We start from the raw sequence: 140864 nt of genomic DNA on the forward strand, positions 1-140864 counted from the left end.
TGAAACCCGGCTGCGGCTTCGTGAAGCTGACAAGGGCGGACGCTGCTCCGAGGCCACGTTGGTGTCCCTCGTGGGGCTCGGGCACGGCTGCGTGCCCGTTCGGGGACGCGTGGGGCTGGCGAGCGCGTGCTGCACGCTGCTGCGGGCTGGCGGGTGGCACTCGCCTCCCCAGGCGAGGGCCGGTCCCGGGGCCGGCAGCACCCGGCGCCTCCGGCTTCGGACGCTGCGTGCGCTGAGCGGCAGAACGGCCCGTGTCTGAGGCAGGCGGCCCCGCGGCGGGCGCGTTGGCCGAGCCCGCTCTGGCTGCCGTCGCCCCTCGCCGGCGCTGGCGCCCGCGACGCCGGCGTCTTCGGGGCGGTCCGTTCTCGATGGCGGCACGTCGTCCCGTCCCTTTGCACGCTCCCGAGACTGGAGCATCACCAAGTGCGCAGCTTCCCTCTGGAATGAGCTCTTCATTAGGGAATAAATTGCAGCAGCTCTGGCATATTATGTGACTTTTAATGAATATTAACTTTTAAAGTTTCACCTAAGAAAACTGTTACCTGGGAAATGGGAGAGGGGGAGACCCTTGCCTTTCTCGCGGAGCCCGGGGGTGCCGTTGGGGCCGCGCCGGGTCCCCGCGCCGGTGCCTGGACCGCCAGCCCCTGCCCGCCTGGCCGCTCGCCCGCGTCCCCTTCCGCCCGGCCCGGCCGCTCCTCCCGGCGCTGCCGGCCCGTTTTGTTGGACTCTCAGCGGTGCCCGCTTGCTCGGGAGGGTGGGGATTATGCGGAGGCTTGTGCTGCTGAAGGACGTCGGTCGTCTGCCCTTTGGAGAAGATTTTGTTGACTTAAAGGACGCGGCAAATCTCTGGAGCATTTAAATGATTAAAAATGAATCAGCAACAAAGTTAATTATTGTGTTCGCACGGCTGGTATGCATTGAAATGTCCCTCATTATCTGTCCGTGAGTGCTGGTGTAAATTCTTTGAACATAAACATTTATTAACGGGAGTCAATCCATCATTAAAACTCAGGAGTCAGCGCAGGGCCGTGATGCTCGTGGACAGCGGCGAGAGCCGGGAAAGGGGTCTGGGCCAGGCATCTCCTGGACTTCCCGGGTCGTAGCCCCTTAGGCGTTTTCCCAGCGTGGGCAAAGCTGTGACCCCAGGCTCTGAACCATGAGGCTTTAGGAGGATGCAGCGGAGCCCATCTCGCTCAGCTGATCCGACCGCAGGAAATCCTGCTCCCTGCACCAGCTCCTTCCCTGCTCCCCGTTACTTCTGTGCTGTCGTCGTTGGCCTTCCAGGGAGAGGACGCTGCGGCTGCTCGCTGAGCAGCCCGGGGACCGGCCAGCATTGCCGTCACCCTGTGCACGCCTCAGAGGGGTCTTCAGCTACGTGAGCACCTGCTGTTGAGTTACCAGCTAGGGTGATGTGGTGTCCTAAAAGTTTGCAGCAACGTCACTCAACTGGGCAGAGCGGTTTTGTCTTCCTCACGCCTCGGTTTCTTCTAGGCTTGACCCAGTTCTGAAGGTTTCCGTCTGGTTTTGCTGGAGGTTTCGGCTGATGACGGTTGCTGCGGTCCTGCCAGCAGCCGGCTGCGCGCGGCGGGCGCCCGGGCGGCTCGCGCTCTGCCTCTCGCCCTGGCTGCGCGCGGCGGGCCGGCACACGCTCCCTCCCTGCCTCCGTCCCTGCCGCCGCCGCCGAGCGCAGGCAGGGCCGTGCGCGGGGGGCGACCTGCCCTCCGGCTCTGCGCTCGGCGCAGCTGGCGCCCGGCTCCGCTGGCAGCATGTCACCGGCTGCCCGGCCCTGCTCTCCGCGGCATCGGCTGCGCGCGCGAGAGACCGCCGAACCCTCGCCCCAAGAGCCAGCGCTCGGGATTTTTTGCCAAATTAAACAGTTTGTTTTTATGCCGACGAGCGGATGGAGTGCAGCATCGCACACGCTGCAGTCGGCAGCCTCCGAGGAGCGCGGAGGAGCCGCCAAATCCTCTGCACACAGTGAGCTGCAACGAGCAAATATTTACCCGGGAGCTGTCCCCGCTCGCCTTGCGCTGCGCGAGCTCGGCGGCGAGAGCCGCGCTCCGGCGGGATTATCGAATGTGCGGCTCCCCCCTGCCGGCTTATCTGCAATATCTCAATCATCTGATGAATTTTTGTACAAATTTATCCCTGGGCGAGTGTTTCACGCATGTTCGACATCAAAGCAACGTGGCCAGCAAGGGAGCGCATGTTTCTTTAATGTGGGAGCGTTGTCGGGGCCGCAGGGTGCCCGAGGCACATTATGAGAAAATTAATAATTCAGGGTCTTGGAAAGGTGCTGCTGAGAAATTAACTCCTTCGGGGGAGGCGCTGCGCCGCCGGCGGGCCCCAGCGGCCTGGGCAGGGCCCTTCGCTGGCTCCGGTGGCGGCTCAAACGCAGCCGCTGCGTCTCCCGGCGGGAAGGGAGCGCTCGTGCTCGTAAACAGCGGCACTGGAGGGCTTGAAGAGTTCGGTAGCTGTAGTAAAAATAATCTCCAATGCAAGAGGAATTAAGGGTGCCTCTCCTGCCGCGGGAGCGCGTCAGGCGGGGGAGCTCGCTGGTGCTGGCCAAGCCCCGACTCGCCTCTGGGCGCCGCGGGCGGCGCTGCTGATCGCCCCGCGCTTGCTCTCTCCCCGGCCGGGCAGAGCGAGCCTGGTGGCGGCTGTTCTGCAGCCCACCGTGTTTCTGCAAAGCCGAGGGGAGTTTGCTCCGCCGCGTCCCTAATGACGTTTACTGCTGCCCTGGCGTTTACTCAGCATCAGCTCGTTTAACCTCCTCCACTTGTGCTGCAGCGCAGATGTCCTGCAGCAGCTCCAAGCGCGGACGGCTTGTGCGCAGGCTGCCGGACGGGAACAACTCCAGCGCGTTCTCTCCAGCCTGCAAACGCTACTCGGCCGAGCCGGGAGAGGTGCTGCGGCCCCGAGGTGGGCAGCGGTGTCCCGCAGGCCGGTGGTGCGGAGGCTGGAGCAGGGGAAGGCAGCCTGCCCCCGTCCTCCCGGACCACGCCACCGCCTCCTGCCTCCGCAGGCGGGCGCAAAACCACCGGCTCCACCGGCCAAGGGCTCCTTGCTCCTGTGACACCTGGGGATCCCGGGACGTCCCGGGGGCTCAGGAGGGTGCCCGAGGCCGGCAGCTGCCGGCGAGGTCGTGGGCGCCGGCGCGGGATCCTGCGCGCCGAGCGCTCTGGGAATCCCTTCCCGTCGGGTCGTTCGTACGTAACTGCCCCGGCATTAGCTCTGGCACCTCCTGTGAACGGCTCGTTTAGCCCGAGCCGGGGACCTGTAGTGAAACCCACTGGGGACTCGGCGCAAGTAGCGCGCGACCAGAAGCGCCGTGAGTAGTTCTGCCTCGAGCCCTTGGCGCGCGGCGCAGCGCGCAAGGCCCTGAAAGCCTTCCAACCTAAACACGCAAGTCCTAGACTTAAAACTATGTGACATGCTATTTGTATGCAAATAACTTTGTGAATGCAGAGGTCCAAAAATATCATTTTAAAGTCAACTGTAATTAAGTTTGCAATGTATTTCCCAGCTCTCGCAGCTCTGGGGATCCCACCATTAACATAAAGATGAATGCCTGGATGACATTTCTCCCCCTTCCATGGTTTCATTGGTGATTTATTTATCTATTCGGGTTGTGTTTTGTTGTCTCAGCAGTCTCTGTTGTTCAGGAGCAGCAAACACTAGGAGTCCATTTAAAAAAAAAAAAAACTCTTGTCTCATTTCGGTAATTTATTATGCAGTGATTTTGTGTTTTTCATAATTGATTAGAACCTGTAATTTCATTTTTTAAATACATGGACCTAATAGCTCACGTAATGAAACTCTAACAAGCCTGAAGATGAGCCATTAATGAAACAGCAGTTTTATGATTCTCCACCAATATATTGTAATAGTGAATCGCTTATAAAGCTGTCCTGCGCTGATTTATGAAGAAACTTGTTTGTGATATGGAGATAGCAGCAGTGGTGCCTGGGACTAAATTAGCATTTCCTGACAGTCATTAAACAACGGGAATCATAATCGGGATTTATGGAGCTGGAAGCAGAGGACTGGGAAAGGCCAATTAAGCCACGTCGGTGTTTGGGTACCTCTGTAAAACAACCCTATTAATTTATGCTAATTAGTTTATTCTCTTTCAAATGAGAAGACTGCCCAAGAGCGAATGAGCATCGCACAGGGTGGCAGTGATACCGCAGTAGGGCGATGCGGCCCCCGTCCCGCGGGCGCCGGCGGGCAGAGGACCGCGGCTGCGCCGGGGCGAGGAGCAGCGGGCGGCCGCGCGGGGCATCACGGCGCTGCGCCAGCCTCCCCCCCGGAGCCCGAACACCCCAAAACACCCCGAAAGCACTGCCGGTGCAGGGCTGGCGCAAGGGGCTGCACGCCTGCTCGCGGGCTCCTGCGGCCGGGCAGGACGGGCCTCGTGGCCACCGGCCACCAGCTCCAGTCTGCTGTCCAGGGAGGGTCAGTAATGCAAACTCATTTTGGAATTACTTATTTGGGGGGAAATTTTGCAAAGAAGGTGCAATGATGTGCCACAGAGGAGGGGAGCCCATCACGGCAAGCACAGTCCTGCCCCCAGCCCCAGGTTTCCCGGGACCCCTTGGTCGGCACCTTGTACCGACCTGAGCTCTTCCCTGCCTGTGCTGACCTCAGTGATTTTCCTCGGTGCAGGAAACTTGACTGTGTCATTTGTAGCAGAGGGGGGCTGTAGTCACGCCCCCCCCCCCCCCCGAGAAAGCTGAAGAAGGCACAAGTAGATGCCTAGGACAAATACAGATACCAGCTGGCGCCTGGAGGAGTGCTTGAGGGACTGTTTCCACTCAGGGTTTCCAGACTCTGGTTTTTTGGTGTTTGTCCCTAGATGTCTTCCAGCTATTTATTCAGTCCTCTCCTGAACCATGTTATCTTCTCGACCCCACGTCACAGGTCTGCAGCCCTTTCACAGAGAACCGTCTCCCGTTGCTGGCTGCAGACCTGGTTCTTGCTGCCTTCCTGTGATGCCCCAGTTCCTTTATTGGCGGGGACGGTGAACAGTCTATTGCTACCTGCTTGCTCCATGTCACGCATGATTTGGTAGGCCACAGTCATATCTCCTCTCGGTTAGTTCCTTCATCAGGTTCCCCCCTACACACCAAGCCCCAAAGCCAGTGCCTGTAGCTCTTGTTTTAGGGACCCTGGACTGACTGCTCCTATTTCTTTGGGCTGAAGGATTCATGCTTGAAGGTTCCTGGCTTTAGCCAGCAGACTGTGATGCAGCTTTCAGAAGCCCCCTTGTTCCAGCACGCCAGCAAGGCAGCAGAGCTGTGAAGTTTTTGCACGGTTTATCCCATGAATAAATCAGTGCGTTGCTCTCTCCAGCTGAATTGCTGCAGACAGGGTTGCTGATGTTTGCTTTCTCTGACTGCTTCTATCCTGAGGCTTCATTGGGTTAGACCAGACATCAATAGAGCTAGTCTATTAAAATGACTTTGATACCAGCTCTTCTTCAGCCCCCTTCCATTGCAGAGAGGACTCAGCCCTGCCAGAACAGGCTGAAAGCGTTCACCCGCAGCTTTCCATCACACGCAGAATTTGCAGGGGAGATTAATAATACCAACATGCAAGGCTGACTTCACTCCTGGACCTTGGTCCCAGTGACACAAGGGTCTTCAGCCCTGTGCTGCCTCAGTGGGGCACTGCCCAAGGGCGCACAGGAAAGCCGTTCCTGGAGAAAGGCTTAGCCCTGGCAGCAGCCCCTCGGCTGCATCTCCTGCCCGTCGGCTCCCCTGGCCCCGGAGGGGCTCACGCCGCTGCAGCACTTGGCCGTCAGGATCGCCGGGCGCCCGCGCAGGCCGCAGCATCGCCGATGCCGGGCACGTGCGGGCGCGTTGCGTTAAACGTATGGATTCTATTTTAAACAAAACATTCCTGGAGGCACGTTTCACCGCTCTCCATAAAACTCTCCCCAGGCAGCTCCCGATTGTACTTTATAGCTTGTGTTCCACCGCACAATTAAATTCAAATCGGCGAGTTTATGAATACGAGCCACCAACTTTCACTGCAAAGTGGAAAAAGTAACAGATGCTTTTGAGCAGTAAACATAATTGCAATGCCAGGTGCCGGTTCAGCCTGGGCCGTTCCGCGGAACGGCTGGGCAGGAGGGCTGCGTCCGGCCCCGCCACGGCGCTCCTGCCCCCGGGCTCGGCCGCGCTCGGGCTTCCCGCACCCCAGGCGCTGGGAGGCGATGCTGCATTGCTGCCCTGCTCCTCGCTGCCGCGGCCGCGCTGGGGACGCGCCGACGCGTCTCCCGAGCCTGCAGACCGACGGCGCCCAGCTGGCTCCTGCCGTCCCTACTCAGGCAGCCCGTCCGGCGCAGCCGTGTCCCCGCTCTGGCGGGCGCCAGGTCTGCTCGACCGGCCGCCAGCGCTCCGGCCCCGCTCGCGCCAGCGACCCACGGCGCGGTACGTCCGCCTGCCATGGAGCGAGTAGTTTGCTCTGGTAGTACAAGGCCAATTTATAAATCTTTCCATCCCATTAGTTTTTATTTGATTTGGATGTGCACGTGTCAAAGCAAATGATTTAATTAGCGCTAAGCCGGGCTGCAGGGCTCCCCCCGGTCGGTCCCCCTCCCTTCCCGGCGGCGCAGCCTGGCGCGCGCGGTCCGGCTCCCAGCGACGGCTCCGGCTCACGGAAACAGCCGGGGCCGTGCAGGACCCCGTCCCAGGGCGCTGCCCTCCCTCTGCTCCCTTTGCCCCCCAAACCCAGGGACCAGACGAGCCCCGGCCCCTGCGAGCCCCTGGAGGGACGGGCAATCCGGCCTTTCCCCGGGGGCAGTGGCGGTCCGGGACGCGCGTGCATCCCAGGAGAGCCGCTCTGCTCCCGGGGCCGTGCCGCGGCCGGAGCGCAGAGGACGTCCTGGGCCGCGTCCATCGCTCCTCTCGCAGCTTCCCGCGGTGCCTGCGCCCATGTCATGCAGCCGACACGGTCCAGCCCCAGCAGCCTCTCTGCTGTCACCCCCGATAACCAGGCGCTGGGCTGCCTAGAGGCAGCGCTGGTTTTTCCTGGCCTCTAGCACCACGGGGGAGACGGCGAGGAGGGCGGCTGTTCCCAGCTGGGCTCCCCCGGGCCGCGGCGGGGGCCGCCGGCGGGCTGCGGGCTGCGGGGAGCGCGCGGGGTCTGGGCGCTCCGTAATGCGATCAGGGACGAAGGAAGCCAGGTAATTGCTGTAATTCCGGAAGGAGCCGCTGTAATTTCTTTTGCAAATGGCAACTAGTGCAGTAATAGAGGAGGAAAGTCTGAGCAGAGGCTCCAGCAGAGCCTGTCGCCTGGCTAATGTGTCCGTGCCGGCGATCAAGGCGGACAGCAGGGACCCGCTCAGCTTCGGGGCTGCAGGCTGAACTTGTGTGCTTTTCCTTAAATTGGTGATGAATTTACCACTGATGGAGACGGAGCAGCCCTGGCTGCCCCTCACCATCGGCTCTGGTCCCGCTCCCACGCGGCCGCCGGCTCTGGCCCGGCCCCGGTGAGCCCGGCCCCGAGAGCCGAGCCGGGTCCTGCCGCGTCCGGCTGCACCCCGGCCAGGGCGCCCCACCAGCCCCGCCGGCCTCGCGCGGGGCAGGCGCTCTGCGGGGCTCCCGCTCCTTCCTCACCCTCTTCTTCCTCGCTTGCAGGAGCCTGATGCCGCGAACGCTCGACAGCCAGCTCACCGTGGAGAAGACCCCCAGCTACTTCGTCACCAAGGAGGCCCCGCGGCGGATCTTCAACATGTCCCGGGACACCAAGCTGATCGTGGTGGTGAGGAACCCGGTCACCCGGGCCATCTCGGACTACACGCAGACGCTCTCCAAGAAGCCGGACATCCCCACCTTCGAGGGGCTGTCCTTCCGCAACCGCAGCCTGGGGCTGGTGGACACGTCCTGGAACGCCATCCGCATCGGGATGTACGCCGTGCACCTGCAGAGCTGGCTCCAGTACTTCCCCCTCTCCCAGATCCACTTCGTCAGCGGGGAAAAGCTGATCACGGACCCCGCCGGGGAGATGGGCAAAGTCCAGGACTTCCTGGGCATCAAACGGGTTATCACGGACAAGCACTTCTACTTCAACAAGACAAAAGGGTTTCCTTGCCTGAAAAAAACAGAGAGCGGCAGCTTGCCCCGCTGCCTGGGCAAGTCCAAAGGGAGGACTCACGTGCAGATAGACCCGGAGGTGATAGAGCAGCTTCGGGACTTTTATAGACCTTATAATATTAAATTCTATGAAACAGTTGGGCAGGACTTCAGGTGGGAATAAGCATCCGGGAGCAGAGCTGCGGTGATGTGCGCGCTCTGCAGTCTCCCGCGCGGTGGCCGAGGGGCGGCGGGGGCCGGAACGGGGGCCGGTGCGGGACCGCCCGGCCCTCCTGCAAGCCGCCAGCCGCGGCAAGGAGCGAGCCTTCGCCGGCCCGCGGGAGGCCGGGACCCCAGGGCGAGCGGGGCCGGCAGACGCAGGCGGCGTGGCGGCCCCGCGGCGGGGGTCCCGGGCTCGCCCGCGGGTCCGGCGCCTGCTGACGGCGTGGGGCCGGGCCGGGGCGCGATGGCCCGGCTGCGCGGGGGCTGCCCGAGGCACGTCCCTGCTCCGCGCGCCGGGGCGGCCCCGGACACGCCGCCCGCTGCCGGCTCCCGTCACCTGCGCGCGGGTGTAGCCCTGCGGACGGCGAGATGTATCTGCTTGAGGAAAAAAAAAAAAGTCTGAAAAATGTTGTAATGATATTTTGTCCTGTGAATAAAGCACAGATTCCTGCTGTTACGGGTACTTCAGCGGCACTGGTTTCCTCGTGCAGCGCCCGAGCCCCTGGCGTAACGGGTGGACGTTCCCGCGGGCGAGCCCGGCCGCCGAGCCGGGACGCTGCCGGGGCTGCGGAGGAGGGAGGAACGGGGGCCGGCGCCAGCCCGCCCCGCCGCCCGTGCACCCGCCGGGCCCGCGAAGGGCGACGGCATCGCTGGGGAGCGCGGCGACCCCTCCCAGGGTGAACGGCGCCTGGCTCCGTCCTGCACGGGGTAGCGAGCGCTGTGTTATATGCACGCGGCACTAATTAATGGTCGAGCTGAACGGGCTGTTCTACAGGAGCCGACAGGCACGGGTAAATGTCAAGCGCTGCACGTTGCGGCGCCGCAGGTCGCCTTCGTGCTTTGCTGCGCTGCCCGCTGCCTGCTGCTGCGCCCAGCCGCGGCACGACCGGCGGGAGACCCTCCCCGCGGCGCCCCGGCGCGGCGGGCAGCACCCCGGATGCTCTGCGCCTGGCCGGGGCTGCCGGGCCGCCTGTGGGTGCCGGCCGGCCGGGGACGCCCGCGCGCCGCTCGCACCCACACGGCGCCGTCGGCCCCTGCAGCAGCTGGTCCCGCGAGCCGGCTAGCAGGTGCTGCAACGAGCACCACTGCTCAGGAGCATCGATACCGGCTCTTGCTGCCGTGGTGTTATTTGACTTTCCCAGCGCCGGACTGTTTGAATCAGCTATCGATTTTTGCAGGGAATCTCGGGCGCTTCTGTCAAAGGTTGCAATTTACCGCCAGCATCTAAATCTGGGCGAGAGGCCACCAGCCTCTCCCGTGCAGAACGCACCCCAGTGCCGTGATGCAGCCCGGCGGAGCGCAGCCCGAGCTGCCCTCGCCGGCCCAGGGGCTCCCGGCCGCCCGCTCCCCGTCCGAAACCTGTGCTTTCTGGCCGCAGCAGGCCGAGGGGCTGCAGCTCCGGGGCAGCCGGCGGGGGCTGCGGCCCCCCGTGCCGGCAGGACGGAGCGGGCGGCCCCGGCCAGGCGCTCGCGGAGCAACCGCCCGAGATCAGACCAACGTGCAGAGACGCCGTGCAGCCCACGGACCAGTCTGGGAGCCCTCGTGGGCACTGATCGCTGTCCGGAGCGCCTTAACAGGGAAAAATTGGAGGTAATTAACAGGCATCTAATAGAGCCCTCTGCATTTATTTCAGCATGGCCCCTGTGCCCGCAGCATCCCGTGGCTGCGGGGGGGATCCGGAGCCAGGAGTGACGCTGCCCAGAGACGGCTGTGGGCAGGCGGAGGGGGAGCGAGGGATTAAGGGCAGTTTGCAGGAAGATGGGATGTTTTCTTGTATGATTCTTCCTTTAAAGGAGAAAAAGATTCACAGTGAGACGCTCAAATCCTGGACTCGCAGCAGAAAAGCCCTTTCCAATCCACTCCAAGGAGGCAGAAGGTGCTGGGCTAGACTGATCCCCCCGACAACACTGTATTAGTAGGAAATTAGAGCTGGAGGCTGAGGAAAATGCAGTAATATCAAGCAATTACTTTGCATTTGTCCTTACAAATGGAAGGAGCAGAAATGTGCTTAAATCAAGTATTAGATTTCCAAAGGTTCAGCAAATGAGGGCTCAGGAAGGGCTGCAAAGCTGGAAACGCTTATCACATTAGGGGCTCTTAAAATGCAGCTTAGAAAGCATTAGCGCAGACGAGAGGCGCTGCGGAGCGGGAAGGCTCGCTCACGAGGCGGGAGCAGAGCGAGGCGGGGGCCGGCCCGCAGCTCAGCCCAGCGCGGCCCCTCCGCGGGACGCCTGGCGGGGACGAGCCGTGGCGGGCGCAGGCGCGGAGCTGCCCGCCAGCACGCGGGAGGAGAGGGCGGCCCTGCGGCAAAAGCCCCGGTGCAGCCAGCACGGGGATTGCAAGCTGGCGCGTGTCGGAGGCAAGCGACGGCCCGTTTGGCGAGGAGCGAGCCGCGGACGGTGTCCGCGCGTCGGGGAGCGCGGCGCTGGCGGAGCCGCCCCGGCCAGGCCGGGAATCGCGGCGGCAGCGGGCAGGGCCGGCGGGCGAAGGCTTCGGGGCCGGGAGGCAGCGCCGGCCGTGCTCCTGCCTGCTGCCTCGCTACAGCCAGCGGCGGTTTGCAGCGCTCGGGGCAGGTCGTGGCGGCAGCGGCTGCGCTGCGCGCTCGGGACGCCGGCTCGGCACAGGGTGTTTCCTGCCCTGCGGAGCTGCGGTCCCGGGCGCCTCCGTGCCATTACGTGGCTGCAGCGGTGCCGAGGAAAAGGCTTTCTTCAAGCGTGCACGTTGTAAGGCAGCAGGTAACGTGCCGTGACCCTGCACCGCTGCAGCGGGCCGGGAGGGCGCCCGCGCGGGGAGCCCTTCCCCGGTGAAGGACGGCGGCGCGTGGCTGAGACTGTGCAAAGGCAGCACGGCAAGCAGACCTTTCACCGACTCGGTTCACGCGTGCGCCACGCTCAAAGGGCTGAGAGCGCCTTGCACGTCCGGGAGGTGAGACCGCAGCGGGGGAGCAGCGCTGCCTTGGCAGCCGCCGCGCAGGGCCGCCGCCGGCCAGCGCTCTGCTGCCCCTTGGGCGAAGCAGCCCTGCGCCGGCCGCAAATTGCCGGCAGCCGCGGGGCGTCGTGCGGAGGACGCGGTAGGGCAGCCCCGGCGAGGAGCCGCCCGGACGCCCCGAGAGCCGCGCACGCCGCCCCGCCGCCTGCACCACCGGCCGCCCCCCGCCTGGCCTGCCGAGCCACCGTCGGCTCGTTAGCGCGCACCGGCTCCAAAATACTGAAGAGCGCTCGAGATGCACAGGGGCATTGCAAAACCTTCGGCGGCCGCTGCCGGCCCCGGCCAGCCCAGCGTCGGGGGGGACGGACAGAGATCCGGTCCCCGCTGGAGGCCGTGCCGGCGCGTGGGGGGATCGCGTGAGCCCCGGCCCCGCGCAGCCCGGCAGCAGCGCCCGCGCCACCTTCGCCCACCGGAGCAGCTGTGACGCTCCAGCCCCGCTGCTGGCTCCTGCGGGATGCTCCAGCCCCGCGGGATGCTCCAGCCCCGCTGCCGGCTCCCGCGGGACGCTCCAGCCCCACTGCCAGCGCCTGCGGGATGCTCCAGCCCCGCTGCCGGCTCCCATGGGATGCTCCAGCCCCGCTGCCAGCTCCCACGGGATGCTCCAGCCCCGCAGGATGCTCCAGCCCCGCTGCCGGCTCCCGCGGGACGCTCCAGCCCCACTGCCATCGCCTGCGGGATGCTCCAGCCCTGCCGCCGGCTCCAGCGGGATGCTCCAGCCCCGCAGGATGCTCCAGCCCCGCTGCCGGCTCCCATGGGATGCTCCAGCCCCACTGCTGGCTCCCGCGGGATGCTCCAGCCCCGCGGGATGCTCCAGCCCCGCTGCTGGCTCCCGCAGGATGCTCCAGCCCCGCTGCTGGCTCCCATGGGATGCTCCAGCCCCACTGCTGGCTCCCGCGGGATGCTCCAGCCCCGCAGGATGCTCCAGCCCCGCTGCCGGCTCCCGTGGGATGCTCCAGCCCCGCAGGATGCTCCAGCCCCGCTGCCGGCTCCCGTGGGATGCTCCAGCCCCGCAGGATGCTCCAGCCCCGCTGCTGGCTCCCGTGGGATGCTCCAGCCCCGCAGGATGCTCCAGCCCCACTGCTGGCTCCCGTGGGATGCTCCAGCCCCACTGCCAGTTCCCGCCAGAGCCAGCGAGGGAGCCCAGCTGCCGGGTGCCCTGCAAAGGGCCTCTGCTGCCCTGGGAGCGCCCCGGAGGTGCTCCCGCTCCCTCAGTGCCGGCAGCTCCTGCGGCTTTTGCACTTGGTTGAATCTGTTCCTGTAGTTAAGACCGAGCGATCTGCGCCAGCGGCTCGTCCCTGCCCGCCGCAGCGCCGCCGGGCGATGCTGCCGCGCTCAGTCGCGGTGCTGTAATGAGAGCAGCGCAGTCATTAAGCTCTAATTTCTAAAACAAAGATAAAATTACGTGATTAAGATCTAATTAAACTCTGACTGCCAGCGCTATGAATCACTTCGGCACGCCGGTTAATGGATGTCTTCTGAAGCCATCGTGCACTTCGGTTTCCTTCTGCGGCCAAAGAGCCCCCTGAAGGGGTTGAGTCTGCTCAGGCTGCTGTTTGCTTTCGCCGCTCCTGCTCTGGCTGGGAACCACTAAAACCGTTTGTATGTGAGCAAGAAGCTGGAAAATCCGTTTCTAACCAGACAGAAAATGTCACTTGACAAGCTCGTTCGAACGGGTACCTCTGTAGAAACAACGGGGGCACAGAGGGTTCCCAGCGCCCGCCCAGCCCCAGCCTCCCGCTCTGGTAACGTGGCTTTAGAGACGACAGGTACCTTGGTGTCTGCCTCTCGGAGAGCTCTGCGCTGAGCTGCCTTGCGGCCAGAACGGTGTTAAGTGGCATTAAAACTCCCCTTGTTAGGGGGGAAAAAAAATCCAAACTCTCGTACAGCTCTCAGGCTGCTGACTCCAAGGGACTGTGCTATAATAATTTTGATGAAGAGTACTGTCATTTTCCTTTTTCCCAGCAAATTATCGGCTGTTGATGTCCCAGCGCTGCCTGTGCCAGATCAACAGAAGCATTTCGATGCTGCTGCTTCTGCTGCGGCAGCCTGCCAAGGCCGACACGGTGCCAAGAGCCGCTTCCCTCGGAAAGAGCCGTCGGCGCCGCGCCAGCGTCCCGGAGCCCCCCTAGCACGCCGCAGCGCTGCTGCTCCCGCCGAGGGCTCGCAGCACGCCGTGCAATTGGTGCTGTGCAATTGGTACTGTGCAACCGGCACGGTGCAATTCATGCCAAGCAATTGGTGCCATGCCATTGCCAGTTGCCTCTGGCATGCTGTCCCGGCCACCCAGGCTGGGAGACACCCAGGCCCGTTGCGGCTGCCTTTCTCGGCCGCCGCGAGCCGGGCCGGACGGCGCGCACCCGTGGGGGTCTCGCCTGCTCTCCGCTTGGGCAGCTCCCTCCCCAAAGGCAACGTCCCCAAAACTGCTCCTTGTTCAGAGCTGGCGGTGCACGCACGGAGCTGGGCAGGGGATGCGTCAGCCCCCACGTGGTTGCTGGAAGAGGGACCGCCGCCGGCCGTAACCGCGCTCTCACGCCAAAAGCCCGCTGAGCAGCAGGTTCACTGCGCAGAGCCGAGAGCGGAGGTGCTGCCCTCACCCCTGGGAGCTACATCTGGCCCCCGAGCTGAGCAGCCCTCCGGGCCAGCTCTCGGCCGGCCGCGGGGCCAGCGGCGCTCCTGCTGCCAGCCGAAGGAGCGAGGGCAGACGCGGCGATGCCGGTTTGACCCGGCAGCATTTGGAGTAAGCCAATGTCATCTCGACATGGAGCCAAGCGAAGGCGAAGGCGAAAGCCTAGCCAGGGCCTGTCTGCATTATTAGGGCGACAGGCCGACCCCGGCGTTTGCTGCGGCTCGGCCGCGTGACAGCCGGGGGGATCATCCCGCCTGCGGCCCCTCCAGCCCTCGGGCGCCGGGCAGGGTGCACGTCGGCGCTGCCGCCGGGGCGGCTCGCAGCCCGCACCCGGGCAGGCGCTGCCAGCCTCTGCGGGGACCGGCAGGAAAAGCCAGGCCGGCCAGCGCCATCGCCGTGCAGCGGCTCCCCGCACCGCAACGGGCGGGCTTTGCAAAAACGGCTCCTCTCCTGCCTGCCAGCCGTCACCCCCGCCAGCAGCAGACGCTCGCCCCGCTCGTGGGAAGGCGATGCCCCCGCCGGAGGGGGCCGCGGCTCCGGCCGGGCGGGCGAAGGCCTCGGGCACCGGTGCCACCCCTGCGCGTAACCCCGGGTGGCTTCGGGCAAGGACCGCTCCGCGCGGGAAGGACCCCTTCCGACCGGGGTTTGGGGGCCGCCCTCTGCGGGCAGGGGCCGGGGAGCGGCCGCCCTCGCGGCGAGGGCTGCCTGGCGCGATGCTGCCCGGTGCCGCCGCAGTCTCGCAGCCGCGGGAACGACGCCGATGCAGAGCCGTCCGGCTCGCGGCCGCCGGCCGCGGGAACCTTCCTGCTTGCAGCGCAGCGGGGGCAGCCGCAGCCTCTGCGGCGCCAGGACTTCACGGACTAACGGCCACGGCCGGCGCAGGCACGTTTAAGATGAAGAGAGCCTGATATTTCCCTCTGGGACAGCACACAGCAAAATGACTTCTTACCCGCTGCTCACAAGCACAGAAGATCAGAAAAGGGTGTTGGAGAGAAACAACACAAAGAGAACTTACAGCCCCACTTAGGTTTGTTTTGCTGGCTTTTCTTTAGTAAAAGGATGTCTCGTTTCCCTCCGATGACACGTTTAGTGAGCACATCGCCTCCTGGGAGTAGCTGCAGCTGCAACAGGTATCTAACAAACTGCTAACTGCGAAAGGAAATTTCCGTCATTAATCACATCCTGTGCAACAAGGTGGTTCTCAAAATCGCCCCCCCATGTAATTGTTAGCGGAGACAAACAAGCAGCAGTAAGTCAGGGTAATGTTCCCCCGCGACGCGCACAGCCAGCAGCGATAACGGGCTCGGGGAGGAAATAAATGAACTGAGTGTCACGAGCGCTTCTGCTTTACACCGTAAAAGAGAGAAACTTCCTTAAACAGCTCATTACAATACTAGCAGGGCTCAAAACCGGGTCGTTCATTTTCAGGCCCGGCGGCGCGGGGCCGGGAGGGACCCCGGGGCGCCGGCGGGGAGCCGGTAAACGCGAAGGGGGGCGGCGTCGCTGCAGCACCCGGCGCCCCGTGCTGCTCCAAAAGCCCTGGGGCGCAGCGCAGCCCGTCGGGGAGGCTCGTTTCGGCTGTTTCCCGCTAAACCCGGACGCTCCAGCGTGTTTCCAGCTGCCGCAGCCGAGCCGCAGCCCGTTAGCGCAGCCAAGAGCAAAACGTCCCACGCCACCGTCATTATGATTTATCAGGAGGAAACGACAACAAACGAGCGGGGTTAGATTATTCCCCAGCCGGCGGGCACAGCAAGCCCGCGTTTTCACCAGTGATTAGCAGCTCTGGGTGCTCAATTTTAAGCAGTTTTCAAAGGACCTCTACGCCGTTGCCGTCATAAACCGGACTCGCAGTCTCACCAGAGAACGAAGTCAGGTTTGTTTGACAAGACCCACTTCTTTTCAACCACCCTGGCAGGCACAAATTTACACTCCCAGGCTTTAATTCTTCCATTAATTGAGTCTTGCAGAGCTTTTCCACCTGTTTGCCCAGGACTGATGTCCAGCTAATTGGATGTAGTCACCCAAGTCACTTTACTGGCTCCTGGTGCAACATGTTCTCCGCCATCCACCAGCATTTCCCTGTTTTTTACGATTAACAGGGAAGCGCCAAGGGGGGCTGCTTCCAACTCTGATTTAAATCCATTTATCCCCATAACCTCTTCGTGCAGCTCTTCTCCTGTAGGTCCAAGGGACGAAGCTGCCGCAGGAGACGACTGCGTAGCAGCTCCATGCAACGCGCCGGCCTCACGCTGACGGTCCATCCCCGCGGTCTGTCCTCCTCCTCACACCACGCAGGAGCTCAACTCCAGGCATGTGCTTTCAAATTCACTTTTATCACCATCTGTCTTACGGTTTTTGAGCTTTTGGAGGCCTCATGTTCCCATTTCCCTCTGCAACGACATGAGGCTTCTCGTCTTTCAGTGACAATGGAAATCTAATTTTGTTCAAGTTTAAGAAGAAGGAGGTTACACCACTTCCTGATAAAATTCTATCATGTATCCTCGTTTCTGAGAATGCAGAGGACAAAGTGGAAGGGGTTGAGAACGGCCAACAACATCTCACGAACCAGAGATGTTAGAGGACTATCACGAAAATAAAGTGCCAAGGCACGTACTACCGCTCTTTGTGACTCGAAGAGTTCAGGACGACACATGGAGGAAGGCTGAGATGTTCTGCAGTCGGGAGCGAAGCGGTCTCCAGCGCGAGTGGGAACGAGCTGATACTTCCCAGCACTTGAAGGTGGCCAGCTAGTGAGACAGGACAGGAAAAGGAGGGGAGATCCAATGCTCTCGTCTGCATGTTACAAAATGCCCTCTGCAAAAATCTACTTTTGGAAAACATCCATCTGCAAGCCATGCGAGGTCGGGAGCCCGAGGAGGCCCTCTGCCAGCTGCTGGGCGCAGTTTGCAACCTGCACGGGGCAACGGAGTTACTGGCCAGCACGGGCAGGCCACAAGCGCAGCTGTATCGAGCACGATGCAAACGGCAAGGAGCAGGACCCCTCGGCCCGCACCCTGCCACCGCAGCGTGGGAAATCTAGCGGAGCCGGTGCTCTGCGTGGGCCTCTCCTCCCCCTAGGATCTTTTTCTTAAGCACTGAATAGGTAATTTACATACTGAAGAATCATTTTAAAAAACAGTCTTAATGAAGGCACGCTAGTGCGTGTGTGTGTCTGCCTGTGTCATCTGTCCAGGCTCACACCATATAAATCACCGCTACTTATGGAAAAGCTAATTAACGGTAATCATGAAAACCTAATTAGTGCTCATTTACATAAGATACACAGAGAATTGTCCTAACCTTTAATCCTGGCAGCCACGATCCACTTAGATTTCGCCTGCACACTTTATTCGAAAGCACAAGCACAGCCCCATCCCCTCCGTGCGTGCTGCCTCCCAAGCCTGCTCCCAGGCACCGCTAGCCCAGGAGAAGATGATCCCAGCTGCTTCCCCGTCTCTTCAAATGCTGCTAAGAATAGCACTGCGTCCACAGGTCCTCCTGCGCTGCACGAGAGCACGTCCTGCATCGCGGGGTGAGCACGTCCTGCGTCATGGCTGAGCGCAACCTGCATCACAGGGCAAGTGCATCCCATGTCATGGGTGAGCACGTCCTGCATTGCAGGCTAAGCATGAGTACGTCCTGCGTTGCGGGGCGAGCACGAGCACGTCCTGCATCATGGAGCAAGCACAACCCACATCGTAGGGCAAGTGCTTCCCTCGTCACAGGCATGCACGTCCTGCATCGCCCAGGACCTGGCTCTGCCCTGACACCTGGCCCAAGAAGCGCCCTCACGCTGCACTCTTGCTCGCGCTGCTTGCTCGGCGGAAGTAGCAGCACTGCAGCACCTGGCTGCTGCCAGAGCACCCGAGGACGCCGCCGTCCCTCTGTGCCCCGGGAGACCCCACCAGGTCCCTGGGCAGGCGGGGAGCCCTGCCCCAGCCCTGGGGCTACGGAGGGCCCTGCAGGGAGCCCTGGAAGGGCCGTGTCCGCCAGGCTCTGCCAGCGCTGCGCGCGGGGCGCCAGGCGCTGCCCTCCGGCAGCCGACCGCGCTGGCGGCACAGCGGCGGCGGAGCAGCAACCGAGAAAGGGAGGGAAGAGAAAAATTAACCTCTGGGGAAAACAGAAAGTTCTGCTTCTCTGCACAAAAGACAAGTCTGTGATCTTTAGCGAGCAGCCTCAACATTACTCCAATGATCATTTTAATAACGAGCACTCGCGGCAGCAGCAGGGCTCTGCAGAGCCGCGGGCCGGGCGGCCGCGCAGCACCTGCCTCCCCGCGCTCCTGGCGCAGACCTGCAGCTCGCTGAGCCCCGCGCGCCACGAAAATATAGCGGCATTAAACGTATTAGATAAAACCCGTTCTGCTATTAAAGCAGATCACGTCCTAGAAATCCAAGCAGTAAGCTGTGCAATTTCACCCCGCGATACGACTGGATTAAGCTGTTCCCACAAAAGCCTCTTATTGTACGAAAAAGACCATTAGCAACCTATGAAATCAATAGAAAACACAGTCCTGTTGCTGTAGAACAACAGAATTAGCCACAGCGGCAGCAATAGCACCAATTAGGCTGGGGCCCTGTTTCATAAACTCGCACAGGAAAGAGCTTTGCTGCAAGAAGAGGAGCTGTTATAATCCCACCACCGGCAGCTGAGCGGCAGGAATAAGCGAGGCGGCCCGGAGAAGTTGTATCGGTGGCGATATTTAGCAGGCGGCGGTAGTTTGTACTGAAAGCCGCTCCGAAGGCAGCGCGCGACAGCGCTGCCGGCCGGCCGGGCTTCGAGGCGCGCGGGAGCCGGCGGCATCCGACCGGAGCGCTTCGGCTGCGGAGCGTGCGGGTACCCGCCAGGGCACAGCGGGCAGGGGAGGCCGGACGCTGGCGACGAAATCCCGGCGCGGCCCCCGTCCCGCGGCTCGGGCGCCGGCAGCAAGGGACCCGTCGGCCGCCCGCGCAGCCCGGGGTAGCTGCGACGTGCCAGCCCTCGCAGCCCTGGCGCTCCGGCAGCGGGAGCAGCCCGCAGGGTTGATGCAGCGCGGGCGATGCGGCGGGCGGCGCGCCGAGCTCCGCTCCAGCTCCTCCGGGGCCGCGGCCAGGGCTGCTCCTGCCGGGAGCCCCCCGCGCCTTACGGGAACAGGACCCAAACACACTACCGCTTCAGGGAAACATAGCTGGAAGAAACTTTACGGGACACGTTTCTAACAGGTTTAACATTTACATTTTCATGTTTTCTTTAGCCCTACGGGGAGAGCTTAACTCCCGCGAAAGGCGGGCTGCGAATGAGTTTGGCTGCTGGGCCAGCAGGGAAGGGGCTCAAGTGACTTCGCTCCAATTGACAAGAACAGCGGCTGCCGGGGACGGCAGGCGCCTGGACACGCGCACGGGGGCCCTGTCACTTTGACAAACGCTTGGCTTAATCTTGATTATAATATTTAAAACCTTGCAGAGTACACGTGAATCCATCTGAAACCGGCACAAAAAGAAAACCATTTCCCTAGCTCAGGACCGGATGCGTTTGCTTTGCTGACAGTTCCCTTAATTCAACTCTCTCTTATCACCGCCTCCCAGGAGGTAAGCTGCTTTAGAAGACGCTTTTAGGGGCTGTTTTCAGCAGTTGCAGTTTAATTTCAATCCGCTGCCATCTGAAAGAAGGCAGGACGGCGGGCACCTGCGCGAGCCCCCGAAAACGCCGCTCCAGAGCAGGCGCCCGAGGCGCTGGCGGCTGCGCCGGGTCGGGAAGCGACGGCGGCGGCGGCGCCTGCGGCAGCCGAAAGCGCCGCCCTGACAGCGCCCAAGCCCGCGAAGCGGCGGGGCCGGGCGCGCGGCCCCCTCCCAGCCCCGGGCGATCCCATCCCCGAGGCGGCGGCGACGCTGCCCTCCCGGCGGCCCCTGCTCCGGAGCAGCGTCCTCGCTGCACTTGCCTTCCGGGCAGGGGAAGTTGAGCCCCTGAACGCGCCTGCGACCCGCAGAGCTCGTGTCCAACAGCTTCTCCATCGCTAACCCGACTGCTTACGACAGAGCAAACCCACGGAGCAGATCTCCAGCAAGCAGGATACGGAGACGCGCTAGGTACCGTCACACGTAACAAACCACGCGGCAGGCAGACGCCCGCTGAAACTCGGGCTGCACGAGCCCGCCGCGCGCCGCGGGGCCGGCCCCGCTCCCGAGCGTCGCCAGCGGCCCCCACGCAGCACCCACCCCAAACACGAGCCGGGCCGGACGCCCGGGCCGGGCACCATCCTTGCAAGGGAATTTCTAATTACACCTGCGAGCGATAATCCACGGCCCCGGCAACAAATGGATGCAAACACACGAGCGAGAAGGAAAAGCGCCTTGGATTTTTAAAACATGCAGTAACAGCAAGTGAGGGCGATATATTATTTAAAGGGTCATCCAAGGAAAGAAAATAATTTCAGCTGCGTGAGCTTTCCAGGACAGAGCGAGCAAAGAGCAGGGAGGGCAGAGCAGCAAGCAGCAGCGCGCCGGGGAGCCGCCCGGGCCGAGGCCGCGTGCTCGGGGCTGCTCGGGGCTCGCTGGCCCTCCACGGGACTCGGGCTTTCCGCGGGCGCGAGCGGAGGACGAGGGCCGGCAGCCCCGGGGCGGCTGCACGCGGGACCCGCAGGTGCCCCGGGCGCGAGAAAAGCGCCGCGATGGACGACAAGGCGCCTTAACGGGGGCTGCGGTGCAGCAGCGCGCTGACGGATGAGGTGCCACTGGGTTTAATCCAGAGTCATTAGCCATGCTGAACACTCGCGTATCATTTGTTAAACAAATGGATTGCTGGAGGTCATTCGGTAATAAGGAAGGGAGAGAAGGGTTATTAGTTTTTATCAGACATTAATTGGCCCAAATCCATTACTTATTTGGCGTTTGCAGTGTATTAGGGGTGGTTTTTCTACTTCGGAAGGCACCTGGGCCGGGAGAGGAGCCAGGGCTGCGCGACCTGCCGGCGCACGCGGCTGCTCGGCCCGGGGCCGGCGGTGGGAGGAGGGCGCCCGGGGCCGGGGATCGCCCCCCAAGGTTGGGAATCGCCCCCGGGGCCGGCAGCGGGACGAGGATGCCCGGGGCCGGGAATCGCCCCCGGGACTGCGAATCGCCACCCAGGGCCGGCTGCAGGACGAGGGCATCCAGAGCCGGGAATCACCCCCGGGGCCGGGAATCGCCCCTGGGGCCGGCGGTGGGACGAGGGCATCCGGAGCCGGGAATCGCCCCCAGGGCCGGGAATCCCCCCCGGGACCGGCGGTGGGACAAGGGCATCCAGAGCCGGGAATCGCCCCCGGGACCGGGAATCGCCCCCAGGACCGGCGGTGGGACGAGGGCATCCAGAGCCGGGAATCGCCCCCAGGGCCGGGAATCCCCCCCGGGACCGGCGGTGGGACGAGGGCATCCGGAGCCGGGAATCGCCCCCGGGACCGGGAATCGCCCCCCGGGGCCGGCGGCGGGACGAGGGCATCCAGAGCCAGGAATCGCCCCCCAGGGCCGGGAATCGCCCCCTGGGGCCGGCGGCGGGACGAGGGCATCCAGAGCCGGGAATCGCCCCCGGGACCGGGAATCGCCCCCCGGGGCCGGCAGTGGGACGAGGGCATCCGGAGCCGGGAATCGCCCCCGGGGCCAGCGGCAGGACGAGGGTGCCCAGGGCCGGGAATCGCCCCCCAGGGCCGGGAATCGCCCCCGGGACCGGGAATCACCCCCTGGGGCCGGCGAACGGCAGGCGCGGAGCCTGCGGAGCCGCAGCGCCAGGCCGGGACAGGCGGCAGGAGATGCGGTCCCCGCAGCGGGGGGACGCCCCGGGCCGCAGCAGGCGCCGTCGCCAGCAGCTCTTGGCCAGCCGCCCCGGCCCCACCACCTCCTGCTGAGCCAAAGAGGGGAGAGGGCTGGGGGCAGCCGCGGCGCGGACCCCCGGCGCGCTGCAGACCGGCTGCCCCGCGCAGCCGCCTGCCCTGCTGCCGGGCGCGCTGGCCGCCCCCAGGGATCGGCGCTGCAGCCGGAGGGGGGTCTCCCGAAGGCCTCCGGGAGGGAGCAGCTCGGCCACCGGTGCCGGCCCGGAAGGACACCAGCAGCGCCCGGCCCGCAGCCCGCGCCCAGGGCCTCGCTGCAGACAACAGCTTTTATAACTCTCCTCTCTCCCTCGTCCGCCAGCGACGCTCACGACTACCGGGAACGGCAGAAATTATTTTGGAACAGTTCAGGTGATACCACATTTATCTAACAAGCTTCCAAATGAAAACTAGCGTTTGGACTTATTGCATTCTGGCTCAAAATTTGATTACATTTTTCTACAGCTGTAAATCTGCCTTCCTTTCTGCAACATTATTATTAAAGCTGGTATTGAATTGGTGGTGTGATACGTAAAATTTCAATCCTGGCTTTGACATTGCAGGAAGTTAAAAACCAATTACAGTGTGTGCTTTGCCTCGGGACAGAATGAATCATTGAACACAGCCGCTCCACCAAAAGAAATTAAAGGTTGAAGCAGCAACACGGAGAAGGTATTAAGTTAAAAATCAAAGGTCAATTAAAGTAAAACTGAGTCTATTTTATTTTTAATATTTTGCTTACATTTTCATTCCTTTCTGATGAACAAGGAGGCAAAACAAACCTGCACTTTTATTTATTTGCTGGGCGATAAATCTACGCTGAAGTTGGTTTCAGGAGCTAAGAGGAAACATTCAGGTGATAAAACTCCCCATGCAACAGCCAGCATCAATCTCGCCGTAACGAAGCCCGCGTAACGGCGGCGGCGGCGCGTTTTCCCCCGCACCAAGAGCAGCAGCCGCTGGGCCGGGGGGTCCGGCCGGGGGGCGGCAGCGAGGGGCCGGGGCTCGCACCGCGCGCCGCCGGGGTCAGCGCCCGAGGGAAGGCGGGCAGGGAGGGGAGCGCTGCCCTCCAAAGCTGCAGGGAGGGCTGGGGGGGCGACACCTCGCAGGGGAGCAGCGCATCCCTCGCTCCAGACCCCGTGCTGCCCCGCGGCGCCAGGGCCGGGCTCGGCCGCTGCCCGCCGGGAGCCGCAGCGTCCCGCTTCGCGCTTCTGCCCGTTCAGCAGCCCCCGCGGCCCCGCGCCCGCCCGGCCGACGTCTCCCCCGGCCGCTGCTGCCCGCTGGCGGAAAGGGGCCGGGAGGAGCCCTGGCTGCAGCGGCGCCTTGCAGGAGCAGCGCGGCGAGGGCGCAGCAGCGCCCGGCTCCTCCGGCGATAGACGGGCTCCGGGCCGAGCCGCGGGCCGGCAGGGCGGCGCGGGCGCCCGGCTCCGGGGCAGCCCTGCTCCTGCCCGGGGCGGCTCGACGGCAGAGCGCGCAGCTGCAGCTCCTGCTGTTCGGCAGCGGGGTTTTCCCTGGCATCTCTATCATCACGGCTTAGCCGTACAGGAAGTAAAAACCCTGGTGAATACGAAACCGCAGGCTGATTTACTGTTTTCTACTGTTAGTCTAAGGAAATCCAATGACTTCAATTTCAAGGACGATCTGCTGCACCGTTTTACAGATGCTAGAGAAACACAATTTTACTTTTACCACGTGACAAGAAAACCCTCTGAAATGAATTACTGCCCGGGCGCTAGCTCTATTTATGACACTCACCGCCAGGACGGACTACGTTTACAGGCCTGGGCTCGTCACCTCCTGCTAACGACCCGGCCAAGACTAAAACTTGCTCCACTGGCAACGTCACGTTAAACCTGAAACGCTTCCCCGGCCGTGACGAGTTACCTGCGATGCCCTGCTCGCCATAACATCAGTTCTCTTTCCAGCCGTGCCAGGGTCCTCCTGCAGCAAACGCAGACAGGGGAAGGGAGTCGCTCCACGTTAGCACCGGCATCACCAAGAGCAGAACGTGACCCACCGTCCCGAAAGGAGCTAGCAAAACCAGGCAGATGCGCACGGGGACAGAGAAAACGCTGCGCAGACCAACGCCAGGCGATGCGCCAGTTTGCACCGCTCAGACGTGATGGAGCCTGAACTAACCGCAACCACCCAGGAAAAGACCTTGGAGTCCGCGTGGTCGGCTCAAAGAAAGCATCCGCCACTGCAGCAGCGCTCTGAAGGCAACAAAGATGACGCTCAGGTGCCTGAGAAACAGGACAAGAAAGGGCAGGGCGCTGCAGAAAGCGGGCGAAGGGTAGTACACCAGATCGGCGGGATGCCCTGCCCTGGAAGCGTGCTACGAGCCGGGTCATCCCGCCCGGGCAGGGGCAGAGGCGGCGGACGGGCTAGCGGGGAGGAGAGCGTTGGGACGGGGAGCCAAGCCGCGAGGATGCTCCCGCCCGCCCGCCCGCCGGGGCAGCAGCCCTTGGCGGCCGCCCCCCACGGCCCGCCGCCGCTTTGGCGGGGCCGGACGAGGCACCGCCGTCCCGGCACCGCCTCGGCACGCGGCGGCGAGCGGCTCCACAGCCCCGTCCTGCGAATCGCTTTATCGGCAAGCGAGCGAGCAGACGTCTCCCAAACGGCCACGCGCGTAAACCACCCTGGGAGACGGCATCGCAGAGCGTAAACTGATCTAGCAGCAGCCAGTGACTCGCCGCCACCCTCAGCTCTTAACTAAGCACTAAATAAGCTCCGGGTCAATACGGCAAAGCCTTGGGAAGAGCGCAGGGAGCAGGGGCGGGATCGGAGCCGGCGCCGCGCGGCCCCCGCGCCCGCGAGATATTTACCGACGTCGTTATACGAGGGAATGAAAAGGCAGGTTATCTCCGAACTGTGGCAGAAGCTGTTGACCTCTCCTGTTAAACAAAAGATAAGTTGTACTTTCCCTTTTCTGCTAGCAATATGTCATTTGCAGCTGCCTTTTAGGTGCGGGCTTTAATAGATAATCCATACCCTTGAAGTGGAGTACATCATCTGCTCATTACCAATGATAAATCACTTGCAAAATATTAAAATGCTTAAAGACTGTCATATGGTCTTCATGAATTGCTCTGCAATACATACACTCCTGCCTATTAAAGGAGAAAATGTATTCATCACGGATCCAGGCAGAGCTATCAAATCCCGCTTTATTTACAGTTTAGAGTACAAAGCTATCAGAGACTCGCAGCGGTGCAGAGAGAACCACCTTCCTGCCCTGCCATTACCAGCCTTTCTAGATAATCTGACCTCAGCTATGGAAACTCATTAAGGTCGTTAGGAAACGCGCCAGTTCTCCGGGGAGCTGGCTTCTTTTAGATTAAAAAAGGGAGCGAGAGAGCGCGCGAGTGCTGCTAGCTGTGCAGTTTATTCACATCTATACAAGTGTGCTAACCTCAGGGAAAGTGTAATCCAATATATTCTCAGACAATTTAAACTCATTTCAATAAAAAAAGAATTAGACGGAAGCAAACGGCACAGAGAGCAGATGTTACGCTATTTGTGACACCCAAAAGAACAAGCTGATAGCGATGTATTACACGGAGACGGTCCCTCTAGCCCCCCAGCAGGGGCTGGGGGGGCGAAGGGGAGCAGGTGGGAGCAGCAGCCCAGGCAAGGGGAAGCGGCGGCAGCGGCGCTGGGGGGCGGCGAGCGGGCGCTCGGCGAGCAGCGGGGCGAAGGGGAGCCCGGCCCGGGGCCACCCGCCTCCCTCGCGGCCCGGAGACGCACGGGAAGCCCGCTCCGGGGCTGGAGCGAGGCGCGACCTCCAGCCGAGGCCAGGTCCCCGCGGCGAAACGCTCCAGAGGGGCTCCCCGGGGCTTCAGCTCCGGGGCGAGGACAAGCAAAAGGGTTCGGGGGCTTTCCCAAGCCAAAGCCCTCAGCTGCCAGGCCAATCGTGGTGGCGGCTCCATCCCCGCCATCGCTGTCCCTGCCCACGAGTTGGGAAGCAGCCGCTGCTCCTGGCAGGCCCCAGGAACACACGGACACAGCACGGAGGTGGGAGGACAAGACCAAAACCCAGGCGAGGACCTTCAGCCCGACATGTGTTGGGAACCATCTCCTTCTAGTCCTGTGAGGGTGACTGAGCACTGGCACAGGTTGCCCAGAGAGGTTGTGGAGTCGCCACCCTTGCAGATACTCAAAAGCCCTCTGGACACAATCCTGGGCAAGGCGCTCTAGGTGACCCTGCTTGAGCTGGGGGATTGGATCAGATGATCTCCAGACGTTCCCTCCAGCCTCAACCATTCTGTGATTCTGTGGCATTTTGGGCCAGGACTGGCCCTGCCGGGACTACAAGCCCCCAAGGCCGTTAGCTGCCCCTGGGAAAAGCCCTGGGAGATGCACAAGAGCTGCCAGCCAGGGGTTCCTGCAAGCGCACCGGCTTGTTTGGCAAATAACGACATCATTATAAATATTCTATAAGCCCAAGAACTGCAGTGCATTAAAAAATGATAAGGTCCCTGCTTCCCAAGCAGCCACTCTTCGACGCTGCTGCCCTGGAAGAGGTATTTAAAATAGGATGTCAGCTGGGGCTGACAGAGGTATTTGTCACGGGGCTGATGAATAGCGTGAGAAATATTCAATACCTTTAGGAAGGAACAATTTATCACAGTTTGTTCAGACGGAGTGGAAGTATACAGCCATCCGTATTGCATTTGTTTATTAAGAAAGTCATGTCATTATGTTAGACATGGGATTTCTTATTATTTTTTCACTGGATTAAACTAATGAGGAAAAAGGACCATGCAAGCGACTTGGTAAACTGCTCCAGCAGCCAATGACATGCTTGTTCCCCCCGATTTAAATGTCTCCAGAAAAAAGGGGGCAGCACTAGTTTCAACATAATTAGCGCTCCTAGACAGGGCGGGAAGGAAAAGGGCCTTCAGTTAGTAAATAAACAATCCCAGGAATTATTAAGTTATCCGCGTCGTGGCGGTGGCCCGTCCCCCTTCTCCAACGCCCCCGTCCAGCCGGGGAGCGACGCGGGGCCGGGGCGGCCGGAGCAGGAGGGCTCTGCCGCGCCGCGCTTCCAAACGCTCCTGCATGGCACCTGTCATCTCCCTGAACAGTCTGCTTCAGATAAACAAATACGCGTCGTCTGCCGAGTAGCGACATGAAACATTAATGCCGGCGCGTCACGAGCAGGCACCGAGCGCCAAGGACACGACAAAGGGCGACATCGCTGGCTTTCAGCGCAGCAGACAGGCGTGCTTCAGCAGCCCGCCCCTCCGCGAGCAGTTTGCCGTGCCAAAATATCCGTGCTACCAGCGTCTCAGCAGAGCAGGATCCCAGCGCTCCCCGTGCCGGCTGGCCCCGCAGGGCCACGGCAAGGACCGGCGAGCCCACGCTCCCCAGCAGCATTCGCCCCCCGCAGCTATTCCTCATGGGCAGCTCAGGTTTCGATTTTCTGTTGCCCGCACAGTGGCAGCAACCACGTGTTGTTGGACAGAAACGTGCGACCGGTGATCCGCGAGGCCCCCGGTTCCTGCTACCAGCAAAGGAATCCGGACTCCAGCCGTTTGCAGCATCCGACCATCCCCCAGGCACGGTGCTGTCTGCAGCTGCCACCAGCAGGACGTGACTTCTTCACACTCGGTAAGTGGCTTCCCGGCCACGTGCCGGCTGGCCAGCCCGACAAGACTCCCCTCGTGGATGTCAGCGTTTGAGCTCTTGCCTTGCTCCGCTAGCACGCTGCCGCCTGGGCGGCCCAGGAGATGGACACGGCCATGCAGACCCCATCCCTCCTGGCAGGAGCGTTCCCCAGGAGGGAGCGCTGGGACAAGCCGTCAGGCCACGGCAGCCACCGTGGCTCGTGAGGACCGGACCACCCCACCCCACAGGCCAGCGGCTCGGAGGACGAGGCATGGGCACCACCAGCACCTGAAGGGGCGTGCACAAAGCTTTCTGAAAAGCTCAATTTAATTAAGCAACCACCAGCTCTAAGCTCCTAAGCAGCTGTCCTCAGGGAAGAGGCAAAGGAAGGCAAGACTAGACTCTTTCCAAACCCATAGTAGGCGCTTTTTCAATGTTAAAGTAGAGGAGACGGAGCCACCTCTGAAGCCTGGGACGTATAGCAAGTGCCAGAGGACCAGCGACCCGACACGGCATCCAAGGAGCACACCCCTCATCAGTGCAGTACGGCGCTGCACGCAGATGTCAAGGCAGGGCACACGAGCTCCCAAATATTATCAGTCTCTCCTCTGCATATGATAAAAACCTGTCCGAAAATTTCTCCCTGCCAGACAGAAAGAATGATTTTATCAGGAAGTCAATCTTACAAGCCCTACAGGTGCCCCAATTAACTGCCTAAAAAAGCAGTGAGCATCCATGAGCCAGACAAGGTTTCAATAGCTCTCCTGATACTTCCCATCAGCCTCATAGCTTTCAATTAGGTACATGTGTATTTATGAAATATTATGACAATTGAAAGCCCTTTAAGTGTTACAGTAAAAATCCCTATGTGCAAAATGACCAGGGTATCAGCGCAGCCTTAACTGCTAAATCCATTCGGTAATCAGGTTAGGCTGCCAGCAAGAGGCTGGTGTCAGCGGTTTTTATTAAAAGCTGTGTTTTTGCTGTAAGAGGTACTAGTTTTATGTTACCATAAATTGTCAACAGTTGGTCAGATCCCCACAGAGAGAGGATCGATACCCAGCAGAGGGGAAAAAGTGCTGAGAAAGGGAAAGCGATACTCTAATTAGAACAAAATTTAAGAGTCCAAGGGTACTGATGACAGTGCCTAATATGTTATAATTTATTGACGGCCTCCAAAGATTAGGTTTTGTTCTGGCTCTCAGAGAGGCAGCTGGGTGTTAATAAAATATCATAAAACATAGCACCTAATTCCAGGGAATGGGCAACTACTCGCACATCTATTTACTTTGCCCTCGTCTTCTGCAATCAGCATAACTAACAACCCCTCCTGGTAAGGCAGGGACACCGCCGCTTTCCTGCCCTGCAGCCCCGCGGGCCGAGGGCCACGGCACGGCCCCGACCTGCCTCGGGGCTGGTGCAAGGTATGTCACAGACAGCCCCTCCGCAGCAGGGAGCCTGGGGCCCGTGATGCCCTTCCCCGTCCAAGCGCATGGGAGGAGCCGAGTACAGCCGCTGCGGGGGCCGCGTACCGGCTGCCAAGCCTGGGGCCGAGCTGCCAGGGAGGACAGGCCTGAGCTGGCTCGAAGCTGCCGACGGGGCCACGCGTCCCGGCCAGGGACCACGCCAGCGCTGGGCAGCAGAGCCGTGCTTGCCAGGGCCCGGGCTTTCGGCGAGCAGGCAGAAGACTGCCTTCTCTGTCAGATGCTATTTGCCTAATGGTTTCAGTCCTGCCAGCTTTTTGTGACACGCATGCAAATCTGCTGTCAGACACAGGAGCATCCTCCCTCCACCTTCAAAAGCTGCAGGAACACGTCCTGCGGAACAAGGCAGCTCCCAGCCCAGCTCTGCTGGTGCCCACGCAGGAGCCCATGCCCGCCTCCCCCAGCACTCTCCTCTCCCTCACACACAGAGCGCCTCGGGGTGGAAAAAGCCTGGGTTGCCCACGCATGCAGGGTGTTCCCCAGAGCTCTGGCTTGCACTCAGGGCTGCCGCTGGTGCTTGGGCACCGCACAGCCACACCTACCACTGCCCCGTGCTAATCAGTGCAACCTTTCGTAGTGTAGGAAGGCGAGGTCCTTGCAAAGGTTGCTTGCACACGCTCTGCAGGCAAATCATTCACAAATGCACCAGTATCTCTGCACAGTGCTGCAGAGCATCGCAGGGGAATTCAGACTAACCCCTGTGCAGGGCCTGTGCTCTCTGGTGGAGCAAGAGCTGTGCCCTTAAACTAGAGCTTACTGGGGCACAGCGGGAACAGAGCAATACCTCTTCTCCTGGGGATCTCTTTAAGAAAGAGATCATACCCCCAGAGACAACCAAGGAGTCCAGCCCCAGCCACATCCATCCTTTACCATGCACCTTACAACACTGCATGTGGCCAGTGCCTCTCCTCTGCAACACCTTGGCTCCGAGACCAGCACGTGCGCTCGGCAGCACCACAACTGGGGTCCTCCTGAACTTGCTATGTGGGCTGAGCACCAGAGGAAAGGATAAAAGTCCAGCAAGAATCTGGAAGCTTGATGCAGGGTGGGAATTGTCAGGCCTCATCCGAGAAAAGCATGGGTGAAAGCAACGGAGTCAACCTTTGCATTCACAGGGCAGGAAGGGGGGCTTGCACACCACGCAAGCGCCGAGCACAGGCTCGCCAGCCTCCAGCACAGCCGCAGCGGGGGTAACAGAGCCCGCAAACCCCTTCGCCTACACGGGGGCTCGTGTGGCACAGCTGCTCTCTCAGGGTCTGCTGCCAAAGCAGCACGCCGGGGAAGAAGTATGGCTACGCTTGGGGCCGGGGCACGCAGCAGCGTGGAGGGAAGGGCTGAACAAGGGAGAGGCGACAAGAAACAGCAGAGGAACTGCCCAAGCATGACTGGGACTGCAGGGTCTGCTGCTGCCTCCACAAACTCACCACAGGTCCCAGCAGCAAGCTCCTTGGGACAGGCACGCTCTCTGGCCCCGAGATCAGTCTTCCAAGGGTAAAGAGACAAAGCAGAAAACCACATGGGCCAGCACAGCTACCAAATCCCCACGGTGCTGCGGGACACGGCCAGAGGGCAACACCGCTCCTCAGCGACCCAGGGTGTCAGAAATCTTCGCCTGGTTTCACAGTAATCTAATCCCGGTTTAGCACAGCAGTAATCCTGGCCGAGGAGCCGAACATCTGCGTGCCCACGTTCTGCACAGAGATCTGGCCTCCCCTGTTGACCTAGATTTAATAACCACTGAAGTCCTAGCTTACCCTTGCTTCATTTCAAAGAGCACAAAGCACCTACAGTGGACTCCTCATAAACAAAGAAGCAATAAAATTTAATAATTCGAAGATCAAAGTTCCCAAGTGTTTTCCAATTGTCTGCTCACTACCCTCCCAGCTAGATTAAGGGAACTGCAAAGGGCTCTCTATTTAATAAATGGCCATAAAAACCTGACTGGATTGGAGAAATATTGGCAAATATAATAAACAAAAAATATATTAACTCTAATTCTGCAAAGCCTTTGGCTATATTAATCTCTCTTTAATGTAATCATCTATAAATAAGTGATGACCCCACGATTTAATATGACATCTGTCATCCCCATTTCCATACAAGACGTGAAGTAATTATGCTCTCCAATGTGTAATAAAAACATGGCCTTCATTGTTTCTCATGACTGCCCAGTTTAATCATGAGGTGGTCTCTTTCCACTCAACAACCCTTATGGGCCACCCCAGGAGGTTCAGTTCTGGCTCTCCGTTTCCAGAGGGACAGAAGGACGCTTGGACCAAGCTTCAAGGTGCCCCAGACCCTCTGCATCTGTGATTATACTGCATAAGGTGATGGTGCCCAGGTATCCTCGCTCAGGCCCCAAGGAACACTCCTAGGCAAGCAGTAATGCAGCATGATTTTCGGTAAACAAGCTAACCTCAGTACTCCCACAAGTTACAGCAGAGTCATGGGTAGATTAGCAAGAGCTGATAACGTGATCTGTGATTTGGGGACCAAGGAGAGATTTATGGGTGACCTCAGTCTTCAAGGCTGTAAACACAGCTTCCTTTGCATTGGGGCACAGTTCATTCATTTCTAACCAGCACTTCATTTAGTAACTTATCGCTGCCTTATCAAGTGTCCCTAACGCTGCAGGACTCTGCTCATTTCATTCCTGGGTTCAGCCATGCTGCTGCAGGACTGGCAAAACGAAGCCAGAGCTCCCCAGCTGTATCCACCATGCCCCGCAGCTCTGGGGACTCAGCAAACCAGCTACTCAAGGCAAAAACTGGTCCTGCCCTAGGAGCAGCCAGGAGCTGATATGCTCTCTATTGGAGGCCACAGGTAGCTGCTGCTCTGAAAACAGGCTCAGGCTTGGCAATAATACTTGCAGTGGACAGCAGACAGGCAGCAAGCATCATATGCAGCAACTCACTTGCTTAGAAGCCCACCAACCAGGGAGAAAAGGCATGCACGAGGCCAGGCTGCGGTAGAGAGCAGAGACATTTGTAATAAGATCCCATATAGGAAGAATCAGTGCCCGCAGACTCAGATGGGAACAGTGGCCACCAAACACCCTCCCCTGCAGGCACAGCTCCCTGTACTGGGAGTTCTGGCACAGACCCTGCGCACCCCCTTTGGAAGTGGTCTGTGGTGCCCTGACATCCCAGCTCCTCGGCTGCAGCCCTGCGGGGCAGCAGCGCTGTCACCAGCGGGGACGCCAGCCAGCTGGGGAACTTCAGCAACTGAGCCTCAGTTCTAGCACTGGCTGCTGGAAGACCACAGTGATCACAAGGGCCAGCTTTGTGACTTAAGAGACAGTCTCTTACAAGCATATTTTTCACTTTAACTGGAACTCCGATACCACAGGTGATGCTGGGCTCTCCGCCAGACTCTTGCCAGCTTTCCTAGGCAGGGACGAGCCACATGGATCAATTCTGCAGACTGCACCTGCAAGGACTTGCCTGGCTCTGAGCACAGCACCTCCAGCCAGCACTCTCGATCAAAGCTGCCCTTCCCCAGTTCTGGCCAGAGAGATGAAGGTTATCAATACAGCCACACAACTTGATGTTTTAATGCTGTCCCCAGGGCTAGAGAAATGACAACAGTCTACAGCCCTGAGACAGGAAGGCAACAAGATTTATAGGAAAAAGAAGCTTTTGCAGGTATAAGGGGGCTGGGCTGAGGCTCCTCTTCAAATACAGTATATTGCAAAACTGCTTCACCCCAGAACTGGCCAAAATAAAGCAAAGAGACATTCCATCTTATCCCCTCACCCCAATTCTGACTCCTTGAGTAGATCAACCCCACACGCAGCAGCTTGTAAACAAATCTGCTGAAGAGGAAGTGCCTGACCGTCCTGCCCCACTCCCTGCAGAGTGAAACATTTGCTGTAGTGGTGCAACAAAAATGAACAGCAGCAGTCAGCCATGACTCCAAAATTAGCCCACAATAAGAGTCATCTCTCTGCAACATTCAGTGGCTGCCCTTAAAATAACTTTGTGCAAGTCTTTCCACTAACTACACCCCACGGGGTAGCGCCACAGCTCACGATGGAAACCCAGATAGTGCTGCGTGTGCAAAAGTCCTTGCCCTAGCCACACTCTCAATCATCCTGAGCAGCCAATTGACAGTACCTGCCCAGCCAGAACAAAGCAATTCAAACAGCAACGCCTAACCTCCACGCTTGTTCCTCAAGCTGAAGTGCTGGGTTTAGGTACTTGGGCGCATGCGTGAATTTGCATCTTTAAGAAGTGTGGGAAGACAAAAATATGCACAGAGGGTGAGGGGGGAACATCAAAGATTCCATTTAAATACAGCTTTGTGGAACCATGAGCACCAGCCACTGCTGAATATTGAATCTTGGCCTGGGCTCTGGTCTGTCCTAAACCGATGCAGGGGAATGAGCCCAAAGCTGTAGGGGCCATGGCTGAACCAGGACAGATGGCGAGTTTGAGGGATTTCCAGCAGCTTATGGGGAAAGAGAAGAAGAAAGGCAGGTGTATCTGGGCGTGCCAATTGTGGCCCCTCAAGCCCAGGCTGTGCTGCACAGAGTAGCCAACGCAAACACAGCAGACAAGGCAGTGTCTGCCCAGAGCATGTGAACTCCAGCGCAGAGAGGCAGAAGACTCTTCACTAGGATTGTACCTGAGGTAGTACAGGGACTCTCCCCTGACCCCAGCAAGCTGGTGGCCAGACTCTAATACAAGCACCAGCCACCCTGACCCAGCTACAGCTTGCCCAAGGGACTTTGCCAATCTTCAACAGACACCAGAGCAGCACCTCAAAGCCCTTCAGGCACAGGCTCTGCTGCTGGCTCCCTCTTACCTGTCCCTAACGATGATCCCAGGCAACGTGGAGAAAATACTCCCTTCCCTCCAAGGTGACAGCTCTGCCAGCACAGCATTGCAGCAGCTCCAGCTTGCGCCAAGGGCCCTGGTTCTCAAAGAACCAGGTGGAACCCATGATCACGCCACTTCATAAGCTTCTTTCAGCCTTCTTCTAATAAACTAGTGATATCTGAGCACCCACCAAGGTCCTGCACATCGTATGTCAGCAGTAGCAGATTGGTAGGGGAAATCCCAGCCCTCTCCAGCAGGGGGACGGGGCCTACACTTCAATCTTACTGTACCAGGCCCAGGACAACACAAGACTCAACACACCAAGTAAGCCAAGACAGCTTCCAGCACATGTCAGCCCTGCAGAGCCCAGATGGAGGATTCATTGGCCCAGAACTCCTGCTCTGTGAGCGTGAAGGGACATACTGCCTCCTCCACAACAAGTGACATGTGTGCTTAGGGCCAGGATGTTATTTTGAGCGAGCAGTGAACTAAACTCTAGCCGTGGGCCCACTTCTCCCTCACTTCTCCCACAGGGCCCAGGATGGGAAGAGACTATTCTCCTCTGCAGTAGAAATGAGGTCCTGCATGCAGGGACCCGAAAGCTTTCCCCTCACCCAAGTGCACAGAGCAGGTCACGCGAATGCAGAGCCTACTGCAATAGCACTGTTGATGAGATTTAGCAGTGCTGTACTGAAAAGCCTTGAGAACCAAGCAGGGATTTGAAGATGGGCTTGGGGACATTTCAGGTCAGAGTAGCTGGGACAACACAGGCAACTGGAGAGAAAGGCAGCAAGATGCACGGAAGTACCCTGAGGGCTTTCTCTCCTTGCTGGAGAGTACTGCAGCCACTGTTCACCCTGCAGACCTGAGTCTAGGGACGCCAGCAACCACAGAAGGCCGATTTTACAACCTGGCCTACCTGCCACAGCTTGAGCAGCTTATGAAGCCGAGGGCGTCATCTGCAGAGGATCGCAGTCAGCCTCAAACAGAGGGACGTTCCCTTTGGCAGTCTCCAGCAGTGCCGCCTCTATCCTCCTGCCTCAGCCCAGTCCTCACTGTCCAGGCAAGGCAGAAAGGCTGCAAGAGGCAGCTCATCTACATTCCCACAGAGCGGCCCACGTTCTCCTCTACAACAGGAAAACCATCACTGCGTAACGTGCTAAATGAAAAACAATATTTAATTAGGACACAGAGTTAGACAAGCACACAATTAAACGTTCTATTATTATCAGTCTCACACAGTTTAAGTCTCAGTTCAATAAAGAACCATTAAAAAAGGCTAATAGATTATCGGAATGCAAATAGAGTTGTGCGTGGCATTCCAGCAGCAGCATGGGGACAGAGCTGGTCAAAGCGTGGATGATCCTGGCACTAAGCAGGCACGCAGACGCGCTGAGAGGGCAGGAACTCATGGGGCCCACACAAGAAGACATCAGCTTGCTCCAGCCAGAGTCCTGCTGCTATCTGCAAAGAGAGCAGAGCGCTGGCATCGCAGGTCTCTAACAGAGGCTGGAAAGTCACAGTCAAAGAACTGCCAACAGAAAGGAGTCAGGATGGCTGAGGCAGCTGCCTTCAAGCAAAGGCCTAAGCTTTCCAGACAGCTCTAATGAGCCCAGACACCATAGATGACACGCAGAGATCTGGCGACAACACTGAAAACAGAGCCCAGAAACTAGGCACGACAGGGCAGGTGGAGAAGATTCCGACCTTCTGCCCATCCAGCAATGAATCCCCCAAATCCCTAAGAGCTAGATTGCATCCTCCTGCACCTGGGGGCAAAACTCACCAGCATAAGCAAGGGTCCATCCAGGTACTGCATCCCATTCTCCAGATGCGCCACAAGGAGAGCTTCCCAGCTGGATACTAGCAGGACACCTTGGTCTGCAGAGAGAAACAAGTCGGGGAAAATGATGGTGGGAAGGATGGTAGGAGACTGTTTCTTCTCTTCCCCAGCACTCAGGGACTAGGCCTAATCCTCCTGTGTTTTTCTTTTCCTACAGAAGTGGAGAAGAACCCTTTTTGTTATGCACAAGGAAGTTCACTAATACACTTAAACACCCCTCCCAGGCCTGCATGGAGTTGGGATTAAGTAGAGGAAGAGCTATCATGGTTGAGTGGTTAAAACAGACTAAAAGCCCACAGGGATTACCATACTCACATACAAGACCCTGCCAATTCCAGCCCTCCTTACTGGCAAGCATCAGCCAGAACCATATGTAAACACACATAGGTGAGAAATGAGTATGTTGCTAAACTTCAGAAGTTTTGGAACAGTTCCCTAAGAGCTAGAAAAACTACACAGGAAAATGAGAAAACCCTTTCTCTGATTATGGGCTGCAGCGCCCATCTGGCAGGGGACGGGACAACTCGGGCATTCGAGTCCTGTGTGGCTCTGAGCAGGGGACTGCTTGCAGCTCCTCGCTCAGCCACAGGGACTTTGCAAGGCCCTGTTGGGGTGGGGGAGAGGGCACAGGCAGAAGCCCCTGAGGATAAAGTATGATTGTCACAAGCACCACAAAGATTCAAGAACAGAGCTGCTAAGTTCCCTCCTTTGGTCTGCACTGCACGCCAGAGAACAAATTCCAGGGAAGTCCAGCCTAAATTGAACATAAATCCACTGAGCCCACAGCATCAAAATCCTTAAGTCTATTTGTCAGCAGTGCAGGAAGCCACTAGGCTGACATTTCTGTGGGAGAACAAACTGCTTGTGCCACGCTGTGGCTGCAGCAGGGATATTCCCCACCTCGGAGCAGGACGGCAGGCGGCTCGGAGGCCCCGGCAGTCCAGCCATGGGGCTCCTGGGCAGGGGCGCAGGCCCTCCAGGAAGCACCACTTCTGCCAGAGAAGATCAGCACCAGCCAAAAGCAGCTGCCCAACAACCAGAGCAGCAGGTGAGACTGCCGAGGACCAGCCAGAGGCTAGACCCACACTGCGGAAACGCTGCTCAACCAAGAGGCAGATCCAAAGCAAGAAAATAGTGGTCCCAGACCAAGCTCAAAAGGGGTCCCAGGCACAGGGGAAACAACTAGATCCACAGGCAAACAGCAGGAAGAGCCACCACAATGGGAAGTACATCTTGTGAGCAAGAGGAGGGAACGGAGAAGAAGAGGAGAACAAGGGAGGATGTGAAGCAGTCATCGCTTTCTCATGGGAAGAGGACAATGATGTAGACCTGAAAAAAAAAAAGCTCACTCAGCCAGGATGCCTAGTAATAAATTTATTGTATTTTATTACATATTCCCTTTTCACTTAATTCCAATTCCTCATATTCAAACTCTTCTTTCTGAAAGAAAATGATTTTTAACATAAAAATATAAATTCTGCATATTAAAAGTGCATACACCTTGAATAATAAAACATACAAATAAATAATAAAAGGCATTGACACAGTCTCATGCACTTGTCCTCAAATAATTTAAAATTTATGGTACAATGTTCAATCCCAAGTAAAGACAGCCTGCTTTCCAGATTACTGTACAGTTCAAAAACATTAAAATACAGAAGAGAATATCAAAGGTGTGGGCAAGCCCCACGTCCCAGTATCAGTGTACAGTGATGTGACATGCAGTTTTTAGAACTGTAGATATTCCAGTGTAAAATCTGACATTGTGTCCAGAAGAGAAACTGCATTTGTAATAGGACTTAAAATTCAATTTTAACCAATGGTGAGGCACAGTTGGTGAGCAAATCTGTACAAATTAATACTTGGAAGGCCACAAGAAAATAATCTAGCCACTTGTAGCCTGTATTCCCTTGTGTCACCCTACCCAAGGCAATGTAGCACCTAAAAATGTTTTCTTATTGCACTGCACAAATGCCATACAATCCTAACACTAACTTTCTTGCACCGTTTGTGCTGCAGGGCCTAGAGTGAAATAGAATTTGTGTTTACACTTAGTTTTAATCTGTGTCTTTTAAAAAACACTATTCGCAGATAAATTGAGTGCTATCGCCTTTAAAAAAATAGAAGACTTCCTAAACCTTTAGACCTAGTATAGATATTGTACAAGTCTTCATGTACCTTTATTTTACAAAGTAAAGCTACTAATAGTAAATGCTTTATGGTGCTTTTATTAAGAAAACCATGTAGTACTTTCATCTCACCACAGATTAAAACTAAATTTCAGTTGCCTCCACAGATAACATTAGATACTGCCAAATTATTTCGGATTAGTAGGCAAAAGACAAAGATACAAAAAGGATTACAGTAAAATTATTTGGAATGTCATTTCAAAACGCTCTCCATGACCGCTGATCAACAGAGGAGGGGGACAGGGTTCTGGCACAGATGCCACAAAAGGAACAGGACCTAAGAAGTCTCCCCGACACAAGCAGCGATTGCTCAGTACTGGCTACTTTAACTGCTGCTATGAAAACAACGCCTACTAAGAGGCAATATCTCCTATGGGGTCACAGCCAGGCAGCCCAGGAAGAATCCCAGGCTTTTTAGTTTTTCTTAGCAAAATGCACTGCTCATTAAGAGAGCTTTCCATAAACCTCCCTCTCAAGTAAGAGACCCTGAACTGGCAGCTCTCCGTTCTTCCCAATCTATCCAGTAAAACTACGGCCCTGGCTGGCCCCACGTGGCCTCCAGCAATGCTGTGCATACAACAACCCAAGGTGGTATTTGCAGTCAGACAGGAGCACGGCTCAAAAGCAAACGCCACCATGGTTTTGGAGCATGAACAGGAAATAAAGCCACCAACATACGCAGCTGGGTCCTGGACAACGGCTCTTCACCCAGGAAGGCAGGCAGGAGCCTGCATTACCAGTACGGGCAATACGCCAACAACTGGGAACTGCTCCCTTAGCACTGAAATTCAACAGAAACTCTTTTATGAGTGTTCGTACTACTACAGATGACTGCCTCTTCTCACAACAGAGTGTGTCATTAAGTTACATAGAAAATGGCAGGTTACATACAAAACACTGACCAGGTTATCCCTAGTCAAAAAAACGAAAAAACAATACGATACAGAAAAACAGTTTGTTCTCATTTCAACATTTCAAATTCCTTTGACATTATGCTACACTCCAGTCTTGTCAGTAATCCAGAATTCTGCAAAGGAAAGAATCAAAGGTGTGCAAATAAAGCAGGAAACCAGGTACATGCTCCTATGTGCTGACACACAGCTGCATTGAGAAAGAACTACAGACTCAAAACAGCGCTCCAGAGTCTACCTAGTAGCTTTTGATACTGAAAGCACAGTCTATGGTTTTTATTAGATGCTTGCATAGTTAATAAGTGCATGCAATCGGGATACAGCAAGAGAATTGCCATGCAAAATTGCCTTAGCACTTAGAAAAAATGGTTGATCATGCTCAAGTTTCAGCTTTGGAAAGCAAACAACTCTGCATCTAAGGAAGATGAGGGCACTTACAGTGGCATAAGTGTACTGTAATTAAGCTAGTTTTCTACCTAAAGCATCTTTTATTTAGCCATATTTAGTAAGTTTGAAAGGGTTAACAGTTTGCACATCCGACATGAGACACAAGTTACCAAGAACTGTAGGCACCAATTTGCCTATCAAATGTGATTAATACAAATAAAAGGTGCCTCTTTAATATACGTCATTGAAAAATGTGCTTATAATTTGTATACTACGAAACACTATCCAAAAAACACAGCCCAAAAAGGGTAAAAATAATTGCTTTAGGTGACTCCAACAGTAATCTAGCTCTGGAATGAAGGTGCTGCTTTCCTGCACCAGGAAGGCTTATTCCAGGAAAAGGAGCAAGCGTCAAACTAGAGATGTGGTAATCTAGGAGTTAAGAACAGCCTGATGCACATGAATGTAATTGAAAGCCGATTAGAAACATATTCTAAAACCTTTCAGAAGGCTTGCTTCCCCTTGAAGCTTGCATGGTTATTTGAGAATAGGGTTAGCACTGAGCCTCCCCATTTAAAAACATTTCTCAATGTAAGACTGCACTGTAAAACTTTGGTTCCAGATTACCAGCCTTGGAGTCTCAGACTCCATTACTCCCAAACTAAGATGCTTTCTCCAAAGGAAGCCACACCAAAGGCCATTCAGTACATGCCATAGCTGTACTTGACTAGTAAAGCAGACCCAGACTGCAGCCGTTCTTGCCTCATTCAAAAGTACAGCCACCAAGACTTACAGGCCCCACATACCACCACCCAGGGGTAGAGGGAGACTGCTGGCCAGTGACCTTCAGAGGTGACAGAACCCACCTCCTCCACAAATGTGGTGCTTCTGAAGCCAAACCTGAATTTTAAGAAAACACATGACCACTTACAAACAGCTACTTCAGAACAGTCACAGGCCTTCACAGTTTTAAGGATCAATACACAATGCCACGGTGGTGTTGGAATCTAGGACTTGCAAGATCTGACGTGAGCAAGATCTCCCTCAGGAGCATTCCCTACTATAACGTCACATCCTTATATTTAGGCAATGTAACACACAGACAGGAATTCCTATGCATGAAAGGGCTAAGAAATAAGACTGATGTAAAGGAAGGAGAAAAGACTGGATGTTGTTCTTCCCCAATGACTTTAAAGAGGGCCTGCAATAACCTACATTCTCTTTTAGAAAGATTTACCCCTCACCACTGAGGCAGCCTGATTGCTGTAAGGAACATCGTTATTTCCTGGACCCGCACCATTTAGCCCTCTCCTATGTCAGGAAGTTCATATACTACTGGAAACTTGTGATACTGAAAAGCAGAGGATACAGAGTGGCAGCAAACAGCTACTTTCCACACTGCTTTGTTATGGAATCGACACAGCCATGAGAATAGGGACCACGTTTTCCAGGTACTGTATAGTCATGCTTTGCTCATTTTGCCTGGTATGTGCCTTACATTCAAAAAGGACCATAACACACCCTTACTAGTAAACTGTGTTGATCTTCTATGACGCTCAGCCCTATTAGAACATTTTGCTTGAGGAGTCTGGCCTTAAATCTAGGCCTCCCCTGAGCCAGAAAGCATCCCACCTGCAAGCAGCCTACCACAGAAGAACAGCAGCTCATTCTTCTAAGAGAGACAAAGATCAATGGAAAGAAGAGGAGCCCTCTTCAGTCCATTCCATGCTTCTCTGTAAAGCAAGGAGCCTGTGCACCAGAGCTTCCATTTGCAAAGGGACAAGGTACCATATCCTAACTGGTAGAGGACACAGAGGAGAGGGTTCTGGAGCTGGTTTCCACAAGGAATTATGACCAACACACAGAAAAAGAGCTAAATTACATACCACAGGAATGCAGAGGTTTGACTGGCTTTTAACAGCAGCACTTGGCACCAAGACTTCTCATTCCCATTTTGTCTAGACATAAGGTCTATTGCCACTCTCATGCCCCAGACACAGAACTGGACTGGTGTTCAGCTAAAATGCAAACTCAGACATGGCTTCAAATTTCCTTCAGTAAAGGCATGCAATACAGGAACAATAACCACCTCAAAAACCATAAACCAGCTTCCAGTTTATACTATATAAGACTTCTTCGGTGAATGACAGCATGAGAGGGAAATGTCATTCCATAAAAGTAACCCTTCGCAAACATCCCACGGTAAAAAGCATAGAAAACTACATTCCGTCTATTAAAAGATACCAAATCAAGTTAGCGCTGGCTACCAGGATTACATTCTTTCTAGAAGAGCTGTTACAAGGGAAGAGCCAACACAGTGCAAGATCTCAATACAGATAAAACATTAAACAAATATTTTAATAGCAACATTTCAAGGAGTAATTTAAGTAGTACAATGTGAAGTAATTCCTATCTGCTCTGCTGAATATAACAAAAAATAATCCGAGTTATACATTTAGAAAGCCAGTTGCACAATCTTTGCTTCTTGTGGCTGCATTAAATGAGAAGGAAACAATATATGGGAGAATTGCACTGAAGAGATGGTCATGTTCAGGTTTTAAAATATAGTCCAGGGCAGAGTCCAGCATATTGTAAAAACATGCAAGCTACTGGCATTGCTCACGGGCTGCATGAAAGTAAGTACTGCAAAACACATAATCAGGACAGAACAGCGGTTATACTACACACGGGCTCATAGTCGCACATTAAATAGAGCTCTGTGGCACCAACAGTTCAGCTCAACATACACATGCCTTTTCACCAAGGTGACAGCTACACTCAAAATGCACTTCTCTTAAAAGCCTGTTGCAGATATGTGGTGAGCTGAGGATGATGTGATCAAGAAGCAGCAATGCGCCACAACAAAACCTCTGAGCAACATTTCCTGCAGGGTCCTCGACGCATCAGCTCAAGAGAGGAGATAGAACAGGCTACTGATAGCTACTTGTTTGAAGGCCATTTGTTACAGTGACAGAAAAGACTAAGAAACAGGTCTGTCCACAAGCTATGCCTTAAGAAGCTTAGCCAAATGAGGCTGTACAATAGGCAAAGATCTCACTCAAAGGGCAAGTGTGCACAGAGCACTGCCCAGTTGCTGTATGTTGTGAGCTACAAGATAGGTTGGTGCTATTCATAAAGGATATGGTTATTAATAATGCAGTGCATTAATTAAACCTCCAAAATTAGAAGAGGTTACACCTTTTAAATCTACCTTTTAGAAGAAGGCTATGTAAACAAAGATGTAACCAGATGTAGTGTTTTAACCCTGATAGAGACTGTCATTCAAACAAGAACCAAGATCAGTTTTGGTGAAACACCGGGGGAGCTAGACCTCTCAGAGAACATGAGAAATACATACCAAAGAAAAGAGCATAGCACTGCACTAGAGAATATGAAAAACTGTTCCACAGTATTTTGGCATAGCCCCACCAGCCTGCATGAAGAGGCTTGTTCAAAGCACGCTCAGAGAAGGCAGAGAAGACAAGACGACACTTGACTTATCTAAACATTACTCCTATAGATAATGGATGCTATATTCACACCACTACAAATTTGAGCATATTAGGAAATGCTTCTTCTCAGGAGTTTAACCACAGAGGTCCTAACAGCATCACCACCATTCTAGTGCATGAAGACAGCTGTCTCCTATGGTACTGTAACAATCTTCCACCTTGTACTTTCACAGATACTAGCTGCCAACCAGCTGTTGCTTAGTGATTTCTTCTGTTGCTTAGTGTAATAATACTTCAGAAAGGGAAAAACAACTAGAGAGGATGGGTAGAGGTCATTTTAGGTACGGATAGAGTAAAACTCTCCATAGACACCACCAAAAAAAAAAAAAGCTACTTACACTTTACAAATAAACTTTCTTCTGTTGGAATGAAGAAAATGAAATCGCTTACACACAGACACATGTACGCACGGACACACAGGTACTTTTCTGGATCTGTCCATCCACTAATGCTAGTCCCTCCTATACTGGCTGAGTATATACCTGAGAAACAACATTAGTGTTGAGATATTGCCCTTTAGAAAGCTTGAAAAAAATGGAGAGGAGCAGGGAAATAGGGTTGAGAGAGCGCATAAAGAAGCGGCAGTCTCTCCTTTTCAGTTTCCTTAGCATCCTTCACGGCTCAGGACAAGGCCATACATGAGCGTGGACACAGCCTGCTCAGAACAAGACCAAAGGAATATCAGTTCACAGCTCTACAAAGCACACTAGTGTCAGTGTAACTGGGTTTCAGATTTCAGACCTTGAATCTGAAGAAAGTTGTTGCATTTTCTATAAAGAGACTTCTGTACAAGTGCTATGGGACAGCTGCGTTCACGTTCAACGACTCCAACTAGACTACTTGCATCAGTGCTGGCTGCCTGTGGCTATTTGGTTTGACGGCAGAATCAAAAGGCGCTTTTAACAACTTGCAGTTAACTTCTCCTCAAAACATACATTAGGCACATGAACAAAAAAAAAAAAAAAAAACAAGAGCTCAGAATAAATTAACTTCTCAGCAGAAGAAAAGACACCTGGATTGCAGCATCTCACTGAGGTTCCAGAGAAGGCCGTACAGACACCTGCATGCTGGAAGGTAATTTTTTCAGCGACTTCTCAACAGACTGCTTGCCACTGGAAGGAGACTGGACTCCAGGATCTAGCTGGGAAGACTTGGACTTGCGACTAGATAGCAGAGAATGTTTGGTGGGTGTGGCATCTTTTGAGGCAAGCTTTTCTTTTGCACTAACATTGGCATTGGTTTGAGAGGCTGGTGGAATGACACCTTTCTCCAGTTTGTCCTCCAGCACATTTTTACTGGCTGACTTGGAAGAGCTACCTGCTGTCTTTTTTGGGAGCATTGTTGTCTTCCCCAAGTCTGCTGATCTCCGGGTCTCCTTCTGCCTTAAGGCTGATTTAAAGAAAGACAGTCCTTTCTCGTCCGACTTGCTGTCCCTCTTCAACCCAGAACGCACACCAACGTTTGGAGACCGCAGGTTGGCCATGGAGGAACTCCGCACATGCTTGCTGTCCACTGCCCTACTGTCACTCCTGGAGTGGCTTATCCGGGGGGAGCTCGTTCTTGAACTGCTGGTAACGCTCGTTTTATCTGACCCCAGACTTATCTTAGAGCCCTCTCTGCTGAGGCTTCGGTCTGAAGTCCGGCTCTTCACAGCAGAAGAGCTCTTAGTCACCGACCCTGATGGAGTTTTCTTGGTAGCTGTGGAGGATGGAGAAGAACCTGACTTTTGTTTCTGTTGAGCAGACGGGACAACCACCTCCTGGGGCTTGGTGCTATGCTCCTTCCTAACTTGACTTGGAGCAGGAGATCCGTGTCGCCCACTGGCCCTTGAAGAGTCCATCTTGCTTCTGGAACGGGAAGCCTTCTGGGAACTCTTTAACGGAGGAGAGGAGTGAGAGACTTTGGGCTCCTGGGTAGATAAGACTGTCCTTCCCTTCCCCAAACTCCTGTCTTGCTCAGAAACTCCCTTGGAGCTGTGAGCCTTCTTAGGGGTGCTATCTGCCTTTTCTGGAGTTAGCCCTGTCCCACTGGGGGCTTTCACCTCTTTGACTGGAGAGCTATCCACAGAATCAGTCTGATCTACAAAGGCAATTTGATTGTTGTTATCAAAGGGGTCCAAAGCAGGGCGATTCCTGTCTCCCTGCACAGAGCTTTTACTAAATCTATCTAAAAGATCTGAGCTGGATGTCCTTACAACAGATTCTTCCCTGAATGCCCCTTCCATGACAGCCAAGGGGGCTCTGCGAACTGTCCTGTGCTCTCGCCGACTGCCATCACAGGGTTCCAAGTAGCTGCTAGATAGATTCCTCAAGCTGCCAAAGCAAGAGGTGGAGACTTTATCATCAGCAGCCTCTCCAATCTTCTCCAGGGTGGAAGCAGAGGTATGTACAGGGGAATCTCCAGAGAAGCGTGAAGGAGAGTTGGAGCGCATCTGCAGTTTCGCAGAGAGTGACCATGAGGGCCTGACACCATTTTCACTCACTGCCAGTGGGCTGGTGACAGAGGATCTAGATGACAAGCTCTGACGCTGTACGCTTCTTACAAAGGGTCGAGTTGAAAATCCTCCTGCAGAGGAAGGAAGCAATATTCTTAATACAAAAGCCAAGCCCGCAGTCTATTTATCCTACCCATCCACAAACCCCATTTCCCTAAAAAGGAAAGACACAGTTCATCTATATCATACCGTATGCCCGATTTCTTCATGCCTGCTGCAGGCACAATTCTTGCCTAAGAGAGGCTGCACAAGGAATTCCAGCAAATTGTTCCTTGCACTGTGGTCACCCAAAAGTAATTCTGTCTGAAGGCTGTAACTGAAAATCCAGATTATCCTCTCATCCCTGAGCAGCAGGACATCAAACACTGCTTTTGCACTTCATAAGTCCTTAAAACTAGCAATGAGTTTATCAACTATGATTATGCTATTAGAAAGAAATTTATCTGTATGAAAGAATATTTACCCATATCTTCCTGTAAAAGGCAAACTAAGGTTTTTACTTCTTCAAATAAAGCAATATTTGTATTCACAAAGAAGGAACAACGGTAAGCATTTTAGAAAACTGACTACAACGGTTGGATTTGACCGTTATCATAATACTACTGCAGGGCCAACTCTACATCCAATTCAAGAATCCCAGCCCATCCCTTGAAGCTCAAGATTTTCAAGAATTAGGACACTACATGGAGAAGCAGGTCAAAGCCTTCTGGCTTTGAAAATAACTGAATAGTTATTTTCACATGAGCGTATTAGCTATCTTCTCTCCTCCCTGGCAGCAATTGTCTACCGCATGACAACTCCATAGTAGGCAGCAACAATATGTCAGCCGCCCTGCAAAGGAGCTGCAGGGAAGTCAGGAAAACGCACTGCTAAGAAAACAAGCTCTTGATTGACAGGTTTCGTTGATGGTATTTTCTTCCTCTGAAAAGCTCCTTAATGTTTCTGTCCTGCTTTTCCCCACCCTTTCACACCAGAAAAGCCCACCAGTGCCACAGCCCATCTGCTCCTACTGACAGTGCCTGCTAGCCCCATTTGCTACAACTGTCCCATGCATGTATTATGCAGCTATCCTAGCTATCCTTTTATCTTGTAAATGGAAGAGATTACTGGCTTGAGAAATTAGTTTTTGACCCAACTCCCCTCATATCCTGCAGTGTTAATACACACCATCATCTTCACTCCTTTCACCAGCCAGCTCGACTGATTCTGAGAGTGAAGCCAGAGATGTGCGCCGTGATGAAGCCGCTGAAGCAATGCTGGGTTGCTTGCTGCCAGGAAGACGGCTGACCCAGTGTTCACACAGAGAAGAGCTTGTGGAGCCTGCAAGGAATCAGGCACAGAAATCAGGCCAGTAACGTGAAGCTGTAAAACACATGAATCCTTGTAAGGCTACTGAGAATAAGGTATGCACCACACTGCACAGGGTTCAACAGACACCTAGACTCTAGAGCTGCTCCACACAGCCACAGCATCCAGCTATTGAAGAGAGAATAAATCTTTACTCTTATGATACAGTTACGATCATAAACACAACATAGAATAGCACTTGTTCCAGTATGCTCTGCACGAAAAGAATCAGTAACAACACACAGGCAGATGACGGTATTTGAACTGCCACAAAAGACGCAGTACACATCCTTTCCAAACGGAAGTCACCAAACCTTATCTGTTTCCCAGCCTACCCCAGATTTACAACCAACACATTCAGCTGCTGGCTGCTTATCTGAAACCAATGGCAATGCTAGTGGGAATGGACTAGTCACGTCTTTCTGTCACTGGATTGACAGGGGTAGCTCTGAGCAGAATTACACATGGCGGCCTCCCCCAACTCCATAGCCTCTTTGCCACATCTGGCCTTCAGAAGGCAAGCACAGCCAGAATAGGTGGAAAGCCTCCCATGTCTCCAGTGTAGAGCAGATGACTCTCAGAGACAAACTGCTGGGACTGGGAGAGCAGGAGTACAAGCAGAGCCGGGCAGAAACTCTGCAGATCTATGAAGGAGAGACTACAAACACTCTTTGACAAAGCCAACAGGGCTTTACCTGCCACAGAGCTGTTAGCAGACCATGATGGGATTGCGGTGCGTCTCTGGTAGAAAAGAATATATGCCGTCTGCTTGCAGACTTCATTTTCAGAAAGTTGCTGAACATCACTGTCATCAAAGCAGTACCACTGGCCATCAACCGAGTTTTTGCAATATGCTGAGAGAAAACACATTACTATTAGACTTTCCTCATTCCTGCTCACTCTCGTGATTGCTGTGTGGTAACTTAAACATGACCTTACCTGCTATGACAGACTCAAAGTGGAGAAAAAAAAAAAGGAATAGATTTAATTGCACCACATATCCTCTTCTAGTCTGACCAGAAGGAAGAAAGCTCGAGACCACTACACTACAATGAAGAAAACTAACACTAGGTAGAGTAAATCCTGAAGTGAGACTGCTCAGAACAGAACACCATTTGAGGCAGCTCCATTCACTTCATGTTTTATTTTTTGTAGCAGTCTGCCTCCATCACTGAATCTTCTCCTGACTGAGCCTGCCCAGGACAATGCCGCCCAAAGGAGTACGTTTGAAAGGGGGGAGGGGGGGACGGGACACACATTTGTTGGGCTATGCGAAGACATACAGACCTAAGAACCAAACTTCTTTGTTTACTTTGTTTATCTCTGGCTGTCTAGGAGCTGCTGGAACAAGCAAAGAGGTTAATAAACTATCTATTCACATAGGTAAAGTGCAAATACCTCTTATGTATAACTGCCTCTTGCAACTAAAGAAGTTTTCTGTTTTCAGCAGGAAGGAGCATTTTGAAACAGGCAAGGCACATCATTTTTTTCTTGGGAGTAATGTAATAAGCCATACTGATCTCAAGAAAAGCAGAGAGGAATAGAAATGGGACATACCTGTGATCCACCCCCTGCACGTTTTAATTTAATATAGAACCCATTCTGAGGATCTGACTGAGCAACTTGTTCACAAGCAGATGCCCAGAATCACTGCTTTGGGTGACCAGACACAACAGACTCCCCACCCACTCATGCAAGGCTGTCACCACAGCATTCTCACATAGAGAGAAGACAGGTCTTATTAACATGTCTGGAGAAAAAAGGTGTCAGGTAAGACACTTGAGAAATGGAACAATGCTTGTTTAGCCCAATAAGCGAAAGTCAAAATCATAAAAAAAATTAAAAAAAAAAAACAACCTTTCAAATTATATGAGCCAGGCTCTTGTTAGCCAGGTTAGGTCCTTTTGTCAAGAAAAGGGGAAGAAATTGTAGACACTCAACAGCAAATAGGACTGTGTTCTTTCTGAAAAGATCTACCATACGCAAACCAGCAGAATACTTGCCTGTATAGTGCCCGCCTTGCATGGTGCCATGGTGATTGCAAACAGCGTACAGGTCATAAATATAGTCTTCAGGATCCCTTCCAAGACCATAAGGTCGCCTCCATGGCGACCAATGAGATGGCAAACTCCAGCTGCTCTGACTGCGTTTAACCACATGAGGAGTCATGTCCAAGCCACTCAGGGGGAATTTAACCATGTTTTGAAGTTTCATCCTTCGGTCTCCTTCCTGTGTAAACAGGGAACAGCATAAGCTGCAGTGGCAGATAGGCCACCATGCTTGAAAAAAAATAGGGGAATGCACAGGGCAGAAAAGCTGCTTCTGAAGAAATACTATAGTCGGATCACTCTCTTACTGACAAGTGGTCCCTCCATCATCACAGATATAGGAAAAAGAGCAAAATTCTTAGACAAAAAAAGCTCTCACAATAGACATGAAAGGAAGATACAAAAGCAGCTATTTAAACCAACTACAGAAGGCAGCAGATGCAACATCAGTTGGGAGCTGCACAAAGCTTCCAATATACGTGTGGCAGAGCCACAATTTCAGGGCCCAGCTCCAGGTTTAAAGCACAGGCACTGGCCTTCAGAGGTGCCCATCTCTCCCCAGTGATGGGAGAGAGGCAAAGGCAAACAAGTACAACATAAGCACTTAAGTTAAGCACCTAAGCAGTGCAGCTCGAGTCTAGGCTGCAGCATCAATACAAACTCATCAAGAATATCTGGTTATGGGCCACAAACAATTGATAGCTGGAATTGTACTCAGGAGAATTGTCATATATGCTTGCCTTGATACTCTTCACTAGGCATGTGCTTTTGAGTAGAGCGGGAGACACAATACAGGTCATCTATGTACCTGACTCAGTGCAGTCATTAAGGCTTGCTGAACGTGATTGTCCATCTAGGCGCTCTTCCAGTGCTGTAAACTTGGAATGAAAGTGCCAACTGCCTATTCAAAAGGCTTGTTTGAAGAGCAATTTTCAATGCTCCTTAGCCTCTCCTGCTGTCCACCTTTTTTTCTTACCTGTCTAAACCTTTTGAGATGTATGATGAGAACATCAGGTAAGGTCCAAAGGCTGAGTGTGATGCTACCCTGCTGCAGCTGCTTGCAGTGTGGGCAGCGCCATGCATCATCTGGGGCAAGCTACAAGAAAGCACCATTAGTTTCCAAATTCCAACACAGCTGTTTGCTCTCACTGCTCCTCTGCTGCCCCGGGCCCAGCACAGACACTGTACACACACCCCACCTATCTCCAGTATTCAATAAACTCCCTGGAAGTGCTGGGTTACCAGTGATGCTTTTCAAAATAGCGATAAGCAAAAATGACATATGTGCCTCATGCAGGAGGTACTTCCCACTGCATAACAGAATTTAGTCAGCGTTGCTGTAAGGTGGAAATAGCTTCTCTGCGCAACGCTCCAATCCCTTAGAAATGAGGGAGGAAGAAAACCAAAGGCAAAAAAGCAGACAGGCTTGGTAGCCAAGTAAAAGTATACTCACAAGAAAATTCACAGCAGCAAAGAAGGAATTGTAACAAAAAAAACATAGGTCTACTTGGAATTTCATATTAGATACCTTGCTGCTCTCTGGGAACTGGGCTCTTTCTCCCTACAGCCCACTGGCCCAGAGTTACAAATTGCTGAGGTGTTCTCCTTGGTGGACAAGGGAAATATCTTTTCAAAGACACGAACATGACACAAAGTTCTATCAACAGCCCAGTGCTCAAAAACTCAGAAGCCAGAGAGGCTGTAAGCTGTGAAACAACTTTTCCCTCACCTCTGAAAAAAGTGATCAGAGAGGCTCCAAAAATTAAAGCTCAATCATAGGTCCTTAGTCCATATCCGGGACTATCCCTCTTTACAGGGGATTAGAGGCCTCTGGCAAAGAAATATAGATCACTTACATTTTCTAGGCAAGGCTAAATAGACACATCTCTGGTCTGCCTGCTGGCACATTATCATCCCTGCCACTTCAGCTTCCTCAGACACAGAGCATCCTCTTCCAGGAAGTGTGAAAAGGCTGCTCTGAGGCCATACAGTGTTAAGCTCCCTTCACTTTGATTTGAAGATACATTAACAAAGTTCTTCTCTAGAAGCTACGTACAACGTGATATAAGAAGTCTGGAGCCTCCCCACTAATAACTGAGCTAGAAGAGAGTGGCCATGCTTCTGGAGAAACTTTGAGTTCAGAGGACACTGCACTGCAGTTCAGTGGATCCACCCTTTCAATGCAAGCTGCCTTCAGCCCCTCCCATCCTGCCTCAGGCTTGGAAACACATAACTGTTCCAACTAAGACAGAACAGCAACTCCCATGAAGTCCTTTGTAATGTATGCCTGAAAAAGCATGCTGCTATTTCACAGGGAGGAAACTGCAAAACAGAAGAGTAAGTTCTTTTATATATATTTTTATATACACACATATATGTATATGCATACAACGTACAATTATACATGTTATATATAAAAATATATATAAGGTATTTTGTGTGCACATATATATATATGTATATGTATTTATATAAAAAGTAGAGCCCACAGCTTTCTCCTCACTGCACAGAAACTCTATTAACAGGACTGATAACTAGCGTCACGTTACAAATTTAGTCTCCTGTCCCAATGAATCAGTGTTTGCAGAGGACAATAGCTACTCTGCTGTGTACATGAATTCAGGCAGCACACGGACAAGCTAAACCTTCAGATTCTTCGCTGCTCTACAGTCTTCTTCCCACCTGTTCTTCTTTGGTGTAAAGTTGGAAACACTGAGATAAAGTGCAGGTCTGAGGTTGATGATGAAGCTCTCTCTGCTGGCGGACGCTTTCAGAGTCTGGAATATACTCATCCTCCGTATTCACAAACAAACTGCATCAGAGAGACAGTACATTTACCAGCACAGCCACCTGCTCCCATGTTGCAGATGAGCAACACAGTAAAAACAATATTAAAGTGTAAAAAGCAATATTAGCAGTTATTTCCTCAATTTGTCCCATCACATGGGAGCCAGAGCTGACTGGCAAGAGATCACACTAGAGCAACATAACTAAACACAGGAGCGGAAAACAGTTTCAGTGGGCACCCACTTCAATTTTCCATCTGGATCAGCCAGAAAAAGCCATCCACTGCCCCCAGATTGTCTCACATGAATATGATTTGTAGGGCAAGGGACATGCAGGAGGAAGATGGGAAGCCACAGCTTAGACACCTGCTCCACAATACAAAATACAGGCTAGAGAGAAAAGGACTCCAATTTAAAGGAACTCTAGTTCACACAACCCCAGTCTGTCTTTGCCGACAGTGACTAGGGCACAGCCAAGGATGGAGATCTTGAAGGGTGTTATGTTTGCTGCCCAGGTCAACAACGCACATTGTGCCAAGCTATTTGCAAGCATTGCTCCCTTGAAGGGAACACGGTATAAGGCTTTCTATTCCATACTTACTAATCTTTAGTTTCTTTGTCCCATTCCACCACCAATTTCACATGAGCAGTTCCCCCCTGTCCACATGACTTCAATGCCCTGGAGAGAGGGGCAGATAGGAAGTTAGAACACCTTTGAATCTGAAGCCTTTGTTACCTTTCACGTGCACGTGTAACTTCTTTTAGCCCTTCACTCTTCCTCCACTGCCACCCCAGAACAAGTTTGAAAAGGAGAAAAGGAGTGCATAGGGCAAAAATACAGCAAAGAGAGAACTGTCTTTACTTTTCTCTCTGCTCCTGGGAACAAGGGCCAGACTTGCCTTTCCACTGTTGGATGGCACAAGGGTCGCTCCTCCTGAGGTAGCAAGTATGTTATGCCCACAACACTGACCACTCGCAAGCTGAATGGGCAAACCTGCAAAGACGACAGTGCAAGGTAACTGAATAACTCAAACCCAAGTTACACATATGTGTAGATCTGTTCTCTGCAGAGACTGATAAGGAGTTTATCCTGGAGTATGCGTTTTACATAAGCAAAGAGTTCTCATCGCCATGCTTGGTAACAACATCTATATACCAAGCAGCTAAGGTTTTGTACCCCAAAACTCTTCTACAGTGACTAGATAAGACACCCCTTCTTCACTCTCCACTCCTGGCTGGAGTTCTCATCAGAAACACGTAATCACTGAGCAAGTATTTCATTTTTTCTTGGGCCAAGAAGCACTTACTGCACGATTTCAGGTACAGAGAGCAGCACTGACTTCTTAAATACTTCCTTGGGGGTAGAAAAGAAGAGAAGCCTGTAGTTTCTTCACCTGTCAGTCTAATTTTACCTGCACCATTCAGCAAGTAGCAAACAAAAGCATCAAAGAGGCCGACTTGGGCATTAACGCACAAAGAAATACTGGGAAGGCACCAGTTCAGCATGTGCAGCATATTTATCACCTGAAGTAACTGACTCCCATTTTATTTCAAGTTACACAGTTGGAAGTCTCAAAGCAGACAAGTCAGTTGCCTCACCTGCATGCAGGCTGTAGGCCGCAGGAAATACTGCATCTTCTCCAAAATTTCCTTCTGCAGAATATCCCAAGCAATTGTTTTTTCCAAATGCAATACAAAGGGCAAGCCAAACCTACAAAAAGGAGTAGCATTTGAAGAAGCAACGGAAAGGTTATTTGGTTCAGTAATCAGACCCTCCAAATAGGATAGTGCCATTCTCTTCCTCGCTCTATGCCACAACACTCAGCACCCCTCAAGCAAGGCATTTAAACATTTCTCTAGAGAAAAGGTGCTCAATTTTGAGGAAATGCTGTTAAAATTTCCCCAAGTAATCCCACTCAAAGGACCCTTTTCAATGGATTGACGTTCCCCTCTCGTGCTCAGACTGCTTTCTTTAGACTGAAGAGCTTTACAACTCTGTTACCACAGGGATAGGTTTCTGCGAAATAAACTGCAGGGGCTGAGAACGTTTTCAGCCTGAGGTTGGCACAAATGCCTTTGCCATTGCAAGGGTCATTCCTTACCCTCCTCCTTGCTACCTGTGCTCCAACCAAAAATTCTACATACCACACAATTTGGTCAGGTGACATTGCTGCTCTCTGAAACGGGACAGCTCTTTACAGAAGGTGAATGTTGGCCAATCTGACGGACAGTCAACACTTTCCAAAAGACAATGCATTGTTTGAAGTCCAGCAAAACTAGGAATATTTTGCTGCACTTAATGTTTTTTGATTAACATATTCTTTATCGTCTAATGCAAGATAGGAATGCACATTGTGATCCCTTCACATTGGCTTTTCACTATATGGCGAGTAAATATCAGATCAATTAATGAAGCAGGCAAAACAATAAATCTAACCACGAAGTCACCAGTCACCTTTTGCTTTGTTGTCCAGTGCATGCTCTGTTACACACTAGCAATACAATCTTATCATTTGCTGCTTGTCTAGTAGAGGACTGTTCCAGTTTTCCAGATTTTGCTGTTCCTTGTGAGTAAGATATTGTTCGGGATTGCTCAGTGCCATATTTCAAGTTATTCAGGTTATTGTTTACATGTATTCCTGAAAAGTTAGGAGAAAGGAAATATTTTATGTTTTATCATTTGCCATTAGTGCCCTGACGTCTCCATTAACAGAGGCCCCCCTCAAGAAACATTCCTTCAGCCTCAGAGGAGCAGTTCAGCAATCAAGACTGACTGAATCTCTTTTTTTTTTTTTTTTTTTAAAAAAAAGACTCGCACAAAGACTTTGCAAAGCAGTTACTCTTCACAGTGACTATTTCTTTACAGAAAAAAGTTGTATACAAGTGCTCATCTCACTGATATTTCACAGTAATTTGTACAAGTACTCGTAGCTTGTCTGCATGCAAAGAAAGCTAGTGATAAAAACTCTGCTTGTAACATTCAATAATAAAATTTGTCTTTGATTATCTTCTGTCTACCCAGCTCTAAATATTGCTTCTTCTAGTTAGTGTGAGCTACTGCCAAACGGTGCATCTGAAAGTGCTAGCCAACCCAGCAGCCCCTCTCACTCCTCCTGCTGCACCCTAGCAGCAGAGAGCTCAGAGGGAGCAGTACCACATCACCAGTCACTGCAGAAAAGCCAAGACAAAATCCAAGAGCTCTCAGGACCTTCATCCTACAGACTGTAGTCACTCCCTGTCACTTAGAAGGGGACAGGGAGAAGATGAGTGAGTTTTAAAGGAAAAAGTGTTTGTTCATTTCTGAGACTAATTATTTAAAAGCAGATTGCTAGTGACGAACAACAACTTCAGTGGCTTGATCTGGTCCCTAGCAGACCTTCAAATTAAGCCTGACAAGAGTTTTCAAATTAAGCCAGCCTGCCCTGACAATCAGGGCCAGGAAGAGGAAAAAAGCAGTACCCATTACTTCCTGATACCCTCCCAGCTGACACCACCATTAAGGCTGCTGAAATGAGTCTGGACAAATTCAGAGTTTAAGTCAGTACATCAGGACACCATCTACTTGTGGGACTTATCAAGTATCCTCTTCCAAAACAAGTACCCCTCATCCACCCACCTGATGTGAGCATTAAGCAGAATTACCTACTTACCTCTCTGACTAAGGATCCCTTCAGGCCTAAATATCTCTGGAGTCTCAAAGGCAAAAATACAGTCGCTTTCGTGGATTGTGCCCAGGTCATCAGTATCACAGAAGGAACGATGGAACCCATCGTAGTACATCTCTGTCAGCACAATCTAGAGCCGGAATAAACAAACAAGAACGTATTAAAACCACCAACGCCTGCTCCAGATGAGCTACCCTATCTCTTGATGAAAGTTTTCCTGCTAAAGGATGGCATTTCTCAAAACTTTCTAGTATCAGCCAGTAGCGAGGAACAGGGAAGAGGACTACAATAAAGGAAAAGCAGTAAAGGTAGTATGCAAAGAGGTTTTGATGGGATCCTACAGCTTACAAGCCTTTCAAACAAAAGCATTCCTGTGCCTTTCCCATAGGTGCCAACACACATGAACTGTAGGGTTGTCAGGCAGGGCTGCACAGAAAGTTTATACGCTCTACAAACGGCCGTCCTAATGTCATCAAGTTTCAAAAAGTCAATGCACAGGGAGGGGGAAGAATTCTTACCATCCCATTTCCCCCATTCAGTTGTGGATAAGAGATTTCATTCTCTACATATCCAATACTGCTTGCATATTGGATGAAGGCTTTAGAACTCCTCCTGAAGGAAGGGCACTTGGGGATGAGACCAGCCTGTTACCTGCTCAGTGGGTATCTTGGTTTCCGAGGAGACCGCTTCCCGCAGCCTAGCCACTGTTCCCGAGATAGGCACTGCCACCCCAATCCGCATGCAGTGAGAGCACTTCCCCTGGTACACCACGGTGACATAGAGAGGCCTGCAGAGAGCACAGGGAAGACCTGCTTGGGCTGAGCTTTTCTTTGCAGTACCTTGAACACAGTCAACCTGACCTAAGATAGTGGACAGGCCAATTCCGATTTGGTTGCCCCATTTTTAGTTCTATTCTAATCAGGTTATTAATTCACTTTAGGCCACGATAACTTCTATAGTGAAGAGGTCCTGGTTGTATCCAGGCTAATTCATAACCTAAAGGGCCCTAATGGGCAATCTAGAATCAAACGCTGGAATTACTCAGCCTCAGTCGGATGACTACCTTCGATTTTGAAAGATTCTTTTCTTACTATATGGACTGATGAAAGTGTTGCTTGTTCCCATAGACAGTCTTCTCAACCCACAGAGTTAAAAAAATAAAATTCTATTACAAGGCAATCAATTTTCCAACTTGGATCCTATAATGCAGCTTAGGAGATCCCAAAGCAGCACTGCAAAGCATTCTCAGAGCTACTGGGAACATGAGCAAAGTTATTCCAGGTTATGCCTCAAAATCAAATTCTGGCTCCAGTAGCAACCAAAAGTAAAGCCTTGAGAAGAGTATAATGGTGTAGCTGGCCTACAGGGAATGCTCTTCCTGGCACATCCTCTCAACCTCCACTTGTTGGTAGAACAGGGACTTCTGAACTAGATGCAATATCGTCATATTTAATATTTTCTTTCATTACTTTATCCTGTGGGTTCAAGAAGCAATAGAAGTTTTCAGCATTCATAACATCAGGTTAAGCTGTGGAAATCCTTTTCATCACACATCGCACAAATAAGCGTCTCCTTACATTTGTTTTGAATTATTATGTAGACTTTTTCTAGAGCTTTTTTCTTTATTGCAAACAGCTATCTGTCAAAAGCAAAACATTTTGCAGCAAGAGTTTTAACTCCACTTTTTAAAATCAAAGTAATCAGTAAGGTTGTTCCCATGGAAAAAGAAATGCTTCATTCTTTTTCTCCTTTTCAATTTTAAAAGGCTATAAACTAAGTCAAAAGCAAAATATTTTGATTACCTGGAAAAAAGACTTCTTCCTCCCATAAGTTAACTCTATAGGAAGCTTTGAAAAGGAAGGAGTAGTGGGACATTCTGAAACAATAAAGGGCTGAATTTTCTGATTTACCTGCAAAGCAAAAACGTTAAGTCCCACCTAGCACTATCATTTTTAAAGAACTACCAGAGAGATTTTACTGACATCTCTTCCTTTTGAACTAAATTGCACACCACCATCTATGTGGGAAACAGCCAACACGTTAACTTCGAGACATAGTTACATACCGTGTATGAGGCAAAGGAATTGGCAGAGAGATGCAGAGAAAAGGGTCAAAGGTGTTGCTCTGCTTCTGGCAATGAGGGCATGTCAGAGAGGATCTATTAGAAATAATAACAGGACAGAAGTTATGCATCATTTTGTCTGAAGTAGATAAACGATCAAAACACAAACAACAGCCTTTGCATGTCAACTCAGCTGCTTCTTTCTACTCGCACCCTTTTTCCACATGAAGTAGCTCTGCACAGAGGCTGGAGAGACAGATAGCTGCTCTAAATGAAGGGCCCCTAATTTCTAGATCCTTTCAAAGTCATCAGTCTCAGAGTTCATTACAGGGCATGCCGGAAAAAGGCTGTACTCCAGACATCGCATTTGGCTTTCAATAAACATCACTGCAAAATTAATAATTTGCCAATATCAGCTCCAACACGAAAGACCTGACAGTGCTGTTCTCCCTTTGAAGGGGGGGGGGGGGGGGGGGAAGTGATGGGAAAGAGATGATAACAGACAGTACCACAGATGTACAGATCTCTCATTCAGAGATGAAAAAAACTAAGACACACATAACTTACATTCATAATTAATACTAAGCCAGTGTAAGGTGCAGGTTTTATACCAGGCTTAAAGTTTCTCATTTGACAAAGGAAACCTTGGCAAACACTGCCTAGTAATTAAACTTCCTATAGCAGGACAGACACAATCCATCAAGGAACACTGAAGTTAAGCTGTTTTCCCCGATTAGTTCTGGAATTAGAAAGCTTACTTTCCAAGTATGGAAAACTCTGGAAAAGCTCTCAGGAAGCAGTGAGGGATTCAATTCAGAATTCCCATTGTGCTAAATAACAAGAACTACTGCAAGGTCCTTGCAATTCTCAACTCCCCAGCAGTCACCAGGCATCGCCAGCCTTTCCTGCAGGGTCCTGCCTCTGAACAGCCAAGATAAACCTCAGAACGTTGAGTTGTCCTGAATCTTTGCTCCATTAAGCACTGATTTGCCCTGGGAGCTTTCAGGATCTGCCAGGGCAGATGAAGTGGCAGCACATACTGTAGATTTGTCCTGAATATACAAGATCTGAAATAGCAGAACTCACTCCCCTCTGGCGCAAGATTTTAGTTCAGAGTTCTTTCAGCAGAAATTTAGAAACAGTTGACAACATAATGACACTGGTCTCAACTGTACTGAGAACTATTAGCGGGGAATTAGAAGATACAACCACTGCACTACTAGGACTCACCAACCACTGCCAGGGTGGAATTATGCTGGGGTCACCAATACATACAACAACACCCCAGAGTATCATACCTGTACTGGGCTTGAAAGAGTTCCTGCACAAAAGTGCTACTGATTGGAAAGGCTGGTCCCTCAAGCAGCACATCGTCCTCCAATGGTGGCTAAAAGAAAAGAGTAAATCCCAGAAGCAGACCCAAATATGTAGGTACACCACACTGGATAGCTCCACTACTACTAGTCAAATTTGTATCCTCCTTGACCAAAACCACCAGAAAAACGTCCAAGTGTTTTTAAATAACAAATGCTCTCTGCTCACATAGCTGGTTATGTAGAAATGTGATGTAGCTAGGGCAACCCAAAAAAAGCAGGTATCTCATGCCAGATGATATATCTGGCAGTCACTCCCCTGTAATGTTTGCCAGCTCCTGCAAAGCAGTGTAGGACCATTCACAAGCAATTGTGCTGGGGAGCACCTGCCAGGGATTAATGAAATGGCTAGTTACATTCACAGGGCTAGAAAGTGTTTTAGCCCAAGCTTTTGTTCCACCTGAATTATCACAGTTGAGAGGTCGATAGGGAGATTTAATTTAAAAACAATGACTGTCAAAAAAAAAAAAAAAAATCCCACAACTACTTTTTCATGTTGGCCCAGAGTAAAATTCCTTACCTTCAGAGGAGGCATGCCGCTGTATTTCACTACATTGTTTAGATCTTCATGAACTCTGTCTAAAAGCCAAAGCAGAAACTCCTGCGCATCATGCTGGGCATTCCCACGGTACTGCATAGCATTCTTTGACACAATATTCTGCAGAGGAACAACAGAGAGAGCATACAGCAAAAGCACAAGAATTGAACTCTTCGCTTTACCAGAACTTTTACAATCTGACAGGCACAACTAAAGGACATTCAAATATCAGAGATTTCAGATACCTGAATCAGGTGCAACAATGACATACCAATTGATCTGTGGAAAGACCAGAAGACAGTATTGCATGCTGGACTCCACCCCCAACTTGAGTTAAAGATAAATGAGATGTTACCTGCTGGATAGAGAAGCTGCCACCTGCCCTCAGAACAGATCAGAGGGTTAAGGTAGCTGTTACAGAGGAACTGTATTGTAATTTAAATAGAAATTGTTATAACAAACTTGGGACTTAATTCATATGAGACGAACACCCAAGTAATCAACGTACAAAACTTTGGCACAAGTTGAGAGTGAGGCAAGCTCATTTTAGTCTACTGACAATGAGAGGCAGCATTTCTCCCAAAGCTAACACAGGACCTAGCATATTTTTAAACAGCTTATTCATACACGTACCACATGGACAGGTTCAGAACCAATTCCCAAAAGTCTTCTGTTTAAGCCAAAACAAAGTGTCATTCCCAAAACAAGTTTTTAGTCTTCTGGTATCTATTCACCTTGTCTAGCTCATTTCTGCTTTGGTGAAGCGAGAGATTTCCCATTATCCAGTTGCATGTGCTCAAGCCCAGTACCAGAATACCAGTCTAGAAATCGGTCAAAATCAATGCATTAAAACTATAGGTGCTTCTGCAAATCAATCATCCCAATAATATGCAAGTAAAGCAAACTTATCTGGCATCAGACATGCACCTAACCACTTGAGCAATACAGTTACCATGCAATTCTCTTCACTAAGTATCAAGTATTCAATATGCAAAATTTGCTCATTCAAATAGCGTCTCCTAGTGCCACTGTCTGAAACAGAAAGCTTGTTTAGGATGGACCTCTGCGCAGCAGAAAGTGCCCTTTAACCTGGTATTATACTTGTCGTTATGAGCAGCTCACAGCCAGCTAGATGCAGCATTTTATCTTCAGCTGAAGCAAGCATGAAAAGCAAAGCACATCACAGAACAGTGTCAGAGCAACGGGGGCCTGGACACCGCTCTGTGCCCTGACTTGCTGCAAGGCAACTGCTGGCCTTGGCCCTCCAGCACCCTCTGCACAGAACAGACTGCCTCCCGAGATGCCTGGCTTTGCAGGAATTCCTGATCATTTTCCATTACATACAAGTATCACTTTTAACCCTAGCTTAAGCCACACATGCCAGGACTAAGCTCCACACAGAGCCCAGGCTTTAACACGCTAAACTTTAAAGCAAACACTCCAAAAGCTGCCTTTCATATTGAACACGCCATCCTTATGCAACCTGGCACGCAGCTTACCACGCACGCCAGTGAGCCTCAACCCCAGCACCAGCACGCCTGTCTGCACTCCAAGCACTCCCACACTCGGTGCTTCAAAGCCATCTCCTGGCTTCCTGCACTCCAAGGAAATTCTGGCTAGGCCATGGAATAGGAAGGAAAAGGGATAACATGCAAGCACAGTGAGGAACAACAGCAGCCTACCCTGACCTGTACTACTAGACCGCTGAACTCTAAACAAGGGAGGACTGACATTCATAGATGCAATGTACATAACTGGTACTACTTTGGATATACTCCAAGAGCCCAGGGAATGCATCTAATTTACACTTGAATTTCCAGAAAAGCAGTCTCAGATGTACACCAGCACACCCAAGGGATCTGCTCATACTTGTTTTCCTTCTGGACACAAACAAGCAACGCTTGGAGTTCACCAGCAACGAAAACCTGTAGTTCAGCAGATTTGTCCTTGCCCTGCAGCCCAGGGGACTGCTTTTTACACTGTTACAGCTTGCATTCAGCCCTCCAGCTAGACCACATGCACCCCTTCCACAGAGAGTCTTCTCCACTGCTACCTAAAGAGCCAACAGGAGACTATAGTAGGGTTTAGTCAAGGCACTTTCTTCATAAACAGTCAACATCAGCAAATACTTTCTCCACTCCAGCTCTCTGACCTGTTACCTCTGTAACAGCACTGAAATGGCCAGGCAGGGCACACTGCTGTACAGAGGCAGGTATGGTAGGCTCTCAAGGTCAGGAACCCACCAGCAGCATCTGCATTCAGCACCTCAAGCACAAATACTCTCTGGAATAACATGATTGCCTGAAATACAGGCAAGTGATCCCTCAAGGCTGTAGAATCCAGAGGTTTCAGCATTATCCATCCACTCAAACTTAATATCAAACTGATCAGGAATTATTAAATCTAAAGGACTAGATTATTCTCTGCCATACCCTTGACAATCCACCTCTATAATTAGAGATTTGTTGTTTTTTTTTTTTTTTTTTTTTGGGGGGGGGGGGGGGGGGGGAATGGGCCCAGAGCAGACCGTCTATGGAAGAGGTAGGTTTCCTGAACAGCAGACCCCACTATTGCATTGGAAAAGTCGTCATTTTCTGCTTCTTCAAGGAGGCACCAAGCTTCAGCCAGGAGACCAACCAGCCTCCACCTCCTACTGCCCATGAGGCAGGCAGGACGTTCATCTAACACACGTGGTCACAGGTCAGCCATCCCCTACGTTAGCGCTCTGCCAATTTTAGCCACAAAGTAAACACAAAGCTTTTCTTTGTAAGAAACGGGTTCAGTTGCCACCATTGCAAAGCTCAGGTTAAGTCACTGCATACTGCCAGAAACAGCAATCTTGTTTGGGATGCAACTTGTCAGCAGCGCTACACCTATGTTCTTTGGTACAGCTGCAGAGAAACAGAAAATGCTTATACAGGACTTGAACTTGTTTGAACAAAGCCTTCCACAGGACCAAGCCCCAAAAGAAGAGGGTAGTGGCACCAGGACAGACACAGATTATTGCAAGACAAGAACCAAAAAGGAAGGCTGTGACAGTGCCAGCTGCCCCTGAGGAGTACTGAGGGAGGCCAGGCATTCTGCGCTCACTCACATTATCAAACCTCCTCCCTTTCTCTAATCAGACTTTACAACAGATTTGAGAAATGAGGTTGGGCTGCTCGCTTTATCCGTCTAGAAAATAGGGTCACCAGAAGGGAGGGGTGATGCGAAAGACAGGAAAGGACTGATAAACATGTATTCTCTATCCTCTACAATAATCTGCCCACCTGCCTCAAGGCAGCAAAATAAGGGAAAACAGAAATAATCTGCTCTCATTACAGATGTGCAAGCCCCACTGACAACAGATTTACTGCCCATGCCTGCACAGGGTCCAGCATGTGCTGGTGGCTGAAACACACAGAAGAACATCAGATTCACTGAAAATCCACCTAAAACCCTCACTCTGGCTTTGAGAAAGGATTCAGCTTAGGAGCTCTTGGGCAGAAGATTCTCACTCCTTCCTGCCTTGCAATTTTTTTCCCCACTGTTTTAAGTTAACTCTGCCGGCCTGTTCTCCATTCACCAGTCACTTCTCCACTGCCATCTTGTGCCACACAAGGCTTTCAGAACAGGAGTATGCAGGTCACCCAAACGCAGTTCAGATCCTTTTGAAGTTAGCTAACCCCTGTGCTACACTGCTGCCTCAGTCCTCACAACACACTTGGTTAACGTTCACTTGGTTTTATACTTGAAAGATTCAGCGTCTGTCTCTTTGCTGATCCACAGGAGGAATCATATTGAAATCTTGAAGAATTTGGAGGGGAGAAGTTTAGCCCTGTGCAGACATGAGCTTACACAAAGCACATTTGTCCTCCTGTGACACATGACAGGTAGAGAAATTTAGTTACATCAGCAGGGATACACACATACTGCTGTTATACTTACTCAAATAATTCCAAATGCACTTAAACCACAGAACAGAGAATTCTCTCTCTTTTCCCATCCATCAAACCAGAAGGCCAGAAGGCCATGAGTAGAAGCTGAAGAGATGCACCGACTGGTGTACAATGTAACGTCCACAACAGTGCCTCTCAGGAATAAAAAAAAATCATGCACCCCGGCAGGAAGCTAGCATCTGTAATGCTGCCAAACTCAGTGGCAGCTCAGGTTACAGACAAGTGCTTACAGACCCAGCTGCAGCAGAGAAAGGCTATTTGGGGCTAGATTCGTCTCCTTGGTGCTTTAGGTATGATATTTCACTGCAAGAAACAAATTATGAAGGGAAATCCTTCTCAGGGTTCTCCCAAATACATGTTAAGGATTAAATCTTGATAACATGGCAGAAGTGGATAGTCACAGCTGTCAACCAAAGTCAATAATACCCAGTTCTTGTATTTTCCACAAAAAAAAAAAAACAAACAGCAACACTTTGAAACAAGCAATAGACCTGCAGCAAACATTAAGATCTCAGTTTAATCAAACTTCCAACAGACAAATCCCACTCTTGGAAGTCTGTTTATAAAGTCCAGATGAAACTACAACTGTTCACAAACCATCAGCACAGGGTGCTATTGTATAAAGCTAAACTTCCAGCAGAACTCACTTCTAGGTACGTAAGCCACACTCATTTGTGAGGGAAATAAAGAAAAAGGAACAGCACCATTCTGTGCTATCAGCCTAAAAGCTGAGATGATGGTGAAGTAAACCGTCCACAGTGAACACTCACCTTTGCAGCGCGCAGAGGTGCAAGCCTAACATGCTACTGCTTGGTGCTGGGTCTAACATGAGCCTGGGACATTACTGCACGCCCGGTTTATACGGAGGAAAAAAAAAGTACAAAATACTCTACAGGGACTCATAAGGACTAAAGGATACCAAGCTGCCTTCTCAATTCCTGTGCTAATTTCAATTAAACAAAACAAGATGCAAAAGCAGAAAAAAGATCTACAGAAAAGTGATCTTAATCCTCTTCAGGTATCAACCTTATACCTCTTGCTGTCCTTCAAGTGAAAGCCTAGTGAATTGTTCTTGTTGCTCCAACTGATTAAATTTAATGTTAGACCACAAAAACAGTGAACAGATCTTCTCTTGCAGATCCTGGTCTGATACCTAAACACTAGACATTCATCCACCAGATATCAGGACAAGATGGCAATGAACTAGAGAAACCTAATTTAGCTGTACTAGAAACCCACTGCACAGGAGCATCTTCTAAAGAGATGCCCGTACCATTTTCACTAGCTTACATTTTACTAGCCTAGATCACAGATGCTCTCATAATCTGTTCTCTCTTTAGCATCATTAAACATTCTTCAGCTGAATACTGCAGCACAGGATCCCACTCCCACTAACTGCATTACAATTCTTAAACTTCTGTTAGTTTCACACAAGACCAATTTCTTCATCAGAATAGCATGCATTTTCTTATTTTTAAGAAAGCCCTAAGCTGACCCATCCTATGGCACTTACAAGGCACTCCGCGCTGTTGCATACGAGCGGGGCCAGCAGTAAGTCTCAGAGACTACTGCTTTGACAGACCCACCTCTACACCCTCCAGAACAGACCACTTTCTTACCACTGATCTGAAGCAGGCCCTGAGCCCCCTCCTGCAGAGCCTGCCTCTCCGGTTCACCAGGAGACACAAACCTGACTGTAGCACAGCTGCAGGGACAACACGCAGAGCAATCTAACCTGGCTTCACCGTGGGCCCTGCTTTGAGTGAGAGGGTGGGGGCTGGAGCCACTGCCCTCCAGAGGTCCCTTCCAATCCAAATTACTTAATGATTTTATAAACTCCATGGTCACAGCTGTCAGTCAGGTATTGCTCATAGGAGTCAGCAGGGTATCTAGAATTAAGAAAAATTTTAAAAACATCCAAAACCCCCTAAACAAAAGCAAGTGAAGTTTGATGTTCACAGAGGCTATGTTTAGCTGAACGCACCAAAACAAAGGTGTAGAGAAGAATTTAAGAGACACGTACGTATAAACTTCCTTTGCAAACTTTACCTTTGTTTAAAAACAAACACACAACACATTGAAAATTAAATTTGGCCCTTGAATTAATGTGTCATGTTCCAAACCAAAAAAAAAAAAACCACCAAACATTTAAGTGCGAAGCAGAGCTTTTAGCCCAGCTTTACGTGCTTTTGTTAATACACGCTTACTCTGGAATTGCTACCTATACCTCCACAGTAATATATTTGCCTTTGAATAGTCTCATTCATCTTTCTCTTCGTGCACAGAGTTTGGTTAGGGTTCCAAGGCTATAATGTCTAGTAGCGGCAAAGGAGGAGGGTAGCTGATTTTTCTCAGCAATGAGCTGGCCAAAGAGGGCCAGGAGAAAGAGAGGTGCTTAAAAATAATAATAATAATAATACAGTTTATGGTGTTCTCTAAGATATAAAAAGGTATGATATCATCATGCTGGCATATAACACTTTTTGGCAGGCACGTTAAAAGAGTGGGCTGCCTTATCTGGTCTAGTTTGCTTTAGCTAAGTTCACCAACAGGTGCTACTGCCACACTAAGTCCTACTTTAGACGGAGTTTAAGATAAAAAAGGTCCTTAGAATTGCTAGAAGGAAATGAATCCGGTATTTCAAGAGGAGGGGAAAAAGGGGGGGGGGGGTGCAGGTGGAAGGCTTTCTGTATGGAAACAGACATAACTAAGGACTTCAGGAATCCAGGCTGACATTTCTTATCTCCTCTCTCCCAGCGCCACCTGCGCATCACTCCAGTTCTAAAGCCTTGCTGGTTTTACCAACGCAGGTTCCTGATGGGCTGTCATCCTGGGGTAATGGCACAACCCTGTAACACTCCACACCGTAAAAGAGAAAACCCCAGGGATCAGCAACAGCCACATGCCTGGGCTGTTGCATTTCCATTCCCCATCTCCAAAAGCGCTGCTCTGGTTTCCTCTACACTTCTGCAGTCTGAGTGGACCAAGGATAAAGAGCTGCCTGTGGAGACGGATCACAAGACATTGGAAGTGATTCAGGAAGTACTACAGAATATCAGATGCAATTCCCTCACAAGAGGCTTTGCTACAACAACACTCCAGCAATAGCAGCATGTTCCCAACATTACTCATGCTTCCTGCCATCACTGCTACAAGTGGATTTGTTATTACTTAAACCTTTGCATCTGCTGCTCTGTGAAATGTTATGTGCCTTCCTCCCAACACATTGAGATGCAGTGGCAGCAAAGCAATCCATGAATGACAAGCAAGGTAGGGAGGAGAAGCATCAGACGCGCAGCAAAGAACACTCAGTACTAAGGAGCAAAATTAAATCTAAAGTGAGAGATAAAGGTGCTGACTCAAATAACAAACAATTTAACAATTTGAGAAAAATGCCAGAAACACTGGAAGTGCAGTCTGCTGAGAACGAGATGGCTTAGCAATGGCACACAGCCCTGCTCCCTTCCATGGCCCCAAATACAGCCTTCTCTTCAGTAGGCTCAGGGCAGCAGGCTATGAAGACTATCAGTACGGATCCCTACAACTCTATACAACAGACAGGGCTGCAGCCACTGCTCACAAGCCAAACTGGCTACTTTGGAACAGTTCCACCAAGATTTAATGGGAGACAAAACCAAGTGAGCAAGCGTCTCCCTGTTAAGCAGGGCCCACCCAGAACCTCTACGTATTTTCTGAGACTCCGCTTCTGAAGCGGCAGCTGCAACGCTCCCATCTGCATGCGCCAGGTCTCCTGCCCTTGCTAGGAAGTATGCTCCTGGCCTTGTTCAGTGCAGGTCTGAATTAGTTCCACTTAGACTGTATTAATGCAATTAGATGACATCAGTGCCATTCCACAGATGCTCAGGCAGCAATCTCGGTCTGACAAGGCCACAAAGGCAACACCCCCTCACCGAGACCCAGGAACACTGACGGGCAGTGTGAAGGATACCTGCTCAGCCAGCCAGTCTAAACCCAGGCTGCAGAAAGATTACTTTCCATGAAGCCATGTATCAGTCAAAATATAACCTCAAACTTTCTCTCCTCCTTTCCTGACCAAGTGACAGGAGACAGTACTCATTTCCTCACTTTGCTGGCCTCCTGGGTTATGCTGAACCCACTGCAGTAACACAACAGCAGTTTGCAGCTGGCTGAAAAGAGAGAGTTAGAAACCATCAGTTTAAAAAACACAAACAAAGACACTTCACAGAAAAACAAAAACTCCACACATTTACCAAATCCCCATATCCTTTAATCCCCTGCCCCTAATCTGGCTCCCCTGTAAGTATCGGAGGCACATCTGAACAGCCTGCACCACCGGAGGTTAGCAGGAACAAGTCAAAGTGGTTTTGGTACAGCCTTCAGCTCTGAGCCCAAGGAGCGGTTGAGGCCCCTGAAGCTCCTTCCTGACATGTTTCCATGACCGTACAACAGGGCATTTCCAGCCCCCTTCCTCAGCACAGCCCCATAAGAGGGTTAGACAGAAGGAACAAAATCTTCCCTTCCATCAGGTCTGTATGCCCAGATGCACGAATACATGCATGCAGATACACATATGTACAACCACCATGAATGAAAGCAGCATCACTAAAAGAGGGAGGAGGAAAAAAAAAATCATACTTTCACATCTATTGTGTACACAGATTTAAACCCCTAATGCAAGCACCCTATAAACAAACAAGTCCCCACTTATCCATAAAGCACAGTTATGACAAAGATGCATCATCATATATCTATTAGCACACTGAAAGTTCAATAATCATTCATCTATTGCTCTAAATAGAAGCAATAAATCCAAATACAGTTGGATTACCGGCCTCTCCTTTGCTGCTGTTATTCTTCTAGATCACAAAGGCAACTAAAGGAAAAATGTCAACCTGCTATTTTCCAGTGTGCCTCTGGCAGGAAACAGCTGTGGAAAGGTTTTTGTGTAGGAACGGATGAAGCCAGCTCATTAGAGCCCTGACACAATGCCACACGTGTGAGCAGGAAAGAACAGCTATTCTTTGTCTTTCATTGAACATCATAAAGTTATTCTAGGGCAGAGTTTTTTTGTTTTTTTTTTTTTCCTAATTCCACAGACAATTCTGTTTTTGGGAGACTTCTCTAGCAGACATCTCTCATACAGTGCAATAATCTAAATGACTCCTTCCACTCATACACAAATACATAGCATTTTTCCCCTGTGAAGTGAGATATTCTCTTTTGGGGAACGAATCATCTGGGGAAAAGTGCAGTTTAGATCTTCCGTTCATCCCCAAACCCGGAAACAAAGACAAGGCTAACAGTGACCCTTGGTCCAGGTGAAAATGAAAAGAGCCAAGCTGCCAACACTGACCATTACGCTCTTTCCTGGCCAGGGACCTGCTGCACACTGCCTCTAACAAGTCTTGAACGCTGGAAACCACGTAGACAAGTTGTTCAGCTGCTACAGGGTACACATACAGGGGAAAAACAAATAGGAAGACTAAATGCAATGCCACTATGCACATGCAGGAAACAAGGAGGAAGACAGCAGAAAGACTAAGAGACAATCCCAACAACAGAACAGGGTACAATCACAGCAGAAGGTGGTGCTAGTGTAGAGGTTGGGAAACCCAGAAACAAGTGAGAAAGAAGTAAGAATAAAGCAGAAGACAAGGCAAGAGCATCATAGCACGCACAGTCTAGTAACCTACTAATTAATACAACATCAGACTTTTGTGCTTGATACAGGTTTCCAGCATGAGTTCAACTCTTAAGTCTGAGGGAAGGGACAAGTAAAACAACTGGAAATAGTGGAATTTGCCAAAGGGGGCTCAGCATTCATGAACAGATGCCGAATGAGGCATCTGATCTGATCTGTAGTCTCAGGTCAAGCCTGGAGAAACCTACCTTGAACAAACTTTCAGATGTTGACAAACACGAGACAAATTCTACCTTTCCTGAAACAGGAGACAGCAGTCACACTGAGAAAGGCTCTCATTTCCCCTTTAAAATATATCAGCTGGATTGGGATGGTGTTTGGAGAAGACGCCAGATCATAACACCCTCATTAGTTCTTCTCAAAATGCTAGTCCTGGACTTTTAAAGGAGTATGGAACAAGGATGCATTTCTAACAGTCTCACATCTCCTACCAACCCTGTTGGAAGGTTTTCTGAGCCAACATTACCAGATTATTTTTTCAAAAGAAATCAAAGACTAAATTTCACTAGTTTTCTAGCTCTCCCTGAATGAGAATAGAAGCACATATCCTCATCAAAGGAAGCTTGTTTTTAAAAAATAAGCATTCCCATAGCAACCCTAACAAATTCAGAACTATCTTCCTGTTCAAAGGGCAGGGACCTCTTTCCATGTTTAGACAGCTTTTAGATGCTGCACCACAATACATTTTCTGCTTTAAGTAATTGCTTGCTCTGCACGCTTCAGAGTTCCCTCACCCGGGCCAGGGCTGGCGCTGTAGTCGAGTTACCATCCCACACAAACACCAGCATTAGCACAGAGGCAAACACTCAACAACCCACCATCAAGGATTTGGGAGTTCACTGAAAGACAACCTACATGGTGTCTGGATGAGCGCGCAAGGCTCTGTTTTCTCCGACACTGCTTGGCTTGCAGCATGCTCAGCTCATCACTGGCTGCTCAGAGGTGTTCGTGGACCCTTCCTCCTGCCCAGCCCCAAGACAGGGTGCTTGTTAACCCTGGACTTGCACAACTCTCCATCTGGCTGTGCTTTGCTACAGGAGTCTCAGTGGCAGAGAGGAGAATTTTAAAGAAAGCATGTCCATCAAGGCAGCCAGGGCTGAGATGAAAGCACCTGTCCTTTCCCGCTCTGCTCACAAGTACACTGGTAGGTACCGGGACTCCTTCATAGCTGCTGGGCGAGGCTTCTGGCCAGACGGTGTCAGGCACATCTCCCCAAAGGAGAAAGCAAAAGCTTTCCTGGCAGAAAGCCATCTCTAGAGGCTTGTGCGGAACAGAACTGAGCACAACAGAGCATTTGCCTTCCATGGGAGGAGCACAGCCCTTTATTATTCCACTTTAAAACAAAAAACAAAACCAAGAAAACTGCAGTAGAATTCAGTGCCCCAAGAACACGGGAGGTTCTCAGCCCATGTTTAACAAGCCCATACAAGAAGCATTATCCTACTGGCTTTGTGCCCCAAATCCGTCCAGCATTAACAACTACCTTCACCCCTCCAGTTTGAAGTCTTAGCAGTCCTAATTATTATTTTTAGCACAAAAGAAAAAAAGTGAAGTTTGTCAAGGCTACACTATACACAGTCATTCTGCCAAGCTAATTTTCTAGTCAGTTACGGCAAAGGCGAAAGGGTGCTGTGCACATAATTCTCTGCATTAAACACAGAAGCATTCAGCGCAGGCAGAGCGCTTCCCTTTCCCTGGGAACTCTCACAGAACTCTTTTTCCCAAAGACAAGACTGAAGCATAGTAAAAACACACAGAGGGCACATCGCCTGGGCCACCGCTAATCAGCGGTCTCTTCGACATGGGAAATGGACCCAGGACACAAAAGGTGGGTTGTTATGTGCTGTTTTCCCAAACAGAAATGCTTCGCAGGAATGCGGTCATGCCTGCCAGAAGGCGCAGTCGGAAATCGGCTGCTAACTGCTGTCAGCACCTAATTAAAGTATTCCTCCTCATAACAGTAAAAATACAATTTTGTTCCACAATAAGACCTTGTTTTCCTAGCACGCTAATTGTTTAGTAGTTGAAGGGAGATAACGGAACGATCAGTGGGATGCAAAAGAACCAGGAATTGGGGAGTGGGGGAAATTCAAAAAACGTGAAGCGGTTCAGTGAAGGATATCGTGGACAGACTCCAAGGCTGGGGCTCAGGAACCAAAACCTTCTGCCCCAACTATAAATCAATTCTTCTGTCTCAGCCTCACGGCTCAAGTTAGAGCACAGGCCTCCTCAGGCTGGGATCTTATCTCTGGTGCTTACCCAAGCCTCCCAGTGCATTTTAAGGATGCTGCAAACAAGTTCACTGACACAATCACATGCAGAAGAGTTAATTAAAACAGTGCTTTGCCAGAGGTCATGTGTTCAAATGGAAATTTGAAATGGGTTTACTTCCAAGCAAACACAGCTATTTCTAAATGCCGACTTGCAAAGCAGGGCATGGAACAACACATAGATCCAATTAAGCTTCATAAGAACATGCATTTTCTCACCCATTCCATAAGTTGCCAGACATGACATGATTTTATACTTTCAGCATTTAAGTGTTTGTGGAGGTGGTGTAGAAATCAAGATTTCAGAGTTCAGAACACAGACAATATGCTTTAGCAGTGACACAGTCAACCTTCCAGCCCTACACAGGGTCCTAACAGCCAGCCTTTCAGGGCTATCAGACCACCGCTCAGCTGCAAGGTTGCTTTACATTGATTTCTCCTCCATTTCCTCCCCCCCTTCCCTTTGCCATTCCCTCCACTTGTTTCAGTGGTATCTGTGGATGAACAGCTACACTGCATTTGCTTTCCTCTGCTGCAGAATTCCCTTTACAAACCAGTGAATCCATCCTCCTGGCTTTTCAGCTTGGCTTTCTAATCCTGCTGGATTTCTTCTTTCACACAGAGACACAGAAAAAGGGCATAAAGGGCGGACGGTTCTGCTCGCAGCAGAAATATTCGAGGAACAAGCAGTTGACACTGTCCAGAGTAAAAGTAACTGGCCACTGGGCTAGACACAGAGAGCAACATAATTAAAGACTACCTACGAGATCCCATTTCAGATATGCTTCGCTGATGGATGCAATTATAAGCCTCTATGAGTAAAAGGGCTTCCAGCTAACAGCTGTGTGTGCAGGACTAAAGACTTCCAAAGCCCAAATCAGACCAGGCAACCCCATGCTAAGAACTGCTGCCATTTAATCTACAAGGAAGTAGTAGATAAACAGTGATTATGTCAGTACTTCACAGCAATCACTTCATAATTCTAGAGGCGTTATTTATTAATTCACAAGGAAATGACAGTTTACAGACTGCTTGCCTCAACAGCAATATTTACACTAAAATTGTTTCCAAAACATGTGCACCTTGAAACCTTAAGATTTATGCATAACTACTATTAAATATTACTCATAAAACAGGTGAAAAAAGTAGAAGCAGCACCATTACCCCAGCACCCTGCTCTACTAACAGGGAGTCATTCTGGGTTCAGATCTAATTCTGATAGTCCAAATAAATCAAGATCATATGATTTTGCTGTTTGCTGCATATGCTACAGAGCATAAAAATATTGTAGTCTTCATCTTATAGAAGAATCATCAACACAGTAGTTCTAGCATATAAACGGTCCTGACAAATACTAACACACTTCAGCATGCAACTAACTTCAGCTATGAAGAAAGTCTCAGAACAGAACGTTGCTTCATCATCCACAGAAAATCGAAACTCCCAGGAAGATGAGTTAGAGGAGTTTGGATAAGGCTGTATAAAATGATTTTTTTTCAAGCCCAATTAGTTTAAATAAAATCCCTCTTACTTAAGACCCTACCAGCAGCTTTGAATGTCTTAAACTGATTTCCTATCACAAAGTACATCCTCTCCACATTATCTGACACTCTCAGCAACTTTGCAGGGAGAAAGGGACAGTTCCCTGGAAAAAAAACAAGCCTGAAGCACAGCTACTGCTTGTACAATAGCTGTTTGTTGCTGTTGTCACATCATCACAAAGGGGAAAGAGGAAGCACAAGCTGCAAAATATTGGCCTTAGTTATGAAAGCAGCAGCTCTGTTTAGGCAGGAAAACAAAAACCACTGAGCAATCAGGAGAAAACAATTGTTAAAACAAACTGCACAAGAGGATTGGAGCAATAGAAAAAGAATCACCCAAAGCAGAAGGGAGGGGGGAAAAACAAAAACAAATAAACAGAAAAACTATGACCTCTGCCATAATGTCTCCTTAAGCTCTCCCTAGGAAGCCCTGCATGGTGCTCCCTGACACTCCCGGTTCCAGGGTTTCTCCCTGAGGAGCCCTATCAGTCTGCTTCCACATCTCAATCAAGTCCTTTCCTGCTCTTTTCTTTCTACTACAGCCTTCTAGATCTCCTACTTCCCCGGCCCCTTCCCACTTCTCCCCAACTTCTCCCCAACTCTTAAGTGCTTGTGGGAGAGGTGGCTCACCGTGGCCACCCTTCCTTCCTCCTACTTCAGTTTCTCTCATACTCCATATGAAACAAAACACGCACACACATATGCAGTCAACACTTCAATTACAGGAAAATCACAGGATACATACAACTTATACAGCACTTTTACTTCAATCAGAGAGCACAAACATTTTCAAAGTCTTCCTCGTTTCCTTTCCGCAGGAGATCCTTACCTTGGGGACAGGCCACTGCAAACAATCTAAGGAGTGCTCTGCACCCATCTGATCTGCCTGCCAGGGATTCAAACCAAGACAGCTGCACAAGCACCTCAAATAAAGGTGCAGAGCAAAAATCACTGACTTCAAAAAAAAAATGCTCAAAATCACCTGGCTGTCAGAGAGAAACCTTAGTGTCTGAAAAGCAGGAACTGGCAGAGAGAGACTCTCGCGTTTCAAGTAGATCTGACCAAAGATGATACGCTACTTTCTAGCTATGTGAACCTTTCATCTCTCCTCACTAGAGATTAGCTCTTGCAAGGCTACCTCTTGGCCCTCCAATTACAAGATAAACCATTTTACACAAACCACTTGTTTTAATTGGATTTCTCATATATAGCAGCAGGGCTACATGATTCATGAACCGTAGGCTGGATAATTTCTTGAAGATCAGCCTAAAAAAAAAAAAACAAAAAACAAAAAAAGAGAAACGCTTCAAAGACTACCAAGATAAAACAGTTAAGGGCAAAGAGTATCTAAAAATTTGCCTACTCAAAGGTCTCTGTCCACAAGGACTCAGAGAGGCTGTTTCTTCAAGAGTAACTTCTTCTACCCCAGGAAAAAAGCCTACAGATATAACAATCAGCAAGAGTACAGGTTTCATCTTTTATCTTAAAATACACTTGGCACCTGCAAATAAACATTTTCCATCACAGAGAAAGACAATCAGGAACTGTCTTCATCCAACTACACTTAGTGCCAAAAAAACAAACCAACCCACCCATGGATTTCTTAGCATGGTGGCTAAAAAGCTTTTCAAGTACCAAATAAGTATTACTGGCAAGTTGGATTGAAAGTGTAAAATTACCTTCCTGAAAACACTTTTCACTCTTAATAAAATCAAAAGAGAGAAAAAAAAATAAGATTGAATGTTCCCTAGCTATCCGGAAGGAGCTTTGAGAGATGTTTTTCTCATTTTGGGGGGAAGGGGGAGTTTCCAGACTGAAAATGCCAATCTTCACCTTTCTCAAACATAAGCCTGTTGCTTATACCTTTAAATTAACTGTGCAAATCTGCTGGTGAAGACAATTTTAATTAAGAATAGTGAGTTTAATAATAGGTTCAGGCTACCTAACTGTCTTCAAAGGCATTAATTTACCATTAAAAGTAATTGAGCCTTGTAAGGAAATAGCCGAGTACTTGACATAATGATAAAGTCATTCAGAATAAGATATAGGCCTGTTGATATTGTGCAGCTATGAATAGGACCTACTTGGACAAGATCTCCCACAGCAAGATGCTTTTTAAAACCTCCAGGGGACTTGACAGGTAGAAGATTGATGTGTTCCAGCTATATCAACAAAGAGTAGAAAAGCACTCACTTACTGTTAGTGAGATTCTGAGAATAAGCAAAGAAAGTTCCACTATTTTAAAAAAAACTTGGAACATGGCCTTAATTTAATCTACATATCTCTGTTTCTCTTCCTCTTTCTGTCACTCTTATCCAAACACCTCTACCTCAGGCCTTCATAAATAGCATTTCTTGGCCTAAAAACTGGTCTACTTTCCCCTTTGATTTTACCAATTGCAGAGGTAAAAGATAATTCTACTCTCTCAACTTTTTGTTCCTTTTTTCCATAAACTATCATGATTATAAAGACTATTACCGCAAGTTCAGGACACAAAGAGCTTTCAAAATACAAGTTTTGCTGGCTATCAATATCAAGCAGTCAAAAGAAATAGTTTAATAGTTTTTAATAAAATAGTCAAAAGTCAATAGTTTATGTAGATGCCATATAATAGATGTTTTAAGCTGTTAGTTACTCGTGAGAAATTTTCTCTGTCAGAAAGCACCTAGCACAGTGAAGCAACAATGAAAAAGGGAAGTGCCCACCAGTACCTCCAGGAGCTCTACCAGCAATGAACAGTTCTGTCCTCTCCAGAGAGGACACTCGCCCTCGTCAAAAGGCAAACAGCCAGGCTCCCCAAAAAACAGAATGCATACAGCAGCAGGACTACAATTAAAAGGCAAGCCTGGATATAACAGCCTGGAAACAGGCAAGAGAAGCAAAGGGATGAGGTGCTGACCGCAGATCAGTCTGAGCAACCGAGGATCCCAAAGACTGCTGACATCTCAGATGAGTCTCCAGAGATACCCTACTCACAAGCGCAGCAGAGCAGGCTGTTGACACCTGTCTTCTACAGGGTGGCAGCACAGGACAAACAGCCATCCCATCAGCGGACAGACACCAGGAGAGAGCACAGCATGCTGGTACCTGCGGTCTTTGCTGCAGACTGTTTCAAGTGAAGGCAACAAGAACTCCAGAACTTATGAACTATGTTCTTGGCCGTATTTTTGATAATATCTGTGCATCCCTTCTTCAACACATTCTGCAAAATAACTGAACAGTTTTATATACAAGCAATTACTGTATTTTTAATAATAAAACTTAACAATATTCTTGCTCCTTCGAGAAGCAAGGTAGGCTTGGATAATGTTTTAGAACAATCTTGTCTGATCATCCCATCCAAAAGTGTTCTAGGGTGTTTTTAAACTATAGGTCCAAAGTTCATGTCCTCTACAAAAAAAATTTCCCCCAGGAAATTCTTGGGGTGAACATAATGACTATTGAGAGGCATAGTGTTGTCCAGCCATTCAGGGTAGGAGCCAGGGAAGGAAAGCTTGTCCAAACTGCATGGTGTTATATATGTTTAGGTAGGCAGAACGCTACCATACTAAACCAGAGGTGGTAAAGACTAGGAAGCTACGCTCTCTCACTCCTGCAAGTTATTCACAAACTGTTAGAAGCTTGAGTTGAATTTAAATGAAACTTTGAGAAGGACGGTCTTATTCAGTGGCTTTCTTCCTCTGCTTTTTACAGAGCCAGAACTTCTGGAAGTTAAAACTAATTCCTGTTGCCTTGCCTTAATACTGTAAGATAAAAGGTATGAAACAGTAAAATTGATGCTTAAAAAAAAAAATCAGAATGGTTACCCAACTTTTAAAAGAACCTCAGCAACAAGCACACAGGCAGATGACAGGCAGACCCTCGATCTTACACAGGTGGCAAGAGTGGAGGCCACCTTGATTGACAGTTTGAACTTTGATACTGTCAGTTAACCAGATACTCAAAACTCGAAGACAGCTATCTGGTTTATTTTAAAGGATGTTTGGAAGCTAGAATAGCTTTCTAGAACTACTAAACATAGCTGATAAGGCTAGAGAGGTATTTGTCATACTGGAACCATGCTCTGTATCTGATCCAGAAAAAAAACCCTACTACCTATAACTTGTTCAGAAGTTGTGCATACAGAATCACTAATACGAAGTCTCACAAGCCCTATATGTTGAGCCTATACTGTAAAAATCACTACTGCAATTGTGCACTTGCACCAGCAGTTAAGTGCTCAGACCAGCAATAAAAACCCTGCCCTATTCTGACCAAGGAGGCGCACAGCTTGCGACGCTCTGTGCCGCACTGAGGAAGACCCGCTCTTGCGTGCTCGTGATTACAGGTGGGAGATGCCTTTCTTGCAACAACACACGAGAACCTAATTCTGCAAACGCACCAATTTAGTGAGAAACCACGAGCCTTACCATCCTGAAGTCAAAGAGAGAGGGGAACAAGGGAAGATAAATACTGTTACAGGCGGCTCAGTGAAGAGGAGGGCTACGCTACTCAACTCCTCCGTGCCCCGCTTTCTCACCTAAAAGAGGCGACGCGTTTTCCCCCGTCAGAGCTCCAAGGCGGGTGGGCTCCCACCTGGAGAAGGCTACGGAAACACCGAGAGCCGCCACGGGCCCCCGAGCCCCGCCGCACCGAACCCGGGAAGCGCAGAGCGGAGGCGCAGGAAGGGCAAGCGGAGCCCGGGCCGGCTCTGCCTGCGGCTGACAGCAAGGTCAGCAGGCTGCGGAAGGCCGCCGGGAGCTCCGGAGGCGGCGGCGGGGCCCGGGGCTCCGCAGAGCGCCCCTCACCTTGAAGTCGCGGCTGTGCTGCGGGGTGTACTCCAGCGTCCACAGCGCCCGCACCAGGTGCGCCAGCTGCTCCGTGACCTCGCCGGCGCCCGGCGGCGCCTCGCCGTCCCCCGGCGGGCTGCGCGGCGGCCCCGGTCCCGGCGCTGGTCCCGACGCCGGCTCGCCGCGGAACTGCTCCAGCGCCAGGTACTCGGCGAAGAGCTCGGTGTTGCTGAGGCACTGCAGGATGGCGTTCATGAAGCACGTGTTGCCGTGGTTCCGCAGCCCCGCCACGCCGGGCACCGCCTCGGGGCCGCTCTCGGCGCGCGGCGGCGGCGGCGGCGCGGGCTCGGGGCTGCGCGCCGGGCCCGCCTGGAAGCAGCTGGCCAGGCCGCCGGCGGCCTGCGGCGGGGGCAGGCGGGGGGCGGGCGGGCCGCGGCCGGCCTCGGGCTCGCTGCTGTAGTGCGACAGCGTGGACAGGGTCTTCAGCACGCGGCTCATGAAGCCGCCGAGCGAGCGGGCCGGGGCCGGGGCCGAGCCCGAGCCGCCCGCGCCCGCCCGCCCGCGGAACAGCCGCTTGCTGAGGGAGCGCTTCTCCTTGGCCGCGCCGGCCGCCCCGGGGCCGCTCACCCGCGACATGGCTCCGCAGCCCCGGCCGACCGCCACCGCCTGCCGCTCACCCCGCCGGCCGCCGCATGCCCCGCCGCGCCGCCGGGGCCCGGCTCGCCCCCGCGGCTGCCGCGCTCCGCGCCGGGCCGCAGGCGGCAGCGGCTCGCCGCCTCACGGCGCCTCCATGGGCGGGGCGGGGCGGGGCGGGGCGGGGCGCCGCGCTCACGTGCCCGCCGCGAGGCCGCGCCCGCCATGCCGGCGCCTGGCGAGCGCCGCTGCAGCGCCGCCGCCATTGGCCGCCCCGCGCCGCCCGCCATCTTTGGTGCTGGCGGGCGGCGGCGGCGCGAGGGGAGGGTCGGGTCACGGAGCCGCGCGCGCGCTGCGGCGGCGCGGACGCCCCGGCGGGGCCGGCCCCTCCTCCCCCCGCCCCGCCCGCGCGGCCTGCCGGGTGGGCGCCGCCGGCCGCGCCGTCAGCTGCGGCCGCCGCCCCTCGCAGCCCCTCGGTCACCAGCGGCCACGGTCCCTCGCAGCCCCTCGGTCACCAGCGGCCGTGGTCCCTCACAACCCCTCGGTCACCAGCGGCCGTGGTCCCTCACAACCCCTCAGTCACCAGTGGCCACAGTCTCTCATGTCCCCCTCGGTCACCAGCAGCCATGGTCTCTCACGACCCCCTCGGTCACCAGCGGCAGTGGTCCTTCACAGCCCCTCGGTCACCAGCGGCCACGGTCCCTCACAGCCCCTCAGTCACCAGTGGCCATGGTCCCTCATGTCCCTTTTAGTGGCCAGCAGCCATGGTCCTTCATGTCCCCCTCGGTCACCAGCAGCCATGGTCCCTCACAACCCCCTCAGTCACCAGCAGCCGTGGTCCCTCACAGCCCCTCGGTCACCAGCGGCCACGGTCCCTCGCAGCCTCTTGGTCACCAGCGGCCACGGTCCCTCACAGCCCCTCGGTCACCAGCGGCCGTGGTCCCTCACAGCCTCTTGGTCACCAGTGGCAGTGGTCCCTCACAACCCCTCGGTCACCAGCGGCCACGGTCCCTCACAGCCCTTCGGTCACCAGCGGCTGTGGTCCCTCACAGCCTCTTGGTCACCAGCGGCCACGGTCCCTCACAGCCCCTCGGTCACCAGCGGCCATGGTCCCTCACAACCCCTCAGTCACCAGCGGCCGTGGTCCCTCACAACCCCTCAGTCACCAGTGGCCACAGTCTCTCATGTCCCCCTCGGTCACCAGCAGCCATGGTCTCTCACGACCCCCTCGGTCACCAGCGGCAGTGGTCCCTCACAACCCCTCGGTCACCAGCGGCCACGGTCCCTCACAACCCCTCAGTCACCAGCAGCCGTGGTCCCTCACAACCCCTCAGTCACCAGTGGCCGTGGTCCCTCATGTCCCTTTTAGTGGCCAGCAGCCATGGTTCCTTCATGTCCCCCTCAGTCACCAGCAGCCGTGGTCCCTCACAACCCCTCGGTCACCAGCAGCCACGGTCCCTCACAGCCCCTCAGTCACCAGTGGCCGTGGTCCCTCATGTCCCTTTTAGTGGCCAGCAGCCATGGTCCTTCATGTCCCCCTTAGTCAGCAACAGCCGTGGTCCCTCACGTCTCCCTCAGTCACCAGCAATCGTGGTCTGTCACTTCCCCCAGTCACCAGTGGCCATGGTCCATCATGACTGCTCAGTCACTTACAGCCATGGTTCCCCCACAACCCCTCAGGGACAGTATTCCCATCAGCTGGGGGAGAGTGCTTTCACAGGCTGTCACCCGTGGCCGTGCTCATTCCAGTGAAATGTCCCCCTGCGCCTCAGCCTCAGAGCTGCCGCTGCCTGTCGCTGCTGCTCAGCTCTGCCACGAGTGTCACCACTGTCCAGCCTGCCACCGGCTGCTGTGGCATCACCAGTGGCTGTACTCCATCACTGTCTAATGTCACACCAATTTGGCAATCCCAGCAGATGACAAAAATCATAGATAAGAAGTGACTTTACTGTCATGAGATACAATTAATAATGTGGGAACCCCCCTCTTTCAATCCCAGCTATTACCGTAAGCTTTTATATTGTAAATCTGATGTCAAATATCCATGAAACAAACTCACGGAGGAGCCTGCTCCTTGTCTGAGCTTGAGCTGTGTTGTGTGTTCTGCTAATCCTGACAGCAGGCACCTGCCGTTCTGCTCTCTGTAACCCTCTCCACCTTCCCATCCCTGCTGCTATTCTACTGTACCCTCTCGTCACAGTCTTCCTTTCTCCATTTTTCTGTCCCACCCCGGCTCTCCTCCTGCCTCGCAGCTTCATGGCCTCATCTCAGCATTTTGTGCAGATTCAAGTGACACGTGCAGGTAAGTTTCAGACTAGGGCTGAGAAGACCACAGTGGCTTCAACCCACGGATGCCTCCTAGTCCAGGGAGATGACCCAGGCCCACTGCCACGCACACAGTGGAGAAAGTCTCTGCTCTGAAGAACCTGCCATCCGAGCAGAAGAGCTGGAGCTGAAACAACCTGCCTGCACGGAGACCCCTGACACCGCACAGAGGCCCCCTGACAGCTGCACAGAGACCCCCCCCAACACTGCCCAGAGCCCCCTGACAGCTGCCAGGAACCCCCCGACACTGCACAGAGCCCCCCAGTAGCCGCACAGAGACCTCCAACAGCCACACAAAGACCCTCAGCACCGCCCAGAGCCCCCCAACACTGTCCAGAGCCCTCTGACAGCTGCCCAGAGCCCCCCAACAGCCACACACAGCCCCTCGACACCGCACAGAGCCCCCAGACGGCCACCCGGAGCCCCCCAACGGCTGCCTGGAGCCCCCTGACACTGCCCGGAGCCCCCCAACACCGCCTGGAGCCCCCCGCCGGCTGCCCAGAGCACCTCGACGGCTGCCCGGAGCCCCCCGACACTGCAAAGAGCACCCCGACGGCCGCCCGGAGCCCCTCGACGCCTGCCTGGAGCCCCCTGACACTGCCCAGAGCCCCCCGCCGGCCGCCCGGAGCTCCTCGACGGCTGCCCGGAGCCCCCCGCCGGCCGCCCGGAGCCGCGCCGCCCGCCCCCCGCGGGGCCCGCCGGCTGGCGGCGCTGCGCGCCCGCGGAGCGGAGCGGGGCGGGCGGGCGGCGGCGGCGGGGCCGGGCCGGGCCGGGCCGGGCCGGGGCCGGGGCCGGGGCGGGCCGGCCGGAGGCGGGCGGCGGGGTAGGTGCCGCGGCGGCCGCCGGCCGCGCCATCGGCAGCGGCGCCGGGGCCGGGAGCGCAGCATGGCCCCGTCGGGCACGGCAGGCGGCCGAGGTGAGGCCGGCACCGGGGTACGGCGGGGGGGGGACGGGACGGGACGGGCCGGCACCGGGGTACGGCTCGGGGCGCCACGGACCCGTCGGCTCCTTGCGGAGCTGGGTCCGCCGCAGCCACGGGCTCACCTCGAAGATGCGATCCACCCCCCCCCCCCCCGGAAAGTGCTATTTCCCGGCTTTTAAAATCCCTAGAAAGGGACGCATCTTGCTGGACCTGCTGGATTTGGGCTGCTCTGCGGCTTTCCTTCCGGCTGCAGCTCGAGGGGAAGCGACTGAGCGCAGTCAGTCAGCGCAGGAGTTGTGCTGTTTGTCACATAAATGGGGCACTGACAGTTTCTGGCTGTAAAATACGCAGAAACACTGCAGAACAGTCTGAGGGAGCTGGTGGCAGGAGCAGAGGCGACACTGTCCTGCGGTGTCTGGGCATCCCAGTCCCCCACGTTTTCCCATGCTGCAGCCTGCCCACCACCCGAGGTCTCTCACCTGCATCTCCGCACTCCCAGCCCCAGCCCCAAAACGTCATCTGGGAGGTGCTGGGCTGGACATTGTGCTGTGTGTCGCCATAGGAGTGATCGCAAGCCTGGAAGTCCCATTTAACATCCCTCACATTCATCACAGACTTGTTTACCTACCCTGAGCTCCTGTTTGCAGGATTGTACCCATAGGTGTTGACCTGACCAACCTGTCTGCCACTTTGTCCAAACAGCGGCACTTGGGAGATAGGCGGGTGGCGATTGCGTGCCGCGTGTGCGTGTCCCTGCTCTGCCTGCTTTAGGGACGTGGCCAGCAGTTGCCAGCAGTTCTCAGGCGCGTTTTCTCTCTCCAGCTGCAGCCTGTGCCATGGCTCCTGGGAAGAAGATCACAGCCAAGATTAAGAAGACGCTGCCAGTGACAGGCCCCCAGGCTCCAACGCTCAGTGAACTGATGAAGTGGTACTGTTTGAATACCAACACGCACGGCTGTCGGCGCATTGTGGTGTCCAGGGGACGCTTGCGCAGGTTCATCTGGATTTTGCTAACTCTGAGTGCTGTTGGACTGATCCTGTGGCAGTGTGCTGAGCTCCTCATGAACTATTACAGCGCTTCAGTGTCCGTCACGGTCCAGTTCCAGAAGTTGCCCTTCCCGGCCGTCACCATTTGCAACATCAACCCCTACAAGTAAGACATACGGTTCCTGGGAGGTTTGCCCGTCCTGGCAAGCCCGCTTCGTGCATGAGGGACCCATGCAGGCAGCTCTCTTCTAAATTCATCTTCTCTTAATTGTTCTAGCACCAAACCTTCCATCAGCTTTTTGCTCTGCAGTGCTGCTCTTCAGCAGTCTTTCCTTACTGTTAGTTTTCCCTCTACAGCACTTTGAATAATGTACCTACCTCTGTGCTAATGCTCTTCAGACACTTGTAGATTATCATCACATCCTTCACTTACTGCCTGCTAGGTCTATTTAGCTTTCAGCTCAAGGCAGACCCTGATCATTTCTGTGGTTCTCTTTAAATTCCCCTTTTCGCAGGACTGGAGTTTCAAGGGTAGTAAACAATGCCATTTCCTGAAGAACAGGGGACATCTGTCACCTCTTCTTCTTCTTTTTTTTTTTTTTTATTCCTTATAGGATGCTTTGACATTAACAATCAACAATTAAGCTGTTTTTTCCTGCCTAATTACACTTTACATTGATGTCTATTCTGCTGTCAGCTGTCCATCACAGTCCCTCCGGGCATTTCAACTCTCTGGGTCCCTCTTGTCTCCAGGAATCTGCATCTTAGATTGTATTATCACCGATGCAGTAGTCAGATTTTCCCAGCTGAGTTCTTTTATATTTCCTGTCGACCTCTTTGATCTTTCTTGTGTTTTACAATTCTTCTCCTTGTGGTAATACCCTGGAACATGCACTGTATCCTTGAGCTTACTAACAAAATCTTCAAGGAGCTTGGGAGTCTGCGAGCACTTTCTCCGTAGCTCGGTCTATTTTGCTTATGATGGTCCGTTCTTCGAGATCTCCCAGGGGGCATAACTGCGCCTGCCCACACGGATTTAAATTCATATAATACCAAGAAAGAAAGCATTCATGGTCAGTGTGTGACAAAAAATTCTGTCCTGGGTGATTAGTTTCACAGTGCAGTGGACAAAATACTGCAATTAAGTGGTTAGATGAGATGAATGACATGTAGTTTTATATTGCGTTTTCTCTAACGCAGGTACAGTGCAATGAAAGACTATTTATCTGAATTGGACAAAGAGACAAAAAATGCTTTGGAGACTTTCTATGGATTTTCAGAGGGCAAATCCAAGGTGCGTCGTTCGGTTGGTGACAGAAACACCACAGGGAGTGAATTCTTCAAACAGATCCCACTGCTGAAATTTGAAGACTTCTCTAGGACAGTTACCGACCTTCGCAGTGGCCAGAAGAGGAAAATTGAGGGCAATGTTTTTCACAAAGATTCATCCATAGTGAACTCCGGGGAGTCAAATGATATCATCGGCTTTCAGCTGGTAAGCGTCATGCTTCCTTGGACAGTAAGTTCCTTGTGGAGGCAAGGGATAGGTATTATGGGTTGGTGTCACACACACCGATTTCCTTGCTTGCGTAGATGGTGTTATAGTGAATAAAACTCTTCTGCCATGCATCCGTGGCTGCCTGCAGATTCATCTGCAACCCTCCGGAAGAGAAATGCCTTCCTGAAGTCTAGCCAAAACAGACTTAGTGCCACCCGTGACCTTTCCTTTGATGAATGAAAGGTTTTTGGGGCCCCTTTGTCCCCTGGCTGCCACTAGAACTTCATGCTTGATTTTTACTGTGAAAAAGAAACTACGTCACACATACTTTATTGAATACATATTTTCTTTTCATCTGAAAAGAGTGCTTTTTCCTCTTTGTAATTACTAGTGCGATGCAAACAACAGCAGTGAGTGTGCCCTTTATACATTCAGTTCTGGCGTTAATGCTATCCAAGAATGGTACAAGTTGCATTACATGAACATCATGGCACAAATTCCCTTGGAAACTAAAGAAAAATTGAGTTATTCTGCTGATGACCTTCTACTGACATGTTTCTTTGATGGCCTATCTTGTGACAAAAGGTCAGTGCACAGAAAATACCTGCCGGTTTAACAGCTTGTTTCTAAATATACAGTATGTAGGAATTGAGTATTTGCTATTTGCTGAATTACAGCAAAGGACCACTTTCATTTTTAAATGAAAGCAAACATTCAAAGCTTTGTGCAGTTTAATTATGCTCTTTGATTTCATTTATCTGAGTGTTGCACTGTCCACATTTCAGAGAAACCCTTATTTTCTTGACAGAGTCAGATCTACCTGCTCGTGATTTTGGCAGTGCGATTCCATGTGTCCTGGTAGCAGGAGAATCATCCCATAATACTGGGGGTTGACGGCAGAGTCCCCCCGTGCAGTTGAGGGCATAAAATTGCATTTTTACATGGCTTTAGCAACTTCCCAACTGTCGTGTGCAAAGCAAACCGCACTGTAACTCACTGCTTAGCAGGTATAGCTGAGTCTTTACTGAAAGCATTTTGCTTGTGTCTGTACTAGTGCAAATGCATCACAAATTTTCTTGGGATAAAGACTTTTGCTTGGATGGGAGGGGTGGTTCACAGGTAAGACATAAATGTGCTTCAATCATCAGGGTGTCCTCAGCCTCCCTTAAATGACAGTGGCAAAGACCTTTTTTTCCTGAAAAAATGAGGATTCATGTTCCTTTAGACACTTGGGAGTTGAATACAAGAGGACTCTGTCCCCCGGCCCACTACTTTTCTGTTGTAAATCTGCTTCTCCGACCCTCTCCATCCCTATTCCCACATGAAATGCCTGTACAATTTTAATTTCCTGATGCTATTAAAACAGGTCATAGTTCCGTCTAGTTTCAAGATATTAAGAAAAAACCCCACACTTTTCAGCAAATAAAGTGCCTGACAAAAAGAAAAAAAACAATCCTGCTAAGTCGCTGCCAAAAAAAAAAAATCCAATTCCATTAAGTCTCTGCTGCAGACAGTTAAAGCTGCAGAGGGCAACGTAACAATATTTGATTTCTTTTAGGCACTTCACTCGTTTCCATCATCCACTGCATGGCAATTGCTACACCTTCAACAGTGGAGAAAATGGGACAATCCTGAGCACCTCCACAGGAGGCAGTGAGTACGGTAAGGAAACTTAGTTTGTAGAGGAACTATTAGATAACAAGCGGTTCAGCGAACTGGATCCTACTGGAGAGTGATTGATGTGTTGGCTCTAGATGTACGATCTGATTGGGGAAATGCTTGTTTGAACTAGTGCAAATTATTGCCAGAGAATACAAAGATAATATCATTGCATCACTAATGTTTTCCATCTGAAATCACTGCTTCCCAGTTATATAACATTTAAAAATAAGTTTCAGCTACATTCTAAGGAGGCATTTATTATTTGTTGTGCTAGGGTCTGCAGAGGGACGTTACTTGCTGCAAATGTTTCAGTTTAGCATTGCAAAGGCATCACGTGCTTGTTACAGTTCTACTTCAGGCTAGATAATATTAAGTAAACTGCGCTGCCCCCCCTGACTAGAAAAAATGGCTCTGGTGTAACTCTGCTCCTGCCATGTCTCTGTTCTTCAGGACTGCAGGTTGTTCTGTATATAGATGAAGCAGACTACAACCCTTTCCTGGTGACGTCAACAGGGGCCAAGATCATTGTCCATGACCAAAATGAATATCCCTTTATTGAAGACATCGGCACAGAAATCGAGACAGCAGCAGCAACCTCCATAGGGATGCACTTTGTGAGTGACAGCAATGTTGTTTCAAGGTGCACAGCACCATTCGCTTGAAGCAGATGGAAATATGGTCTGATATGATGTATGAACATTAGCCAGGAGTTGGAAAAGCATCTAATACCTCACGCTTGTACATCTGAAGCGCCCCGAGGAAAATCCTGTGGTAGCACTTTTCTGAACTTTTTTCCCTTGCTATGGGGCTGTTGGAAAACGAGATCTTTAAAAACCAAAGAGCTGCTGAGGATTTTGTTTCTTCTCCCTTTTCTCCTACCCCTTGGCTTTCCCGAGCATTTTTTGTTTTTCACAGCAAAATCTGCAACCACCGAGGTGCTGTGAAATGCCCTGTTTTGCTTTTGCAGCGTGCAGATGTGTTGGCATCCCACGCACATTCTCAGATCAGAAGAGAAGAGATAAAGCTGTAGGTAACATAGTAGAGTCAGGTCTATAGAGACAACTAAAGCACAACCCACATAACCGTTCTGTGGGTATAAGAGAGCCTCATTCTGTTTGATTTCTCACTCTCCTGGCTGCAAGGAAAACCATGTGGGCAGGAGCCCTCTGCCTTTGCCGGCTCAGTGAAGCGACCTGCCAGTGTTGTCAGCAAGGGTGGGAAGGGCTGGAGTGTGGTGCTCCAAAAATCCCCAATTAGTGTAGTGCAGACAAGGCATTTGACCTAAGGGGCTTCTTTCCGTTGTAGAGAAGTGAAAGCAGTGCCATCAGGGCAAGGCAAACTTTCCCCTTTCATCTGGATGGGCTGTTAAGTGAGCAATTTAGTTTTGCCATTTCTTTACTGATGGTTGGCTCAGATGCATCAGCTAACCTGCTTATCTGTCCTGACTGGGTGCGCCAAGTCTAGGTAGTTCATGCATTAGAAAAGACATTAAAAACAGGGCTGCCAGTTGTAAATGTGCAAATAGCTAAATATCTTCCAGCTGTCTGGAAAACTGACTGCTGGGTCTAACAGCAGGGACAAATGCTACCTGACAAACAAAAACTGAATGAAAGGTATCAGAACAAAAAGGGTGGAGCGGAGGCAAAGTCTCACAAAAGTGTGTTTCTTTTATAACTATTATACCATACAGTAGAAAGTCACTGCAGATAGAGTCTCAATATTTAATTTAATATTTTCTTGGCATGGTAGATTTGAACTGTTGCATACAATATAAAAAACAAGATCGAACATGTCTTGGTAGCTATGTTTAAGAGATTTGCCATGACTGCATCTTAACATATCGGCTGAAATAGAAGCTGGACTCAATTTCTGGACCCAAAGCAAAAGCCTGCATGTTGGTGATCACTGCATTGCCACTAAAGGAAGACTCCTAGAGGGCCTGGCAGGGAGAGCAGCGATTGTCAGGACAGGGCTGCACAACCAAGAGTCCCCATCAGTCCCTATACCTGCATCCAAATAAGTGAAGGAGGCAGAGTGGACATGTGCCGCGCACAGCACTGCATGCAGTAGGCTTGAATACAGCAATTCCTCTTTTTCAAATGCAAACATCAGTGTCTAGGTTATCGGTCATATATTTCTGCTGTGTACTACAACTCCCTCCCCACTCGAAAAATACTCCAAGATGTCTGGAATGCAAACAAGGCATTACTTGGTAGGAGTTTCAGTGCTTTAGTTAAATATTTGGTTTGGAAATTATTTCGATACCTGAATGAACAAGTATGCTTTTGCAGGAGCGTATGCCATGGCAAAAAATTTTATACAAAGGATCCATCATCTGCCAGAAGATACAGCAGCAGGCTCTCTGAGGCAGGTATCCCAGCATTAGATTGTCCACAGAAGTTAAAAGAATAGTAAAGGCTGGTTTCATTCAGTTTTCAGAAGTTTCCACATCTCTTAATGTTGATATCACATATTTCTGTGTTCCGTCCAAAGAGCAATTTGAGCATCTTTCTACAAAAAGTGACTTGCACCATACATGCAATAGCCTTCTATCGTAGAAGCCATGATTATAAAGCCTTAGCATTTCTACAGTGCCGTAGCTGTGTTTAGTGCTTTGCAGATAAAAATGGTAACGCTTGCTATCAGGTTTGACCCCAATAGCCTGTACAGTCACCGTCCTCAATGTATGCAAGCATTTATCAGGTTCCTGCTAATTATATCCTTTGCAAGATCAGTCACTAATTTAAACTCTATATAGAAAGAAAGTATAGGTGAATGGATTTTTAAATGTGTGACATTTCTTGTTGTTTCAGGCCACTCTTTTTTTTTTTTTTTTAAAGGGGGCAAATACTGCAGAAAGATAGTAAGAGTTTAGGGCTGAGGGGGGCAAGGCAGTCCGTAGGAAGCAGACAGTGTAAACTGAATCGAGTCTTGTGCGCTGGGGAGCTCCCAGCCCCGCTCTCCGCAGACCTTGCACGCACAGCTCTTGGAATTTCAGAACTCTTTTCTCCGAGCAGAGATTGCAGAACAGGAAAAGCTGTTAGTATTCAAAGGAGAGGAAGGGTCAAAGCAGTTCATGGAAAAAGTCCTGAAGGAGATACAAACATTTTATTCAGCGTGATTTTAGAGAGGTGCTTTTGAGCACTAGTGAAGCCTGAAGTGCTGTTTTATCCACAGAACAGGAGCAGCCGGTGCAACGACAGCTCAGAACAGTGCAGGTCTTCACAGCAAAAAAACCACCAGATTGTTTCTCCACAGGGTAAATGATGCATGGTCACTAGGACTTTGCAATGAGAGAAAGCATGTGTATGAATTACTCTGCTTTAAGAAAAATCCTCACTGCTACCGTTTTACAGTCTCAGCACTCCTGCAGAGGTGTTCAGCAAAGACACCAGATAATCCAGCTACAGCAATGTTTGGGGAAATGGATGCTAAACCAAACAAAACTCTTGTTTTGACAAGTGACTGACAAATCATTTGAGATGGCAAAATATAAAGTTCAAACCTGCTCCATCACTTCCAGTTTTGGAATTGTATTGAACTGCCATACTATTAAATCCTTTGGTTCCCCTGTGGTATCCCAAACCAAGATTTGTTCTTTTCTGATTCTCAGACTCGGTCTCGCAAGCTCAGCAAACCCTACAGTGACTGCACAGAGACTGGTGCTGACATACCGGTGGAAAATCTCTATAACAAGAGCTACTCACTCCAGGTAAATCTCTGTTGCATTTGGTTTTTTCAGTCACTTGAAAACTATCTTCCTAAAAAGCTTTACAATAGTCTGTAGTTCAGGATCTGAGACTGTTAACAGTCCAGGCACAGGGTCACTGCTTTTAATCACTGATATAAAATGCCCCAGCACTTTTTGAAATCCAAGTTTTATTCCTAAGTGGTTGATGTTTGAAGTTCCCTTAGGCACTCTGTTAGATAAAGAGAGAACATTAGCTCATTAGGCAATTTTCAAGCAATGTGAGACTGGAAAATATTGGCCAAGTAAATGTTGCAGCTTAGTAACCCTTGAAGCCAGAAATTGTGACCTTTAGGACTCCAAGAATAACAGATACCATCTAATCAGTATCCAGATAGCAGGATGTTTACAGAGTAAGTTTCCACTAATTTTGCATGGTTTCTGTAATTGGGTCCTCTTGGAGAGTGTCAGGTGTTCTGGCACCCTCCGTTTGAAGAACCATAATTATATTTGCTGCTGTCTTCTCTAAATCCTGTGCCTAGGTGGATTTTTATTTTATGGGGTATTATAAATGAAATCTACTGTGATGTAGTGCCAGGTCAGATCACATGGACATTATCCCAGGTTTTTAATAAAAGTATTTCACTGAAACTCAGGGCTCAGGAGAGCTGGGACTGGGAACAAAAGACTTGACTACTAGAAATTCTAGAATAAAGTTTTAGTTCCTGCGTGTTCCAACTGATTAATCATTTCAGCACAAAGCAACGAGTCCACTGCCCTGTTAATCCTAACGATTCTCAGTCTCCAAACATGCACCAACACAAATTAGTTGAACTTGTGAACGTTTTCACTAGTGAGTCACTTCCCCACACCTAGTTGTTGATTCATGGATTAGAAGTACCTTCTCCTTGGCCATGGGAAGAACAACTACAATACTGAAGCTTTTGAGGACTATGAAGGAAATGGAGGGGATTCACAGAAGCCCCCACTCAGAGGGGGTTGCATTTTTATTTCTCACATTCCAGTCTTTACCTTCCATGGCACTTTCTGCCTGTGTTTGTTTATATTTCAGGCAAAGGAGGCTGAAGTCCTTGGGGAAGAGGTTTCCATCTTCTTGCCACTAGTCATAAACAGAACATTTTTAGGTGAATGGGAGTCTGGAGCTTGGAGCTCCAGAAACGACAGGGGAGGCAGAATGCAGCAATAGGTGTTTCTTGGATGCCCAACCCTTGGTTTATCTCCCTCCAGATTTGCCTGCACTCCTGTTTCCAGAAGGCCATGGTAGACTCCTGCGGCTGCGCCCAGTATGCACAGCCCTTACCTGCTGGGGCAGAGTACTGCAACTACAAGAAAAACCCCAACTGGAGTAAGTTCCCCGTCATTCAAACACCTCCCACATTGCATTTCCTTCAATCAGCAGGTGCCCTGCTGCCAGCCATGTCCCTCCGCAGCACCATCCCCAGGTGTCACAAACCAGGTTACCATCGGATTGTCACCTCAGGTGCACAACTGACCAGAAAAAGAGGGGGGATCTGCCTTAGCTCTCCTAATGCCTCATATCACGGAGCCTGGAAACTGCCTTTCTCCTTTAAATCAATTTGTCCCTGGGAGTTTTTCTATGTGCTTGTTATTTGTGCACATCCAGAAGTGCTGAGCTGAGGACTTGACTGTGTGAGGCAATGCTGCATGCGTATAGCAAGTGACAACCACTACCCAGAGGATTTTGCAATATTCATAGGGGAAATCTTGTTATCCCCATCACGTAGGTGAAAGCTAAGGCCTGAGGCACACAGGCCATCCGCATGCCAGCAGCCCCACTCCAGCACAGGCAGCAAAAGATCACTGCTTCTCCTTCTGGCTTCTCAAACACCCACCTTGTTCTCTTATTGCAGTGTACTGCTACTACAGGCTGCATGAAAAATTTGTGAAGGAGCAGCTGGGCTGTCAGCAAATTTGCAAAGACGCCTGCAGGTAAGTCCTGCCCAACACTAGAAAGAAAACGCTGCGCGTGCAGGAGTTCACGCTTACAGCTAACAGCCTGCCTTTCTCTCCAGCTTCAAGGAGTGGGCCCTCACCACCAGCATCGCCCAGTGGCCATCTACAGTGTCTGAGGTCAGTTCCCAATTTTGCTTAGGTTGACCTCTCCCAGGCAGGGTCCAGGGAGTATTCCCAGCCACCTGCCCCCGTGGCCCTTGGCCCAGGAGACTTTGTCAGACTGTTTCTCCCTTTGCTGGAGGGTGCTGCCGGCCCTGCTGCTCTCACCTCGCGGGGATCCTCAGCAGCCTGCCGGAAGCAGCTCTCGTTGTTCGGGTGCAAGTTGCTGAGCCAGAGCAGCATGGCAATATAGAGGCGCCTAAATAAATCCAGGGGTTCAACACAGAAGCAAGGGGTCCCTGATATATTTGTTAGCACCTCTCTGATGCGCCTCCCAGAGAATCAGTCTGTAGTGTGAGACGCTTCCACCGCCAGGATTCCCCTAAACGAGTTACACAGAATCACATAATCACAGAATTCACCATCTAAACAAAAATTTGGCTTGTGGGCTGAGAGATCTTCTTGGGGACAGCTGCCCATCACATGCATTTCATTCTGGAGCCAAACCTGGTCTAAGTAGGTATGAAATGTGACCTCTCTTTCCAGGGAATTTCTGCACAAGTCACAGGTATAGCATTATTTTCTTTAACTTTTCCAGGACTGGATGCTTCGAGTTCTCTCTTGGGACAAAGGGCAGAAAATCAACAAGAAGTTAAACAAGTAAGTTTCCATTTATGTATTTCTAGCCTGCACCTCAAGCTCAGATATAATCTCAGCAGCCCTAATGATGGCAATTGGGGAAAAAGCTCCCTTAGAGCGGCCCAGCCCTACTGGTCCAACTGGTTATTTGCATAGTTTTTCAGTATGTTTCATGTTATTGTTTTACTAAACCCTCAACCTCCCTTCTGCTTTCCTTCTCAGAACAGACCTAGCAAATCTCATGGTGTTTTACAAAGACCTGAATGAGAGATTCATTTCAGAGAATCCTGCCAACACGGTAAGTAAATGTAGTGATTCCTGTGTGCTCAGGATCAGGAGAATGTGCCTCTTCCTCTTTGACAGGCTAGAAATTTTCGTTTAGCCACAGAAGTGGTCCCAACCAGGCAGAGGCAGGAAACCATCCACAGGTGATGCACCCTGGGGCTTCCAGTCCTGCCCTTTGCAGTCTTCTATCCAGAGCAGCTTTTCAAACTATTTCGTCCCAAGTCATGTGGGCAGCCTGCAGGCCACCTAGAATAAACATAGAATTAGCATCCTGTTGAAGTAGAGCAGAGCAAGAAAGGATAATGGATACGGCGGAGGAAGGGCCCGCAGTATTTTGTAGTGCTTCCCTTGCAGCCCCAGCTTAGCGCAGCTTCCCAGCTGACTGTAACAGCGATACGTGGACGCTTGCCGGTCTCCCAAAGGAGTCGATAACCTTGTGCTCCCTTCTCTTCCAGCTTGTCATTCTTCTTTCCAACTTTGGAGGCCAGCTGGGCCTTTGGATGAGCTGCTCAGTTGTTTGTGTCATTGAGATTGTGGAGGTTTTCTTCATTGATTCACTTTCCATCGTAATGCGGCGGCGATGGCAAAAGACAAAGAAATGGTGGAACGACCGGAAAAGAGAACAGGTGGGGAAGCCATCTCAGGCCAGTGATCTGGACAGAGAAGGCCATGATAACCCTGTGTGCATCGATGAGGACCTGCCCACCTTCAACACTGCCCTTCGCTTACCACTGCCCCAGGAGAACCACCTGCCCAGGACTCCTCCACCCAATTACAGCACTTTGCGGCTAGAGACTGCGTTCACAGAACAGCTGCCTGATACGCTAGATGTTGGGCAACACTGATGCATTGTTTATCCGCTCATCGAGATGCCAAAATAAGAAGTGGATGCTGGACCCGTGTGTCCAGGGGTGAAAGGCACACACCCAAGCAAGCACTGAAGGGTTGTTGGGTCAGACCCTTATTCAGGGATTGAACTTGCGGTCAAAGCGTCTCTAGGCAAAGCTCAGACACAAAAGCTGAGGGCTCAGAGACATTAAGAACTTCAAACAACATCAATTCTCAAGTTAATTATTGCAGGAGATGGCTAGAGCAGGATGTGGCACTGAGCTGGGATGTCTTGCCAGACAGAGGCATACGTTAGCAACAAACTGTGCACACACCCCATTGTATGTGGGCAGGAATTACTCCACAGCAGAAGATTGATGCCACATTGACTATTAATGCTAATTGCTCTCTGCTGTGTGGCTTGACTTGTGGGAAAAACCCAGGGCTTTCAGGAATGTGGCATGACATTTGTAGGAAGGGGAAAGAGCTTTGGGAAGAGCACAAAATGGATGAAAGAGAAGCTCTCAGTTTGAATTTTGATTAGTGATCTGATTCCAAAGTGGTTTCAGGAGCTCTTTAGTCTGAGATGAAAAGTTAGGATAGTAATAGATTTGCTTGTAGAGTAAGTTATTACACAGCTTCAGTAAAAGAACCTAAGTCATCCCGAAATGGTAATTTTAAAGTGTACGAAATCTAATTTGGAGCACAACAATGAACTGCATACTCTGCAAGCTTGTTTCATTTAACATCGCTCAAGCCAGACGCTAAATACATCCTCAGAGTAGGTCATTAAGCAGCGCGTGGCCTCGGACGCCTGACTTCCCAGAAGCCTCAGAGAGAGCTGAATTCTCATCTTCCTGCTCAATCCCCAGGTGAGGACTTTCTTCCCGCAGCCACCCGGTGGTTCATCCGCCCGCGCACCGGCTCCGGCGCCGGCCCCCGGCGGCACTGCGGGGCCGGGGAGGAGGCAGAGCCGCAGCGGTCGCTGGAGCTGCACTGGGCTCCCCGCCTGGCCCCTGAAGGAAGGAGGATACATCTGCTCCGCCTGCATGTTGTTAAGCTCGGTGACACTGCCCTGGTCCACACTCCGGTGTCGACACCCATATCCTGCCGCCCGTGCACAGAGCTGTGCTAATTCTTCCAAGCCGGACCCTCCCCGCGCTGCAACCACGGAGACAAAAGCCAGTCATTGGGTTTGCGTGCCTGTCATTAAAGGTTGCTGCCTGTGCCCATCCTTAGCATGGAGGCGAGCCCTCGTCACTGGAATTTCCTGCCTTGCATCCGTGAACAAGAGCGCTCAGGGTCTAGTTCTGCAACCTCCCAGTCAAGCAGCAGAAATGCCAGCTGGCTGCATTGGCAGCAGGTCTGAATGCAAAGAAAAGCTGTAGCTTATCTTCCCAAAATGGTAGTTTACCTTCCACCAGGCTCATTTCTCTGCTCAAGTTTGCTGTGCTGCTGCACAGACGAGTGCCCCAGCACAATTCCCGAGGCCAAGGGAGCAGCAGCAAGGGGAGCGGGGACCGCCTGCGCCGCATGGCTGCAAACGCGCTTGTGTCGTGACAGCCTCAGCGTCCAGGCGTCCACACGGTCTCGGTGGCAGAATCCCTCCCCAACTCCAAATCCTCCTCCCAGCTTTTCCCTACCGCAGCCTGTTTCTAGCTGATTAGAGCACACTGTAGAGACGTGAGGAGGAAGGTAGCCTACACTGGCCTGGCTGCTTAGGGCTTTTGTGGAACACGTGTGTATGTCTGTGTGTGTGTGCGTGCATGCGTAACGGTCTCTCTCTCTCGCTTTCTCTCTCTATATAAACTTATTTTACATAGAACAGTGAGAATCTAGAAAGGTTCTTTAATGTGCAATAAAACATATTTTAACTGGATTATTTAAATAGACGATAAACTGAAAAATAAAAATATATTTTTGAATAACTGCTTCTTCCTTTTTCCTAAATCAGCAAGAGATGAGTTAACTTCCACGCAGGCATCCGAAGACATTAGGAGACTTGCCTGTGCCCTCCCCAGGGCTGCTGCGCACTCAGCGGTGCAGAGTGGCCAGGCCCAGCGCCCCAGGGCCCCTCTGCAGAAGGAGGGCTTTTTCTGCAAAGCCCAGCTAGTCCCAGCTCGGGAGCAGGCCGTGCTGGCTCTCCTCTCCAAGCAGCAGTGCCTCGTAGCAAGAAACAACACGACAGCAAGTGCCCCGAGCACCCGATGGGGCGGCGAGCGCCACGACCGTGCACACATGAGCTTGAGCAGCCTGCGGCTGCGCCACGTGCCCACCGGTGCTGACTGCGCACCCAGGGCCGCTCTCCAGCCTGGCCTTTCCCCACAGCCTTTCCGCTCGGGCAGGTTCACGCAGGAGACACCTCTCCAATCCCCTACGGAGGGCGGAGAGGGATGGCTGTGCCGGATAGGGAACGGCAGCAACCACAGAGGGCCTCTGATGCCATTTCCCAGAACGCTGCTCAGGGTGCTGGGATGGGAGTCACTGAGCGTGGATGACACCAGGTTGCTCACCCGTACCAACGGCTCCTCAGGGAGGCATCTAATATCCAGAGGAGAAACACAACCCGCCCCGTGCATGAGCTGTGGGGTCAATGAACCTGTGAGGGATCTTCCAGGCAATGCTCAAACAAGTCCTTGGCATAAAGAGATCATGTTGCTCTAAATCAAAGTTCTTCCCTGCCAACGCAACCCAAGGAATCAGGAGACGTGCCAGACGGACGTTCCTGACTGCATGGGCTGCTGAGGCGGGTGCCTGCGCTCAAGCTATGCAGAAGAGCTGCAGATCTGACCTTTAGGAAAACACATTGTGTCTGCTTCTTTCCTTCCCACCACCGCTACCAGTGCAAACCTCCGCAGCTGTGTTGTCATCTTCAGACTGCCTAGATAAACACTTAGGCTTTCTTTTACACTTCATAGCCTGGGTTAAGGGCTAATTTAAAATAAGTCATTCTCAAAAGACATTCCACTTCTACGGGCACAGCAGTCCTCGGACTAGCAGCTGCTGCCGTGCCCACCTAGCGCCGGTTGTCCAAGAGATAACACCCCGCACGCTGCTGGCCTGCGCCGGCTGGCCAGGAGCTGACAGCGCGGGCGGGTGCCTGGTGAAAATGCCTTTCGGAAACCGGCCCTAGCCAGCCAGCAACCTGGCAGCAGCAAGGTGACTGCAAATGCTGGAACCCCAGGTGTCCCACGGCAGCTTCACTGGTGGACAGTCCTTTAGAGCCTGCAAGAGAAAAAGCGAAGGCAGTTTATACTGCCTCAAAGCCCCTCTGCAGTGGATGAGGCTGAAACGCTCAGAGCGAACAGTCGCTCACCTCCATCACCTTTGTAAGCAGGACAGTATCAGGTAATGATGCTGCTCACACGAGACTCGCCCCGTTTGCAACAGTGGCAAAACCGACTGAGAGAACAATGCTGGCACAGTCAAAGCAAGCCCCACGTTCACACCAGGGCCGCTTCCAGTTACTCCTCTGCATCACAGGCATGAACAGTCATGATTACAGCAGTGGTGGAAATTGGAGCAAATTTCTGAGCCAGATAATGTTGCTCCTTCCCTTCCAGTTTGTTGCTCCTTTATAGGGGACCTGGTTTGGCTTAGTAATACGTAACGAATGAACTTCCTCCAGATGCAGACAGTTATTTTGGACCTTATTTTGACTCCAACTTTTACAAACTGCAGCATCTTATGAACACTGGAACAAAGAAGAAAAAAAAAATGAGTACGCATATTGCAAGGCGGGACATTGCACAATTCTTCTGTTCTCATCTCAGCTTCTATGTGCAACACACTGATGGACAGAGACAGGGCACAGTTTGCTGAGAAAAATGCAGGGCTCGCTCACTGCCTTGTGGAGGGAAGTATCAAGGAAGGGAGGTAATGTCTAAGGGTACTGTTAAGGCAGCTTAGTGCAATGTCTTCCACATCGCTGACACCGCTCACACGCGGACTCATTTTATTCTCAGGCTACCCAAGTCACTCGGCACCTCTCCAAGCAACCCTATTCTCATTCAGCACCAAGCTGAATTAAATCAACAGCTACTAACTGTGCAACCAGTCACCCCAGAAAGAAAATCCCGTGCACGCGCCCCAGACATCTCTCTGCGCCCCACGTCCCCGCGGGAGCCCATCCACCTCCTGCCGACAGCAGGCGAAGCAGGCGCCCGGCCGTGGGGCTCGACGCGTCCTCGCAAGGTCTGGGTCTAGTGCAATTGCGTCACTCGGTTTTTAAGAAACATTCATCAAGAAAGATGTCCAAAGCCCTTCCCGGGCGACCGGCACTGAACCTCGGAAAGAGGAGTCCGACTCGGCCCGATTAGACGTTCAGTTTCACAACGAAATCCTATGCCAAATCAGAACAAAAAGTCTCCGTTGCTGCGTCCTGGTTGTTCGCCAGAGGTGCGCGTTGCCACCCAGCGTTTGTTTTCCAAAAGCTACGTACACCTCATTGACCCCGAGGGCTTTGCGGGAAGCAGCAAGACCCCGGCCACGAGCCGCGTGGAACAGCGCTGCTGGCCGGCTGCGGCGCTCCGGGCGCTGCCTGCCGCCGGGAGACGGGAGCGCGGGGCGCTGAGCGGCACCCACTGCCCCCCGGCCCCGGCCCCGGCCCGGGGAGAGGAACCCGGAGCGGGAGCAGGAGCCCGGCGGGAACCGTGTCCGGGGACCGCGCCGGCACGGCTCGCTCGGAAAGGCTTCCCAAAGCAAAGGAAAAGCCTCTTACATCCAATTAAGCACGGCCAATCCTGCAAGAAACCAGGTTTATTACCTGGACAGACTTTAGCCTTGCTAGCTGCAGTCCTAATAAGTAAAAATCTAACTTGATTGAGTGCAAAGTCGCTGAAACATGGCATTCCCCTGCAGCGTTCCTCCAAAGTCTCTCCCCTTGGTGAGCAGCGACACATGTCCTGGTCGATAGCTTTTATTATGAATAATCATTTAAAATTCTTTAGAAAACCACAGGTTTTCTCGTGATGTTTTCTGCCTTTCCTTCTCAGGAAAGGCGTAGCGCCTTTTGTCTTTGCATGAGCCCTGGCAAGGCAGAAAGCCATCCCGGGGTGGCTTCAGAAACGGATTACTTCAATCCTGCATTCATTACTGAACTCCCGAGTCATCCGAAACGCCAGAAAGTTCCCCGGAGCAGCAAGGGATTCAGGCCTGACGCACGCTAAACATCATAAATTCAAGGCGTTTGAGAAACTCAGCTCCGGCTGTATGGGAACAGCGGGCAGTAAAAGCTGTGATTCAGTGATATCGCCTCCTCCTGCAGCCCGGCCGCTTCTCCGCGGGGCCAGGCGAGAACCGCAGTTTCGGTCCCCACGAAAACAGCGTTTCCGGGAAACTTCCCAAGAGCTGCGAGCGTCCGGGCAGGCCTGGGACGCAGCCGGAGAGGGGAGCAGCGGCCTCGCCGCCCGGCCGGGGAGGAGGAGGAGGAGGAGGAGGAGGAGGAGGAAGCCGGGCCACGGCGGAGCCCACCGCACGCGGGGCCACGCCAAGGCGGGTGCGGGCGGCGCGGCGGCCGGGCGCGAGCAGCGGGCAGAGCGCCGGCCTCGGCCCCCCGGGCGCGGAGCTGCCGCCGCGGGCAGGCCGAGCGGAGGTGTTGAAACAAGCCGAGAGCAGGCGAGGCGCGGCGGTGACTCATGGGGGACGGCGCCGCACAAGCCTGAACCCATCTTCCCAAGGAAGGGCGATGCAGCGGAGGAACCTCGCTGCGCTCGCTCGAGCGGAGAAAGTTGCGGGTAAGAGGAGAGCTGCCAGAGCTGGGAGGCGGCGGCGGCTACAGGGCGTTAAAAACACGGCCGGACGGCAGGAAGGCGGCCAGGCTGCCAGCCAGGCGCTGCCCGGGGGGGCGCCGGGTTTAGAGAGCGGGATCCCGCCGGCCCTTCCCGCCCTGCCGGGGACCGGCGCCGCCAGCGCCGCGATGCGGCGTCCACGCCGAGCGCGAGGCTCGCAAAACGGAGTAAAACCAGCGGTTTGTGACTTAGCAGTCACGCTCTCCGGTTTAAGGAAGAGTCTGGCAGGATGTAAGTTATATGCAGGACTAGTTTTTGTCTCATTTAATACACGATTGCCCCAAAACAGCCTTCAGGGGTGCAGAGCAAACCTGTTTTTTTTAGAGACATCTTCCCAACCGCTTATAGCCCAAGCAGCCCAGGCTTTTGGCTTGCAAGGTGCCCGATTTTTGGGGAAGGGTATGGCCAGCGCATGCCTATGGCAAACGCTTTCGGGCTCTAATGCCTCCACTGGTGCCTTGGCATAAAGAGCAGCTCCGAGGAGCCTAGGACAGACGGCTGGAGCAGCAGGACACCCGAATTTTGCTCCTTCATCGTCAGGGAAAGGTGAGCCAGCACCATCGCCATCAGCATGAGTAAGGGTTTTCCTCCGAACGCGGATCGCGGCGCTCCCGCGGCCGTGCCGGCCTTGCGTCCCACCGGGCGAGCCCGGGGATGGCAGCGCGGCGGGACCGCGGCCGTGAGCTGACACCAGTGCCCCGCCGAGCCCCAGACCGCGCGCCGGCCGCGCTGGGCGCCTCTGCGACAGAAACAGGATGGACAAGTTTTCCCCGGGGACGAGATCCGGCTGACATGCTGGAGGTCGGGTGCTCTGGGTCTCACGTACCTGGATGTAGCAACTGTCACTTACCGTGTTTAATAAAGGTTTCTCTTAATATTTAGCCCTCCTGGCCCTACTGGCCATGAAGCAAAGGTCACCACATGGGAAACGCTTAATAAGAGCACAGAAACATATTGGACAAACCATGGGTGATGCCAAGCATCCAACACTTTGGGGGCAGATAGGTACTTTATTGTATGAAATTGTTGCCTCAGGTTGAAAGTTGCACTTCCATCTCAAGAGGCACAGACACAGCGGTGATGAACTTCACGCGGACCGCGACCGGCGCTGGGCGACGTCCTCGCCGGCAGCCACCGCCGAGCGCCGAGGCGGAGCCGCCTCGGCCAGCCGGGCCCACAGGCAGCGCTTTGCGGAAGTGATTTCAGTAGATTTACCTCCAGGAGGACTATTGAAAGGCTGGAGCGTCCAGAACAAACAGACTCAAGCGGTGACGATTCGAGAGGTTTCAGGCAAGCATGACTAAGACCTTGAATAACCACTGCAGCAGCTACCGGCTGCAGAGCGATGTGCTGAAACGCAGCTCGAGCGTTAATCCAGACGCAGGCATCTCCCTGCAAACAAGACAGACCGGGAAGGGATGGAGTCACTGCCGCTTCCTCACGCCTCGCCCGAGCGCGCGCGGCCGCCGCCTGCCTATGGGGGTGAAGGCAGCCGGCGCTGGTCACGCGCCGATAGCACCAAGGAAGAGTGAGAGTTTGGCCCAAGTTTTAATTGATGCCCAAGGAAAGGAAGAAGAGGAGAAATGCCGGGCCAGCCTGGGCAGTCCTGCGCAAGGAGAGGGACTTCGTCCCTGCCCCCAGGCCGCATCCGTCTGGCCTTTCCCGGGCGGCAGAGCAAGGACGGTTGATGTTTTCCGAGGCCAGTGCAAAATTTTCAGACAGCCTCTGCTCTTCAGACGGTCGCTTTCAGCCAGCGAAGGCGGCTCGTCCCCGCCGCTGGCACGGCGGGGCAGAAACCCGATCCAAATTCACCCGCGATCGAGGCCAGAACGGGGCCTCGGTAGTCACAGGGCCGTTCCATTTCTGCGCCTATCTAGCTTGTCCCGGAAAGCTGTTTTCCCTCAGATTCGTTGCTCCTGGAGTTAAAAGCAGTGTTTCTTCATTTTCTGACGCGAGAACCCCCGCTGCCTCCCGCGAGCTGCTCCCAAGTCTCTCCCTCCGTTTGCCTCCCCTCCGCCCAGGAGCGAAGCCCCGTCCCCCAGGCAGCAGCGGAGCCCGCCGGCGCCCGTTAAACGGCGCCTCTCGAAGGAGCCTTCGAGCTGCTGGCAGCGCCGGGCAGCCAGCGGAGCGGCGGGTCGCGGGGTCTCTGCTCCGAGCTGTTTCCCTCTGTCCTCCACCAAGCGGAGGCTTTCTGCCCGCGAGAGCCTCCCCCTCTTCCTGCCTCGCTCCTTTTCACCGCTGTGAGTAAGGGGGGGACACGGATGAGACTGCTGTGACAGGGGACCTGGCTTGCAGGTGGCTTTCCACCACCCTTCTAGGTGAGGCCAACAGCCGCTGCGCGCACAGGGACACAGGAAAGCGCGGGGTCAGGAAAGAAGAAAAGCTCCCCTCTCCCGCGGGCGGCCGCCTGCCGCGGGCTCCTGGCGCGGCTCCCAGCCCAGAGCGCCTCCCTCGGGCGCCAGCCACGCGCGCCCTGTCCGCAAAGCAAACCCCCTCACCCTGACCTAGCGAAGTGTAATTAAAACTGCGTCAAAGGGGACAACGGCCGCCCTAGCCCTGTCGGACCCGTAAGGAGGGCAGTCTCTGCACATCCACTCAGCCCAAGGCGGCCTTCCTTGAGGCCCCTGGAGAAGCAGCGGGTGGCGCGGAGCCCTGCTGGGCCACCGCAACCAGGGGCAGCCGGCGGGCAGGGCGGCGGCGGCGGCCGCTCGACCCGCCGGTGCTCGTCCCGGCTAACAGCACCCAGCTGGGGCCGTGGGGCACCTGGGCCCTGCCTGGCTGGGGCGGCCGTGGGGCGGGGGGGTGCGTGGGGCCCGGCCGTGGGGCGCGGGGGCGCGTGGGGCCCGGCCGTGGGGCACGGGGGTGCACAGGGCCTGGCCTTGGGGCGCGTGGGGCCCGGCCGTGGGGCGCGGGGGTGCACAGGGCCTGGCCTTGGGGCCCGTGGGGCCCGGCCGTGGGGCGCGGGGGCGCGTGGGGCCCGGCCGTGGGGCACGGGGGTGCACAGGGCCTGGCCTTGGGGCCTGTGGGGCCCGGCCGTGGGGCGCGGGGGCGCGTTGGGCCCGGCCGTGGGGCGCGGGGGTGCACAGGGCCTGGCCTTGGGGCGCGTGGGGCCCGGCTGCAGGGTGCGAGGGCGTGTGGGACCCGGCCGTGGGGTGCAGGGGGGCCCAGCTGTGGGGCACGGGGGCGCGGGGGGGCCCGGCTGTGGGGCACAGGGGTGCATGGGGTCTGGCTGTGAGGCGTGGGGGTGCGTGGGGTCCGGCCGTGGGGCACAGGGGCTCATGGGGCCCGGCTGTGAGGCGTGGGGGTGCGTGGGGCCCGGCCGTGGGGCACAGGGGTGCGCAAGGCCTGGCTGCGGGGTGCAGGGGCGCGTGGGGTCTGGCCGTGGGGTGCATGGGGTCTGGCCACAGGGCGCGTGGGTGCGCAGGTTTGTGGGGCTGGCTGTGGGGCGCGTGGGTGCGTGGGGCCCGGCCGCGGGGTGTGCGGGTGCACAGGGCCTGGCCACAGGGCACATGGGTGTGTGGACCCGGCTGTGGGGCATGGGGGCGTGCGTGGGGCACGTGGGCGCACACCGCCTGGCCCTGGGGCGCGGGGGTGCGCAGGGCTGGCTGAGGGGCGCGTGGGCGCATGTGGCCCGGTTGTGGGGCGCAGGGGCGCGTGTGGCCCGGCCGCGGGGCATGGGGATGCGCGGGGCCGGCCGCGGGGTGCGTGGGCGCATGGGGCGGGGTGCAGGGATGTGCAGGGCCCAGCTGCGGGGTGTGGGGGCGCGCGGGGCCGGGTGCGTGGGTGTGCAGGGCCGGCCGCGGGGCGCGGGGGCGTGTGGGGCCCGGCGGCGCTGCCGGCCCCGCGCCGCCCCGGAGCACCGGGGAATGCAGCGCCGCCAGTTCCTTGCAAAAGAGCTCGGGGCGCCCCACGCAGCGCTGGCCCCGCTCGCGCTGAGCTCCCGCGCCGGCTCCCGCAGCCGCCCGCTTGCAACACCGTCCCAGCTACGAACAGGGAAACGTATCCGGCTTGGGGCCGCGGAGGGCACGCGCCCGCTCCTGCCTCATCGCTGCCCCGCGGTGCTGTCCCACAGGCTCCTGTGCCGGCTTTGTTTTCAGCCTCATGCTCCCGCCTCGCTTCCCCTTCCAGAGGAGCTGGGCCGGGACGCCCAGTGTCCCCGCGGGCCGCCATGCACCTGCGGCATGCAAGGCTGCAGCTTCATTTCATCACCAGCCTTCCTCCCTCTTGCTCGTTTGAAATCAAAACTCCAGAATTTCCAAACTAGCTGAACAAACCTCACCCTGTACAACATGCTGATGCGTGATTGTTTCTCTGTCTTCCTACTCATTTATTTTTTCCAAATATATTTCTAGAGATGGAAAAATGTATGTATTCGCTATGTGTATTCACTAGCAATTAAAAACAGGCCGAGGTCTGAACGGAAGATGCAGTCATGGCAAAGCGTGGCTAAATCCAGTTGCTGGTCAGAGTCACCATGAATCATACTGTTTTCATAATGCTATATTGCTGCAGTATCTTCCTCTGTTGTATTTTAAGACCTTCTCACCCAAGTTTACATAACCAGTCCTGAAAGGTACATCATGTTCATGTTCCTGAGATAATCACAGAGGGTAATCATCCCTCAGTCTTGTTCTGGTTATAAAAATTCATCAGTCACAAAATAGTTTACATCCCCCCCCAGAGCATGGGAAAGGGCCAATAAAGTCCCGGCCTCTGTGAGTTTTTTAAACGCTCATTCCTCAGAGACGACGTCGGGCTGATTCTTTCCTCGGTTTCCCTGGACGGCTTTGCGTTCCTGCCGCCCCGCGCACAAATGGCATCGTGAACTGTCCCATATTTAGAAGGAGCTGAAGTAATGTCAAACGGGTTGGCTTTTTCCTGTAAACTTTTATGGCAGAAAAAGTAAATTAGCGAAACCAATTCCCTGTCATGTTAATTAGGTACAGAGCAGGTCTGCGCAAAATCTCACCTGCGACAAATCGCTGCCTAAGCACCGAGCCGATGGCGCTGCCGTGCTGAGCAGCCTGTTAGTTTCGAAGCACATCCGTAGCGGTGCGATGTGCTTTGCACAGGTAAAGATTCAGGTGTCATCAATATTCAGGCTAAAGCAAGGTGTATCTGGAACAGATCGCTCTGAAACAAGCAGCGCGGCTGCAGGTCGCCGGGTCGCGCCGAGGCAGCCAGAAGCCCTAAACCGGGAGCACGTTTTACAGCACGGCGTGAACCAGTTCTTTGCTGCGGCGGTGGGCAGCTGCGTGCAGCGTGACCGTCGGGGCAGGAGGGGCTCCTCGCCCGGGAGCTCGCGCTCGCCCCGGCCCCGGCGGGGACCACTTCCTTCGCCTCTTCTGCTGCTTGTAAAACAAAACCAGCGCTCGTTTTATGGCCTGATCTTTGTAACGCAAACACAGGCTAGTTAAAAAGGTTTTATGTGCAGTGATTACTAGTGTAACTTGGCTGGTTAGACGATGGGTATCATTTGACTGTGAATTTACTGGTCACAACTAAATTGCTGTATATATTATTTTATTTAGTGACAGCCTGTTTCTAAAAGTGTTCCTGATAAACCAAGCAATTAAAGTGCTGAACTGGCCTGTTTTCACCCTACATAGCAACAGGTGATGCCTGATTTCTCTGGCTAGCGCAGAGCATGCGAAACGTTCCCGCCGCCCTGGCTGCGGCGCTTCATCATAAACCCCGGGTGAATAATGGCGAGACGGAACAGCGTATTCCTTCCCTGTTTCTGTTAGCAGGACGGTTCCCTGTAAACACAGGAGTTGTCCAACGGGAAGTCGAGCTGAAGAAGTGACTAATATTTAGCACGTACATCTCGCAGCTGCTGTCAAATGGCAGTCTAATTAGCCCGTGAGTTTAAGTACTGGTGGTGCGTATCGTCAGCCCTCGGCGTGACTGCTGGCCGCGCTGCATCACCACCGCGGATCAGGCCGGGGCCGGCCCTGAGGCAGGCAGGAAAATAAATAATAAAATGACAGCACCCTCTCCCCTTCCCTTTCAGGATCTCTCGAACTTCTGCGAATATTCGTGAACTCGCACAACTGGGAGATCAGCGTCTTGAAACAATATCTGTGAACTCCGGCAGCGACGGTCACGGCCGCCTTTGAGCACAGCCCCAGCGCATCCCGCAACAGGATCCCCCCGAGCGATTGTGCTGAAGGACATGATTTGGCTAAAGGAAATACAGATTTAAATAAACTACAGAACTCCGTGTCTCATGTTTTTTTCCAGTGCATCAACTCAATCACCATGAAAATACTTCCATTTCACTAGACAAATTTAGGACCAGTTGGTATCTTAGATACACTACGGATTAGACTGATGATGAAGCCATTTTCTGTGTTAATTTGTCCCACGTGTCTGATTTCTCAGCTGTATTTAACTACCGTCAATAGCATATCATGCTAACATAACATTCAGACTCAGGAACACAATGCATCGGGTGTAGAAAAGATTTTCAGAGTGTTTTTCAGCTGTATTTTTGACAGGAGGTTTTTGCTTATGAAATAAACTTTCTCATGTAGTGAGAGATACAACACAAAGTCAAATCAAATTCAAGGTCATTCAGCTTCACTGGCTTCACAGCTGATTTTTCAAACTGCGGAACAAATGTTGCCTGCTCTATTTTGAGTATTAAGGCTGCCAGTGCTGTTAATAGACATTGTTCTCCAGAGAAATAAGTAGCAATAGAAGGGCAATTATTTTGACAGGACAGAGGTTAGAAACTGGCTAAGTCCTGGTATTCACTATAAAACCTGTTCACTCTAGCTTCACTTGAAAATATTGTTTAAACACAATCCTGCATTCCATTTTTGATATAATGGTAGAAGGTACACTTGTGCAATTTAAAAATAAAAATCCCTTTTGTTCACAAACAACAAAACACGGAGACATTTGGGAAAGTCTGAACAAGTCCTGATTGAACAAGAAACCGATTACTCCTCGTAGCAAGAGGCAATCGTTACGTTCGACAACACTTAGCTGTTGTGCAGTGATTTGTATTTCCAGGGTGATTTAAACATGTTTACTGTTTTGTTGTGAGGATTAACGTCTCCCACAATCACTCGAGACGCTCGAGGTTTTACCTCTATATCATATTTGTACAGGACTGTTGGGTTCAGGGATTACATCCCACGGCATGGCGTGCCCTGGCCCTGATGTAGGAAAATACAGAAAATATGCTTAAGTGGGGTATGTATGTCTCTGACACCCCTAAAGGATTAAAATATGTGATCAATAGGAAACAGTGTGCAACACATGCAAGATGAAAATTAAGTCATAAAATGCAAAGCTGCATGCGAAGCGCTGTAAAAAGCACGGACAAGCAGGCTGGTGAGGGTTTGCAGCCGCTCGCATTGCACCTTCAAAGGCAAACGTAAGAGCTTCTTATTCACTCACTAATTTTTCTTCTGGCTTTCCAAGATGTCCTTTAATTTTGTTGTCATTTTATGGAAGCAGAGTCATTTATCCTCGCACGGGATCGCCACCTTTCAGAATCGACGTGCCGGTGCCGCCAAGAAAGACTTCTGGGCCTTCTATTTAAGCATCAACATTTCCTCAGTCTGCGCTGAAAGATAGGTGGTATACAAAACACTCGCACGGAAACCATGCCCAGCAGCAGTCTTGATAGTAAACACAGCTGCTCAAGGAGGCTTTTTCATGTGTCTTCTTAAAAAAAACGATTATAAAATCTTTTTTAAAGAGGATTATAAAACTTTCAAAGTACTAGCGCAGTTCACCTGCGGTTTTCAAACGTGTCAGAAGGCCTCATGAGCGATGGTTGGCGAAAGTGAATTCAAAGGAAATTAGATTAACTAAGGGCCAAAATTCAAGTCCAGACAGCAACCAGGCGACGTGCCGGCGTCTGGAGCCCGAGGCGGGCGCAGCCATCGGCTGCAGCGGGGCGGCTGGGTCAGCGGCCGCGCACCCCGGCCCTGCTCCGGGGCGCCAGCGCCGTCTCCCTTCCCCTTCCCAGCGACGCCCGGATCCGCAGCGCAGCCCCGGGGCCACGGGCTGCCGCCCTAGAAGACTTTCCTTGTCTCTTTTTGCCTCTTCGGGGGAAGAACAAGAAGGGGAAGTGCCCAGCTCTGGGGGGAGCGGGCCGTGCGAGGGCTTCGCCGGGGGGGTCCCAACACGCGGGGTGGCAGCGAAGCCTGGACGAGGCAGAAATAAACCGGAAAATATCCCCGCTGGGGGTCTGAGGGGGGGCTGACGGCAGGGAGGTGTCTAGATGCGCAGCTGTGAAAGCCCGAGGGAAACAGGAGAGCCCAGGCCGCGCGGGCAGGGGGCCGCGGGGAGCCGGCGGGCCGAGCCCCGGGGCTGTGGGGGCCGGGGCCGCGCCGCACCCGCCCCGGCCGCTTCCGCTGCCCCGGCGGCGGCGGGGGAAGGAGAGAGCTCGGCGGAGTGAAAACGAGCGAAGCGCTTAAAAGGGGAGCGGAGGGAAGAGCGGGAGCGTGCGGCGCGGGCGGCTGAGCCGCCCTGCAGGTGCCGGGCGCGGAGGCACCGCGGCTGGGTGGGGAAGGGGCCGCGGCCGCCGGGCTGCTCCGCTCCGGGCTCGGGCGGGCGGGCGGCGGCGGCGGGGCGGGCCGGGCCGGCGGGGCGGGGCGGCGGCGGCGGCAGGGCCCGGCCCGGCCCCAGCACGCAGCGCCGCCGGGGGAGCTGCGCGGCCGGCAGGTAGGGACGGGGCGCACGGGCCGCGGGCGGGTCGGCCGTCCGTCCATCCGACCGTCCATCCGTCCGTCCATCCGACCGTCCCCGCGGGGCCCCCGCCGCGCCGGCTCTCGGGGCGGGCCGGGGGTCGCGGCCGTCGGTGCCCCTGGGCAGAGCGAGTAGCGACGCCGGGGGTTGGGATGGGGCCGTCGGGGCGTCCCTGAGGCGCCGCCTTGTCCCCACCGGGCCGTCGGGGCGTCCCTGAGGCGCCGCCTTGTCCCTCCAGCTTCGCGGGCCATCGGGGCGTCCCTGAGGCGCCGCCTTGTCCCCTCCGGGCCGTCGGGGCGTCCCTGAGGCGCCGCCTTGTCCCCTCCAGCTTCGCGGGCCATCGGGGTGTCCCTGAGGCGCCGCCTTGTCCCCACTGGCCTGTCGGGGCGTCCCTGAGGCGCCGCCTTGTCCCCACCGGCCCTGTGAGACGTCGGGGCGTCCCTGAGGCGCGCCACCTTGTCCCCACTGGGCCGTCAGGGTGTCCCTGAGGCGCCACCTTGTCCTCTCCAGCTTCGCGGGCCGTCGGGGCGTCCCTGAGGCGCCGCCTTGTCCCCTGTGGCCCCGTGAGACGTCAAGGCGTCCCTGAGGCGCCACCTTGTCCCCTCCGGCCATGCGAGACGTCAGGGCGTCCCTGAGGCGCCGCCTTGTCCCCTGTGGCCCCGTGAGACGTCAAGGCGTCCCTGAGGCGCCACCTTGTCCCCTCCGGCCATGCGAGACGTCAGGGCGTCCCTGAGGCGCCACCTTGTCCCCTCCAGCCCCGTGAGACGTCAGGGCGTCCCTGAGACGCCACCTTGTCCCCTCTGGCCCGGCGGGGCGTCCCTGAGGCGCCATCTTGTCCCTTCCGGCCCCGTGGGATGTCGGGGCGTCCCTGAGGCGCCATCTTGTCCCCTCTGGCCCTGCGGGATGTCGGAGCATCCCTGAGGTGCCTTGTCCCCTCTGGCCCCGCAGGATGTCGGGGCATCCCTGAGGCGTCATCTTGTCCCCTCCAGCTCCACGGGACGTCGGGGCATCCCTGAGGCGCCGCCTTGTCCTCTCTGGCCCTGTGGGACATCCCTGAGGCACCATCTTGTCCCCTCCAGCCCCGCAGGATGTCGGGGCGTCCCTGAGGCGCCATCTTGTCCCCTCCAGCTGTGCGGGGTGTCAGGGCGTCCCTGAGGCGCCAGCTCGGCGCCGGCCGGCTGCACCTACACAACCGCTTCTCTTTGCCTTTTACCCTCAGTTACTCAGTCAGAAGCGAGTGCATCGCCTTCGGTTCAAAGCAGGGCTAGGATTCTGTGTCGCGAGGGGAAGGGCGAAGCGCAGGGCTCGGGCGCTGTGAGCCGCGGCGGCTGTGGCGTGGCCGAAGCCACAGGCGGTGCTGGGGGCGGTGCAGCGTCCCCCCGCCGTCAGCTCCGGCCTCACCGTGCCACGGGATGTGTGACCCGGGATCTCTCCTCTCGGGTCTGACAGCTGTCAAGTGACTGAGCAGTGAGCATGACTGGTGATGGTCTCTGGTTGGGGTTAGCGTTACTGTCTGTCTTCACTTCATGCACGAGCCCAAAAACCTTTCTGGCTGAGAGAGACAATGTCCGTTTCCGGAATCAGAAAAGAGTCCCCACAAGAATCTCATTTTGTAGAGGCTGGTAGAGAAATCTGCAGCTCAGGAAACTTCTAGTAATGAAAAACCGTGTGAAGAGGAGGAATGCAGAGCCACAGACACAGTGTAAATATCATTGCAAAGCAAATCAAGACCTCAGTCTGCAAATTGTTCACTTGAGAAAGTAATTTTTTGCATACAAGCATGTATGTCGCTAAATTGAGCTTTAAAAACATTCCTCACACGATATTATTTGCGGAGGAAGAAAACAAGTGAGTTACGCTAGCGCTTAGAGCAAGACTGTAGGAAGCTCTAGGATGAGATAAAATGACAGAATTTAAATGTTGCCAAGCAGATTTCTGACTCTTGCAGTAAAGGATGTTGTTTACCATCCTGAAAACCATGAAATCACTTACAGAAGGAGAAAAATAATTAAGTATCATTCTTTGTTGACATTTTTTGTGGAAACCTTTCATTCAGTCACAGTGTCTTTCTGTAATTAACTTACTGGTGCAGACAGGAAGTCATCCAACCTTTTCATGCTTTGGCAACAACCGTGCAAGTTTTCATGCCAGTACGGTATTCTGAATGTGCACACTGTGCAGTCAGGTGTAGTCGTTCTTATTTAACTTCTGTTTACATAGACTTTCATACTTTAATCTCTCTGATAAAAGGTATGGAAGCAGACCGTGGCTTTCTGAGTATTTCACTGTGCATTTCCTTTGTCTTGGGAAAGTGCCACTCACCCCAAACTGCTCCCTCCTGGAGTTATGCCCGAGGATGCTCCCTCTCTGGGACATGCAGGCTTATTGCAGAATAAGAGATCTGTGCTTGGGGAGGGAGTTGCTGAACGTTTTGCTCCTCTGAGTTCAAAGACTCATTTTGTTCATTGCACGGAAGCAGTTTTAACTGTCAGCAATACTGTCTGTGCTGGCATGTGAGGAATGTGGGTTCTTCATTGTTCTAGGCGACAAAGACATTATGGGAAACACAGCGTTTGTCAGGCAGATCAGAACGTCAGTCAGATGCTTTCTAGAATTCCAGACTTTAAATAAAAACCTTCCAGTTTTGTACGTGTCCCTCATCCACATCAAAGACCAGCAGGCACCTGTGCCTGGGCAGATCAAGCAGGGGGGCTGCAGGCCCTCGAACCGGCAGTCAGGTGCAACGGCGGCTGTCTTTTTCACACAGAACCGGTGAAGCAAAGCCTCTGCTGGGCTCTCTGTTCCCCACAGACTCAGCAAATGTTTTTCACTGCTCAGCAACACAGTATACATTGCTGCTTCACTTTTCGAACTGCCAACTTGTAAACTTGTGATGAAATAGAACACTTCCCACTAAATTGCAAAAGTTCCATTAGATAGTATAAACGTCTTCTCTAGGAAAACAAGGCTGGTTGTTTTACTACAGTGTTTTCATAAGGCTCTGGAGATGGCATATGATCAGCCAGTGGTCAGAGAGAAATGGCTATTATGTAGCTCAGTCAAGAAAGTACTGAATAATCGTAGTACTAAGAGCCTAAGTACTAAGGTGTTGGAATGGTTTTAGCAGCCTAGATACCACCCTTGAGACTCCTGCCACACTCCTGGCAGGAGCGTGCTGAGTTTTATTTATGTACTTATTTCCTTTAAATGGGAACTGCGCTAGCAAACCTCCACAGGACACCAAACACAGTCAACACAGTAATTTCATAACGTGGAAGTCTGATCTCACCTGTAAGGTGGAGGAGTTTCACCCGGGATGATGCTAGGAGTAAGACTGAACTCATGGCTCTTGGAAGAAGGTGACAACACTTCCTTTGCAGCGTAAAGCAAACTGTGTTAGAACCAGCCACCGAGTACTTTTAGGATGGCTTCAGTCATCATGCAGATGTGGGTACTGCCAGAGAAACTGCATGTGGCAACCCCTACACTACAGCGGTCTTGTGACCCTAGGGTTGATTCCTGAAAGTAGTTTTAGGGGATACCAATTTGCTGACAAGTGCCAGCCAGGAGCAAAGTGTAGCAGTCCTCAGAGAGTGATGGAAGCAGTGACGGCTCACTAGAGAGGATCCAGCGTGGGCCGGTGAGGTCAGCGGGTGCAGAGTGTGCTGCGAGCTGCAGGTACTGCAGAGACCCTTGGAACTATAAAGAAGCAGCAGCACACTGTTATAGTTTATTGACAAAGGAAAATGAAGTGAATTCTTACCAGCACATTAGAGACAAATCCTGTAAATTGAGCAGTGTGACAAGAAAAAATGCAAATGAGGAGAAGGAATGAGGGAGCCTAATGGGTGCCTGTTCCTCTGCCCTAATTGGGGCAGAGGAACTGAACCAGTGGATTTAGTCCCTCTCAAACTCTTTAGTTCCTCTCTTCCCAAACTAAAACTAGTGGGTGCAGCTGGGAGCTACCAAGTTTCCAGGATCTCCAACTTAGCATGCTCTGTATATAATGGTGGATTTGGGGAAGGGAGCAGGTAAAATTTTTTTACCGTAAGCACTGCTCTATATATGACCCTACAGCAGGAGTCAGATTGTGAACTTCCATTTAGTGGGAACTACCTTTTGAATCCTCAGCTCTCTCTCCTCCCTGGCCCCTGTTCTACTGCAGCCTCTACTTGCTGTGTCAGGCTGGGATTTTGGGAAGGGGGTCACAAATTATCTATGCAGCAATGGTGGGTGGGTCTTGTCTTCTGTCGTTTGTCACCTGTCTGGTCCAGGTACAGCCTCCTGATGGGAGAGAGCAGAGTAGCCTCCAGGCTCATGCTGAAACCAGTAAAATATCCTGTTAGAATAGCTAAGGCATTTGAACTCTGAGCCTGTGTGCATGGAGCAAAAGGAGCCCCTTGAGCAATAGAGGCTTTGACTTTAGAACTGTGGCAAGTCACCTAGGACAGCGTAGCTTCCAGCAATAAGAAACAAAAATGTCTATTTGGAGACATTCTAGAAATAAAGGTAAGAAGACAAATATTAAAATGAAGAAAATGTTGAAGAAATGTCATCCAAGTATGGTAAAGTTGAGCTTTTGCTTAATGCTTTTTATCAAACAAACATTCCTTTAAAAGCACTGATTATGCCTAAAGGAGGGGTAAACCTAGATATTTCACTCTGTTGCCATGTTAAGAAGTCTTTTGCAAAGACTATGTCTGTCAGCTTGGCTGTATTGCCAGCATACTTTGTTAACTTTTTTTTTTTTGTTTTAATTTTGTGATCAGTGTGTTACCAGGACAGGGCCAGAAATACTGCATGCATCCTGTGTGACTCAGCTCTTAGAATATAACTAATGCCTTCAACCCCAGTCCCAATACCTGTGTTCCCTTTTGTGGATACTCTGCTGTGTCTGTGTGATGGAGCAAAGGTTGGGCGTGTAAAACTCATGCAAAGAAGGATTCCAGTACCCCTGACGTTGAAGGGAAAAAAGTGTTTTGAATCAGTTTAAAACATATCTAAAAGTAGTTTAATCTTGTTTTCCACAGTGTGGACTGAACATAAGTTAAAAATGTGAAAATGCTGCCCTTCAGCATGCTGTTTTTATGGTTGGTGCGCTAAATGGATAAAGTGAGCTGAAAGACATTCTAAACTTTGCTTAAAACTTACTTGAAGTGGCTCTTCCTTTCCTGTCCTAGTGTTTTCCTGTTGCTATCACTAGGAAGTATACTGATGACTCTGCAAAGAGCATTCTCAGGGGTTAGGCAGTTAAATGGAAATAAATTCCAGATGGAGAATAAGTGTATGAACGGCTACTGCAAAATTGTGAAAAAACATAATGGAAGGTTAAAAATTAGCAGTTGAGTATTCTTAATTTTACTCAGATATGAAAATAAAGCTTTTATTCTGCATGTATGTTCCCATATCCTAAGTATGTGTCTCAACATACCCATCAGAAAAAAATATACATAAAATTCAGCCTCAGGAAACAATATAAAAAGAAATAACTACTCCTTCCAGTGTTCTAAGGTGATGAGCAACTGACAAAGATCTGTACAGACAAACCTGGGATCCTTTCTGTAACAGATTTCAGAAACAAAGCCCAAATTCTCAGTGTTTAGCCAGTGCAGAGTCTGTAAGCAATAAAGCAAACACAGATTGCAGGGCATGCAGCCAGTCAGGTCCAGCAAGGCTGGATTTTGCTCAGTGAAGTGTAGGTGTGTTTTAAATTTTAATCTAATCTAAATCTTTTATTGGATTTCTTAAAAGGGGGGGAAATATTTACTAGTTTGCCTTGCTAGTCTCTCTGGATTTAAATGCATTTTGGCTATATTGTTTTATAAAACAAAGACCAATCCGGAGGTTTCTGACTTCAGATTACTAAATGTTCACAGATTTAACAGCAGGAGAGCTAGAGTAGAAAGCCCATATATGTTGCAAGTCTTTCCTTGAGCCATGGGGTAAACAGAGGGTAATGTTGTAGCTCCCGTTTTCATTATATTCCTGTACAAAAGCCGGTGAGCATCTCAGGCAAAATACGGCTCCTTTTGTGAATAAACCCTTCTGCAGGCAGCTGCAGATGGGAACACTGCAGTGACACTGCCTTCAGTGAAGACAAGTTGACAATGAGGTAATGGTTGGAGGTCCCAGAGGTACAGGTCCCAGGACATGCATTACCTTGGGAAATAAAATGCTTTTATTTTCTCCGAAGAGAGTAAATTCTGCCCTCGCGTCTTGCAGGAAATTCAAGTAATGTGAAGCAGCTGGAGTTTCTGCTTTCTAAATTACTCTCGCAGGTCTTTCCTTATGCAGGAAGCAATCAAAACCTCGTGATGTTAAACTGCATCTGATTTTAAGTAGAAAGAAGCAACCCTGTATTAGAGTCATCTACATAAGAGGAAATGCAATGAGAATCATCTTCTCTCTTTGCGTAAGGGAGTGAGACATCATAAACCAATTATTTTTATATTTTTAGCAAACTTTGTACTTACTAGCTGGGAGATCTTGCTGATCTGGCCAAATTACTCCCCCCCCCCCCCCCCCCCCCAAAAAAAAAAAAAAAAAAAAAAAAGCCCTGATCTTTTCGAAGGTCTTCATGAAGAATTAATTCTTATGGTTTGCTCCATGTGCTGGTATAGTCACACTGCAAACTAGCCTAAGTAAAAAAAAGAAAAAAAGGAGCATCTAATCAGATTAAACCAAGCAGCATTACCTTTTTTTCTTTGGAAAAGTCAGAAAGACACTTGCTACTTCTTTAGCTGTGGCCTGTGAACACTGGCCTTTTGTACATTTGATATTTTATCTACAAGTAACTTTGTGTTAATCTAATTTATGCATTGCTGATTACTGAAATTATTATATTATTTCAGCAGTCTTTCTTCCAGGATGCTGCATTATGCATAGCACTAATCTTTAATTCTATTTTCCAACATTTTAAATTTCAGAAGTTTTCTTAGTAGCCAACTGTTTTGTTTTGAAATCCTGCCTCAGGATAATTTAGTAACACAAATTCTCGCTTAAAATAGCAGGACAAAATATTCTATTTACTCACAATATGAATGTAAAATATGCAGCATCCCTCACATGAGCAGTAAAAACATATTGATATTATCTTAAAGGCAAAGGAATTTTGGAGAAAAAAACCAAACTATTGTTCTTCCTCTGGTGGGCAATATGCACTCAACAGCATTCTTAGTCTTGAGAAAGATATTACTGTCTCTAAATCCTCTTCTCCTGCCCCCTTTGATGTGCTATTACACTGTAATACTTTTTCCTCATTCATTTTATTAAAATTTCTCTTAAACCCTGTTTTAGCCTACTAGCCTGAATACTAAACATGATTAGCTTAAATGCTACTTGAAAACAGTTCACGTTTATACTGCTTGATCCAGCTAGTGCTGACAAAGATTTAAGGTGATATTAGTCTACGGTAGCAACAGCACTTGCGATTGTTCTTACAGTGGCATGAAACTTATTTAGAGGCAAAATACTGTCCCTTCCCCCAAGGAATCCCATTATAGACCAATTTTAAATAATAAAAGGTTCATGATTCTAAGCCATTTTTCCATGTAGGTCTATATGTCTGATCAGCCCTGTCTAATGGGCAGGATTCTCAGTACTGCTGAGGGAGCCCTAGCTCTGGCGAGACACGTGGTAGATGCTGTCAAAACTCTCATGAAAGAAAAACTGGAAAACTCCTTCCAGACTCTCCAAGGGCGGCGCATTGCAAGCATTAGAGCATAGGCAAAGTTGCTGTCCTGTGAACTTTAACAGCTAAAAAGTAATATTCATGGGAGGATGCACAAAAGCCAGTACAGCAGATCTGACTCTCAACATCAGTTTGTTGCAGAACTCGAGGCATTTTGCACCAGAGCTCAGTACATTTGTTTTCTCCATTAGCTGCACAATATAACATATCACAGCAGGAGTACAGTACCAAGATCACCCACCGTCGCCAGCCAGTGCACAGTCTGCCTGGCCTTCCTGGCCACCTCTGGCTGAACGTGCCATAGGCACAGAAGTATGTGTTTTCACATAATACATCTGCTTCCTAAAAAGCTTACAGTGTATTGTTATTTATTGTAACATCTAAATGGCCTGGGAGCTAGAGCTTTGTAAGTAACTGGTAGGCACAGAAATTTCAGAGAGATCTAAATAACTTAACTCTCATAGGAACAAAAGGAACACCAAAGCGACAAAAACATTTGCCACTTTTGCAAATGCAAAGCATTTGACTTCTGCAAAGCAGAAATCTCCAGCTTGTACCTTCTCAAGTATTTAAGGGCTCCCTGTTGTTTCACTAGTACAGCATAACCCTGAAGAACATCTGCTCTAAATTTCTCCAGGGTTGTAAATCTACGGTCATATTATTATGTAATTATTCCAGTTGTGCTTTGTTGACAATACAAATGTATTTGGCATAATACAATCTCCCGCTTCTTAAAATAGCTGTTTGGATGTGTTCTTTCATGTTTACAGACACCACCATGAACCTGAAGAAGTATTTCATTCGAGCACTGCACCGTCTCCAGAAAGGCCCTGGCTACACGTATAAAGAGCTGCTAGTCTGGTACTGTGATAACACCAACACACATGGCCCCAAACGCATCATCAAAGAGGGGCCAAAGAAGAAATTCATCTGGTTTTTCTTAACTTTGCTGTTTGCATCTCTGGTCTTCTGGCAATGGGGTATCCTCATTAACACGTATCTCTCCTATAATGTCACCTCATCTCTCTCTATTGGATTTAAGACTATGAAGTTCCCAGCAGTCACAGTCTGCAATGCCAACCCTTTCAAGTGAGTTTTTCCTTTACCTAATTTATCCAGTCATGCGTTAACACATTGAATTATATTGCTAGCATAAGATACTGTAGATTGGTTCCTGTCTCGTATCATATTAGGAGCATCAATGAAAATTATCATTTGAGGCACCAACTGGCACTAAAAAACAAACAAATTGGAACAATATAAAAATGAATAGCTCAGATCCAAAGAAAGGCTTGTGTACCTGCAAGTTTGTCTGTTTTTCCTTACTGTATTAGTTAATGCAATAATGGTTATTGCCTCCCTGTAAATTTTGCCTGGCTCAGAGAAAACTTTAAAAGTTTCAACTAACTTGTCACAGCCAAGATCAGTCTCTTGATCTTTCCCCACAATTCCTTTCTTTTCTTCTTCCTCGTCATGAACGTATCTCTTATCGCCTGTACTTCAGTCATTAAGTACTAGTTAAACACTAGTATCTGCTCCAAGTTACAGCATTATAACTCCAGGATAACTTCAAATGAGTAACTGATTTTGTTAGTTCAGATTTATATCCATGCAGTAGCGTAGTCCAAAATGAGATGCTTACAGCTGACGCACAGGAAAGTGTGTTTTTTCCTCTCTCCTTGCTAGAGATATTTTGTGTAAATTAGCAGTGAATTGTTTGAAATACAATCATGTCAGTTCTGTGAAGTACAGCAAGTTCATCAGGACAGCACTCGTTGTTTATCTTCCAGCTAATTTTATGTCTGGTTGCTGCCCCATTTCTGGCTGCTAGGATACACGTTTTCAAACTGGTTGTGCTTTGCAAGGAGACTCCCTTTGTTCTCCAGTAAATCTTTATGAAACAAGCTGAGGTCCAGCCTAATAGCATGACAAGTTCTGTTTCGTACTGCTACCACCATTACACCACCTGGTAACTGCTCTTTGTCCTGCAGATATTCAGAGGTGAAACATCTACTGAAAGAGTTAGACAAACTCATTGAGGCAGCTCTGGAAAGGATCCTCCAGCCCACACAAGGGGACACCATCTCGCCCCTGCCACTAAACAGCAGTGAGAACATCTCCCAGACACTAGATCTGAGGCTGTGGAACCAGATACCTCTGGTCCTCATTGACGAGCATGACAAAGATCATCCTGTCATTGTGGATATCTTTGAGACCAACCAGACTGGCCCAGGGAACCAAACTGCTACTTCTCCTGTCACATCCAACACAACATCAGAAGAAAAAAAATACAAATTGGCAGTGAAACTGGTAAGTGAGGGTCCCATGATAACAGGACCAACTATATATCTTGCAAAAAACAACAAGAGGGGAAAGGAGGACGGACAGGCAGGGTATGTTGCACGTGCTCTGCTGGAATGTAATGCGGAGATCAGACCTCGAGGTGTCCCTTCATACCCAGCTGCCTGCACTGTGTATCAGTGCCGGCTCACCTAGGGCCCTGGCCAAAGGCAAGGCTCTTTGCATCCCTGCCAGAACAGTCCTGCTGCCTCAGTTTGCAGTTGCTTGAGGAGCACTATAGTTCCATATCCACTTATTGCTCAAGCTGACATGCACAGATAATATAGCTGAGGGAATTCCTACTCGTACTGGTGCCTGTGGGCAACTTCTGCAGTACAAGGGAGATGTAACTCATGGACAGTTTGCAAGTTCTGGTATCTTATTTCAAGGCTCCAGGGCTGGGGGGAGAGGGGGGTTGAGCAAGGCAGCATAGAGGTATTTTGTTTAACAGTTTTTAAAATTTCAACGAGGGGGAGGTCTGATCCTTCTACAAGTTGCACACCCAGACATCTGACTGAAGCTGCTGGGAATCTGCATATGGGGCCTACAGCAGGATCATGCCCTAAATAGAACAGGGAACCCAGCCAGAAGCCACATTAAGTTAGTGCATGACAAATTTAGGTAGCTGCAAAACAGCTAATGACTTCAGTAAGATCAACAAATTCCTCATGCAGAAATGAACTGACACAGTGCTAATAGCCTAGAATTGCATCTTAGAGGTATGAGAAGGATGCTGACAGCAAATAATTCAGCCTCTGATAATAAGAATGCTAGAAACACTGGGCAGCAATGGATAGGGTAGTGACTGAGCTGTGTATAACGTTCAGTCAGTGAGGTCTGAGGTAAAATTTGTCTGTGGTGTAGAGGAACAATGTTGTATATCCTCTGAAGCCACATACTGAAGGCCTGCTCTGTGCTGCACAAAGAGCTATAGGCAGTGCTGCTCTAGGCAGGTTATCCTGCCATGTTCACGTGTTCCTCCTTGTTCCAGCATCCAAAATGCTGAAGAGGGGCTGCAGCTGCTTCTCTTGCCCGTCATCTGCTGTAATGCTCACAGCTGTACATGGTAGTCTCACTTCCCTCCACCCTCTTCTTGCATGAAGGCTTCAAGGATACTGTCTGATCCAGGCAGAATGTTACAGGCCAAGACCTTGGAAGCTGAGAAACCAGTACAGCCCTAAAGAATTGACCAAAACATGACATTTTCCTTAAGCTTGTGGAGCTAACTGCTGGGACAGATAGAGGATCTGTCCAGCTGGGGAAATCTCACAATTTCCCTGTAGAAAGGGCCAGTCTGTTAAACACAGGATTTGACAGCCATTTCCACAGCACTTTCTGGCCTTACCTCTTTTCAGCTTCACAAGAGCAAGCGGAAAGAGCTGGCATCAAACTGAACACGTTGAAGGGAAGGAACTACTCTTTGTACGTTCCCTTTTGTTTTCCTGTTATCTTCTCTTGAAGCCAGCTCACCACTTAAGACCTAACTCCTGTGTGTCTCCAGTGCAGCCATCAGGGCTCCAACGACTGCATCTACAGGAACTTCACCAGTGCAGCGCAGGCAGTGACAGAGTGGTACATTCTGCAGTCCACGAGCATCCTCTCCAAAGTCCCACTGAAAGAAAGAATTAGAATGGGCTACCAAGCAGAGGACATGATCCTCGCATGTCTCTATGGGGCTGAACCCTGCAACTACAAGTATGTGTATACTAAACTTCTTGCCTTTTCTCCTGGCATGTCAGGAATGCCACAGCTAAAGAGACGATGGCATTCTTTTTTCTTTTTAAGGTATATTATCTGTTGATGAAAAGATTTCTGCTTGTCTTTAAATCTAACAACATTTCCCAGAGGGTTTCTGGATGTGATGCTGGTTGAAATGGTGTATTTTGGGCTAGAGCTGGCTTGAGTTTTAGACTTCAGGTTAATTTTAGACAGAAAAGCTACCTAACCTCTATCTGGTGTCCGAGTGGGCTTGTATAACCTCTGCTTACATCCATGTACTACTACCAGCTAGTTCAGGTTTGCTTCTGGAAACAGATTCAAGTTGCATCTTAATCAGCTTGAGCTTCTTCACTTTTCCGTGCTTAAAATGCTAATGTTCATAGGCTCTTATATGCCAGTAAGAAACTCCAATAGTGAAATTCTGATGGGAATCTTACTTTAGATATCTGTATTTATTAGCAAACAGTTCACAATCAGCAGATAAATTCACAATAAGTTTTGCCAGTCTTCTTCTGAATTAGAATCTGTCTAGTATGACAAAGGAATTTGTTGGCAAAATATTATTAACTCCTTTCCTTATTAATTGATAGACGTGCTACGGAAGCCATAAATCTATTAAAGGACTGTAGGGTCAGCAGTAGTTTAGCTAATACTGACAGCCCTTGAAGTCTGTGGGAATTGTGTGTGTTTTGTACCTACATGGCTGGCCTCTGATCTTTTTAATTTTATTTCTTCCATTTGCATTAACTTAAAATGTCTCACGTAATGCTGATGTATCCACTACTGTTGCTGTCAGAAGATGAGTTGTTGGTGGCTTAAAAATGACAGATTTTTTCCATGAGGCTCTCACTTGAGAACTTACCCCATTATATAATGTAGTTTTGTCTCTGTAGCTTGAACAGAGAATCTGTGCATTGCTGATGGCTTTGTCTATGAAGAAAAGCCCTGAAATAGTCTGAAGTCATGTTTATGTTTATTTTGTTTTTCTAACAGCAATGAACAGCCATTCATGAATGAAGAGTCAGTCTGCAGGAAACCTGGGTACCAGTGATTGATCTGTATATTCTTTCAAAGAGAGTTTGGGGCCGTGTTTCTCCTCTTTCTTTCTGAGGGGAAACTGTGTGCCTAAACACACTAATGATGCGCTTCTCAACAGAGGCATACACTCTATCTTGGTGCAGGACACCCCTACACAGCATGCTGCTGACTGCTGTAGTTCTTCTAGTTAGCCCTGCACAGAGGCTTGGGTCAGTTAGTCTAGCAATGAGAACTGAATGAGGCAATGAGCTCTAGCTGTGAGGCTGGCTCTTCTAGAGCTACAGCCAGATTATTCACCCTATTAGACAAAAACAATCCACCCCTTACTTTGCACATCAAAGCAAGACCCAAAATTAAGATAGCTAATTGTAATTTTGGATGGGCCATTTTGCTTATGGCCTTTTGAGCCTAACACCACCAGTGAGACCTTCACTGAACATTTAGTGATAACCAGCTGCCAGCTCAGGTTTTGAGTCAGTGTACCACTTGCATAGAAGTATAGCCCTCAGTTACACCATCATGTTTTACCCAAGGCTCTGAAAAATGCATTTAACCCATTGCTGTTTCCTGTGAATGGCAAATTTCCATATTCAGTTTTGAGAAACTTGAGTGCAAAACAGCAGCCCAGACTGCAGAAGCAATACCACATTTTAAAGAATGTAACACGATTATTGTCAACTAACTAGATATAACACCAACCAAATCTGTTACTGTAGCTCAGATCAAGCAATTATTTCTTTTTGTCTCACCTGTGTGAAAAAATATTCCTTTGCATTATGACAAAGCGTTACTCTCAGTGGCTGTGTCTCAGTACGTGCCAGTACCTTGCTGTTTTTTTTTTTTTTTTCCCAACAGTAGATTGATTGAAATTATATTAGCTGGAATTTTTAATGTAGGTGTTTAACAAGTTAAGGAATTTAAAGTGAACCCCAGACCAAGCTGCCAGAAACCTGTTGCACTAGAGCCATTATTTTATAGCCTTTTAGTTTTCCCTGAGACTCATAGTTTTATATGCATAATTTTTTTTCAGGAATTTCACCCAAATCTATCATCCAGACCACGGGAACTGCTACATCTTTAACTGGGGCATGGACGAGGAGGCTTTGAATTCTTCCAACCCTGGAGCTGAGTTTGGTAAGAAAAAGCTTGCTAAAGAAGAAGGAATTAAAGGAACAGAAGTGCTGTGAATTATTCTGTCTCTCAACAGCAATTTTTGTTATATATAACAGATTTATGATTTCTATGTCTCTAGAGCACTACAGCAGGGAATAATTTTTCCAGAGGGGATAAACCCCCAAAAGGGAAATGCTTTGCACAGAAACAAGTAATATGACTACAGTTAGTAGAAACGTAACGACATTTTAAAAACATCCACATAGCCGCAATATCTGAGAGAATGTCTGAACAATCAGGCGTTTCCATTCTGTGCGTTTGCCATCATGCATACTTATGCACATGTAGCACTGACCATAACAGACAGAATTTTTCCCCAAGGAACGGAGATTTCTGTGCACAATGAGAAGAAAACATTCTCATTATTTTTCCAAAGACTCACATTTCAGTACAGTTCTGCATTTCATGTTCTGAGTATTGTGTTTGGTGTCCCAGGGCTGAAGCTAATTCTGGACATCAGCCAGCAAGACTATATCCCCTACCTGTCGTCAGCTGCTGGGGCTAGGCTAATGCTGCATCAACAGAAGAGCTTCCCATTTCTTAAGGATCAGGGCATCTATGCAATGGCTGGGACGGAAACCTCTATTGGCGTATTAGTGGTATGTGTGGCATTCCTCTAGAGCAAATTATCTGAGAATAATGTTATCTGATGGGACTGTAACCAAGTTTTTCAATCTTAGCTGAACTGGCTCAAACCAAAAGAGTCAAGGTGTATGCTAGCTATGGGCTGGAACAGTTTATGGAGACTTTTATGTAACTGTCCTGGCAAAATGCTTTATTAAAGCCAAAATACTGAGCTCAAGTAATTGTTCCCTTTTCTTTTAGTATGTCAGAAGGTTCATTGCTAAAATATGCTGTTGACGTTTCACACAGATCCAAGTTACGGCTGGCACCTCTGGTTAGGGCATGTTTTCTAACCCCCAGGTTATCTCAGAGGTACAGTCAACCTGAAAAGACAACCTTTTCTTTAGCTGGGATATTCTACTACAGTTACCACTGTCATCATTTTGTTCCTGGAACTGGACACGTAGTCAGCATTTCTTTTTCAAATTCCATTAATAAGATCTATTTTGGTTAGCTATTGATGTTTTCTGATAGCTGTACCTCATCCACCTTTTGCCAAGACAACAGCTCCCTGCAGATGGCTACTTACACTTGTCAATGGCCAGAAAGGCCCATAGGACAGGACAAGGGCGGGCTGGAAAGCCTGAGTCCCTCACTCATCTCTAAGAGACAAACTGGGAGGAGGGAAGCAGAATGAAAAGGTCTTTTCTGCTTGATATAGAAAATGGCTCCCATAGCAAATGTACATAACAGAACTGCAACTCTTTGTTTAAGGACTGTGTCCTTGAATACAATCATCTGTGTTACAGCTTCTTGATCTGGCCTGGTGGAATATCTTTTCAGGCATTTTTCAGCTCTGCCTTCTATGATTCTTTGATTTTCCCCTCCACCCAAGACAGCAGAGAATACAGGAATTACAGAACCTCTGGCCAACTAGCACCAAGGGCACAGGGAGGAGCAATAACTAAAACATACATAAGTTTTCTATTTCAAATTTCTTTCAGGATGAACTGGAACGAATGGGTTATCCCTACAGTGACTGCACTATGAATGGGTCTGATGTCCCAGTAAAAAACCTATATCGTGAATATAATACTTCCTATTCCATACAGGTAAAATATGTTTTCAAATCAAACAAGGTTGTTTAGAAAAAAAATCTTCAAAGCAACTAAAATTATTGACTAGCGCACAGTATTACTAGGGGATCAGCAAACAAAGTAGAAAGCATAACCTAAGCACAGGAACTTTTTTCTCTGGCATTGCATCAACACCTGAGTCTGAACACTCAGTAGCCTCAGGTTTAGAAACAATCCCACTGAGTCCAGTGGAAATACCTATATGTTGCAGGATCAAAACCTAATGTTGTAAGTATCAAAACTTACCTCAAAAGATAAGGACTATTGCTTTGGCAGACAGCGCTGTTTAGTGTAATATTCAGTCTTCATTCTCACATCAAAACTGCTCAATATGGCAAGGAATGGCTAGCAATAGTTATTTTTCCCTTTTGTAGGTATGAAGTTTTGTTTCATTTTGAGAGGGATGAAGATGGTCTTTTCTGTCTTTTTCTCAAAAGCTGTAACACAGCAGTCTCCCAGAATCTCTGTTGTTGCATAGGATCCAGGTATGGGTGACATACCAGCAAAGTGATAATTTGCAGACAAAAAAGCAAAATGTTTTTAGCTCTGCATATGAGCACTGTTTAATGCTGGTCTTTTTCTTGTACGTTGTTGCCTTAGAACTCAGCTCCCCAAAGCAGAGGGTTGCCATTCATCCTTAAAACAAAACAAAGCAACAACAGGCTCCCTGTTTAAAGCATCCATGTCTACTCCTGTTACATGTTCTTCAACCTTGCTTGTCCCTCTTCTGGCTTACTGAGCAAGCTGATTTATTATCATGCATTGATCAGATCAGCTTCAGCTAAGAGGGTAAAAAACTTAACTATAACGCATCAGATCTTTTGCACTTATCAAGCCTGACCCCTCATATCGTCTCTGCACTGGTTTCCATAGGAGATACTGTGGACCATTAGAGAACTAGGATTACGTATCCAGAAAGGCAGACTTGTATTGGTGAGGTGGGGGAAGAGTGCTGGGAATGTACTGAAACTTTTACTAGTTTTGACTAATACCGGTTTCTTAATATCTTGGGAAAAACTAGAAAAGTATTTCTTCTAGTGCATCACGTTAGAGGGAAGAGCTCTCAGTCCATGCCTGGGATCTGTAAAGCAACTCCAGATGGCAACACGAAGGATTTGACATGCATCCAAATGGGAGCATGTATATTTTTAGTTTTACACTTTTCTGTGCTCTTGCCCATCTACACAGCAATAGGCTACAGATCAGCTTTGCCCTTTCAGGGTTCCTTTAAAAGAGAAACTGATCATACCATATCATTAAAGCAATGAATTTCTTTTTCAGCTTTGAAAATATGTTTATCTTCTAAAATTTTTGGGATTGGCTGAAATCTTTTAATTGTAGGTAGATCAAGTGGCAAGGGGAAGACATCTAATCGGTACCTATGTTCATCAGGAGAACTTCTTTAAACTCAAGGGATTAGTGAACAATCAGCATAACTTCATGTGCTACTGTAATTGTAATAGCAAAGCTATTCAGTGTGGAATAATCTCAAGAGCCCTCCTGCAATGGAAACTGTTACTGCAATTCTAGGAAGCTTTTGCTGAGACTTTAATATGACAGCTTTTCATAAAATAGGATGTTTTCCTGCTGTTCTGGATGCTCTAGGAGGATAAAACCTATTTAGATGACTGTTGTGCTCCTTATTTTAACTATGATATTGCTCTAATATGCAAAGAAGATTACATGTTGTGTACATGAGCAATATTGCTACTGCTCTGACAGGGGATAAACATACAGAAGGTATTTCTCACCTGAGTACTTCTGTTCTTTTGTAATCCTTTTCTCTTTAAGAGAAATAAGTCTTTTTTTAATATCGAAAATGCATGCTTATTTCGGATATGGAATGAAGACATGTCTTTCTCTTTTCTCCCTTTCAAAATTGGGATGAGAAAATTGAGTGTTTGTAAACCTCGAATCTGTAGTAAAAATACAGTGTAGATATAAGCGCTGGTTAATTTGTGACAAAGGCTTTAACACAGTGGAGACAAATTTCTTAATGGTGAGATCTGTCAATAAAGACAACATCAAGAACTTCTGAGGTTATTTACAAATGACTGAAGAATAAATCTCAAACAAGGTGAAGGGTTTTGGTCTGCCAGGCTTTTTTATATTTCTGCCTTTATATAATTATAACAGTTGGACCACTTTACCCTACATTTTAAGATGCTTGTATAATATTTAAGCAAATACTTGAAATAATTGCATTATTACTTAAAAGTTGCTAAATGCTGACTCAGGTTCTACGTCCACACAATTGATGCCACTTCAGAGACCTCTCAGCAAAATCAGACTTCTTCATCACTCTCTGATTACAAGTGAATTCTATAAGCATTTCATATTGCACAGAACTTCTCTGATTTTTCCACCCAGCTGACACTGTTAAATTTAATTATCTTTTCATAGTCTTTGTTATTGCTTTGTGCATTGTTTCATCAAAAATCCCACTCCAATATCTGATGATTAACTTCATGCCTCACTGAGCTAATGGTAATGTTGCAGCCCTGGATTGTATGCTGTTGAAGTGGCAGCTGTAATCCTTTCAAGGAGAGAAACAGATGCACAGATAAGATAATCTAGATTTCTAAAACCTGCTCTTTATGTTGAAGTATTTTTAAAGTCTTGCCTTTTAAAGTAGAAACCAGCCCTTTGTCAATATGTCATATAAAGCCTGGGAACAGCAGCAGTGTCTATGGATGTAATTTTTTTTTTTTTTGGAAACTCCATGCAACTTCCCTCAAATCCTAAAATAATTAAGAAATGAGCATTTCTTGTGTGACTGGGAGCAGGCAGTTTAGTTCTCTGTGACTTCTGCACAGAGATTCTGCAAGCTGAATCACCCACAGTTAGCTCACAGCTACAATACTGAAGGAAATTTGGAGGAGCAGAGGTAAAAAAAATGCAATGTAAAGAAAAATGTAATTGCAGTGCAACTGAAAACATGCTAGCTTATTTACCTCCATCATCTGTCCATTGAAATCACTACTTTATCATAGATTATAAAACCAGTGTCATTTGGGACTGGTTTCCATAGTCTCTCATAGCATTTAAGAGATGTACACGTGTAAGCTGAAGAAGTTGCTTGCTTTATGCTCACTGGTCCATCTGTGACAGCTCGCTAGCAAGTCATGCAGTGCAGCACACCTTGCAGAACTGGCTCCCTGAACACCTTCAGTTTCCTCTCAATGTGTAGCTACAAAAGCATCTCTTCAGTGCAAAAGAGAGGAAAATATCTAGGAGCAGACTCAGTTCTCATAGAGCACATAGACATCAGCAACATAGTGCAACACAGAGCTCACCTTGAGAGTATGTCCCAGTTCTAAGCAGCTCCCTGTTCCCTTTTTTCAGGCTTGTCTGCGCTCTTGTTTCCAAAATCGCATGGTTGAAATCTGTGGATGTGGTCACTATATGTTTCCTTTACCTGAAGGGGTAAATTATTGCAATAATGAAGATAACCCAGGTTGGGGTAAGAACATGAACAAAACTAACTATACAGCCTTCCCAAGGGTATTGGCACACAGGAAGGGAGGGAGCATGTTTTATCGGTATTGCAAGTACAACAAGTGAATTGCTTTTGCTTATATACATTCTTCCCTTGGCTTTGAGGGTCTGTTAGGGTCAGTGACAATGAGAACAGGAGAATTCTTAGCTCTGCCAAAGGCTAAGGGATCTCAGCTTGCATACTGGCTTAGGTCAGGGTTTTCTCAGAAAGACAGACTGGCTCAAGCTGACTTAAGCACTGTGGAAGATAGCAGGAACTTCTTGACACCAAAAAGAGAGAGAAATGCGTAGTACTTCAGGTCACCAAGCATGAAAAGTTCAGGTCCTGAAATAAACTTGCCCTTCCCTATGTAAGTAGGCACAATTGACTCTTGTAAGGAAACACAGCAGTCAGTCGTGTTTGCTCTGGACAGACCATTCAAGAGATCTCGTTCTCTTGCAATAGCAGCTTACAGGAAAAGGAATGTAAAATGCCAGCTGCATTGCAATGCTCTGATATAAGCAGCAGACCATCATACTGCTGGAGTTGGCAAAGGCTGTACCTAAAATACTGATTCTCTGTAAAAGCTATCTGCAGAAAAGTATTAAATTGTCTAATTGCTTTGCCTGAGTTTTCAGGGAAAAGAAGGTTAGAGGGGAAGAAACCAAACTTGCGCAGCAGGCTCCTACTTAAAATATTTCTTTTATTAAAAGAAAATAACATAATCCAGATAAGCTGGGTTTTCATCTAAACAGATGCTTTGATTTTTTGTTTTCACTAAACAGCATATTGCTATTCATCACTGAGATCAAGTATAAGACACAGACAGTTTTGTATTGACTCTTGTAAGGAAACATGCAAGTAAGTACACAGACTCTTTCTGGCAGCTCTAAAGGTGGAGGGAATCCTGCATTTCGTCTCCCATCAATTCTGACCTTTTTAAAACTGCAGCAAAGCTTTTGGGGTTGCTATCTGAAACAAAACTAAAGTTCCAGTGACTTTGGAGAGGAGGAAATTTTGTACTGATTGATGTTCTCCTTTCTGCTTTCTAGTGACACGCAATATAAAATGACCATCTCTATGGCAGACTGGCCATCTGAAGCTTCAGAGGTAACACCAATTTCTTGTTTTGAAAGATTCATTAATAATTAGATGTTCTTAACCACATGAATCACTTGGTATTTTTAGAGTTAATGTTCAGGTAGCAAGCACCTCTTTGCTAAATTATACATTTTCAGCATACAAAGACTAGCTCCAGTGCATGAAACAGAAACAAGGAGTGGCATCCCCCCAACCCTGGCACTTGCTTTTTTGTGGTCCTGCACTAAACACAATTAGCAAGCCCAAGATGAGTAATCATGTTCCCATGTAATGCAAGTATATGTAATGCAAGTACAGAATAGGCACGGTATAGGCTTTCTTTCTGAGTTTGCTGGGCAAAACATAGAACACTTAGTGCTTAGCTTCACTGTTGCATTATAAATTTTTTCTGTTTCACGGTCTGCATTATGCTTTGTTTAATCCACTTACCAGGACAGCTGCTTGCGAAGGAATATGGCGCCTGTGTGATTTCATGCTCTTTCAGGAGTAGAGAACAACCAGAAACAGAGCCACCTTTGTACAACACAAGCGTAGTCTAAGGCAGATAAGATGTGATAAGATCTCATGGGCTCACTAAAGAGAAAATGAATACTCCATTTGGATCACTCATTAAATGCTAAAGATTAGGCAGTGTCAAAGCTACACACGCAGTCTTACCTCTCTTTCCCTACCCACATACATTACAGGACTGCTTGCATGACTGTTTTCTCCCTTGCTAAGTGTTTGCCACACAGTATTCTTACAGCATCATAGATAAAGGTATGACATCCTCTTCTGTGCCAACAGTGTTCCCAAGTCATATCCTACTGAGTACAGTATGTCTCATGACATCACTGGTTGTAATCAACTTCAAAGGAGATTTTAAACAGCCATGGTGATCTGACTTATCCTAGCACACATATCCCTTACATAAAAGCTTAATGTTAATACCTGAATTGTTAAAACTGCAGCCAGCATGACTCTGCTGTCACAGCACGCATGCAGCCATAGCGAAAGCGTGCTTGATCAAAGGCATCTACAAGTTGCCAAATGTAGGAGCTACAAGTGGGTAAACAAGCATGAGTGACTTACAGACTCACTGCATTGGTGGAAAGTGCGCCTGCAGTGCTGTTCTGCACTTGACATCACCAGTGAATGCAAGCACAGAGTAGATCGAGGCATATGGGTAGAGGTTGTAACCCTTAGACAAACCACAGAGTGGGAGTGTTCTTAATCCAAAAGAGCTGTGTTAAAAAAAGACTATTCAGCACAGATTTTTAATTCCTGATGTTCTTGCCCAGGCAAGTGCTTAGAGAGGATGCTGCTTCTCAATTCTGAATAAATTTTATTTTCCTAGGATTGGATTTTCCATATTTTGTCTTACGAAAGGGATCTGTCAACAAATGTGACTCTGGACAGGTAAGTGAAAGGAACAACCACTTTATCTTCTCTAGTGAGCCTGTTAACATTAGATTAACGTGAACCTTGGCTATCAGCCAGAGCACACATGTGCTCACGCAAAAGAGAGAACGAGACCTAGCGCATGCTTTCCTGGAAGATGCATACATTAAATCTCAAATGCACTTCATGCATATTCTATATTCTCCACAGTAACAAACTAGGTAAGACAAACACCCAAATGTGCAGTTAAACTAAAATGACCATTAAATACAGCACCTCCTGTCAGTTGCATATAGAAGTTTGGGGGCTCTAAAGCTATGAAATCCATGAACTTCCAGTGTTCAGCTCCTGTATCATAATGTTCATACTTTTATATGTACATCTCAGAATTTGCCAACAGCAGCAGGAGCAATAGGTTGGACGCAGTGTCAACAAAATGGACACTGATGGAATTACCCTTTGATAACCTAAACCCTGAAATATGAGGAAAAGAAGAGGCTTCTTCCCCAAGGGGAAAAAAATAGAGAAACAGGAAGCAGTTTCATAAATATTGGTTGCAAATGCTAAGTTCCCTGTAATGCAGAGGGTGCTGTTTTAACCCATGTGCAGTTAATGTGAAAAAACAGTCTTGTGCTTGGAAGGCCAGGTAGAGTATCAGTGAGAAATGAAGTCAGGATTACTTCCTGACCAGATCTGTCATCCTGAACTCCTCTACAGTAATCAGCTTGTCTAGACCTAGGTACCCAGAATGAGGGTGCTGGCCCAAGGCAGGGCCTGGAGGGTGTCAGCAGTAGCGATCCATTTGGCCAAGACTGATACACACAAACCAGTTTTCTGGTCCTGTGCTAACTGGAGCATTAACAAGAGGCTGACTGCAAGAAATCTGGCAAACGTGAGCAGAATCAGCAGAAGAGCAATGCTGTTGGAGGAGCTGTATGAAAATAAAAGCACTTAGAGCATCTGTGAGAAAGACCAAGTTCTGGATCAAACAGAAGAAACAGGAACAAAGCTCCTATGGGATTTTTCTAACCTTAGAATAATATTATTGTCAGAAAAGTATATAAGAGAATAAGGCAGAAACAGACAGCAGGACAGAGGATTGTAAGAAGAGACAGTGGCCAAAATGTTTATGTTTCAGTGCTAAATTTAGGCACTGAGAAATCTAGGCAATAAGAAATGGCCAGATTTAGAGAAGCACAGACAGCCTCCATGACATTCACTGCGAGTTGCTCAGTACATCTGAAAAGTCAGTTCTCATGGAGGTTTAGAAGCCTAATATTAGCACAAAACGCTGATGTTAGATGCCTAATATTAAGCTATTTATTAAAAAATAACCTTCTGGAAAGCTACAAAGCTCTAACTCAATACTTCCCTCACACCAGGCTCTTAAAAGAAAAAAAAAAAAAAACCACACACACAGAGATGATGCTCAAATTCTTCATAGCAAGCAAAACCCCCCTAAAAATCTCTCCGACAGACTCTGCTTCCAGGACAGAACTCAGAGCACGATGGTTAAACGGGATTCTCCTATTTGTTCCTAGCAGACTGGAGCAGTCATTCATGATGCAGCCGCTCTGTCTCTGGCCACAAGAATACGAGAAGTGGGGTACTGAAGGGAGAGGCGATAGCTCTTTTAGATCAACTGAGGCAGTTAGAAAAAACAAAGCAAAAAGCTGTGAAGAAGCTTCTAGATGCACAAGTCCTTCTTCAGGAGGATACAGGCTATGAAGTACTTGAGAGCAAATTCTCTCTTCCAGCATGTATTTTGCAGTCAATAGCATATTTTTTTTTAAACTTCTTCCATATAACAGGCAGAAGTTTGAGTGGAAACAGTTATGAACTGTCCCCTACACCACTGCTTTGAGAAGCTTTTCCCAACATACAAGCATTTGAGTACATGTATGGGACATCTGTAGCTTGAATTTGTTCTTAACTCATTTTTTGTTTTCTGCAGAAATGGAATCATCAAGCTGAACATTTACTTCCAGGAGTACAACTACCGAACAATCTCAGAGTCTGCTGCAACAACCGTGAGTGCAGGATTAGATGCCCTTTGTGTGTTATGCCACAACACATTGCCACAGCAAAACACCCAGCGAGCATATGCTGAAATAAGTCACACGTGCATGCCTAGGCAGGGTCATCAGCTTCTCAGAGAGACTAATTAAGAGTATCTGGAGATGCCCTTCCTTCATGAGGACAATGTTGAGTACCTCTGTGCTTCTGCCTCACCTATTCTCTGCAAAGCAGCGCATGAAGCAGCAGCCTTCATCAGCTAATTCATAGCCCCTTATTTATTATTCCCTCCCACTTGTTTTCCCCATTGCCAGTCTGAGACAAGTCACTGAGAAGCAGTCTCAGACATCCTCACAGGAGCATGCAACCTTTACAGAATAGCGCCTGCAAAATAAGGGACTCAGCAGAAACATTACTAGGTAATAGCAGTACCTTTACTGCCCTAATTCAACATCAGAACACAGTAAATGGCTGGGGCTTATTATAGAATAGGCTAGGTCTGCATCACCTCACTGTCCTTATTTCCTATTTGCAGATTGTTTGGCTGCTGTCAAGCCTGGGAGGCCAGTTTGGGTTCTGGATGGGGGGCTCTGTGCTATGTCTCATAGAGTTTGGAGAAATAATCATTGACTCTCTGTGGATCACCATTATTAACATCATCAGCTGGTGCAAGGGCCTGAAGCAGAAACGAGCCCAGGCACAGTACCCAGATGCACCTCCAACAGTGTCAGAGTTGGTGGAAGCTCACACAAACCTCGGGTTCCAGCATGAAGATTCCAGTCCTGTTCCCAGAAATGAAATTCATCTTAATGAAGTGCTGCCCCCTGAGCCTGGCACCCCTCCACCTAACTATGACTCACTCCGCGTACAGCCTCTGGACGTCCTTGACTTGGACAGCGATGCAGAAACTGAATAAGCAGTGCACCCCATTACCTCCTAATGGCTACTGATGGCAAACCTGCTATCGCTGTGCTTAATTTGTCACTTACTGAGCAATGTTCTACTCTTAATCAAAACCAGGAAGGAACTAAAAAGCCCTCACTGTCCTCCCCACCCCAATGTAAAATGTTCACTCTGAAGAAGCTCTAATAAATCCTGTAATAAATCTCACAGTCAGCCTCAGGCTGTGGCTTTAGTATGTAGAGCCAGTTTAAATCAACAGCGGTCTATAATCATAAATCACTAATTCTTTTTAACAAGTAGTTTTGCTTACTTGTAGGTGGAAAGTACTCCCCAGTGAGAAGTGCAGGGCAGAGAGCAGCTTTGAAAACATCATGCTGCTAGGTATATGGCCTGTAGCAGTGGCAGCAGGAGGCTGTTAAACAGAAGAACAAGAAAAATACTGCAAGGCAGGTAGCGCTGAGATTAGACTAGCAAGCCCTTAAGACACAAGATAAATTGTCATGGCCTGTTGAACACTAAAAGACACCAGAGTTTGTGCTGCAATTGTGCTGCTTCATGGGTTGAACTATTGTATCCCAAACTACTTTTGACTTCTGCGTTTTCACCTCTAAACAACCACAACATAAACTTCTTGGAGCCCTTGCGCTTTCTGTTTGTATTCAGTGCTTACTGCTCAGGGTTTGTTAATGCTCTTGCTGCAGATGGGCATGTCTGTTAATATGTGTCAGAGATAAATGCTCCAGACTCCAATAAAGATTCAAGTGCATGGAGAAAATGCCAAGTCATTTAACTACCATTCTTGGCACACCAAAAAAAAAAAAAAAAAAAATTGCCTTTAGTGAACTTCCTGTTGGCAGTGGGTGAAGTTTAGTTCTAGTAAAAGGCTGATAGCAGTAGCTTAGAACAAGGTAAAGTTGCAGACTTCTTTGAAGAGACAAGTCAGGCAGGTGCTGTGCTCGCCCCAACCTTGCTATTTCACTTGACAGGTGTCATGGCTTTTGTTTATTTACTATAACCAGGCTCCGAGCAGGACTTAGACCAAAGCAATTAACTCTCTTGGCTTTTGGTTTATTTTGAACCACGGCTTTCCCAGGAGGCTCAGTGCCCGTCATAACCACATTGAAGATCTGTTTTACTGAAGTAGCTTTGCAAAACTTCAAGAGGAAATATGATAGTGTGGTTAAATCATGAGACCGGGAACATGATGTTCTGGGCATTAGTCCCAGCTTGGCAGTCCCTGGCTACCTGGCCTTGGGCAATCAGTCTCCCAGCACCTCCTCCATAGGTGGAGTGACACCCTGGGGGCAGGGAGGCAAGGCGGGGTCCATGCTTCTCTGTTTGTATAAAGCTCTCAAAGCGTAGCGCTCTTGTACAGAGCTGTCAAGTAACAGCTTGCCAAGGGTCCCTTCCTTCTTCATGAAGCCACTACCATGGCATGCGATAATATAACTAGTGAATCTAGTTATTAGAAAACATCACAAATAGGATCACAAATTCTTTCATGTGGGCCAATCTTTTCACATTCAGATATAAACATTTGGCTTTAGCACTTGATCTTATGCACACTAAGCAATAAGCAAACTGTCTGGAAACTGTGGATAATACAGAATCAAAGCTGAATACATGCCCATGAACTGGATCCTACTGACACCTTGTCACTGGTCACAGCAGCAGAGCTCTAGGAAGGATGCTTGAACACTGGTGAAAAAGCAGATTTGGTGTAACCCTGTGTAACATAAGTAGAAATCAGTTATAAATAATGCATTCTCCAAGACACCCAAAAAGTCCAGAGGGACTCCCATTGCCTCCTCAGTGGGGGTAAGATTCTAGCCTGGACATGAACATCTTCCTGAGGACTCCACCTTTGGGGTGAGAAATGGAAGTTGCACAGCCTGTTTTAAGCAATTCTGCCAGGTGGAAGGTTTCATGTCCTGCACACACACAGGTGAAAGCACAGGTTAAAAAATGAAATCAAAATCTTTAAGTTTAATGAATTCCTGGAGACTTTCATTGCAATTATTTTTAAACAAGGAATGTCCTCCAAATTAGCATGTTCACATGAGCTAGAACCAGTTATTCCTGGTCACTTTCTTTCTGCTTGCGTTTCCTTTTTGTGTGTATCAACAAAGTTAAGATAGAGAGTAACAGATTTATCTCTACTAGTTGTTTAGAGCATAAAGTCTTTAAGTACTGAAATTACAAGTCATTTCTATGACATGAGTTTCTTCTACTTAATGGACTAGACAGCCTCGAATCTCCAGTTTCAAGAATTTCAGTGATAAATGAATTGGGCTGCGCTTTGCGATCTTTTTGTCTGATACTTACACTTTCCAGAGCCTGTCACCACAGGAAACTATCTTAAAATTACTCATGATGGCTATTAAGGGCTTAAGCAGTGTCCTAACAGTTGTAGGGAATATGTATATTAAAAACAAACAAATATCATAGACAGTTTTTAGGAATTTTACATCTTTTTTGTGTAGATCAAATTTCATTAGATTCATTGTGCCAATCCAGATATCACAGAAGGAAAAGGAAAAATCAAACCTATCAAACCCCTATTTTGGTTTATTCCATTTACTCCACAAGAAGTGTATAATTATGAGAGAATGAACTTTTACTTCTTATTTGTCAGGTTAACTTAGGGGGACAATGACTTCTTCAATTATTCTACATTGCTACTACCTGCTTCTGCTTTACAAGGAACTTCGTTGTTCAAAATTCTTCTGAAAAAGTCAAACCCTCTATTACTGGTGTATAGCTGGTCTAACACTGCTGCATTTACAATTATAATATAATTATTAGCTAGAATATTTGATAAAACTTGATACAGGAGTTTTTTTTAAATTTGGTGATTAGCTCCAAAAAGTAACGGCAACTTAAATTAAAAGAATGATTTTTATTACTTCTGGCGTACTGATATCTGAATTGTTACACACCACATTTTCCAATTTTACTTGGTCATCACAAGAACAAGAAACTTAAACACTTCCTTTTAATTAAATTGAGATTGTTAAATAATTAAACAAGCCCAGGAGCCAGAGTTACAAGTTTCTCTGGCTATTCAGAAAGAGAGGTGAGGCTCAGGTAAGTTTGGTAGATTTCCACGGAGTACTCAAAAATGCTCAAAAATAAGTAAGTTAATAAATCCTATAGAGTCACACATTAGAACAGATTTAAAAACAATGCAAAGCTTTCACTGTTGCTTCTTGAGCAGTGCTTCAGAAATCCATTTGGCTGAAGCTTTTTGATTTTGGCAGTGATCGGAATCAGAGGCATAGGAAATAACGTGCACGCAGGGCACGCACAGAACAGTTCTTCTGGTTTCGCCTCTTGCAGTCAGCAGTTTATGGACCCCCTGAGCTGAAGGCTGCATTTGTTTTAGTTGCCACTGCTTTAAAACCAGGAAATAATTAGGTTATCTGAAACTAACATTCTGCCCCTTGGCAAAGTAGAGCTTTCTTTCACATACCTTCCTAATCATTCCACTGAAACCAAACAATATTTTAAAGACTTTTTAGCATCTGGAACAATTCTTCCAGAAGAAGCTTTGCCTCAGAAACAACTTATGATTACCTTTTATACACGAAGTGAACAGCAGACTTCCTACATTACACTGGGCAAAAAAGGAGATGACACTTTAATCCTTCAGCGCTAGGTTTCTTACTAATTTGAACAGGAAGTACCCAGCAAACTCAGAAGTGTACAGAACTCATCCCTCACCGCTGGCCTTCCAAGCCCAACTTGCTAATCCTGGTGACAAAATATATTTGTCCCTGATTTGGATTGGGATGAGGAGAGGAAAAATAGGGGTAATTTTATAATCATCTGCAGCCAGAGAGTACCTAAAGTGAATAAAAGGTATGAGTAATAAAGAGCCAAATTTAGGGAGCATCTTCTCAGAAAGTCCTTGTGCTACTCCCAGATTCTTATTTGTCACTTGGTTCTCATTTGCAGAAGTGAACAACCATCAGCTTGCAAACACAGCTATTCCAGACAACCAATAATGTTGTGCAAGCAGGCACAGTACAGAATTAATCTATTCCTGGTACATCATGAGCTAAGCAAGCAAGTAAAAACAACTGCAGTGGTGTCAGGGCAGATGAAAGGCGGTTAGGAAACTTGCTGCAAGACAGTGGAATCCAGTTCTTACAAGAGCTGCCCTAGACTTTTCCCGTTTGACTCCTCACTTCCCTTCTCCCGGCCTAAAGAGATGCTTCCCTTACTGAACACGATAAATCCACAGTGAAGTCTCCTTCACAAAACAGGACAGTTCCTATAGTGACAGTGTTTCATCCTGTGTGACAAATGAATCAAAATAAGTAATTGACTCTCCCCTCCACCAATTCTATCCAGAAAACATGCAACCAAGCCCATATTTTTATCTTCATGAAGACTCTGATTTTGCAACAGTGAAAAAACACTGCTCCCTCCACAAGGCACAACAGAGCAATTTGCTTAAGCTCATGCAGTAAAATTCTAGGAAAGCTGAGGGGGAAAAAAAAAAAAAAAAAAGGGCATCTGCTCTCACACTCTCACCAACAGACAACACTGCCATCATCACTTCCAATAAATTCAGCTGCGTGGGAATTCAAATAGCCATTCAAACATAAAGATATTGTAAAGAGACATAAGATGCTTTTCTGCAGGTCAAGTTTTGCCCTGAGCCTGCTCCTTATGCTGATGAAGTAACGGTATCTTTGAGGAGTTAGCTGCAATGAGAAAGGGGAAGGCAGAGCTCTGTTCCCAGTCCAGCCCTCACCAAAGCACTTCTGGAATCAAGTCTTTACGAGGCAGTGCTGAGGTTGGTTGCGTGCTGCAAGTGGGCTTCAACGTCTGCTGCCACAGAGCAGTAACAAACGGAAGATGCAGCATCAGGTCCAGACTGAGAAAATGGAAGAGCAGTCAGCAGCTTCCAGCTCCTCCAACCTTTAGCCCCAGCTGGGTGTCTGCCCAGGGCTATTTGCCCTGTGAACTGCAATAACAGGAGGCAAAGAACAGCCTCAAAAATCCTCACTTTCTAGTTACAAGGCAGGAGAAGGATGGGAGAGGCACTAACAATGAGATTTACCCCTTTCACACCAAGGGTAGTTTGGAACAGCATGTACTCTGGCAGGATACGGACAGTTTACTATTCTAGTTATTGCTGGTTTATAGAGGGCGTCTGGCAACTAATAAAGTGGAAAGTATCTCGGGTACTAGACTTAGGCTCTTTACTAGCTTGGCTCTCTTTCCGAGATGGACTGATTGGAGCACACAGATAAGCATATGTGCGCACTGGGCTTTTTTCATGCTACAGCAGTGCAGCTTCTAGAAGACTCATCTTAGCTGTGTGCTGTATGCGCACAGAGCTGTCCAGGTAAAATTAGACTTCAAATCAGAGCCAAACAAAACACCTGAAAAGCCCTAGACTAATAGTACAGGGCTTCCCATTTCATCTGGGAACTTTTAATACTTGTTTTCCTTCAGAAATTAATATCAGCTAAGTGAAAATACCACCAAGAAAAAAAGGTGCAGAAACATGCTTTAATTCCCTTCCCCGGCACTTTTTTTGCCAAAATTTGCTAAATCTAACAACTGCTTATAAGCACCCTGCTTCCCTCACCTCCCCAAATTGCATTTCCTGCAGTAAAACAAAGTCCAGCTGAGAACAGCAAAGGAATCCAATTTCACTCAGAAAGCACACGGCTGGTAAAACATATGCTTGTATCTGCATGTTACATGTGTGCTACAAAACACAAGATGTTGGTGTCACAAAAGCAGACGTAGAACTGCCCAGAGAAGAGACAGATTTGGCAGTCATCAGCTTAGCAATAGCAACTAAGCACATATGGTCACCCAGCAGAGAACGTACCAGACAAAAGAGTCCCAAAAGGGGAACCACAAAATGCAGCCGCACAAGCACAAGAAGCAATGAAGAAGGATGGGCAGCTGGAGAGTCAGGGCTGTCCAAAAGACAGGCTGCTAGGGGAAAAAAAAACAGTCAAAAAGCAAAGACAGCAGAAAGATTTGTGGATCTGGTTAAACACTGATTACACAGAAACACAGAATGGTTTAGGTTGGAAGGGACCTCTGGAGATCATCTAGTCCAACCTCCCTGCTCAAGCAGGGTCCTCTAGAGCATATTTCCCAGGATCACATCCAGACGGGTTTTGAATATTAGAGCAGCCTGAAACAAGTTAAGAGGTAAAGAGATGGGAAAAAAATGGGAAAAGAATTACTCACCCAAGGAGTCCAGGGGTGAACAGAAGGAGAAAACTGCAGGAGTAGCTACAGGTAAGGGGAAGACAAAGATTTTTTCCCCCCTCCAAACCAGAAGAGTTTGCATGTGAGGTTTGACACAGCTGGCATTCCAGTTTTGGGATCTCCTTGCATTTTGCCCAATTTTCTCCTAAAAAAAAGCTGTGGAAGTGTTGGAAGCATTCTCAAGCTAAACAAGGCTTTTTACAAAGATCTAGATATCACTCTTTAATAAATTTCACAAGAAAACAACATTGTTTCATTAAATATCTTAGACTCATCACAGCTTTAAGTAGTAGAATACATTAATCTCATAAGAAACAACCTACAAATCTGGTTTTATTCTCAGAGTTGGGTTTGATCATGCGTTTTCTACTAACAGACGAGATTCTGAATAATGACAGACTTGAGCAATGGCCACTGCCTCCAGGTGGAACAGCTTGCAATCAGCTGATATATGCTGCACCTACCCCATAATTTTAGGTTCAAAATTGATTAAACTGTTCTGAAAAAGCCAGTCATCTCACCGTCATGAAGCATGAACTCTCCCAGCTAGTGGCAGACCAATTCTAGTTAGAAGCCAGCACTGCTCAACCTACTCAAGGTCATCCAGACAGTTTTTAGTAAATTTGGTTGTAAGACAGCTTTCCTCATTTCTAAAGACAGAAAAAAAATGAACAAGCTATTCCTAAACAAAGGCATTTATTAAAAATTAGTCATAAATACATTCCCCTTATCCCCAGAGACATCTTCACTATCCTTGGAAAGTTTATCGGGAATAAGAGAAAAATCAGTTCAGCCCTTGAAGGACGCCCGGCAGTGGGGACATTACAGCTAATATTCCAGTCCTCTCATCGCAGCGATGCTGCTGGCCATTCTGCGGGGCACGCTTTTTGCAGCTTGCCGGTAGTCCTCTGGTTTTGCCTTCAACAGGGTTACAATATTTTGCAGTGTTCTTGATGGCTGAAGGCCGAGGGCATCCATCACATTTATTAGATAATCTATGAGATTAAGGATAAACATGTATTTAAACAGGGAACAGATACTGTGCAAGCAGCACCCAAATAAAAGCTTTTCTTTGTCCTTCATGACAGCTAGAATCCTCTCCGTCAACACAGAGAACTGCAACGCATTTGGAATTTAACTGAACTGACTGACAAATATATTTGGCTTTCAGTACATTAGTTTAAACAACTGTGTTTTGTTCAGAGCACTGAGGCACGTTCTGCCATATTTCAGTATCTGCACGAAGGCCACTGGGACCACCTCCTCAGGGTACTCAGTCACCGAGGTCACAGATAAAGGATCACAATCAATTTCAAAGGCGAGTTAAGAGCTTGCAACAAAGATGGGAAATTCTGCAGGGGTGAATGGTTGTCAAGGTAGGAGGGAGTTCCAGATCACTGGTTCAAAGTCAGCTGAGGAATTAAAGATGGAATGGGGAATGTTCAGCAACCAGCCTCTAATCCAGTGTTTTGTTATTACGCAGTACCAGAAAAAAGATTCAAGGCTGAGTTCCCTGATATTCAAACTCACTTTCAGGTGAGCTGAGGAGAATATATTGTCTGTATCATTGTTTTTGAGGTTGGCTGTAGTGAAGTCAGCATCCATAATTTAGAGCAGAGAAAGGACCAGCTTGTGTTTACAACAGCTGAAGTGGTCCTGTGGAGACTTTTTCATCAGTTTAGGATTAAAAAGCACCCTTCTCTTCCACATCCTCCACCTTCCCCAACACCTTCCATCAATCCTCCCTCAGTTGCTCTGCATTACAAGGGAGAAGGTAGAGAGGAACAACACCTCCCAAGTATCTCCCACTTTGTTACTGAAAATTTCTCCATGTTAAAGGTAACATTAGTCACCTTGCACTGTCAGAGTCACATAGAGATAAGTTAACCATGGCAGAGGAGCTGACCCTACAGCTTTTGTAAAAAAGGATACTGCTTAAGTGCTCTACAATGACTGTTAGAAGGCCTTTGGCTGATCTTTCCTATATTAGCTACCAGGGTCCTATACATAGGAAGAAATAACAAGCGGACACAAGGAATCAGCAAGCTGCCTCCTTAATGATCCACTGGAGCACTTTCCAACAGACTCAGCACATGCCATATACCCCATATGGAACAAATACTGGCAGTGCAAGTGCTCCTTGATGAGCAGGGAAAGAACCCTTTGCCTTCTTAAAATGCCACACTTAAAAATACTATATACAAGTCTCTTCCTTGCTAAGACTGGCTTGTAAGGAAATCCTCTCCACTGAGAAGGACCTTGACTTCCACAGTCAGAAACACAAAGCTTTGAAGAAGCAGAAGCATTAACCAGAAAACTCCCTTTTCCTACAAGAGGGGTGTGACAGAACGTTTTGCAAAAGAGAAGCCACGAACCATTTCATTGTGCAGGGTATCAGCTACACATTCCCATGATTAAAGGAGAAGCCCATATTGCAATTATTTAAAATTAAATATAATAAAAGAAGAGCCCACATGTTACAACAGCAGTTCTCAGGACAATGCGTGTGCTGAGCTTACCAATGTCTGTGGCAAGCTGCTTTGTCGAATGTAGAGTGAGCTCCGGTATTTGCAGGATGACTTCGCAATAGGTTTGCATCGTAGCTCTGGCGATGGAGCCCAGCCAGTAATCAGCCATGTTGTCCAGCTCAGGTAATTCATCTCCTGAACAGAAAATTCTCATGAGCTGTCAGCGGTCTCACTCACCTGCATGCACTAGTTTTGGAACAAGACATAATTACAGAATCACAGAATGGCCAAGGTTGGAAGGAACCTCTGGAGATCATCTAGTCCAACCTCCCTGCTCAAGCAGGGTCCTCTAGAGCACATTGCACAGGATTGCATCCAGGTGGGTTTTGAATATCTCCAGGGAAGGAGACTCCACAACCTCCCTGGGCAACTTGTTCCAGTGCTCAGTTACCCTCACAGTCAAGAAGTTTGTCCTCAGGTTCAGATGGAATTGCCTGTGTTGCAGTTTGTGCCCGTTGCCTCTTGTCCTGTCACTGGGCACCACGGAGAAGAG

At 50.0% G+C, this 140864-nt stretch overlaps 5 protein-coding genes across 13 annotated transcripts in view; 3 read left to right on the forward strand and 2 right to left on the reverse strand.

Moving 5' to 3' along the window:
- HS3ST2 (heparan sulfate-glucosamine 3-sulfotransferase 2) overlaps positions 1–8462 on the forward strand; it is a 14113-nt gene extending 5651 nt beyond the window's left edge. Inside the window, exon 2 of the mRNA XM_068908255.1 lies at positions 7647–8462. Within this exon, the coding sequence (XP_068764356.1) occupies positions 7647–8265 (619 nt within the window). The 3' untranslated portion in view covers positions 8266–8462. The remainder of the gene's footprint in view (positions 1–7646) is intronic.
- A 26342-nt stretch (positions 8463–34804) lies between these two features.
- On the reverse strand, positions 34805–77660 carry USP31 (ubiquitin specific peptidase 31). Of its 4 annotated transcripts, none has more exons than XM_068908253.1 (19): positions 77019–77660; positions 58782–58919; positions 58187–58275; positions 56892–56984; positions 55478–55613; positions 54812–54956; positions 53617–53800; positions 52761–52872; positions 52061–52155; positions 51763–51840; positions 51058–51187; positions 49352–49471; positions 48331–48556; positions 47023–47181; positions 46148–46300; positions 43499–45051; positions 36718–36816; positions 35431–35525; positions 34805–35108 (listed from the first exon to the last, which is right to left on the reverse strand). In XM_068908253.1, the coding sequence occupies exons 1-16, from the start codon at positions 77634–77636 to the stop codon at positions 43514–43516; spliced, it is 4014 nt and encodes a 1337-aa protein (XP_068764354.1). In that variant the 5' UTR covers positions 77637–77660; the 3' UTR covers positions 34805–35108; positions 35431–35525; positions 36718–36816; positions 43499–43513. The 4 variants fall into 4 exon arrangements, with proteins under 4 accessions (XP_068764354.1, XP_068764353.1, XP_068764355.1 ...); XM_068908252.1 differs by having other exon boundaries at positions 36634–36816; XM_068908254.1 differs by lacking the exon at positions 36718–36816.
- A 3118-nt stretch (positions 77661–80778) lies between these two features.
- Positions 80779–94484, forward strand: SCNN1G (sodium channel epithelial 1 subunit gamma). 2 transcript variants are annotated; one of them, XM_068908807.1, is made up of 13 exons: positions 80779–80874; positions 81703–82033; positions 83041–83362; positions 83757–83950; positions 84924–85027; positions 85478–85641; positions 88641–88739; positions 89964–90081; positions 90608–90686; positions 90770–90827; positions 91408–91469; positions 91671–91746; positions 92189–94484. In XM_068908807.1, exons 3-13 carry the CDS (start codon positions 83078–83080, stop codon positions 92576–92578), a joined length of 1629 nt encoding a protein of 542 aa, XP_068764908.1. In that variant the 5' UTR covers positions 80779–80874; positions 81703–82033; positions 83041–83077; the 3' UTR covers positions 92579–94484. The 2 variants fall into 2 exon arrangements, with proteins under 2 accessions (XP_068764908.1, XP_068764907.1); XM_068908806.1 differs by having other exon boundaries at positions 80782–80874; positions 83068–83362.
- A 12240-nt stretch (positions 94485–106724) lies between these two features.
- SCNN1B (sodium channel epithelial 1 subunit beta) lies at positions 106725–131810 on the forward strand. Of its 4 annotated transcripts, none has more exons than XM_068909157.1 (13): positions 106725–106846; positions 115520–115838; positions 116741–117059; positions 118591–118784; positions 120877–120980; positions 121455–121618; positions 122588–122695; positions 126065–126182; positions 126983–127058; positions 127250–127307; positions 128635–128696; positions 130633–130708; positions 131230–131810. In XM_068909157.1, the coding sequence occupies exons 2-13, from the start codon at positions 115528–115530 to the stop codon at positions 131608–131610; spliced, it is 1971 nt and encodes a 656-aa protein (XP_068765258.1). In that variant the 5' UTR covers positions 106725–106846; positions 115520–115527; the 3' UTR covers positions 131611–131810. The 4 variants fall into 4 exon arrangements, with proteins under 4 accessions (XP_068765258.1, XP_068765257.1, XP_068765254.1 ...); XM_068909156.1 differs by lacking the exon at positions 106725–106846 and adding an exon at positions 106964–107035; XM_068909153.1 differs by lacking the exon at positions 106725–106846 and adding an exon at positions 107952–108761.
- A 2669-nt stretch (positions 131811–134479) lies between these two features.
- The window catches only part of COG7 (component of oligomeric golgi complex 7), a 26924-nt gene continuing 20539 nt past the window's right edge, over positions 134480–140864 (reverse strand). For both annotated transcript variants that reach the window (XM_068909152.1, XM_009666879.2), the window contains 2 exons: positions 140363–140506; positions 134480–138838 (listed from right to left, as the gene is read on the reverse strand). In XM_068909152.1, coding sequence (XP_068765253.1) covers positions 138672–138838; positions 140363–140506 — 311 coding nt within the window. In that variant the 3' untranslated portion in view covers positions 134480–138671. The remainder of the gene's footprint in view (positions 138839–140362; positions 140507–140864) is intronic.

Source organism: Struthio camelus, chromosome 15 (assembly GCF_040807025.1).
Source record: "Struthio camelus isolate bStrCam1 chromosome 15, bStrCam1.hap1, whole genome shotgun sequence".
Taxonomy (NCBI): domain Eukaryota; kingdom Metazoa; phylum Chordata; class Aves; order Struthioniformes; family Struthionidae; genus Struthio; species Struthio camelus.

Coding starts and splice junctions, on each gene's coding strand:
- USP31 (XM_068908254.1), bottom strand. CDS start 77,636: ATGTCGCGGGTGAGCGGCCCCGGGGCGGCCGGCGCGGCCAAGGAGAAG. Junction 54,957..55,477: donor CCAAGATACCCACTGAGCAG/GTAACAGGCTGG, acceptor TTCCGGCTCTAG/ATTGTGCTGACAGAGATGTA. Junction 51,841..52,060: donor TGCCATCCAACAGTGGAAAG/GCAAGTCTGGCC, acceptor CCCTCTCTCCAG/GGCATTGAAGTCATGTGGAC.
- SCNN1G (XM_068908806.1), top strand. CDS start 80,844: ATGGCCCCGTCGGGCACGGCAGGCGGCCGAG. Junction 80,875..81,702: donor GGGCACGGCAGGCGGCCGAG/GTGAGGCCGGCA, acceptor TTCTCTCTCCAG/CTGCAGCCTGTGCCATGGCT. Junction 90,082..90,607: donor CAAGAAAAACCCCAACTGGA/GTAAGTTCCCCG, acceptor CTCTTATTGCAG/TGTACTGCTACTACAGGCTG.
- SCNN1B (XM_068909153.1), top strand. CDS start 108,716: ATGAAAAACCGTGTGAAGAGGAGGAATGCAGAGCCACAGACACAGT. Junction 118,785..120,876: donor GCTGAACCCTGCAACTACAA/GTATGTGTATAC, acceptor ATTTTTTTTCAG/GAATTTCACCCAAATCTATC. Junction 127,059..127,249: donor TCTTGTAAGGAAACATGCAA/GTAAGTACACAG, acceptor TCTGCTTTCTAG/TGACACGCAATATAAAATGA.